Here is a 116,068-nt window from a genome sequence, read left to right on the forward strand (position 1 = left end):
AATAACCCTGGGACAGATAGAAACCAACTCTGGGATGGAAAAACGTGTGAAGTTTGCCAGAAGAATAACCTGTTCTCCCATCCACAAATCCCCATAGGCATATGGCAAAAGAAAGTTGCCCTGGGGAAGATTGGCAAATGGGCTTCACACATGCCTAAAATGCATGGGTACAGGTACCTCCCAGTTTGGGTAGATACCTTCATGCACTGGGTTGAGGCCTTCCTCTGTAGAACCAAAAAAGCCTCAAAAGTGATAAAGGCACTAGTAAATATCTCAGTTTGGACTCTCCCGTCCCTTTAGTGTGATAACACAGGGAGCATTCAAGGTGTGGGGCACTATCGCTTACATTATGCCTGAAGACTTCAATCCTCAGAACAATGAAGTAGCACAAGAAACAAGTCAAAATTAGGTGTCTCTACTCCTATTGCCTTACTCTGAATTAGAAACATCCCCATTGAAAAGGGCTTGAGTCCCTTCGAGATCTCACGGGAGAACTTTCCTTGTAAATGATCTGCTGATAGACAAGGAAGTCTTTGATTTGTTATATCATTTCATCCCTCCTACAGGGAGCTTTCCCAACTCCCAGCACCAAAATAACCAACCTGTCCCATTTCACCGTGGGGACCAAGTGCTTGTTAGAGCCGGTCTGGCTAAAATCAGCCACTTCAATAGCAGTCAAAATGCCTGCATTTGAAGCCTGGATCCACCATTCCAGAGTCAAACCCTGGTCTCCAAAGGGGCCTAACAACAAGAAACCAAAATCCCTCTGTGAACCCAGAACCCTTATTGCTTTTGAAGCAATAAGACAAATAAGTCTTCATAAATGTTACTTTTCCTCTATCCCTTCAAAATCATAATCCTCATTGAATTCCTTTGCTGCCCTCTCCTCACAGAATGTGGGGAGTTCACTAAAACATCCTCTATCGCTCAACTGATCCTTGGCTATACTCAGTCTTGCATTAGGCTTTGGGCTTTGCTTCCTAAATGCCCCAACCTGTTTTATATTTTACAGAATAAAGGTCACCAAACTCCAAGGTTCCCATGGAGTCTTACATGGAGTTTAAACCAGACATCTACAGGGGAACCTTTGATAGATTCAGACTACAGGGACCCTGACTGCTGCCCTATCCAACACCCCTGACCAGCAGGAAGTAACTACGATCCTTGCTTCCTTTTTTCCTAACAGCATTTAGGGTTACCTCTTCAGAAGGGGGAATGATGAAGGATAGTTGGAAGGCAGGCAGGCAGGGAGAAGGGGCCTCCACCCTAAGGGAGGCCATCCTTAAAAGGATTTTACACCACCCTGAAAGGAGCCCTCTATCCTTTCATATGTGATAGATAGGTGACAAAATCCTGATTGGATGACAGGCACAAGGAAGGTTAATCAGATTAAAACATCCTGCTAACAAGCCCATAAAACTCCTAGAGTTAGAAACTCAGGTGGCAACCCCCTGGGGTCCCCTCCCTCTTTGGGAGTTTTGCACTATCACTTTGCTATTGCTCAATAAACCTTGCTTTGCTGCAAGAAAGAAAGAAATAGAAAGAAAGAAAGAAAGAAGAAAGAAAGAAAGAAAGAAAGAAAGAAAGAAAGAAAGAAAGAAAGAAAGAAAGAAAGGTAAGTGGCAAAAATATTATTTGTGTGTGCCATTTCTTGTCATTTATATTATCATTTAAAATATAAAGCGCAAAGCCAATATTACATTTTTAATAGATATTTTTACTATAAAAATGTGCCAAATAATATTAGAAGCACATGCAACAAGTTTGCAATACTCAGACAGTGTGGGGTCCAGATAAAATCTAGAAGAGTTTTTGCGACCTTTTATAATACTCTAAATTAAAAAGGAAATACATCCCATGTGTTTATATCTATACGTCTGTTCAGATACATTCCATGTAGAATTATGTGTAGTAATTATAGTATGTTTCAGATAGATGGATAAATAGATATGACTAAGATTTTGGTCTCTACAACCAGACTTACTGAGCTTGAATCCCTCTGCCTCTAGCTGTGTGATTTTGGACAAGTTACCTAGCTGCTCTGAGCTTCTATTTCCTTATTTTAAAATTCTGATATTAGCACTACCCTCATAGACTTAATGTGAGGATTCAATTAATTTAAATATTCAAGTGTTTAGAACAGCGATTGAAATATGGCAATCCACAAATATTAAATACACTCACCATTTTACAAACAGAAGGAAAAGCACTGATGGCAAATAGAGTGACTGCAAATAGCGGCTACTTCTGATTTGTGAAATATGACTGCATGCTAGCCTGAAGTATAGCTCCTAAACATTCATTGCCCTTTTCTAGGAGAGGATTAGACTTTTCCATTTCCTTGCCATCCATCTGTCTTCGCCTTGGTCAGTGAAATGGGAGAGAAATTAACATGTATCTTCTGAGCACAATCTCGAAAAACCAGTATGTGATTCACATTTAATGTTTAAATTATAATAAATCTGTGAGGCTCATGTAATGCTTAAATTACAATAAATCTATTTGTTCCTCAACAAGTATAACTCTCACCCATTTTTTTCCCCAGCAAATCTGGTTAGATATCAGGCCATGTCAGACTTGAGCTAGGTACTTCAGATACAAAGAAATACATTCCAGTCTCTGTTCCCAATGTTGGGGAGGGAAGTAATTATGCTTACAAACAAGTAAATCAATATATATATTTAAAATATGATATTATTTAAGTGCATTTTTCCCAACGGTCTCATTCTTTCCTGAGATTCAATTAGAAGGACAATGGGTGATAGGTGAATATGAAAATCCATCTAACAGGTTGTCCTGATAGGTGGTTCCCAAGATGCTCTGCAATCAGTAGCCCATTATCCACCTCCAAGTAAGAGTATTTGTAAAGAGGAGGCCAGAAATTGGGGAAAGGAGATTGACGACATTTTCCTTAAAGAGAATTATTAGAAAATTGTGCTCCTTCCCTTTCTCCCAGAGTTCCATCACAACTATCTCAAGACAAGTGAAAGCAGCACTTAAAGACCAGCTGGAAGAGCTTGGCAAGACACTGAACTCTGACTGGATAGCGCCTAGAGCGCATCTTGCCAAAAACCACCTGTGAGAAGCTGGCTGAAGTGGTTTGGGTTGCAGAGCAAAAACTGAAGGACATAATAGAAAGAGTATGCAATTCTAGAGTTTAGAAAGACAAAAGGAGTGGGAATTTCACCTGGGAAAAAAAGAGTTTGTAAGAGGAAGCAGAACCAGGGTCATCTTAAAAGCCCCCAGGGCCAAAGGAGGAACCTGATGGGGTGAGGTGACTCAGGTGGTCCATCAGGGGGCACACTGCTCCTGCAAACAACTAGTGCGGTGGCAGGTGCCTTCAGGATGGGGATACTGGTGAAGAATAGGCAATAACTTCCAAGAGGACCAGATTATGCCTTCCCAAAATATACCACTTTGGAATAATGATTATTTTAAGCTGAAGACATTTAAGAGTCAACAGATGCAAAATAATTAATAATAATAATAATAATAATAATAATAATAATACATGCTTTCTTTAGAGCATCCATTACCTAACTAAAGCCAGCAATTTCTGTGAAATAAAGCTGCCATAAATTCCTCTTCAGGGCATATTTACCCCCAAAAGTACATAGAACAAACCTACTTTATATCTCGTCTCCAAAGGAGTTTTATAGTTCTGAGGAGATAGAAAGACCACTTACACCTCCATAGATAAACCTTATCATATTTGTTTTCACATCACCTACGAAGTTGGTTCTGTCCATCCCTTGTGGTTATTCATCACGGAGTTTCTCCTGGGTATATTGGGGCCGTGTGCAAAAACGGTTTCCTTTTCTCCAGTTAATCTGTCTCTTGCCAGTTTAATGGGCAGAGCCCTGTCCACTGAATTTAAGAGGATAGAGGCAACTGGTTTTGTGTGTGTGTGGTTTTTTTCATCCTCCACATATCCCAGAGATTAAAGGGCCAGAATTTGGACATTTGTCATACAAGTGCCAGGCCAGAGAGACTTGGCCTTTTCTGCAAATCCTTTTTCACTCCAATGCCTAACCTCAGAGTGCAGCTAGTGACTGGGAGCAAGAGGAAAACAGAGAGATGGAAAGTGCAAGTACCTCCTCTGCCTCTCGGCAGTCAGGCCTGTAGTGAAGCAGGGAGTTGGAAATGGAGTTTTACATTAGCCCGGACTGGCTTTTCTTCTTCCTGTGAAGAAATCATTCACATAAAGTGAAAATGCTAAGTGTACAGCTGGATGACTTTTATATATCTCTACTTGTACATAACCACCACTCAGATCTGCAGAGTAAATAGCCATTAACTGATCTCTCTCACTTTTAGATGGTTAACTCTTTTTGACTTTGTACAAATGGAATCATAGTATAAAATCTTTTGTATCTAGCCTTCTTTCTGTTGATAATATGTCTGTGAGCGTCATCCAGAATGTTGTGTGTGTTAATGGTGCTTTTTAGTTGTTGTAATAACTTCCATTGTGTGAATGTATCACCATCAAGTTTATCCATTTTATTGTTGGTGGACAAGCTGTTTCCAGGCTGTGGCAATTATGAATAAAACTGCTATGAACATATTTGTATAAATGTTTCTCTTAGCTGCCTACCCAGGAGAGTTACTGAGTCACTGAAGACCACATTTAACATTAGCAGATGCTGTCAAATAATTCCAAGTGATGTGAAAATTTACACTGCAATCGGCAGAGTTGGAAAGTTCCAGTTGCTCTACTTCCTCATTTAAAATTTTATATTTGATGGTCTTCTAAATTTGAGCCATTTTGTAGTGGGACATTATTGGATTTCCCCAATAAGTGATGATGTTGAACTCTTTTTATGCATATTGATCATTGCTTTGTAAATGTGTGTGTGCACACACTTGTGTATATTCTCTGTGCTAATCTTTTGGCCATTTTGACCATTTTTATTGCAGTTTGTTTTCTGTACTTATAGTTATTTATATACTGATGATATAAATCCTTAGATACATAAATTATAGATACAAAAATCACAATATCTTCCCCAGGGCATGGGTTGGCTTTTTATTCTCTTAGTGGTGAATATGAGATTCTTACTTTTAAAGCATTCTATTTTAACAATTATGACTATTCATTTTGTGTACTGTTTAGAAAATCTTTATCTATCCCAAGATCACAAAAGTAATCTATATTTTCTTCCAGAAGCTATTTTGTTTTATATTCCTTGCTGAAGTGTCAGATCCAGAGCAAGCTAATCTTTGTGTAGGTATGAAGAGACATCAAAATAATTTTTTCCCTTGTAGATATCCAATTGATCCAGCATCTTTTATTGAAAAGATCATTCTATCACACTGAGTCATAGTAGCGCCTTTGTCAAATATCAGATCTGTTTCTGGACTATTCTATTTCACTATTTTATATGTCCACACTTATCTAATACCATATTGTCTGACTTACTTTAGCTTTATGGTAAAGTTTGATATTGATAATGCAAATGTTCAAATTTTGTTCTTTAAAATTATTTTAGCTATTTTACTCGGTACTTTCAAGTAAATATTTAAACAGCTTTATACAAGACTTTTAATTAATGAAAATGAGACATTTAGTGCTTTAACATGACCAGAAAAATTCTGGAATCTCTAACATACAGATATGGAAAAAAATATAAAAGAGAGAATTAGAAAGTTAGTGGATAAAATAAGTACTACTTTTTGCTTATACCTCATCAAGTCCAGCTCATTCAATAGCTAAATTGTAATAATATCATAAATCCCCCAGGAAAATTGTATATAATTAGCTATATATTTGAAGAGAAGAAAAAAAATATTATAACTGTATTTATGAGGGTAAAATTTAACTGCTTCTTGAGGTATAAATAAACCTCAACAAACAACTAAACTATGAAAGAAATTTATTTTATGGAACAGAGTATAGGGATATGGAGAAAAATATGGGCAATGTAATCAGTAGTACTTAACAAAGGGTAGTAAAGCCTCCAATCACAGAGCCATTACGCTGATATTCAAAATGAAGACTAAGAGCTTCCAGGTCAAGATGGCAACAAAGGGGGATCCCTGGGTGGCTCAGTGGTTTGGCACCTGCCTTTGGCCCAGGGTGTGGTCGTGGAGTCCCAGGATCGAGTCCCACATTGGGCTCCCTGCATGGAGCCTGCTTCTCCCTCTGCCTGTGTCTCTGCCTGCCTCTCTCTCTCTCTCTCTCTCTCTCTCTCCTGCCTCTCTCTCTCTCTCATGAATGGATAAATAGAGTCTTTAAAAAAAAAAAAAAGATGGCAACATAGGAAGATCCTGAACTCACCTCCTCCACATATGTACTAAATCTACACCTGTTTATAGAGCAATTCATCCTGAGGAAGAACTCCGGGCTAACTGAACAGTTTCTGCATAACAAAGGATAGAAAAATCACATAAAGGCAAGAAAGACAGAAGAAACTCCCACTCCCAATGCTGAGAACTGCAATTGGGAGGGATAGTACTGAGGAACTCAGAGCAGATTCCTCCGCCTTAAGGCACAGAAAAAAAAACAGGGTTTAAAAGAGCAACTAGAATGTAAAGGAACTAGTCCTAGAACCCCATCAAATGGTGAGGGAGCTACTAGAACTCTGTCCAGACCAAAGGGGTTGCCAAATGCCATAATTGTATTCCCCTACACCATGATAGTGCCATCAGGAGTTGGGTCTGGTGCCCTGGCCAGTCAATCCCCTCAGTGCGCCCTAAACCCTGAGCCCCTGGCTCACACCATCCCAAGCAATCCTACCAAGGCAGCTCTGGCATTGCACACATTGGGACACACTAGATCAGAGCTTCCTACAATTCCAGCCAGCTCACCAATGCGACACAGGTGAAAAGCACACTGCAACATTGTAGGCCCACACCACTCTGGCTCCAGCTGCTATATGAGGGTATCCCTTAAGTGAGTGCCTAGGACCCCCTGGCACATGTCCACCATGGCTCTAACTCCTGTCAGGTTACGCCCCATGTGAAAACCCCAGGACACCCCAGCCTGAGTGTAGCTCTGGCTCTAGCTGCCCCACAGGGCGCCTCCTTGGGGAGTGCCCCAGGACCTCCCAAGCCATTCTGACCTCAGTTCCAACCACCCTGCCAGGTTGACTGCAGTGAGCATCCCAGGATACTACAACTTGCACCCACTTTAGTTTCGGCTGTTTTGTCAGAGTGTCTTCTATGTGGGGCACCCCAAGACCACTAGCTTGTACCTACTTTAGCTTCAGCTGTCCTCCCAAGGCACCCTCCATGCAGAGAGCCCAAGACCACACCAGCCAATGCCCACTTCAGCTCCAGCCATCCCACCAGGGCAACCCCAGCACACAGTGCCCTGGGATCACCAGGCCATGCCAACCATGATTCCAATCAACCAGCCAAAATCACCAGACAGACACAGTCTACATAGGGGATCCCCAATACAAGACCATTTCTTCAGTTTAGGAGAAGTAGTTGTTCTGCCTATTTACTTATTTCTATTTTTAAAAATATTTTTATTTATTTATTTATTTATTTATTTATTTATTTATTTGAGAGAGAGAGCACATGTGCATGCATGTGAGCACACAAGCAGTGTGAGGGGCAGAGTGGGAGGGAGAGGGAGAGAATCCCAAACAGACTCTGTACTGAGCATGGAGCCTGATGTGGAGGTCCATCCCATGACCCCGAGATCATGACCCAAGCCGAAACCAAGAGTCAGTCACTCAACCAACTGCACCACCCAGGTGCCCATGTTCTGCCTAATTTAAAGAAATAAACACAATTGAGCAAAATAAGAGACAGAGGAATATGTCCCAAACATAATGGAGATCTGGACAAAACCTCAGAAAAAGAATTAAATGAAATGGAGAAAACCGATTGACTTGATAAACAGTCCAATTGCTGGACTAGAGAGAAGCATGGATGAACTTAGAAAGAACTTCAAAAAAAGAGAGAGAGAGAGAGAGAGAGAGAGAGAATGAACAAAAGAACCAATCATTGTTGAAGAATACAAAAACTTAAATGAAAAATACACTAGAGGCAACCAATGATAGATTTGAGGATGTAGGAGAACAGGTCAGTGATCTGGAAGACAGGGTAATGAAATGCATCCAAGTTAAACAGGGAAAAAAAAAGAGTTTAAAAAAATATAGATTGAGATCTTTTAGATAGGGGTGCCTGGCTAGCTCCATTGGTAGAGTATGTAACTCTTGATCTGGGGGCTATGAGTTTGAGCCACATGTTGGGTATAGAGATTACTTATTCATGAGAGACGCAGAGACATAGACAGAGGGAGAAGCAGGCTCCCTCTGGGGAGCCTGAGGTGGGACTTAATCCCAGTATCCCAGGATCACGACCTGAGCCAAAGGTAGATGCTTAACCACCGAGCCACCCAGGTGCTCCAAAAATTAAATCATTTAAAAGAAAAAAAAATAGAGATCTTTTGGACAACACCAAGATAATACCTGAAAGCATCCCTAACCTGGGAAAGGAAACAGACGTCCAGGTTCAGAAATCACAGAAAGTTCCAAACAAGATGAACTCAAGAAAGTCTACACTATGACACATAATAATTAAAATATCAAAGATTAAAGGTCAATTTTAAAAGGCATCCAAATTGGTAGGGAAGAAATGACAAATGACATCCACCAAAACACTATTAGAAATAATAAATGAATTCAGTAAGGTTGCAGGATCTAAAATTAATATACAGAAATCTGTTACATTTCTATACATTAAAAATGAAGTAGCAGAAAGAGAAATTAAGGAAACCATTGTATTTGTAAGTGCACCAAAAAAAAAAAAATAAAATACCTAGGAATATACTTTTAATAAGGAGGTGAAAGACCTATACTTCAAAAACTATAAAATGTTGATAGAAGAAATTAAAAATGACACAAGTGAAAAGATATTCCATACGCACAGATTGCAAGAAGTAATATTGCTAAAATGTCCATACTGCCCAAAGCAATCTACAGGTTTAATGCAATCCCTATCAAAGTTCTAGTAGTATTTTTCATAAGACTAAGACAAATAATCCTAAAATTTGTTTGGAACCACAGAAGATCCCGAAGAGCCAAAGCAAGCTTGAGAAAAAACAAAGCTGGGGGTATCACAATTACAGTTTTCAAGATACACTACTTCAAAGTTGTAATAATCAAAACAATATGGTACTGGCATGAAAACAGATACATAAATCAAGAGAGGAGAAAAGAGAGCCCAGAAATAACCTTATACTTATATGGTTAATTAATCTACAACAATAGAGGCAAGAATATAAAATGGGAGAAAGACTGTTCAATAAACGGTGCTGGGAAAAATGGGCATCTATCTGCAAAAGAATGAAACTGGACTACTTTCTTATACCATACACAAAGAGAAACTCAAAATGGATTAAAGACCTAACTAAATGTGAGATTTGAAATCCTAAAACTTCTTAAAAATAAACAAACAAAAAACCCCATAGGCCGTAATCTATTTGACATCAGCCTTTAGCAATATTTTTATAAATATGTCTCCTCAGGCAAGGGAAACAAAAGCAAAAATAAATTATTGGCACTAAAAAATCAAAAGGTTTTGCACAATGAAAGAAACTATCAGCAAAACAAGAGAGCATCTAGTGAATGAGGAAAGATATTTGCAAATTATGTATTTGATAAGGGGTTAATATCCAAAATATATAAAGAACTCGTTCATCTCCATACCAAAACAAAACAAAAACCACAAATAATCCAATTAAAAATAGAAAGGGGACTTGAATAGACATTTTTCCAAAGAAGACCTACGGATAGCGAACAGACACATGAAAAGAAATTCAACATCACTGATCATCAGGATAATGCAAATCAAAACCACAGTGAGAGAGTTCACCTCACACCTGTTAAAATGGCAGATATCAAAAGGACCTGAAATAATAAGTGTTTGTATGAAAGTGGAGAAAAATGGAACCCTCTGGGTGGGAATGTAAATTGGTGTGGCTGTTGTGGAAAACAGAATAGAAATTTTTCAAATATTTTAAAATAGAAATACTATATGCTCCTGTAATCCCAATATTGGGTATACTTACCCAATATAAACAAAAACACTAATTCTAAAAGATATATGCACCCCTATGTTTATTGTAGCATTATTTACAATTGCCAAGAAGATATGGAAGCAACCTAAGTATCCATTGATAGATAAATGGATAAAGAAGATGTGGTATATGTAGGCAATAGAATATTATTTAGCCATAAAAAAGAATGAGATCTTACCATTCATGTTAACATGTATAGGGCATTATGCTAAGTGAAATAAGTCAGACAGAGAAAGACAAATACCATCTTATTTCACTTATAGGTGAGATCTCAGTAACAGACAAGCAAACAAAAGCAGAAACAGACGCATAAATACATGAAACACACTGAGGATTGCCAGGGGGATGGAGGGATGGGAAAAATGGGTGAAGAGGAGTGAGAGATACAGGCTTCCAGTTATAAAATCAGTAAGTAACTGGGATGAAAGGTACAGCATAAATAACATAGTCAATGCTATTGTAAGAATGCTGTATGGTGACATATGGTAGCTATACATGTGGTCAGCACAACATAAGGGATATAGCTGTTGGATCATGATGTTGCACAGCTGAAGATAATGTAACACTGTGTATCAACTATAATTTAAAAAAAGAAGGAAAAAGGAAAATAGAGATAGAGAGGCCCAGAGATCTCACCGGTCCATTTCACCAGTGTGAGGACACAGCAAGAAGTCTATAACTCAGGAGAAAGCCTTCACCCATCCATGCAGACACTCACATCTCAGACTTGTAGCCCCCAGAACTATGAGACATAAAATGTCTGTTATTTATATAAGAAAACAACAAAAAGAGATTAAGACCATGGTCAGCGTCAGTCTTCCATGCTCTCTTGTCATACTTTTCCATTCCTTTCTAGCAGAAAGCATAACTTGTGTTTCTAAGAAATTCTGAAAATCTTAAAGAGAAGCCTATTGTGCTCAGCATAATCCCACAATTCAGACTGTATGTATAAAAACTTATTTGAGAAAAATAAATCTAAACAATCTTTTATTTAATATTTACCTTGAAAATGTACTGTGTGTCAGGCACATTTTAAAACATTTGGGGATATGAGGGTGAGCAAATAGAATCTCTACACCGATGGAATAGAATGGAGTTTGTATTCTAGTGAGGAAAATAGAGAGTAACCTAACCAGAGAGGTAAAGGATCTATACCCTAAAAACTATAGAACACTTCTGAAAGAAATTGAAGAAGACACAAAGAGATGGAAAAATATTCCATGCTCATGGATTGGCAGAATTAATATTGTGAAAATGTCAGTGTTACCCAAGGCGATTTACACGTTTAATGCAATCCCTATCAAAATACCATGGACTTTCTTCAGAGAGTTAGAACAAATTATTTTAAGATTTGTGTGGAATCAGAAAAGACCCCGAATAGCCAGGGGAATTTTAAAAAAGAAAACCATAGCTGGGGGCATCACAATGCCAGATTTCAGGTTGTACTACCAAGCTTTGGTCATCAAGACAGTGTGGTACTGGCACAAAAACAGACACGTAGATCAATGGAACAGAATAGAGAACCCAGAAGTGGACCCTCAACTTTATGGTCAACAAATATTCGAAAAAGGAGGAAAGACTATCCACTGGAAGAAAGACAGTCTCTTCAATAAATGGTGCTGGGAAAATTGGACATCCACATGCAGAAGAATGAAACTAGACCACTCTCTTTCACCATACACAAAGATAAACTCAAAATGGATGAAAGATCTAAATGTGAGACAAGATTCCATCAAAATCCTAGAGAAGAACACAGGCAACACCCTTTTTGAACTCGGCCATAGTAACTTCTTGCAAGATACATCCACGAAGGCAAAAGAAACAAAAGCAAAAATGAACTATTGGGACTTCATCAAGATAAGAAGCTTTTGCACAGCAAAGGATACAGTCAACAAAACTCAAAGACAACCTACAGAATGGGAGAAGATATTTGCAAATGACATATCAGATAAAGGGCTAGTTTCCAAGATCTATAAAGAACTTATTAAACTCAACACCAAAGAAACAAACAATCCAATCATGAAAAGGGCAAAAGACATGAACAGAAATCTCACAGAGGAAGACATAGACATGGCCAACATTCATATGAGAAAATGCTCTGCATCACTTGCCATCAGGGAAATACAAATCAAAACTACAATGAGATACTACCTCACACCAGTGAGAATGGGGAAAATTAACAAGGCAGGAAACAACAAATGTTGGAGAGGATGCGGAGAAAAGGGAACCCTCTTACACTGTTGGTGGGAATGTGAACTGGTGCAGCCACTCTGGAAAACTGTGTGGAGGTTCCTCAAACAGTTAAAAATATACCTGCCCTACGACCCAGCAATTGCACTGTTGGGGATTTACCCCAAAGATACAAATGCAATGAAACGCCGGGACACCTGCACCCCGATGTTTCTAGCAGCAATGGCCACTATAGCCAAACTGTGGAAGGAGCCTCGGTGTCCAACGAAAGATGAATGGATAAAGAAGATGTGGTTTATGTATACAATGGAATATTACTCAGCTATTAGAAATGACAAATACCCACCATTTGCTTCGACGTGGATGGAACTGGAGGGTATTATGCTGAGTGAAGTAAGTCAGTCGGAGAAGGACAAACATTATATGTTCTCATTCATTTGGGGAATATAAATAATAGTGAAAGGGAAAATAAGGGAAGGGAGAAGAAATGGGTGGGAAATATCAGAAAGGGAGACAGAACGTAAAGACTGCTAACTCTGGGAAACGAACTAGGGGTGGTAGAAGGGGAGGAGGGCGGGGGGTGGGAGTGAATGGGTGACGGGCACTGGGTGTTATTCTGTATGTTAGTAAATTGAACACCAATAAAAAAAAAAAAAAAAAAAAGAGAGTAACCAGGTTCAGTATAGGGTTAAGTTGTATAAGGACTCGGAGAGAGTAAGGCCTGGTTGAAGACAGAGGGACACAGTGAGTGAGTGCGTGGCAGGGAGGACCTGAGTCAGAGAGATGGCTCCGAAAGGACAGAAATGACTAAACACCCACACCAGCCTCTGGAGGAAGAGGGAAGAGCCAATCAGAGGCCCTAAGGCAGCAAAAGCTAGAAGAATTCAATAAATAGCAAGAAAAGTAGTGCACAAGTGATAAAGTGAATGAAGGAAAAGTGATAGGGGGTGAATCCTAAAGACAACCAGGACCCAAAGCACCTGGGGCTGGTAGACAGGAGTGACAACTCTGGATTTGTTGCACATATGAGGAACATCCATTGCAAAAATTTGAGCAAAAAAATGATGCAATTGATAAATGTTTTTTAAAAACTCAATGTGGCTCCTGTTTGAAAAACAGGCTAGGGGATCCCTGGGTGGCTCAGCAGTTTAGCACCTGCCTTCTGCCCAGGGCATGATCCTGGAGTCCCGGGATCGAGTCCTACATCGGGCTCCCTGCATGGAGCCTGCTTCTCCCTCTGCCTGTGTCTCTGCCCCTCTCTCTCTCTCTGTGTCTCTCATGAATGAATAAATAAAAATCTTAAAAAAAAAAAAAAGAAAAATAGGCTAGAGTTGGGGTGGTAAAGAAACAATAATGGAAGTAGGGAGACCAGTGGGAAGGTCCTGTAGTGCTTTAGGAAAGAGATCATGGATGCAGAGTGTGGCACAGTAGGTATGGGAGACACCCAAACTGGCTTTAGGACAGCTCGTGTGGATAAAGCTGACAGGCTTCATCAATGGATTGGATGTAGGGTGAGTGAGAAATTGGGAATCCAGGCTGCCTTCTAAATTTAGGGCCTGAGCAACTGGGTGATCAGAGACAATATTTCTATTAAGCGATGGAAGTGATGGGAAGCATCGGATCTGGGACAGGAAGCAGTCAAGTCTCCTGTTTGGACATAAATTCTAGATGTCTTCCAGATATCCCAGTGGAGGCGCTAATTCAGCAGTGAGAGATCTGAATCTGAAGTGTTAGCATCAGTCACAACTGGAGGTGTTAATCTGGAAACAATCAGCACTAAGGTAATACAAGTTATGACATTGGATAAAATAATCTAGAGAGAACATAGACTTGGAGGGCTCTTAGTATTCAGAAAAGCAAGGCTATTGAGAGTGGTTCAGGATACATGAAGTTTTATCTAGAAGACAAACAGGAGTCCATGCAGCCATTCAGTACCAAGGAGAAGGCACGACTGAGTCCAAGTGGGTTATCTCGCTCTTGGCCACGGAACACATGAGACAGTAAAGCCTAAGGATTAAGCCCTCAGGATGTGAAGCCAGACAGACCTGCCTTCTAACAGGCCACTACCTTCTGTGATATTAGGAAAATGCACAACCTTGCCAGCTCTGTTTCCCCACCAGCGAAATGAGCATCTCATCATCCCTAGCTCAGACAGTGTTATGAGAAATGAAGGAAAGGATGGGTAGCACTTAGCACAGTGCTTAGTTAGCACTTAGTAATCACGCAGTAAATAGGCGTTGGGTTGTGATTTGATGATTCTGTTGTATTTCCTTAATTTCTCCTTGTGTGTTAGACTTTTAAACTTGTTTCAGTAAATGAAAACAATTTAAAGATCTTAAGAGGGAAATGAGGTAGGGAAAGAAAATTCACATCAGCTTAAATATATCTTATAGAGAGTAGGTAATAAAGCTAAATGAGGACACAAAGATTATAAATTTTAATCACAGACAGAAAGGTGTTGTAAGAAGAGCATAATTTCACATCAAGACAGCAAGTCTTGAGCTAATTCTTTCATTAAAGCAGTGGTAAGAACCATTCTGGAAAAAAAAAAAAAAAAAAGTGTTTTGTGGCAACTTTACCTGTGAAGTTTTGAAAGATTTGCACTCAGCAAATGTAGCATCATTTAGTTTTTCTTCCCTCCACAGTAATTATAAAATTCTGGAGGGAGGAAAAAAATATAATTCTTTCCAGGAATGAGAAGAAAGGAAGTTAATGCTTCAGGCGGTAATGAACAAAATCACTTTTGAATATGCACTTTCAGAAGAGGTCCCATGCTGTGGACTGAAGTTGAAAGGAACTGCAATCATTGTGTCTGGCATGAAATACCTCTAAGTATATTTTACAACAATATCTTAGTGTATGCCTGCCAGATACATGACAACAGGTGAGTGATTTTCAGAAAATCCTAATGTGATTGATGAATAGCAATTATTTATAATAATTGAATTATATTATAAACCAAATTATTTATAATAATCTCAGGTTCAAAACTGAAGAGGGGCGGAGTTTCTCTTTTCTACTTAAAAATTATCTAAAGACAGTGATGTGAAACTGAGTGCTAATGCAAATTAGGACTAGATATGAGAAGCAACAGGCCTCAACCATCTACCCAGCTTTTCCTCACTTCTAATCTTTCCCAGCAGGTGAGCTCAAGCTTTTACCTCCTGGGGAGGAGGTCAGAAGGACCAGGCCAGAGGGCAGGGCTGGGGGAAGTGGTAGGCAGCCCCTCCCTGGAAGTAGGGAGTTTGAGAGGGGGGAACCCCCATGCTCCCCATTCCCAAGTCCAGACTCTCCATATCTGTGGATAACAAGAGTGTCAAGTAATAGGGAAATTCCTGGAAATTCAGCTGCTGATTGGAAATCCAAGTCCATTTTGTTCAAGATGACCTCTCTCGGGATCCCTGGGTGGCTCAGCGGTTTGGTGCCTGCCTTCAGCCCAGGGTGCGATCCTGGAGTCCCGGGATCGAGTCGTGCGTCTGGCCCCTTGCATGTAGCCTGCTTCTCCCTCTGCCTGTGTTTCTCTCTGTGTCTCGCATGAATAAATAAATAAAATTAAAAAAAAACTGATTTAAAAAAAAAAAAAAGATGACCTCTTTCTTTGTGGTCAATGTTAGCATTTTGTAATACTTAGGCACTCTCCTGGGAGGATGTGCATATGAGTTTGCCTTCTCTGACTTAAGGAGAGAAGAGATACAGAGCAGCCTGCCTCGTGCTCTGAGGAGCTTCCATGAGACCAGCGCACCCTGGAAAGGTACTGCCTGCAGGCCATGGAGCAATTTCAGAGACTTTGAATGCCCGGTGGTTCCCAAACTGTTGGGGGCCGCCTTGTCAGCCAGAATAGATCTTGATACACTTAGGACCACTTATATACGTGACTGGCTAACTGAAAGCAAAACCATAATGAAATGTAACTAAAGACAGGCATATTTTCTTCAGGGGGTCTCTGTATATAGTTTATTGAGCAAACATGTCTTACCAGAATGACCTGAATACCTGGAGCAACACAAACTCTAAATTCTTGGATAACTCATCACAGACAATGAGAGGCAGAGGTGGTGCTAGTCTGTAAGAATATTCTCTGCCAACCAACACAGTCTGATATTTCAGGTATAAACTTCTCTTCTTCCTCATTGTAGTTTATCCTTAGTGAAAGGGACACAGAAATCATGGTAAACTCAGGAATACAAGTTATATTTTAATAACCTCATTGCTCCAGGAGAAAGGTGGAATATATGTATGTGCATGTATGCCCCATGTTTTGGATGTAGACTCCCCCCAGATACACTTTAGTCCAGAATTTTTGTTATTAAGCTTTGAATAGCTCTAGCATATTTTCTGAATATAATTCACTCAAGATAGTAATTGATCAACATTACCAAAAACGCTATGAATGATAAAATATATAATTATAACTATATATATAAAGATTATATATATAAAGATTGTATTTATTTATCCATGAGAGACAGAGAGAGTGAGAGGCAGAGACATAGGCAGAGGGAGAAGCAGGCTCCGCATAGGCAGAGGGAGATGCAGGACTTGACCCTAGGACCCCAGGATCACAATGTGAGCCAAAGGCAGATGCTCAACCACTGAGCCACCCGGGTGCCCCAACATGATATATATTATATGATTTAATATAATCACAACTTTTATGAGACATGAAAAAAATAATTATAGGCTAAATGTATTTTTTATTTTTTAAATATTGTATTTAGTTATTTAAGAGAGAGAGAGCAGGAGCATGAGTGAGGGGAGGTGGAGAGCAGCAGGCAGAAGGAGAGAGAGAAGCAGACTCCAGCTGAACAGGGAGCCTGATGCAGGGCTGGACTCCCAACCCCAAGATCATTACATGAGCCCCCAAGATCATGATGTGAGCCAAAGGCACATGCTTAACTGACTGAGCCACCCAGGTGGCCCAAACGTATGATGTGTAAATATCCCTAAAACAAGAAGAAAAGGAAATACACTAAAATTATAATAATAATGCCGGGTGGTTGGTGGGATTCTGGTGGTCTACATTCCAATATCTCTACATTCCAGTATCTTGAAATATAATATGACTTAAATGAGTCTAAAATAACCTCTCTTGTTTAGAAACAAGTAAAACTTGCAGAAGTGGATATGATTCAATCAATGCTGATCCTTCAAAACAGGGTTCCAGTCTGAGAGGGAAGAGCTCACATTAAAAGTTAAAAATAAAAATAAAAATAAGAATAAAAATAAAAATAATAATAATAATAAAAGTTAAAATAAGCTGAGCAGCCCGGGTGGCCCAGTGGTTTAGAGCTGCCTTTGGCCCAGGGCGTGATACTGGGGACCCTGGATCGAGTCCCACGTCGGGCTCCCTGCATGGAGCCTGCTTCTCCCACTGCCTGTGTCTCTGCCTCTCTCTCTCTCTGTGTCTCTCATGAATAAATAAATAAAATCTTAAAAAAAAAAAAAAAAAGTTAAAATGAGCTTAACTCTTGCAGAAGATGAGCCCCTGGTCCTCCAGGGCACCAAGGGAGGGCCACGGTCTCAGGAAATGCAAAGTGAGCTTTGGAAGCCGGTGTGCAGGACAGGAAACCTTCCCAAGTCCTTTTCCAAAGCTGCTTCGTCTAAATAGAATGAAATCCAGCGTCGGGATAGAGACTGTTCAGGAAGCGCAGCCTCGCTTCTGCTGCGGCGTAGGGTGGGCTGCGGGCGCTGGGGCGGGGGGTCAGGGCAGGCCGAGGCCGCGCAGGGGCCCCTTCGCCGCGTCCGCGGGGCCGCTGGCCACCAGAGGGCGCCCGCACCCAGGGAGACAAGCCTCAAAGGCCACAGGGGATGGGATGGGATGGGAAAGGTGAAGCCAGCCTGGCCTAACGTGCTCCGCGATCTGGGCTGGATGTTCAACTCCCACGTGTCCAAAAAGCACTTCCAAGCTTCCCTGCGTAAGCGGCCTGCAGCAGTCCCGAGCTCCAGCGGATGCCTGCGGGCCCACACCTGAACGGCTCCCCCAGAAAGCTTCACTTCAGGGGTCACCAGGCTCCTAACAAGATCCAAAGTGCTGCACAAAGTGCTCCGACCGGTAAGCGGCAGCTAAGGGGTCAAGTAGGAGAGAGACCTTTGACCAGATGGGAATTTGCCTAAGCAACTAAACAGATGGCAGCTGAGCGCTGGTGTTGGCTAAGTGTCGCAGAGACAGCCCATGTTCAGGTAACTCAGGTCTGCTGGGAAGCACCGGAGAGTAGGGGTGGGCTTCGTGTGCAGCACAGTGGGGGGCTATGATTATATAAATCTAAGTAGGATTTGCCAGAGAATAGTTGGCAAAAAGACCTATTTCTCAGTTATAATTCTCTTAGTGTCTTTTTTTTTTAAGCTGCAAAGTCATCAGCTGTGAATTTTGCAAAACATCATTTAACCCCTCAGAACCTCGGTTCCCTCAAATATATTTAATCTGCACTCCCCAGACCTCATCTCAAGAGGATACCTAAATCTTTGGCATAGAGCATTCAAACAGTTGTTTTTGCCCTCCCTGCACACTTTCCACCTCAAAGAGAGAGTTAACGTAATGTTTTCCCTCCTAAGTCCCTGGTTTGAAATCTACCTGTCCTCAAGTCAATTTCTACTTCTTTCTGCCCAATTCTGATTTCTTTGAATTATTACTTTCAACTTACTCTATTTCTTCAAATTAGCTTCCATCCACTAAATTTTTATAATGAGCTATGTGAATTTTCTGTACTATTGTGGGGGAAAAAATGTCCTTGTCAAAAGATTGCCATGCCTGTCCAGTATTAAAAAGTGTGAGATGTTAAAAAATAATAAGCATGAATTCCTCTGGCTGTCCCGACTGACCTGTTACAGGGAAGCCCTCAGTGCATCTCCACTGAAGCTTCTCTTGCATTGTCTTTGGAAGTTGTTGGGGGGTGGGGGTGTCTGACAAGCAGGGTCTCAGGCAGGACCAACAGCTGCTGCTCGTTGTGCTAACTCGAGAATGCTGGTTCTTGCCAATTCCCGCCCATGGTCAAGCTGCCTTGTATGTGCCATTGCTGCTGCCACTGATCTGAGAATGACTTCCACCAAGCACCTCCCTCACATACCATAATGCGCTGCTTCCAGGACATACTGAGTTCTATCATGAGGCATTCCCGATCCTCCTGGAATCCCCAGTGTTCCACAGTAACCCTGTTTTCTCTGAAACACTCAGGTGTTGAAGCCCCAGGAAGTTTCATACACAAGAGGGAAGAATTGTGTTGCATTGTGGAATGGACCCCATCCATGCTCTCCACCAGCCCCTCTAACCCACCTTATCAGCTGCATGCACGCATCCTTTAGTTTCTGTGCTTTGTTTCAAGTGCCTTGCACCTGTGGCCTTCTCCAGAGGGCTGGCCATGAATCAATTCAACCCCACACAAAGCTGGACATGACTCAGTAGCTTAAATCTGTCCAGAGCAGCTTATAAGTAATGATTGACTATTGCAAGAGTCTGAAAGCCTGGCTCCCTTGCTCCAAAGTGGGGTGAATTCTGACATGATCTATAGCTTACAGCTCCCCAAGAGATCAGGAGAAGGGTAGGCAGTTGTCTAAAGTTATGCCTATCTCTGTTCTGCATTCCCTTCTCTTCTACATGTTTCTCTTGACCCTTAATGAACTCCTTACTCATGAAATTGTATCTCAGGGTCTGCTTCTGCAAAATCTATATAAGATAATTGGTACCATGAGTGCAGTGGTTGTTTTTGCAGTCAGATTCTATGGATGGTGCACTAGAGTTGTATCACCAGCCAAAGAGCAATGAGGATCCTATCACAGGTATTATGTGGAGGCTTGACAGCCCTGACATTTTAGAACACTCTGATTGCTAAACTTTTGCTTTTAATGAATTAGAATGATGCTACAGTTTGAATCATGCCCCCCGAAATTGTGTGTAAGTCCTGTTTCCAGTACCTGTGATGGTGACCTTATTTGGAAATAGAATCTTTATGAAGATCAAGTTATGATGAGGTCATTAGAGTGGGCTGTAATCCAATAGAACTGATATCCTTGTAAAAAGAGGAAATTTGGACCTAGAGACAGACACATACAGAGGAAAAACTATATAAAGGTAGAGCAAGAATGCCATCTATTAGCCAAGGAAGAACCACCAGAAGCTCCAAGAGAAGCATGGAACAGATTCTCTCTCATAGCCTTAAGAGACAACTCTACTTATTATTTGACTTTGGACTTTTAGCCTCCAGAATTGTGAGACAAAAAATTTCTGGTGTTCTAAGGCACCCAATTTGTAGTGCTTTGTAATGGCAGCCCTAGGAAGTGAATACAGATGAGATACTGACAGAAGGGGATATACTAGACTGTGCAGTTGACCTTGGTCTTTGAGAGATACAAGCTAAAGCGTAGTCACAAAGACTGGATGGTTCCACGAGGAAGTGAAGATGACAGACTCAAGTTGGTCAATTTCAGGCATGGTAGAAAGTCAGAAAACTCCTTCCTATGTTTTAAACAGATCTTTTCTACAGCCAGAGATGGACATGCTGAAGATCAGGCCCAGGACCCACACTGCAAGAGTCACAGACCTATAGAAAAGCCAGCTTGTTAGTTCCCCCAAGTCTCCCAGGCAATATTCAGGGCCTTGATAAGAAAAGAGGGGGACCTCAAGACTTGGAATCAAAACATGAGAACAGATAAGCTTGAGAAACTTGAACCCCAGGACCCTGAGCCACAGAGACTTGAACCCTTGAATCCTCTGGGCTGTGGAAGGGCCCACTTCCTCTTGCTAGAGGGCAGCAGCATCCTAGCTTGAAGATTATAACCAAGTGTACTAATGCACAGAAGCCTAACAAGGTATTTGTCTTATGGCTTATACCCCTCATTAGACCTTAAGACAAATAAGTTAATTAGACCTCACGGTTCCATCGGCAAGAGAAAGAAGGTGGCAATTCAAATTCTCACTCCACAAGGTTTGCAACCACAGGCAAGCTACAAAATGAATTTGAGCCTCAATTTTCTTATCTGACAAAGAGTGGTTAATGGCACTTACCCTAATGTATGCAATGTAAAACTACTTCACGGAGAGGGTGCTTGACAATTATAATCTATTAGATTCTTTCCAGCTCCAAATGTCTCTGATTCTAATCAAGGATAAGAAATCTACCACCTAGGAAAAGAGCACTGCTGAAAGGTAGCCAGGCAAGGAATATGGAGGGAAGCTTTTCCTTCTTTTTTTTTTTTCTTTCTCTTTTCTTTTTCTTTCTATCCATTGAGAGGGATATGAAGTCAACAGCTGTTGAAACAAACAAGCTCACTTAGTGAGTTGAATAATATCAAACTATTGCTCAAATGAAAAGAGCAGCTGGCTTTTTACCAAGGCGTCATTGTCATACACACCCTCACATTCGGGATCATTAGAAATTTACATGGGGTGAAAAGCACTGGAAAACTATATTTACTTTTCCATAAATCATCAGAAAAATGCTAGCACACTCTCAGGGAGATATGAGAAAAAAAGAACACACACACACACACACACACACACACACACACAAGCAGATGTGTATTTTTCATGTGAATGTGAAGAAAAGTGCTGGAAATAAATTTAAGCTTTCCCCAGACAAAGAAGTGGCAGGCATTCAAAGGAAGATAGATGCTTAGAGGAAAATGGGAGAAGTGTAGCAGAGAAAAATGTGAGCTATTTAAAAGCATAAATTAGTTCAAATGTTTCAGCTAGAACTAATTATTCCTAGGCCTATTACGAAGTACTGCCTCAGATGCTACCATTTCAGATCTCAGAGTATCTAAGTACACACTGCTAAATTTCCTAAGTTTACTTTTATCTGATCCTAAAAATTCAGTATAGAATATTTGTAAAATCTAAATAATAAAAAAAATCCAAACCTCATTATCTAGTGAAAATAAGCCCATTATATACTGTGATTCCCTTTAGTATATTTTCTACACATTCTAACATAAAAAAAATCAGTCTATAAAATGTTTAATCCTGCCTTTGTTATTTAATATAACCCCATAATATTTTTCACTGTCCTTCAAAATACCCTATAAACATTTTTTAATGATTGTACAATAATATTCCCTTGTATGAACGTTCGTAATTACCAACAATTTCCTAATAAAGTTTAATTTTGTTTTTAAATTTCTTATAAGCATAAAGTTATGAAGTATTCAAAATTTAATTTACCTTTTTAGATAACAGCATTAATACACATTATTGTGCACAATTTGGAGAATAAAGAAAATTACAGCAAATTAAAAGCAAATTTATCTTCATTTCTTTCCTTCCCAAAATAATCACTTGTCACGTTTTAGTTAATTTTTTCCAGGTTCCAGAAATCTTCTGCCATTTCTGGGCCTCTCCAGATCTATTTATGTATCCATGCTCTATTACCTGGGCTCTCCCAGACAAAACTGTATCTTAAATTCAGTAAATGCCATAATTATATTTCAGGTTCTATGGAAAACCTGTAAAGGAGATATTTTCTGACATCACCTTCCAGATTTACCTATCTAACAGATTTCTGAGGTTGCATTCCAAATTCAGATATAAAACAGGCTGCCAACTACCTTCACCCATTGGGCTGGTCCCTCGTTATCTATTCAATGTGCAGCCCTCATTTCCTTGGACATCAGTAACCCATGAGTAGAAATGGGATCACTGTCATAAATCTGCCCTCATTGATTTATGTTCTCAGCCCCATGCCTGTCATTTTGTCTTCTTACCTTCCCCACAGACTCCTGAGGGATCCCTGAAGAGTACTGGGCTATTGTCGGTTGAAGACGAAATCTGTGCTTCATAGTCTGTGCTATACTCACATCCTGGTTACAAAAGTTATCCTCTTATTTGATTGCAAAGCTCTTTATTTGTAAGCTGACAGGGCAGGTCTTCTCAAGAATACCCTGGGATGAGGATTTCACTGGAAGTAATTTATGAAGAAAGTGAGCTCAGAGATAAATGGGGAAGAAGTAACAGAGGTAGGGTAGGGAAGAGAGAAGACAAGTAAAGTTGTGGTTGCAGAAAAGTCCAGTTTTAGACTCATCCAACAAGAGGCTAAAAGGATGGGCTTGTTAGACACCTAAAACTGAATGTTGATCATTGCCAAATTGCTGCTGGGAGGGCCCTAACTTCCCTAGCACCCCCTGCTGCAGAGATCTCCACAAAGAGTCTTAGATGGAGGTAAGTAGAAGCAGCACAAAGCAGCTGGCAAAGGATTGACAGAAAGAGCCAAAGAGATTCAGGATGTCTGCTGGAGCATCAATAGTGCGCATTGATGTTCTGGACGGAATGTCTGTGTCTCCTCTAAAATTCATATGTTAAGGCTTCATTCCCAATGTGATGGTATTGGGTGAGGAGAGGCCCTTGGGAAGTGATTGGGGCATTAAGAGTGGAACGCTCATGAATGGGATTAGTACCCTTATAAGAAGACACAAAAGAGAGATGATCTCTCTCTCCCACCATATGAGGAAATGAGAAGATCAGCCATCAACAAAACCATAAGTGGGCTCTTACCCACCCCTGAATCTGCTGGCATCCTGATCTTGGACTTCCTAGCCTCCGGAATTATGAGAAATAAATTTCTGTTGCTTAAGCCACCTAGTCTATGGTAGCCTATTATAGCAGTTCCATCTGATTAAGACAACTATACATGCCCAAATCCTCATTAAACTGTAGAAGAACTGGGCTATGTGACTTTATATCTCTCATATCTAGCATAAGATTCCATTATTAATGGCAATACATGTTTAAGTTAATCTTGTTAGAAGCTTTCATAAAATCAATTTGCTTTTAACCATTTCTATCAAACTAGTTTTGACTTGAAATCCAAAACAGTTCAGTCTTTGTAAAATTTGGATCTTTTATAATTGATTTCATAGAGAAAGTGTAAACTATTAGAAATTATAAGCAACATGTGCAGTTAGCACTAAGGTTAGTGTACAAAGTCTAATCTATATGTAAAGGCAATAATCAATGTCAATTTTATTGGAAAAATGGCTTTTTAAAAAAATCATTTGCCAGCTTAACAATGGAGGTAATTCTACAACTTGTTGAGACCAGGAATGACAATGAGTTAGCTATCCTTTCATTACATTCTAACACATAGAAAACAAACCTGACTCCCTACATGATGATTTGGAATATTAAATACTTTGACACACATCTAAAAATCCCCATAGGAATTCTCTGTTACAACTTAATTAAAACACTTCTGGAATCTGAGATCAAAATGGGATGTAGGGATGAAGAGTGGTGATCCCAGGAAATAGAACTGATATGAGTTACCGTCAAAACTCAAGCAGAAAAATTACAGAATGTTGGAGTTTCCCCCACAATAGCTTGCAATATGGGGCCAGGAGCATAATGACATGTCTGTCCTGATAGAGTATAGGAAAAGAAAATAGACTTCAAAACCTGAAAGACAATTTGTTCTAACTCTCTGAAGAAAGTCCATGGTATTTTGATAGGGATTGCATTAAACGTGTATATTGCCCTGGGTAACATTGACATTTTCACAATATTAATTCTGCCAATCCATGAGCGTGGAATATTTTTCCATCTCTTTGTGTCTTCCTCAATTTCTTTCAGAAGTGTTCTATAGTTTTGAGGGTATAGATCCTTTACATCTTTGGTGAGGTTTATTCCTAGGTATCTTATGCTTTTGGGTGCAATTGTAAATGGGATTGACTCCTTAATTTCTCTTTCTTCCGTCTCATTGTTAGTGTATAGAAATGCCACTGACTTCTGGGCATTGATTTTGTATCCTGCCACGCTACCGAATTGCTGTATGAGTTCTAGCAATCTTGGGGTGGAGACTTTTGGGTTTTCTATGTAGAGTATCATGTCATCGGCGAAGAGGGAGAGTTTGACTTCTTCTTTGCCAATTTGAATGCCTTTAATGTCTTTTTGTTGTCTGATTGCTGAGGCTAGGACTTCCAGTACTATGTTGAATAGCAGTGGTGAGAGTGGACATCCCTGTCTTGTTCCTGATCTTAGGGGAAAGGCTCCTAGTGCTTCCCCATTGAGAATATTTGCTGTGGGCTTTTCATAGATGGCTTTTAAGATGTCGAGGAATGTTCCCTCTATCCCTACACTCTGAAGAGTTTTGATCAGGAATGGATGCTGTATTTTGTCAAATGCTTTCTCTGCGTCTATTTTCTTTTTGTGAGGGGCTAGCTACCTTCTCCACTGATAATGTGACCCAATGTTTTTCAGGCAATGTGAACACAAGCCTCACAAAATAGTTGACTATTCAGTGTGGGGATAAAATGAGACTAGGATAATTCTCTTCATACTTCCTGAATTGGAAGAGAAGCAAAAATTTACTTATCAATAAGCTAAAACAAAAACATTAGAAGAAAAGTAGTAGTATGCTTCCACCTTCTGCCTCCATTTTTTATCCCGGTTTTTGTTGGTAGCTGACCTGGGGTGTTGAAGTTCCATCGAGAAACCCAATACCAGATCAGAAATTCATGCAGCCACAAAAACATAATTTACATCTGTTTCACCATCTACTATAGATCATATGCTACCAAAGTAAGTTCAATGCAATATGATGCCTATTTACATGAGGCCTCCTAATTAACTTAATGATATTCCTTTGATATTTAGAATAACTATAAAACACTCTTTCTGACGTGGGTATTGATTTGTCATCAACTCTGAAAGAAAGTTTTTAAAGAATAAATTTTTATGCAGTGCATTTATAGTTAATATATAAAAGACTTTAGCTGGGAACACCTGAGTGGCTCAGCTGTTGGGCGTCTGCCTTCAGCTCGAGGCTTAATCCCGGGATCTGGGATCAAGTCCCTTATCGGGCTCCTTGAGGGAAGCCTGCTTCTCCCTCTGCCTATGTCTCTACCTCCTCTATCTCTCTGTGTCTCTCATGAATAAATAAGTAAAATCTTAAAAAAAAAAAAAAAAGATGTTAGCTGCATCCATTCCATGCCCATTAAGTACTATTTTTCCTAATATGTACCTTTCCCCATGCCTGAGGTTTGTTTTTTGTTTTTTGTTTTTTGTTTTTTGTTTTTTGTTTTTTTTTTTGGCTTCCTCTCTTTACACAACACAGGCCAAATAAGTGTGAGAAGCCAACTAGAAATAACTATAAATTGGGGAATAATATCTTTGCAATATGAGTTTGGACAGAATAGTACAAGGGAGAGTGAAGTTGAATGTTTGCCAAAGATAGACAAGTTGAAAGACTCAATGAAATGCTGTGGAGTATGATCTAAGTGATCTCCTATCCTCCCTTTGCAGAGAATGTGGTATCGTAAATTTAACTAGCTTCCTCTTTACTCCAGCAGGAAGGGATCAGGCTCAACTGAGACTCTGTTCAGGCTTCAACAAAGAGCACCAATGTGGGGATTTCTCCCTTATGGGTAGGAAGGGACCAAAGGACAAGAGAACAGTGTCAAAGCCTACAGATAAGCATGGGTGGAAAAGTGACCTATCTAGGGAAGAGCTTGGCTTTCAGAGATCTGAATACATATCTGGAAAAATGGTGACGTGGGTCTCCTACAAGGTCCTGGATTTCCTGATCCCCCCAAAGTGAAGAAGACAAACAGGTAAGTGGTGGATTTTGAGCATTTACAGTAAATAGAATATTTAGAGGACAAAGAGGCTTTCTCCAGATGCATTGATAGGAGCCTGACAGAGCAAGCTCATAGGAACAAAGTTCCCCCCTCTTTTTTTGCCCCATCTGCATTTTTCCAATAATCAGAAATGGGTCTCAATGAGATGTCAAAGAAAGGTAGGGCCAGCAGCAGGAGAGAGGAAAATCAGGAAGAACAATCATAACATACACCCAACAAAATAAAATTGCTAGAGAAAAAGAATAGGTCCTAAAAAGTACATAGGGAAAGTCAAGTGCAACACCAAAAAATAATAATGGAAAGATAATATGGAACTCTATAGAAATATATTTGAAAACCTAAAGTAAATGAATGACTTGCTAGCAATGTACTCATTTGCCAAATTAAGTAGCAGGAAACTTGGATGGACCAAACTCAAAAGAAGAGATTCCAAAGGTGAATAAAGATATATTATTGGAAAGGCTCTAAGAAAACTATAAAATACTAAATAAATTTAACATGAATGACACAGGATCTATACTTATGATTTTCAACCTTGGATTTACATTAAAATTATGTTGGGGAACTTGAAAATATCCTGATGCCCCCAGACAAAACAAATCAGAATTTCTAGGTGTGAACTAGGACCAGCATCTTTCAAAGCTTTTAAGAATTCCAATGGCAGTATTGAGTTCAAGAGTCATTAGTCTATATGAAGAAAATTATAAAATTGTATTAAAAAGTGTAAAACAAAATCTGAAAGGAACACACAACCTTTGATGAGAAAGCTTAATTTCATGGCATTGTTCATTCTCCTGAATTAATTTGTAAATTTAATGGAATTTCAATCAGAAACTCAACAACTCCTTTTAATTGGAAAAAAAAATGACTTTAAGGTTTGTATTAAAGATGATTGTCATTAACAAAGAACAGTCAAGAAAAATACAATAATGATATACTAGTTATTAGAAAATATCATGACTAATTAATTCATCATTATATAAGACAGGACAAATAAATCAGTGGCACAGAATAGAGAATACAGAAATGGCATCCAATATGTATGAGAACGTCACAGACGATCTACAGGGTAGTTCAGTTACATGAGTAAATGGATTATTTAATAAATAGTACTGATACAACTGGAGGTACACTTGGAAGAAAGTAAAAGTGGACCTCCATGTTTTAATGTTTAGTAGCAAACTCAAAATTGTCATTTTTAAAAAATTGTTTATAATTTTTAAATGAACAGTAAAATAATTAATAAATTTGTATATATACATACATACTTATGCATACTTCTAAAGAGACTTCGTGTTAAAAATAGGGATGAGTGGGACTTTCTTAACCAAGATTGCTCTATAGCTTCCCTTCTCTCTACTTTCCTCTGGCAATCATTTCAATTCTTCCCCTTCTCCTTTATTCTTCTCAGGCCCACAAAACTACCTCCTATAGCATCCATCCAGTTGCTGAGAAATTCTTACCATTCCCATCTACTCTTCCACTGGAGGCTTTGGGAACTCAGAAGAAGGGAAATGGAGCCTGGAATGATCATTCATGTGCAGCACCTTCCATGCAGCATCATTCATGATACCCTCACCAAAAGCATGAGAGCATGGAGACTGCTTTGGGTCTAGAATCTATCACAAAATTCTAGCTTCATGATGACTAGAAGAAAAAAAGTGGTTACTTTGCCTTTCATTTTTCTTTTTAATAGAAATATATTTTTTCTTTGACCATTTTTTAAAAGATTTATTTATTTGAGAGAGAAGGAGCGAGTGCCAGGGAAGGGCAGAGAGAGAGAGAGAGAGGCAGAGAGAGGAGAGAATCCTCAAGCAGACTCCCCGCTGAGGGCAGAGCCTGAAACAGGGCTCTGTCCAATGACCCTGAGATCATGATGAGCCAAAATCATGAGTCAGATGCTTAACTGACTGAGCCACCCAGATGCCGCACTCTGACTTTTCAGTTGAAAGTATTTGATATCTTAAGCATTTAATTGGTCTAGAAATTAATTCTGCTAAATTAGAAAATCTCTATAGGAAACTGGCTTCAAGTATATTTGCTAAGCCAGCAGAATAGCCTGTGGGAAATTATATTGACCTCGATCACACAGTCCATCCACTCAGTCCATCCAAATACCCATGCAGGCTTTGAATAGGATTTTTTTTTTTGTCATACCTAAACACCTATAAACGTTTTGCAATGGTGTAAATGTAGAGGCTCAGAATTATTTTATTAAGATTTTTTTTATTATTAAACATACCAGAAATTATATGATCAAATAAGTGCTACATCTCCAAAGTATCCCATGACATTGCCACTGCTGTTGCTACAATTAGTAGTAACTAACTGTTGCTCTTTTCTCAGAATTTTACTTAGAGTCTGTCAAAGATTCTTGGAGTCTCTTCAATGATTTTTTGAAACTATACGTGCAGTCTGAAAATAACCAAAATCATACAGAGTAAAATCTGGGTAGTCACATAGAATAAAGTTGGAAAAATATGTGTAGTTAGATAAAATATAGTTGGGGAAACTCCCTGAATAATATTGTGTGTGAGCTCCCACACACATACGTTTCAGTTTCTTAAAGGTCTCAAATTTGTTTGAACATAATTCTAAATATTTACTGTTTCTGGGTAACTAAATGCCACCACTCACTAGGGATACAGCAGTTATTTGGGGGGATTATATTTGCTATCTCATGGTCACACCTTTTAAATGCTGCACAGATGCATAAATGTCTTTATTTCTTCTTTGAGACCCGTATGGTCCATTCACCAAAGCAAAGCCAATCTGCTCAACAGTGGTCCAAAGTCTTGCTATCTCCAACTTCAAGATACTATTTATGTCACAAATACTGCTGGCCTAAGGACCTTCCTCTGCCCTTTGTCAACCCTGTCCAGCATTGCTTTTGAGACCTGACTCTGGACCCTCTCTAGGTATTCTATTCTATATGAAAAGAAAATTTTTCACTTGCAGCAGCGCTTGCTTAAGAGATGGCAAAATTAAATGTTGTATTTCGTTACACCGAGTCCTAACCAGCTGAAGTTGATTAACACTAGGGGCTGGGAATGACAAATGACCCCGACCAAAGGGACCCTTTCTGGATCTAATTCAATATGTTCATGAACCATAGACAAGGGAGGCTACTTTCCAGAGCTAATGCACCGACCTCAGTCCTAGAAGAAATGTGAGTTTTCAGTGCTTAATTAGCACAAGCGCCATAGCCTTTTTTAGCATTTAAGATCCCAAGCTTTGCCTTTTAGGCCCAAATATTCAGGGGATTTCCTCACCAGCGTGTGCTTCCTAATAAAGTCAGCTCCACAGGACACCCTCACCTCTGTAGGCTGTGGTCTTATATTATTATTGTCGTCTCTAACCTCTTCTGCCTCACTGCTGTTTAGTTAGCTATTGTCTCAGAACTTCTGGAGTGTATTGTACTATGTTTTACTTTAAAAATATGGTATGCCTGGGTGGCTCAGCAGTGAGTGTCTGTCTTTGGCTCAGAGTGTGATTCTGGGGTCCTGGGATCAAGTCCTGCTTCGGGCTCCATGCAAGGGAGCCTACTTCTCCCTCTGCCTATGTCTCTGCCTCTCTCTTTCTGTCTCTCATAAATAAATAAATGAGTTTCCAGTATTCTTATTTCATCAAACCTGCCATAAAATACACCCCTAATACATCTCTTTATCAATCCTGAGTCAAGGTCATATTGCTGTAAAGCCATTTCTTTTTTTCATCCCTAGAGACAGTGTTCCTTATATTATGGTCTCCAGATAGCACTAAAGGATCACCAGGGAGTTTCTTAGAAAAGTCCATACTCGAGCCACAGATCAGACCTGCTGAATCAGAAACTGTGGGGGTGTTTCATCAGGCCCTCCAAGAGTCTCTGATCACAAATTCAAATTTGACAACCATTTAACAGGCATACTGCCCCAGAGTAGTCTCTCAAAAAATGCCTGTTAATTTGACTCTATTAATCCTTCCTTTCAAGCTATAATTAAAATTAAGGGAACCCAGCAATTCTAGGCAGAAAATAGGAAAAAGATACAAAAAATGCAGTAGAAATTTAAGGCCCATAGAGGGAGCTGAGTCTTCAAAATTAAATACAAAATACCTGTTTATCTCCTGTTTGTTCTTACCTTGTCTCATCCAGGCTGTGTGATTCCACATACCTCGCTGACTCTCCTGGTTGTCTTCTGCACTGTTACACACAAGTCCTCAGAGAAACTTATTTAACTTTCTGTCCTTTCTTCATATTTCAGAGTTAATGTCATCATAGAAAGCCAGCCATCTCTGCAAAGCTGCATGATTTCTAGAGAATCTGGAGTTACTTAGAGATCTCTAGCAAAACTTATTTCTCTTTGTACTTCTTCACAAAACATAGGGCTTTCTGATATCTCACATTTTTGAGAACTACCAGAGTTTTCAGAGGTTCAATGCAACAGCCCCTTAACTGATAGCTCCCTGCAGAAGCAGGAGGCACCAATTGCTTCAGGCCAAGATAGAGGTTGGAAATAAGAACAAGCCAGGACTTGGAATCGGATGCTGATTGACAAAGCAAGAGAGCAATGAACTTTCTGTTGTTGTTGTTTTTTGGGTTTTTTTTCCCCTTGTGCTAGGCCTTTCTAAATGATAAGTCCTTTGAGCACATGGTAAATCTTTTTTGGTTAGTTCTTTGGACCAGTGCCTCTCCACCTTATCAACAATACTTGAATCATCTGGAAGAATTTATTTTTAAATTTCTGGGCATGCGCCCCATAAATCAGTAGTTCTTAAATTTTCCCCGTGATCCCAATGAGTAGCTAAGGCTGAAAAACACTGTTTTGGATTCCCTAATTAAAGATTGTGAACAATGAGTTGTCTGCCTATTTCTCAACATTCCTTTTCCTACAGTAAGCTCCCAGAGGTCAGACCACAAGTGAATCAAAGAACTGCACAAAAAAGGGAAACTAAGTTCTCCCTCAAAAGCTCTAGTATCAAAATAAGACACAATTACATGATCAACAAACTCTGATGCTGTCTCTTTTTTGCAGCTGTTTTTTATCCTATCTACCCAGGCACCCTATTTCTGCCATTATGATAAAGAACCCACCATTATTGAAGAAAACTAACATACCTGCTAATAATAAAGCTTCAGTAACACAAAAGGTAACTCTTTTTGATGGACTTTTGCATTTTCAAAAATTACCTGAAGAGAAAAACATCAAACTCATGGGGCTTGAGAATGGACTAACCCAATGCTAATGGATGCATTTCAGGTTAGGAATTTATCTTTGATCTAAGAGGCTTCCCATTATGATCTGGGGAAAAGTGTCCTGCCTTGGAAAAAGCAACTTGCAGATTTCCAGACCCAGCATCCCCAGAAATGATATGGAGTATGAGCTGAAAGATGATATGTTACTGATTGATATATTTATAGATATAACACAAGAGAATTTCTGGAAATCCAAATTGTTTTTAGTATGGGATGGGAATCTCCTTAAGTTTTAGAGCAACATTGATACATATCAGTTACAAACCTTGCTAAATCAACCCCTCCAATCCTATGTAAATAAAATTCATTGTCTTGGTTAAACTGAAGACATTTCTAACTCATAGTCACCAACAGCAAAGTATAGATATCAGACATTTGGATCTAAAAGGTAAAGACAACTTAAAATGCAATCCTAAACGGGGGTTCCAGGGTGGCTCAGTTGGTTGAGCGTTAGACTCTTGGTTTTGGCTCAGGTCATGATCTCAGGGTCCTGGGATCTAGCCCGACATGGGGCTCTGTTCTCAGTTGGGAGTCTGCTTGAGAGTCTCCCTCTCCCGCAGCCCCTCCTCCCTCTGCTCCTGTGGGCATGCATGCTCTCCCTATCAAAGAAATCTTTTTAAAAATGCAATATTAAATGATTTCTAAATTATTCAAAGCTCAGTATTTTTTTTACACATGTTTAACCTTTTGATTATCAACTTTCTTTTAGAGAGTAACTGAATAGGAAAAAACTTACTAAGTATAAAAAGATAAAAGAGGACTTTCACAGTTTACCAAGATTCACATTACTTATTTAAAAATCAAACAAAATTCTGGTTAAAAGAGAAGAAGGAAGGCAAGGAAGCTGCTTCATGCATGTTGCCTTTAACTACTATCTGAAGAAGATACTATCAGGTGATTAAAGAAATCACTGCAAAAACACTATTCCACTGAGAACACTTTCTCCAGAAGTAAGGTCTAGAGTTGTAGTCACTTATGGTGGGTGAATAGCTCAAAACAGGGGTGTGGTTGGCAATTTAAGTATGAAATCAGATTTCCAGTGTAATCAATCATCTAATTGCACATCCCAGTGTATTCCACATTTGCACATTTAATTAATTATGTCTTAATTGAAATCATTCTGCTCATAATGATTTGTTTTAATTTCCTTTCAAATAAAATTGCCAAGGGAAAAATTCAGTTTTGAATTCATTTGTAGGGGAGATTTTATATATATTGAAAAAAAACTAAAAATGATGGATTTTCAAACTGTTTCCTAAAAAGAAAAAATTTTTTTTTCAGTTTCTGTAGAGGTGCAAATGAAAACATTGAAGACAATCCAGATAAATAAATTGTATTTCATTTGAATACTCATCTAACTTTGAAGATGGAAAGAATATTCTTTTGTTGTGGATGTGGCCGTTATAATATTGGTATAATTAGTCTTTCAGCTGCAACTTAGATTCTTAGGTCAGTGCAAAAGGACTTGTTTATTTAGAAGAGGCAATTCTCTGTTAAAGTGGCTCATTAGTCTTAGATTCTAGGTGCACATGGTCTGGTCTACAAATTAAAACAGCTATTTAAAAATCCCTTTATGAAAATTGTCCCTGGTAGAGCACTTCCACATGCAATGGGGTCTTTATTTCTACATCTAGACATTCCAGAAAATTAGAAAAGGTGGGGTTTGTATCTTTAGATATGCCACAGTTGATAAATCCTAAGATTTAGATATTAACAATTGGGCAAACTCTCATTTCCCATGATTTTAGATTTGAAGTCATCTATTAGTACTAGGAAAATAATGTCAGGAAATGCAGAGAGAGAGAAAGTTCCCAGTTTTGTTTTTTGGGGGGGTCTGTAATTGGAAGTCAGATTAGGCTTTTAAAATTAATTACATATAATGTCACACAAAGGTCAATTTGTTATTCACTTGGGAGTCACTGTTCTGAAATTACTTACTCAGATCAGACATCTAACAGTTTAGCTTTAACTTAGGCACTTAATTTATCATCCATTATAGCTTCTGTTCCATACTGATCCTTGCCCTGAACAAGATGTCATTTCATAAACCCAATTAAACATGGTACTTACTGTGGCTTAAATACCAAGACAGATTTAATGTATTGTCCAATTTCACAGATCAGCAATGTTTCTCTTCCTGCATCACTTGCCATGACAGTAACAGAAGTGAACAATCTGTGCCAGTGTATGGGCGAGAATTAAAACGGTATAAATATTGTGTGGTCCTGCAAGTAAGACAATTGGGAGTTCTTCGCTGAAGGTGTCAGTTTTTGGATATATTTTGAAGTTAATCTATATATATGAATTTCAGCCTTTTTCAAAAAAGGCAGAATGGTTTCTGGAAGGCAGTGAGTCTCTTTCCAAATTATTGAATTGAAATGCTCAATCAAGGGGCACCTGGGTGACTCAGTGGTTGAGCATCTGCCTTTGGCTCAGGTCATGACCCTGGAGTCCTGGGATCGAGTCTCACATCAGGTTCCCTACAGGGAGCCTGCTTCTCCCTCTGCCTGTGTCTCTGCCTCTCTGTGCCTCTCCTGAATAAATGAATACAATCTTTAAAAAAAAAAAAAAAGCTCAGTCAATAAATAAACCAGTGGTATTTTCATCAATATTTGAGTTGCTTGTTGAAGATGGTGTTTTTTCCCAAATTAGAAGAGGCTTCTAGTTAATTTATGTAAGTGAGAAGTGAACATGGAGCTCTTGTACTCTTGCCTCACTGTGGGCTCTGCCTATCTCATTCTCTCTTCTCAAGCCCAGGCAAACTCATTATGATGTTGATGTAAACTGGGTCAGATAATGTTGCCTAGCTTCTCACTAGACATAATCCCTTATTGCCTTAATTTATAATAATCATATTTTATGCATGTTGCAACAAGTTTAAAGAATGTAGATTTCTCCCCAAGTCTGAGGGGATAGGCCATGATTAGTCTAAGCCATGAATTTTGAGGTAGATTGTTTTATTTGTTCATAATTCTTTGTTCCTTTCCCACCCTTGCATGCTTCAGTGAGGGGGAAAAAGTACCTCCCTGCTGCATTCGACTTTGGCTTGGCTATGATTGCTTTACCAGTGGAATATGGGTAGAAGTAAGAGAATGCCTATTTTGAGAAAAACTACTAGGAAGTATCATGTATTTCTGCTTCTCCTCTTGCACTACTGCCCTGAATTGTGAAAATCATGAGTCCCAGCTAGTCTCTGTTGTTCAGCCTTCTAGGAATGAGGGACTTGTGGAGCACACCTGACCTCCCTCATGGTCTGATGTAGAAATGCTGTGACTGATCCACAAACTCATGAGCCAGAAACAATAAACATATGTTTGTTGACATGTTAGTGTATTTCTTCAGCTGCATTATTGTAGCAAATCTAATTAATACAAATGTTGATTTAATTCTTCTTTTCTTGTGATTGGTTTAGGGATGAACATATGACCCTCTTGAACCTAATCTGACATATTTAAAAAAGTGTATTATGGGAGGGAGCTTAGAGTAGGATTTTGATGTCTGATGAAAAAGAGAAGGCAAAAAGTAAATGCACTTTTACAATTTTATTGGCTTTTGTTTAAAGACCTAATTATTGGAGTTTTGGTAGTTATCTTTTAACCATGAAGAATACACAGGATGAAAATCAAACATGCTAAGGGTAGCAGAGCAGAAAGCTAGAGAAAAACTGGATGCTTAATGACATTGTTGAACTGCCATAGAAAACCTGGTAGCCATCATTTCTAGAGGTATTATTATTTTAAAAAAAGCCAGAAAAAGGAAAACAAAACAGCTGAGTTACACTACTGCTTAAGCCACTATTAGTGACTCTTCTGTTAATTGCAACCATATGCACCCAACTAACACAGCATGTTCTAGTAATATACCAAGCAATGCAGATCGTATATATACAGATTTTTAAATCAAAGCATCATAATATATAAATTGTACTATTTCTCATTTAAAAAGGCAAAATGACATTCGTATATACAATATCATCTCTGTACTATAGGACCAATATCTGTGTCATTTAAGAAAATATCTGCCTAATATTCTATCCATGATTATAACTGTCTTTGTATTGAATTAGGAATCTAAAAGCTCAATCTCAGTGAGTTATTACCACAAAATAAATTTTAAAATATATAGAAAGATGAAAAATGTGAAAGAAAAGCTAAATGACATAGAAATTAAATCCATAAATCATAATATCTACCTAAAGAAGTCAGGAAGGAATAGAACAGAAAAAAATGAAAATAAAGAAACACTCAAAGAAGTAATAGAAGAAAACTTTAAAAGGTGGACTACTGAATCACATTCTATAAAGTCATTATTCACGAAGTGCAAAGTTAAATGAATTTTTTTGTAAAGACTCTAGAAGCAAGAACAGCTTTTGAGTATGTATGTGTGCATGTTTATGTGAAATATTTATTTTAAAATACTTTTTTAAAAGATGTATTTATTTATTTTAGAGAAAGAGAGAGAAAGCAGAGGGAGGGACACAGGGAGAAGGACAGAGAGAATCCAAAGTGGCCTCTTGGCTGAGCATGGAGCCTAACTCTGGGCCTGACCCCACAACTCTGAAATCACGACCTGAGCTGAAATAATGAGTCAGATGCTCAACCAACTGAGCCATCTAGGCACCCCTTAAGTTACTTAAATTGAAATATCACATATGTATATATAAGGACAAATTCTGAGCTTGATGAATTTTTACAAAGTCAATACAGCCATTTAATGATCCACCTAGTTAATAACTAATACCCAGCAACTCTGTCAGATATATTCACCTAGGACGTTATTTGTGATATTCACCTATGTTGTTCCACATAAAAGTAATACATATTTATTCATTACTTTATAGTATTCCATATGCAAATAGATAATAGTTTATCTTTTCTTCTCCTGATGGACATGGGTTGGTTTCAGGTTTTGGTTATTATGAATATGATGTTTTATAATTATGATGTTTTAATATTCTTGTCCCTTTTTTAAGTGAAAATGTATGGGTTTACAGATAGATAGTAGAAGCTTTATCTCTATTTCTGGAGAAACCTGGATATCTAGATTTTTGGCTCTTGGCCAAGATAAAAAGCAATGAGATTTATAATGTAGAACTTAAAGTTAAGAAACAAGTCTGGATGGCCTGCAGGGTCAAGTTTTTTGTTTTGTTTGGTTTGGTTTTGGTCTTGCTGATGGTTTGTAACTGGCCTAACTTGCTTGACAACATAGCTTAATTTTTAAATGTACACCTTAGAGCAGTATGCTTTCTGGAATGTTGTTCCTTCAAATATCCAAACTTTGGGAAAATTTCCATTATAGATATAGCTCTATATATATGTTTAGGACTGAATTCACTAGTTCATAAAGTACACATATGTTGAGTTTGGATGATACAGCTAAGGTTTCCAAATGATTAATTCACACTCCTACCAGTAGTATGTTAATGATCCAATTTCTTCACATTTTTTTTTCATTACTGGTATAGATTTTTTGTTTTCATTAGCCAGTTGTAGCTTTTCTTAAAAAAAAAAAAGGTTACTTTTTAAAAATTTTTGACATAACTTCAAACTTAGACAAAAGTTGCAAGTATAATACAAACTAATTTATTTTTGAATCATTTAAGAGTCACTGGCCAGCACCCCAATTCCTCTAATACTTTGTGGATATGTAGGAGAAAAAGGATTTCTCCTACATATCCACAACAAACCAGCAGCATTGGTTATACTGTCATTCATACATTGCTACGATCTAATCATCAGACCCCACTCAAGACCCTTGTATTCACACTTAGCTATTCCTGTGTATAGTCACCCCTCTGGCTTTATTGTGGTTCTGATATCCTCCCTATATCTATATACCCCAGAGAGTTTCTGTATACACCACACAGAACTATCAATGAGTGTTTTATCTTACATAACTGTAATACAATCATCAAAGCTAGGACACTAGTAATGACATTGATGCAATAGTATTAACTAAACTACAGGCCTTGTTCAAATTTCAACTGTTTTTCCACTAACATCCTTTTTCTGTTTCAGGATTCTGTATAGGACCACATCCTGCATTTGGTTGTCCTGACTCCTCAGTAGAGGAGTTTTTAGAACCCTTATTTTTAGAACCTTGCCATCTCTGAAGAATACTGGTTGGTTATTTTGTGAAATATCCTTCATTTGGGTTTGTTTGATGTTTTCTCCTGATTGGATTGAGGATATGCATTTTGGGCAGGAAAAATCAAAAGCGATGCTCTTTTCTCAGTACAACATATCAGGTATTATATGATAGTGACAGTGTGTCTTATAACTGATGGTGTTTACCTTGACCACTTGGCCAATGTTGTGTCTGCTGGATTTCTTTACTACAAAGGGATTATCTTTACCATTGTAGCTAATAAATATCTCAGGGGAGATAATTTGAGACAATGCAAACATCTCTTTTACCCCAAACTTTTGCCACTAATTTGAGCATTCATTGGTGGATCTGATCACTAATGACTATTATTGTGGCAATTGCCAAATGGTGATTATCTATCTCCTTCTTTCTGTCTAAATTTATTTAGAATTTTTCTTAAGTGCTATCTTATTCTCCCTCATTTATTTATTTATTCAATTATTTATATGAATATTACAGATATTTACAGATATTTAGTCTATGGGACAAAATCCAATAATATAATTCTTTATTTTATTGCTCAAAATGTTTGAATTTTGACCATTAGCATCCTCTTCAGGATGACTGCTATGTTCTTTCAACAAGTATCCATCTTTTGCTTTATTTTCTACTTTTAAACCATTTCTTTATTTTCTGGGACTAAGATGTTCCAAGCTTTCTTGTGTTTTTCCTAGCTTAGTCCAGGAATTAACTATTTTTTTCAATGAATATTGGCTCCTTTTATTGAAAAATGGTGTTTAGATGTCAAGATCTAGGTGCCAGGTGTCCTAACAGAGTATCATTGCTTATAGGTCCTCTTACTGAACAAAGATAAGGAATATATATGTATATATTAACCAATGCATACAGTAAAGCTAAAATGATGAAACTTTCTTTGAGGAGGAAGTGGCAATCTCCCCACATTCTCTTTCTTAAAAATGTCTCCTTGAAATCTTAATAGGCCCAAAAAGAGATCTGACCTTTTGATTTTACAGTGCAAATCTGGGGATCTGCTGATATTTGGAACTGTAAACACATATCTCTAAAATTAACTTAGAAAATTTTCACAAGGAAACTATCATCAGGTGTGGTTCTTTGTCTTTTGAGGAGATAAGAAAAGTTATTCTTTTGTCTGCCTTGCTAAAGAAATTACATGAAAATCTGTCCAGACTTTTTGCCACACTTTTTTGATAACTTACATATATATAAATCTATTAATTCTTACTTAGAAATAAATTATGTTCTCTTTTCTATATTGGTTCAGAAGGGTCTATTGTTGCAGAATTGTTTTATTTCCCCCAAACACATGCACACACACACAAGTACATATATCTGTGTGTCTGAGTCTTTGCTTTAAAAAGAAAGGTTGCTCTTGGATGCTTAAATATTGGTGAACAGGTACTGGTAAAAAAAAAATGCAGAATAAAACAGATTTATAGATTTGGTGACAGAGAATTAAGGAATTTTTCACAATGGGTATCAATTATCTCTGAGAAATAGAAAGTAGCTCACTTGTTGAGAGTACCAATAGAATTGGGAGGGGCGAAAGTTTGAGGAAAGTAGAAGTTTATAAAATTAAAATAGTTACTGCCAACAATGAGAAATAGGTTTGATTAAAAAACAAAGCATGCGTGGTTACTGAGTAGTTCCTTGGATGAGTTCACATTGATGACTGCAGCCATAATCTACATTGGCTTTAACGACTTACTCCAAGGTTGCCTCTGCTGTGCTGCTCACTATCTCTCCTCCACACCCCTCGGCCAGTGGTTCACTATCCCAGCGGCACATCAGATTCATCTGGGCATCTGTTAAGAAACAGTGCTCCCTGGGTCTCACCCCCAAAGATGCTGTTTTAACCCTTCTGGACTATGGTGTCAGTATCCAGTATTTAAAAAGTCCCCAAGTGATTCTAAAGTGACTGAAAGTTAAAGAACCACAGACCCAAATGTACTACTCATCCTCTCCATTGCTTGCCACAAATAAACTACCCATGGACGTCATTTGTGAGCACAATTGAGTTTACTGAAGATTGTAAATTGTGAATGGAATAAGGAAGCAAATTTAGTCAAATTTAATTTTGATTTTAAAAAATTTTCCTATGGCCATCCCAAGAACTGGAAACATACGTTGGGCCTTTACCCACATCATCTTCAACCTCAAACTGTTTCCCTAGCTCCACTTTACCCTCTACCCTAGTCTCTTCTTACCCACTTCCTGATCTGTCTGACCATGGGAAGTAAAACTTCTCACTCTAATGCAGAATGATTCAGCTCCTACTAACAAACTGGTGTCCTCCACTTTCTTGCAGCATGATCTATAGCTATTCATCTCCTTACAGTTTCTGAGAGGCAACATTTTACATATTATCTAATTTGTAGAATCAGGACAAAAGGTTGAGGCTGACTCCAAAGCTTTTCAGGCCGGAGCTTCTAAGGAATACATGTCAGATATAGACTTGCAGGATGAACATAAGATATTTTTCAGTCATTCAATAGTTACTAACAGCCTGCCATATGTTAAGCCAATGAAGGAAAACAGATAGACAAATAGATACATACAGTGTAATCAGTACAATGGTTTAGTAAACATAGGAAACACACAGTAGAAATACCTAAACAAACTAGGGGGATGGGAGGAAGAGGAGGTGAAGGAGCCCCAGACAGTAAGAGCCCTGGGTTGCAAGCTAGCTTCCTAAATCCAGATTGACAGAATTATAGAATTAGAGCATCACAAGAGATGTTAGCAATCATCTGGTTGAATCGTACCCTTTTGTGGATTAGGTAATAGAAGTCTGCTGTCTAAATTGAACTGAGTTGTAGAAGGTCTCATAGCAAGTTAGCGGTAGGATTAAATTAGAATCTGGACCCATTGGTTATGGGTCTAGTGATACTTTTCCTAATAGGTGAGCTTCTAAGATCCTAAGGGCCCTGCTACAGCAGAGGGTAGGCCAACAAGAGTTGGTGGTGGCAATGAGATCTGAATCTGCACAGCTGATACCTCTACCTGCAGGTGATTGACACGGTACTCCCAAGTGGCTCTGCTCAAAGGGGACCGAGGAGGGAGAGGTAGATAGATAATCGGGCTTCAGCATGGAGTGAAGGGAAGGGCACGTCCTGAAAATAGAGAAGAGAATGGACCATCTGAAAGAAGAACCACTCTAACAAATGTTAGACTTTTAAATTAAAAGCAAATATCTCCCAGGCATATGGCAAGCTTTGAAAAATTCCAAGAGAATGAACAAGAGCAAATAAGGATAGAGAAAGATGACTTTGGGATCTTGTGTCTGAAGTAAGTGAAGAAGCATTTTGGGGCATAGCAGGCAAGGAACACACACACCATCTAAGGAGAAAACTCAGATAAATTCACAACCAGCCTTTAAAAAAAAAATCCAGTTTGTGTGGAGTCGAGTGAGTGAGTGTAGATTATTTCTCCTCTCACTGTGGTTAGAATTGCTTAAACGCAGACCAAACAGGGCAAAAACATGATGCAATGAGGGCTGTTCTATTCAGCAGTTCTCCTTTCCTTTTCACTTCCTACCACAAGGGACTAACATAGAGAAATCCTCCCCATTCAGTTAGTTTGACATTCCCCAATTTCCACATTTGTAATTATAACTCAGGAAACTTCTTTGCTTGGACAAAGATTGTTCTTATATTTAACATAAAACTCTTCCCAAGTGTCCACTAGTTCACCCACTAAGCAATTTCCTCCATACACACCAGAGGTCAGTATTGGCCTATTAATTTACATGAACTATTAATTTTTATTTTCCCAGTTAATAAAAATGAAGAACAAAATACCACAGATCATTGTTATATTAGAATTTGGTATGAATTCCTTAAGAAAACTTCTTCTGGGAGGATATATATGTATCATGAATGACTTAGGAAAAAGAAGAAAAATTTTAAAAGGGGGAAAAAAGCCATGTAATGAAAGTGACCTTTATTCTTCAGGAAAGCATTCCTAACTAGTTCCGTGCATTTTAATTAAGCAGCTTTTATATGATAGTTAGTATTACATGTGAGAAATCTTTATAAATAGTAGTATTAACTTACATGCTGCAAGTTAATTGAAAGCATAACTACAGTGTTCAGATAGTGTTCAGAGCCCAGGAAGTAAGAATCCCATATAACTCTACATACCTAAAATAGTATATCAGTTGTGGGTGGCAAAGTTAGAGATAATTTGAACTAATAAGACAGGGATCCAGCAATACAGCAATGACTGTAAATACCTAGAGAAGTTCAAAGATCTATGGAAAGAAGAAAAAACCTAAATGCAGATATTACAACTGTCTACAGATGTATTAAAGGCTTTCCACAGGAAGGAAAAATAGATCGGCAATGTTCCTGTAGTCAGCAAGGCACAGAGTTACAGACATCAACATTGCGACTTCATACGAGAATTTTCTAAAACCTATGGCTGTTCCAACATTTTTGCCTAGGGTGCCATAGAAACAGTTCCAGCGTTGAGAATCAGGGTAAACTAGATGAATGCCAAAATCTTGTACATTCTAAGGTTATAGGGGTATAACCTTGTGATGTCAAAGAGCAGACATTCTCATGGATTCCACAAATAATAAGCCTCTTTCCAAGCATATGTATTCTAGGCAGCACCTGCTTCAAAAAGCCCCCTGAATCCTCCAGAACAGTTTGCTCATCATGGGTGCCTCTAATATTTTAACCATATATATTGCCTTCTGTCATCTTTTGAAACATATTGTACATTTTTGTATTATTTAGCTTTGTGTTTTTATGTCTTATCTGCAAAACAGATTACTCTTTTAGGAATACCTGTTATTTTATCCTCTGTAATACTGAGTATAATACAATGGAGTTAGTAGATACTCAGATAATATTCGTAAAGTGAATTGATTTCTCTATCTATAAACTGGTGAATAAAAACACCCACTTTCCCTGCTTCCCTGAGTAGTTTTGAGGCTCAAATGAGATAATGTGTCTTAAAGCACTTTGAAGAGTTTAAAAGTGCTGTACAAATGTAAGGCATTATTATTTCAGAGGGGGTTCTCTCAGTTATAACCTTCCATGTCAGCTTGAGCATAATGGCAACCAAGGAACATTTTTAAAAAATTAATCTGAAAAGAGACTTGTCCCTTCTGGGCACAAATTATAAGACTCCTGAAAAAAATGTTTGTGCATATTTTTTTGTTTGTTTCTAAATAGCATAATGAGCTATGGTCTTTCAGGGAAAATGTTGCTCTGATAGAAGTAATTCACAATGTAGAAAATTGCCCTTGTGTACTTCCAGGACGGAATTGCAAACAAATGAGCTATTTTGTCTTCTCAAGCAAAGGGACTTACTGGGCATGGGTGGCAGCTGTTCAAGTCCATCTGGTCAAGAATTCACTAAGATCATAATGTGAAACTAGCTCAAATGCAGATTTGCACGACAGCCTGCAAATGTTCCTTTGGAGACAAAATGGTTTCTCAGGCCAATAATCTGCATTTTTTAAAGTCTCTAAATATGGGTTTATGGAATAATTCATAACAGCTCTAAGAAACTATTATGGCACACCAGGAAAGTCATCCATATTGCAAGGCATACTTGTTCTGTCGGACTGCATACGTTTGTTTATGGTTGCCTTGGTCATATCACAATTTTATAAATAGTTCATTTATTTTTTTTAAGAACAACTTTTCCAGACAAAATATTATGAGCAAATGAAGGACATGGCTAGATTTTTGAAACATCTTATTAACTTTGAAATGCTATTTTAAAACTTAAATAAGATGATAAGATATGCCTGCTGATAAATAAGAGGGGAAAAGAAAAATAATTAACTGGAAGTTCATAAAAGCTTCTCAGCAAATAAACAGATGAAAAAGCAATAAATGATAGGATTACAATCTATAATCTACCTTAATGGTATATTTACATAACTTCCTAAAATAGTTTTATCACTTTAACATGCTTTTTCTTATTAGGATATGTGAAGAATGTTGTCAGGTAGGATGTGTATGTTTTATAGATGAGTGCGTTGATGTTAAAGCAGGATAAGTGATTGATTCCGTATCCCCCTCTCCAAAGCATGACTAAGATTAACACTGAGAATCATTGCTTATGCCTGGAGCCAGTCTTTTGTCCTGTTTGCTGCACATCTCTGGAGTACCCTATGCTGACAACACTGCCTCCGAGCCTTCTTCTCACCTTGGTGTCTCTACCTTTTCAAAGCCAAATACCTGCCTCTTCTCTTCAGTATCCTCCTGGAATTTCAGGAACATTGATGAATAAGGAAGTTATTTCCAGGTTTGTTTCAAAATTATCCTCTAGTGGGCTGGGGTTGGTTTACAATTGGGGAAGAGAATCAAGACGGCTTAGCAAAATGTCCATTAGTTCCAGTGTTAAGGCTAGAGGCACCAGGGCAATCTCATATTTCCCTAGGATGTCCCAAGGAATCCCTGTTATGGCCATATCAGATATCATTCCACCAGCCAAAGGTCACAGGCTTCAACAACTCAGAGTAAAGAAACTTTTAGCAGTCCTTGGGCAGTCACTAGTCATTCAAAGAGTTCCAGGGACCACTCAGGTGTCTCTTCAAAGGTTTAGGAGGCAGTGGGGAGACCCTGATGGTCATTTCTACCAGAAACACAAACTCAAGGCAACTCTGCCACTTAGGGGGTAATGTTGACTTTTGAAAGTTACAGTAGGTTATCACCAGTGTCTCCTTCTACCTATTCCAACAAGCACTGCAATTGACTCATAAAACTTTCATCCTTTTAGGATATCCAGCTCTAGTTAATTTGAAAGGGTGAAATGAAACAGGCTGACACTTGATTCAGAAGTTGTAGATAATGAAGTGATTGAACTCACAACTCCCATCCTATAGTCATCAGGGTTCATTCATGGTAGACTGCCTGAGGATAAAAGAGCAGGAGTTAGGTTCAGAGGCTATCTATTATAAAGGCTCCTATCGACTTATTTGGGCCAAAAGACACACATCATTAGCATCCGGGAGGTAAAACTTCTAGACACTCTGGGCCAGAATGTCTGGGTCTGATTCACAATCCTCATAAGGGACCTCTGGGTGGTACACATTAGGTTTTGAGCAAGCATTAGTAAATTAATGTTTATGGAAGGACAATCGTCTGACCTAAGGGACTATATCCTGATGAGCAAGGTTCTTATAACTTACTGTTAAAAAATTGTATTTCAATTGTTTTGCTTGTTTTCTCTGTCATCCAGCATGAGTTTCTTGAAGAGAGAAGCTGCGCCTTGTTTATGTTCATCTCCCCAGTGGCCAATATAGTTCCAGGCATCCATCCAGTGTTTTCTGAATGAACAAACCAGGTAAGTCCAGTTACTTATTGCCATAAGGCTTAGGTGAGAAAGGCCGGGAATCTGGTAAAGGACTCAGTCTCTGAATATGATCTGGGCAAATGGATCCCATCACAGATATGAATAAAAACCCAAGCAGCATGTCCAGTACAACAGAGTAATAGCAGATTATACCCCAGGTAAGTAGATATCAGCAAAGTATTAAAATGAGATGTTGACTTACCAAACAGGTGGATGGAATATGAGACAATTCATTCTTATAGGAAGGATAGCAAATTGAAATGAGAGGAATTTGTCATTATCAAGGAGGGCTCAAGCTAATGGGTCAGGATCCAGGACTGGGATATCCCTTTATGAGAAGGGCAATGGCAGATATCAAAATGGTGCCTGGGAGCAGGCAAATAAGAATTCAGAACAGGAGCACCTGGGTGGCTTAGTCAGTAATGCATCCCTGATTTTGGCCCAGGTCGTGATCTCAGGGCTGTGAGATGGAACATAGCATCAGCTCCTGATTGGGTGTGGAGCCTGCTTAAGATTCTCTCTTTCCCTCTGGCTCTGCCTATCCACGCCCACTCCCCCACCCTGGCTCATGGGCACTCTTTTTTTCCTCTCTCTTTTTCTCTCAACAAACAAACAAACAAACAAACAAAAACAAAACACACACACACACAAAAGAAAAAAAAAAAAAAACCAACTTCAGAACAGTCTGAGATCCATTTACCAGAGCTAAGATATGACATCAGAGCAGAGGCAAAGTAAACAGAATCTAGACATGCAGCCATGTAAAACTACCCAACAACTACCCCGTTCAGCACTCAGTGGCACTGAGGGTCAAGGCAATAGTGAAACTACAGGAAGGCTTTAGGCAGTCACAGCTCAGGAAGGAAGAGACTTGCAGAGAATGGAAACCACGCCTGCCTGGGCTCACATTTGCAATAGTGAGTTTTATTTGGGATGCTCATTCCAAAAAATACGAATTTAATTAACTGACATATTCCAGGTTGTTTATAAGAGCTAATTTCCTTGGAAATGATTTTTTAAACGTTCATTATAGAATTTTTTTTTTGCTGTGTACAGTTTAGAAAAGGTATATTACTTCTAAAAGTTGGAATTGTTGAACTATTAGAGAAAGCAGGGAGGAAAAAAAAACCTCACGAAGTGCCTTCTCTAGCTACTCCTTACAGATGTATTCTTAAAATAATTACTTGACATATTTATATGTACATCTTTAGTTTAATATCTTACCTAATTGTCCAACAAACTAATTCAATGTTGTTTGCGATGCATTAAATGAACAAAAGATAAACTGGGTAATAGAGAATGCAGAGAGCCTAGTGGCCCATGAAATCACTGGATTTGCAAAGTGATTTTCTTTTCAGTGCTGTGCTCTATCTGAGAACAAAATCTGTTGGCAAAGCACTTTGGTGGCAACCAATGGATTAGAATATAGAAACATTAGGCATGCCACACGGGGTCAAACCAATGGTCCATCCAGGATAGCCTATTACAGAGGCAACATGAGAAGTTTTTTGGAGATCAAGACTGCCTGATGTGGTATCAGTTTATAACAATGGAAGCATTTAATATATCTTCCTAAAATCTAGTGAACTGACATGTAACTGTAATCTACCATTTTATACAAATTCCTGGATTTTTTTTTCCAGCAGCTCTCAGTCTTCGTGTTACAAGCTCCATGGTTGTAATGTCTGATATGTGAAAAGTAATATTCTCCTTTTCCTGCTTGTAGACTTCTAGATATTTCCAATGTTTCCTAAAACTTCAACATCTTATTGATATTTCAAACCATTCCCATCTCACTCTGCTGCATAGCAGTTCTCCATGTGTGGGCCCCAGAGCAGCAGGATGAGCTGGGAAATTAGAAATGCAAAGTCTCAGGTCCCACCCTGGATCTACTGAATCAGAAAATCTGTATTTTCCAAAGCCCACTGGATGATTATGAGGTATACTCATGATTGAGAACTATTACTATACACACACAGTAAGTTTATTCACTTACCTTCTGGCAAAAACATATCATTGCATTTACTTTTTACTTTGATTGTTACTTACCTCAGTTACTTTTGGATTCCTCTGATTCAGTTGGCAACAAAACCAGAATTTTATATACTGAAATACCAACTGAGGTTGCTGAAGGGAGGTGAGTGGGGGATGGGGTAACTGGGCATTAAGGAGGGCACGTGATGTGATGAGCACTGGGTGTTATATAGGCAACTGATGAATTATTGAATACTACATCTGAAACTAATCATGTACTATATGTGGACAAATTGAATTTCAGTAAAAAAAAAATGGAAGTGAAGAAGGAGAAAATTTTGGCAGTAAAATCAACAACTATAAAGCAGTTTAGGATCACTTAGTATAGGGGCAGGCACTATACCTCAATACCCAATAAGCATCACATTTTATTTATTTAATTTTTATTTTTAAAGTATTTATTTATTTGAGAGAGAGAGAAAGAGAGAGAGGCAGAGAGAGAAGCAGGCTTCATGCAGGGAGCCCAATGCGGGACTTGGAGACCCAGGATCACGCCCTAGGCTAAAGGCAGGCACTAAACCGCTGAGCCACCTAGGGATCCCCCTTCCACTGTTTTTATTAGTGTAGCTTTGTAGTAAGTTTTGAAATCAGGAAGTGTGAGTCTTCCACTTTTATTCTTTTTCAAAATTGTTTTGGGTATTGGAAATTCACTAACATTCCACATGAATTTTAGAAAGGTTTTTCTATTCCTGAAAACAAATGTCATTAGGTTTTGACAAGGTTTGCACTGAACCTCTAGATTGTTTTGCCTTGCATTGACATTTTAACAATATAAAGTTGGCCAATCCATGAATATGGGATGTGCTTCCATTTATTTACGTTTTCTTGGTCGTGAAATAGATATAGGGGATTAAGAGTACACTTATTGTGATGAGCACTGAGTAATGCATAGAATTATTGAATTATTATATTGTATATTTGAAATTAATGTAAACACTACATATGAATTACACTTCAATATTTGGATCTGCTTTAATTTCATTTAGCAATGTTTTGTAGACTTAATTGTACAAGTCTTTCACCTTCTTGGTTAATTCCTAAGAGTTTCATTATTTCTGATGCTATTATTGAAATTGTATTTGTAATTTGATTTTAAGATTTTTCATTGTTAGTATACAAAAATACAACTGATTTTTGTGCATTGAATGTATCCTGCAATTTTACCAAATTCTTGTTCTAGTTCTAACAATTTTTGTGGCATTTTTAGAGTTTTCTCCATATAAGATCAAATCACCTATAGAGATAATTTTACTTCTTTCTTTCCAGTTTAGATACCCTTTATTCCCTTTGTTTGACTAATTGCTCTAGCTCGAACTTCCAATACTATGTCAAATAAAAGTGGCCAAAGCAGAGGAGTGACTGGGTGGTTCAGTCAGTTAAGCATTTGACTCTTAATTTCAGTCCAGGTCATGATCTCAAGTGGTAAGATCAAGTCCCACATTGGGCTCCACACTGGCCATGGAGTCGGCTTAAGATTCTCTCTCTCCCTCTCCCTCTGCCCACCCCCCACCATGAACTCATGCATGTGCTCCTTTAAAAAAAAGAAAGGAAAAAGAAAAAAGTGAAAGCAGGCATACTCGCCTTGTTCTTGACCTTAGAGAAAGAAAGAGCTTTCAGTCTTTCACATTGAGTTTTATGTTCATTTTTCATTTGTAGCTTTTATTATATTGAGGTAATTTCCTCATACTCCTAGTTTTTGCATTGTTTTTATTATGAAAGGATGTTGAATTTTGTCAAAGGCTTTTTCTTCATCAAATGAAATGATCATGTGGTTTTTGTCCTTCACTCTGCTAATGTCATATATTACATTGATTTTCATGTTGAACCATCCTTGCATTCAGGAATGATTCCATTTGTATAATCATTTTAATATCTGCCGAATTGGGTTTGCTAGTATTTTGCTGAGAATTTTTGGATAAATGTTCATAAAGGAACTGGTCTGTAGTTTTCCTTTCTTGTAGTGTCTTTGTCTGGCTTTGGTATCAGGGTCATACTGGCCTCCTAGAATGAGTTAGGAAGTGTTCCCTCCTCTTCCTTTTTTTTTTTTTTTTTTTTTTTTGTAAAAGTTTGAGAAGCCTCAGTATTAGTTCTTTTTTTTTTTTTTTTGTATTAGTTCTTTAAGTGTTGGATAGAATTCACTAGTAAAGTCATTGGGTACAGGGCTTTTCTTTGTTGGGAGGTTTTTAATTATTGATTCAATCTTGATGCAATCTCCTTACTAGTCATAAGTCTATTAAGATTTCCTATTTATTCATAATTTTGTCTTGGTAGTGGTATGTTTATAGTAATTTATATATTTTACCCAGGTTATCCAATTTGTTGGTACATAATCATTCACAGTATTCTCTTATAATCCTTTTTTATTTCTATAGAATCAGTAGTAATGTCCCCACTTTCATTTCTGATTTTAGTAATTTGAATCTTCTCTTTTTTTTTTTTTTTCCTTAGTCCATCTAGTTAAAGGGGAGCCAATTTTATTGACCTCTTTGAAGAACCAACTTTTGGTTTTATTCATTTTATCTATTGTTTTTCTTTTTTCTATTTCATTTATCTCTGATCTAATCTTTATTATTTCTTTCTTTCTGTTAGCTTTGGATTTAGTTTGTTCTTTTCCTAGTCATTAAGTTGTAAAGTTATGTTGTGGATTTGAGATCTTGTCATTGCTTTTTAACGTAAGATTTTATAGCTACATATTTTCCCCATAGCTATACTTGGGCTGTGTAAGTTTTGGTATGTGGCATTTTCATTTTCATTTGTGTGTATTTTCTGATTTTCTTTGATTTCTACTTTGATTCACTGGTTGTTTAAAGGTATATTATTTAATATTTACAACTTTGTGAAAATTCCAGCTTTTCTTCTGTTATTTATTTCTAGCTTTATTATATTGTGGTCAAGGAAGATATCCTTTATGATATCAATCTTTTGAAATCTACCAACACTTAATTTGTGGCCTAACATATAGTCCATCGTAGTGCACTTGAGAAAAATGAGTATGCTGTTGTTGTTAGGTAGAGTACATGTCTTTTAGATCTAATTGGTCTAACATGTTGTTCAAGTCCTCTATATCCATACTTATCTTTTGTCTGGTTGTTCTATCCATTATTGTGAGTGGGGCTTTATCATAGAACCATCTATTTCTCAATTCAGTTTTTTTAATTTTTTGCTTCATATATATTGGTGGTCTGTCATTAGTAGGTAAATGCTTATAATTATTATGTCTTCTTGCTATATTGATCCCTTTATTAACATATAATGTGCTTCTTTGTCCTTTGCAATCTTTTTTCATTTAAAGTCTATTTTGTCTAATAGTAGGATAGACACCTCTTCTCTCTTTTTGTTACTATTATCTTTTCCATTCTTTTACTTTCAATTTATATGTGTATTTGGGTTCCAAGTGAGTCTTTTGTATATGGCATACAGTTGGACTATGTGTTTAAGATTTAGTTAGTTTAGAGAGAGAAAGAGAGCAAGTGGGAGGACAAGCAGAGGGAGAGAAGCCTCAAGCAGACTCCCCACTGAGTGCAGAGCCTGATGTGGGGCTCGACACAGGGCTCGATCTCACAACCCATGAGATCAGGACCTTAGCTGAAACCAAGAGTCAGATGCTTACCCAAATGAGCCATCCAGGCACCCCTGTTTGTTTTTAATTTAAGTATAGTTGAAACACAATGTTTTATTAGTTTCAGGTATGCAATTGAGTGATTTGACAAGTTTATACATTATTCTATGTGCATAACAAGTACAGCTACCATCTGTCCCATTACATCGCTATTATAATATCATTGACTGTATTCCTTATGCTTTGTTTTTTATTCCCATGACTCACTCATTCCATAACTGGAGGCCTGTATCTCCCTTTTCCCACTTTGCCCAACCCCCCATTCCCGTCCCTTCTAGCAACATCAGTTTGTTCTCTGTATTTATAGTTCTAATTCTACTTTTAGTTTGGGAGATTATTGAATTTCTTGGGTGTTTATGTTCATATTTTTCATCACATTTGAGAAGTTATTCTTTCTTTTTTTTTTTAGATTTCATTTATGAGTAGACTATGTGCTTTTAAGCCATCTGTCAATTTTTGTCTTTTGGTTGAAGAGCTTAATCCATTTACATTTAAAGTAATTACTGATAAGGAGAGATTTAATTCCATCATTTTGTTCTTTGTTTTCTATATGTCTAACAGCTTTTTTTTTTGTCTCTGAGTTCCTGCATTACTGTCTTCTTTCATGTTTAGTTGATATTTTATAGTGAAATGTTTCAGTTCCTTTCTCATTTCATTTTGTGTATATTCTATAGCTGTTTGCTTTGTAGTTAATTTAGTTGTATGTGGAGATTAAATTAACATTTTAAAGTTATAATGCTATAATTTGGACTTATACCAGGTTAACTTCAATTGCATATAAAACTCCGTTCCTTTATAACTCTGTTCCTATTTCTTTTGATGTTGCTGTCCCCAAAATTATATCTTTGTACATTGTATATCCACAAAACATAAACTAGTATGTTTAAATGCATGTATTTCTTAATTACAGAGGAAACAAAATTGGAGTTACAAACCAAAATTATAATAATACTATCTTTTAGACTAACTGTTTTTTAATGTATCAGTCTCTTAAATGATGCAGAAAATAAAAACTCCAGTTTTAAACTAATGTTACAACAATAGTAATTTTTATAATTGTCCATATATTTACCTTTGCTGGGACCTACCTCTCCCTGTAGCTTTCAGCTACTGTCAAGTTACCCTGCAGGATTACCTTGAGCATTTCTTGAAAGCAGGTCTAATGGTAATAAACTCTCTCAAACTTTATATTGAGGTGTCTTAATTTCTCCCTCACTTTGGAAGGAGAATTCTGATGGATATAGGATTCTTGGTTGATAGCCTTTTTTTTTTTTTTTTTTTTTTCCTTTTAGCACTTTGACTATTTGGCTCACTGCCTTCTGGTCTCCAAAAGTTACAATGAGAAATCTGCTGATGATCTTATTGAGAATCTCTTGTATGTGATGATTTGTTTCTTCCTTCTTTTAAGATATATTGTCTTTCAAAAGTTTGATTATAATATGTCTCTGTAGGAATATCTTTAAATTTATACGACTTGGAGTTTGTTGAATTTCTTGGATGTTTATGTTCATATTTTCCCTCATATTTGAGAAGTTTCTAGCCATTATTTCTCAAATATTCTCTGTGCCCCTTTCTCTTTTTCTTCTCTTCCCAAATTCCCACAATGCATATGTTGTTCTGTTTGATGGTGTCCCACAATCCCTTAGGCCCTGTTCACTTTAATCTTTTTTCTCTCTGTTCCTCAGACTCAATAATTTCTATTGTCCCATCCTCAAGTTGACTGATTCTTTCTTCTGCCTGTTCATATATGCCCTTGAGTCCATCTAGTTAGTTATGTTTTATTTCAGTTATTGTATTTTTTCAGTTCTAGATTTTTTTTTAGTTTTCTTTTAGATTTCCTGTCTCTTTATTGATATTTCCATTTTGTTTATGCATCTTTTTAAAAATTCTCTCCACACCTTCACTTCTTTGAGTATTTTTAATATAGTGTTTTTTTAAAGATAGTTTTTAAAAAGTCTTTGCCTAGTGTATCTTCCTTGAGGTCTTTTTAGGGATAGTTTATACTTTTTCCATTGAATGGGTTATATTTTGCTGTTTCTTCATATGCCTTATGATTTGTGATTGTTGTTGTTGTTGAAAGCTGGTCTTTTGAATCTAATAATGTGGTAACTCTGGACTTAGGATAGTCCTCCTCCAGAATTTGCTAGGTTTGGTTATTGTTATTGTTTTTGTTTTTCTGATTTATGTAGGCTTTCTCCGTACTGAGGATCAACCTGAGGTATATACATTTAAGTTCTTTCTGAACCTTTCTCTGGACATGTGTGGTCATTTTCTAGTCTATGTATACAAAGTTGCTTTTGAATATCCTAGTTTTTAATGTCTGGCTCCCAAAAGGGGAAAACTGAAAGAAAAATGAAGTGGGAGAAGGCATTAGCCCTTTAAATGTCCTGAAATTCGCTTCAGCAGGAGATAGAGAGGCTTACAATGGGGTGCCTACAAAAACAATGGGTGCCTACTTCTTTGTCTATACTTCTGTGATATGAAATAGCAATCAGTGATCAGAGCACAGATCCCTAATACTTGGAGGTCAGAGACCTTTTTGTCTACCCTGGATCCCACCAGCTGTGTGCAAATTGTTCCAACAGTGCTGTGCACTGTTGCCTGCCACATGGCTGTGAATGGGGACAGGTAGGTGCTACTGTGCAAAGAACTAAAATTGATAATCCATAGCTACTTACCATCTAAGCATTCCCCTGGAAGATTTAAGCCTTCAATAGACTCCAGAGTTCCAAAATAGTTACATCAGGCAGCTTATGCCAGTATAATTGTTGTCTAGGTGATATATGGTATAGGTGGTGTCTAGGGAGACAGATTCCTGGTGCTTCCTACTCTGCCATCTTCCTATCCGTTAGCTTTAAACACAATCGAACTAAGGCATAGCACAAGGCATAGGACATTTTCTAGCTTAAGAAGCCAATGATTTTGGATCAAATTTCACAATAACATTATCTTATATCTCTGATCATCATGGTGGCAATTTTTTTTGAGAGATAGTGGGGGTAGAGGCAGAGGGAAAGAGAGAATCTCAAGTAGACTCCATGTTGAGCTTGGAGCTGGATGTGGGGCTTGATCTCATGACCCTGAGATCATGACCTGAGACAAAATCAAGAGTTGGACACTCAACTAACTGAGCTACCCAGGCATCCCCATGGTGGTAATTTTTTACATATGAAAACTTATACTTTTATCCAAAATGCTAATTTCACGACCTTTGACTTATTCTGAAATGTACCTTTAGTACCAGGAAAAGTCTGATTTCATGTTCAGTGGATATTTGTTGAAGGAGAGAATGCTTCTGTTCTGCTGAGTCTTCCTGGAGTCATACTGACTAACAGAGCATGCAAACGCCAGACTAACTTCATCACAGGTAGAAACAGTAGCAGAAAGTATGTCTCCCTGAGTCCTCATCCTTGCAGAGCCAGATTACTTAGTCAGTCAAGTAAGGAATTTGGTACAAAGCATTGTTAAATTTAGTGGGAAAAAAAGTTGTAATTTTCTCATATCCTTTGTCACCTACTGTCTGACATGTTTTTATCCACTCAGTTGTTCTCTGGATTTCAAATAGGATTTCTAATAATAAACATGAGCCAATTCCATCATTAGGCTGTTCATGTTCTTTACATTTCTGTCCTTTATAATTATATGCTAGTCTTTGAATATGAAGATAATACCTCTGATGCAGCATTAATAATGCATATGCCTTGAATTGTGTTTTGCTAGAGGAATAAATTTATATTGATCTTATCACTGTACTTCCTTATCTAGTCTTCATATGACCAATAGCATCATCTGCAAGACTGTCACATGAGTGTGCCTTGCAACTTACACCAAATATATGACTGGTCAACCAAACTGATGTGGGAATTCATCAAATGCCCATGCTTTGGCCTCATTAGCAACAGGAACCAGCAAATGGTAGTGGTCAACACCACTTAGAATCTTTATGGGGTTGTTAATTATTCAAACTAACCCTTTTTAAAACCTAGTATATATTGTTCATTAATTGTACTTAATCCTCTTTTAAAACCATCTACATTATTTTGAATTTTGCATGACTATAAATAATTTTGCCACACGTTTTTGACCCAAACTTTATGCATGTATTTTAGTGTTTCTGTAGGATACATTTTTTTAAAAATTTTTATTTATTTATGATAGTCACAGAGAGAGAGAGAGAGGCAGAGACACAGGCAGAGGGAAAAGCAGGCTCCATGCTCCGGGAGCCCGATGTGGGATTCGATCCTAGGTCTCCAGGATAGCGCCCTGGGCCAAAGGCAGGCGCTAAACCGCTGCGCCACCCAGGGATCCCCTGTAGGATACATTTTTGAAAATGATATTGTTGTATCCAAGAATTTGAACATTAAAATAATAATCACTACTCCAAAGTTTAGGTACCTTTTTTTAATCTTCAATTTAATAACTCATAAAACTTCAACTTTTTCCCTTAATAATATCTCCATTTTAAACTAAAAGTTTTAATTCTTTAAATTAAACAAAAAATGTATTATATTTTGTTTTTTCATTTATCTTATGCAAAACAAAACAAAACAAAAACACCACTCTTTGAGACTAGAGGGATTGACCAAACAAGTACAACATAGAGGTTTTGGCTGTCCACACTAAAGCTTGAGACCCTCTGGGGGCTAGTCCACCTTAAAGCAGTCTAACTTATCATTTGATAAAATATATGAAACCAATTTAACAAGCAGTGTAAGTTAGCCCGATTTCCTTATATATAAAACTAGAATAACCTATCAAACTGAACTGTTCCATGTAACTATGAGATTAATTTATCCTTAGCTTTTAGGACTCTATGAAATGACGTTACAGGTAATAAATAGTCTCACATGTTGAATTAAGGCAGCTAGGAAGAAGTAGAATATCCTGGGCTTAGTTGGCTATATGGCTACATTGTTGGATATGAGAAATATGCCAACCCTGACCCAGAGACACCATCTCTTGGTTGTCTTCCTGTTTTCCTAGTGCTGAAGCTTGTACCAATCCATGGAGCCTTGTGACAAAAGGCACATATTGCAAACTCCTTTCTTTTCTTCTTTCCTTGAAGTCTTGCTAATTTCCTTCCTTCCTTTCTTCTTTGTCTATTTTCCCCATATTCATTCCTATTTCCTACCCCAAAACAACCCCCAACTCTTTCCCACATTATCGGTATGCACCAACAAAATGGCAAGTGTAGGTCTTAAAGAAGACAGATGATTTAGAGGGAGTTTTGCCCTTGAAAAGCCCACAGCTGAGTCACTGAGACAGACATGTAAACAAAGAATTAGCCAGCTTGATGAGTACCATAATTATGTATCCAATATAATTAGCATGATAAAGAAGACTGAGCAACTAATTTTCCTAGGAGGAATCAGGACAGCTCTACAGAGGAGATGGTACTTGCGACATGTCTGGAAGGTCATTCCTTTGGAGTGTGGGAGGGAGTAATTGAGGCATATGGACAGATGGGCCCTGGGCTCTGACTGAATGAAACACAGCCTACTGCATGGAGGGCAAGTGATGTCATTTCTGCTTTCATTCTCTATCTGCTTAACAGAGATGGTAGTAATCAAATCATAATACAGTGGTTTTTACTTGTATCTGCATATGTCACTGCTAGCAGAGAGGGAAAAAGAAAAAAGCCCCTGAAACAATACATTCAGTTTCTGTTAGTCTCCTTCCTTTGGGAAAATAATCTCAGAATTTTTATTTCCTCTCCTTTGAAGAAGCATAATATTCAAATATACAAAATTACTCCATTATTTTTGACATTTGTAACTATTGCTTCAATAATTGGACTAAACACCTTGATAACCCCATTTTGTAAAAACTATTCTTCACTCTGCCTTAATACTCAAAGGTCAATTCATGGCCAATAGATAGGTATGATCATGCTGGCCAAGAAAGAAGAAGGAACAAGCATGATAAGGCTCATACTGGGTAGATGTGTATCTACAAACATCATTAGAGCTATCTAATCAAAACCGCCAGACTATTTGCTGTCTGAAAGGAAGCCTCTAGGGCATATCAGGAGTATGAGTATGTGCTTGTGTTTCCCTCTAAGTAATTGAAAGCATGTTTTAAAAAGTTTGGATATCTCACAGAAAGCTTAGATATTATTTTCATTATTCTAGTGTATGAAATTTGTTATTTAACCATCTTGTTTTCAAGTTAGAAGTAACCTCATTATATTAATCTGGATAGGTTATGCTATGCTATGGTACAAACACTGAAATCTTAGCTTTAAAGCACTAAGATTTATTTCTAGATCATACTACATTACCATGCATTTCTTTGAGGGCTTTGCTCTGTATTATCCTTATTCCAGGGGTCAAGCTGATGGAAGTTCTATCATCTGTAGCATCTCCAATTGTGGCAGTAGGGGAAAAAGTTATTAGAATATCTAAACTGACAATTAAATGTGCTGGTCAGAAATGGCACACATCCAACATAATACATAGTCTAGAATTAGTCCCATAGTCATGCCTAATTTCAAAGCGAAGGAGAAGTAGATTTTACAAGTGCCTGGAAGGAAGTATACCACACATATTTTGGGAGGTGCATGCCTACAGAACTCCATCAGGGCCTTCTCTGGATGGGTGGAATGTGGGGTTTCCCAGGGAAACAAATGGCACAGTTGGAACTTGCAACTGTGTTTAGTTCAGTGTTTAGGGGAGAGGGCCTGCAGGTCCAGATGAAGGGTCCTGCAGAAGATGGACTGCAATGTGTTGGGCATCAGAGGAAACTCAGAGAATAGTAGAATCAGGCCTGAGGTCCTGACCACACTTCTCAGTGGAAAGATGATTTCCAGGGATTGTAAAAATTCTACTGAGGGAAAAATAAAATAAGACAAAAACAGAGAAGGATGCAAACTATAAGAGACTCTTAACTATAGGAAACAAACTGAGGGTTGCTGGAGGAGTTATGTGGGGGGGGATGGGGTAATTGGGTGATGGGCAATTAAGGAGGGCTCTTGAAGTAATAAGCACTGGGTGTTCTATGCAACTGATGAATCTTTAAATTCTGCCTCTGAAACTAATAATACAGTATATGTTAATGACATTGAATTTAAATAAAAAATTAAAAAAAAATCTATTGAGCCAGTAGAGAATCCTGGGATGAGAAACACCTGGGCTGCCCCGGTGCTAACGGCTCCTCAGCCCAGACTTCTTTGTAAGGAGTCTGGCTCACACCACCTATCATGCAAACTCCAGTACTTATGGATGCCTCTCCCTCCCTCTACTTGTGCCAGAGATCTTGTCAGGTGTGGTGGAAACGGCAAGCTGTGTAGGACAGGAACTGTCCAAGGCCATAAAGGAGAGTGACCTGAACTGCACAGACTACAAGTCTTCTAGGTCCCTGAAGGCCCTAGGGCAGCAAAGGACTTTGAGATGGCAACCTGAGGCTCCAATCCCACGACTACTGAGGTCCAAGGCCATAGCAACCCTCAGGGCCAGTTGCTCCTCCTGAGAGCTGTGAGTTGTCTATAATTTGTCCTAGGAGATCATTGCTGCCTCTTCCTGAATGCTTTCCACTGAGAAGTAGCCTCAGGGCATCATTCTCTCTTTCTACAGGTAAAGCCAACAGGATTTTCTCATAGATTGGGCATAAAAGTGAGAGAAACAGAGGCATAAAGGATGATGCCGAGGTTTTTTAGGTGGAGCAAGTAGAAGCAAGATAGGATTATGGGTGAGGTGAGTGAAGAGTCAAGGGCACTAAATTTAAGGAGGCACTCATTCTCAGGGTCATGCAAAAGCAGGGTTGGCACTTGCATGATATTCTAAATATCTTACATTTTTGCCTAAGCAACTCGTTTGCTTCACTCTAGTGAAGTACTGACTAAAGGCATAAACTGAGTTGGGGTAGGCTGTGCAGAAGCAGGGTTGGTCAGGGTGGGGTGAATATCCAAAGTCTGGCCCTCAACATGTTAAGTTTGAGAAAGCTATTGAACATCCAAAAGGAGAAAACAAATGGTCAGCTGGATCACTGATTCTATATCTCTAGGAAGAGATCTAGAGGAAAATTATACATTAGGGGGTTATCACAAGACTAGATAAACTCATGAAGGTAGTGAGAATAGATAGATAGATGATAGATAGATAGATAGATAGATAGATAGATAGATAGATAGATGATAGGAGATGTTCAAGGACTGAGCCAAGAAATACTTTTTTGTCCAGATAAGAAAGAGGAGCCAGCAAAGGACTTTGAAAAAGAGTATCCAAGGAGAGAAGGAAAATTAGGATTGTGGAGTCCTGGAAGACAAGAGAAAATGCTTCAAGGGAGGGAGTAATCAGTTATGCTTCATGCTGCTGTATCAAGTTAGATTAGAATTGAGACTAGAACATTCTCATCTATTGCATGGAGGTCATCAATGTTGAAGGAAAACAGTTTTGGTGGAGAGATGGCATAGAGTACACTGAACAGAGAGGGAGTGGGGAATAGCATTCAGCAAATATGGACAACATTCTCAAGGAAAAGGGAGAGGGAGAAGCTGCAGAGGGTGAGAGAAGCTGCAAGAGGAATAAAGGTCCAGAATTTAGGACTCTTCCAGTTTCTCAAACTTCCACCCAAACCTCTCACTTTGGGATTTAGCAATGGGTCCTGTGAGTTCCTGATTTTTCAGCAGGCAGGGATTCAAAATAACAACCACTTTATTCTGAAGGGTGAAAACTCCTAGAAGAGATTTTTCTACCAAGACACATGTCAAAGGAAATGGCAACATGTGACAATTCAACTAGGATCAGCATCTTTTTCTCTGAATTTGTTGATTTGGAAATCATTTGTCTGGTTCTGCAACTGAATCATCATTTGCTCTACCCGTTTTTCTAAAGTCTCACATGCTGATGCTGGTTAAGAATAATACATTTTACTGTCAACTTTTGCTTACCATTGAAGATCTAAAAGTATGTTCAGAGGTAATTTGAACAGACTCTTTCAAGATAGTGCATCTTTTAGTAGAACCACAGAACAGTAAATATAACTTGATAATCATGCCAAACACTTCTTTGCATTGTAAAATTGAATTGGCAGCTTTGCATAATAAAGGGCTAAAATTATGAACCACATAAGATTTGCCTGAAACTTGATTGTTCAGGCTCAAAATTCTCTGCTGAATACACTTATGCTTGCTTTTGTATTTATCCACTTTCATGTGACTGCTTACAGCAGACATTTTTTTAAATCTTTTTTCATTAAAAATAAATTTTAACAAATATGCCTAAGCCATTCCAATAGCATCCATCATATCACATATATTATATAGATATACATTTTACCATGATAATTGACATACCAGCATTTATGAACTTGGTTTTTTGTGGATACATTAGGAGAAGTATCTCTTTATAGAATGTAATATTTTATTATTACAAAATATTGCTCTTTACAATATTTGGATTGTAAATTTACCTCTTGCTATGCTTTACAAAATGCTTATAAAATAAGGTGTTTTGGGTGCACAATGGGCAATCACCAGTGTAAAGTCTAAGAAAAGTGAAAGTAGAGTGAGGATCATGGGATATTTCCATTTCTCTGTAAGGTGTGAATAAATTTTAACCCATGGAAACTCTTGAGAAATAATCCAGCAAGAATGAGATCATGGAAAGTTAGCTTTCCCAAGGTGGAAATCATGAACATAATTATAAAATCTCGACTTACAAATTTAATGCTCTCACTTCCAATTGAAATTAGGGACTGAAGAAAGGCCAAGAGGGACCTCTGAATTAATCTAAGCTCTTCTCATTGTGTAGATGAGAAAACTGAGGGATGTGATTCTGCAAGTCACCCTAATGTGGTCTAGAATATATTGGAATCTAGGTTTCTGTTACTCTTCCAGATATCCATTTATTACAACATACTTTTATGAAGAAACTAGTGTGGACAAGGGATCATTCAAACCTTCTGTGAAGGATACAAAGTTGTGGAAAGTACTCTTTGCCCTGGAGAACCCATAGTCTATTATCAAAGGATAAGATAGAAATTTCAATATCTAAAATACAAGATTGAATTTATTAAAAGCCATGAGAACGATATAAAAGTTTAAGAAGAAAAAGATAAAATGATGTTTGGGCAAACCAGTGTAAGCTTCCTAAAGGAATAGCATTTAATCTGTGATGAGAAGGTAAGATTTCAATAAAGAGAGATGGGGAAAAAGATGGTAAGCCTGGCAAAGGGATATTATTAGCAAGGGCAGGACAGTACACAGTAATGAAGGAGAGCAAGTCATCTAATGTGACTGGATTATAACTTATATTCACATTACTCTGTCATGTTATTTCCTGCCCGTAAAGCATAACCATATTTTCAGTGAACTTAAATATCAGATGAAGTAGCTTTGTCTCAATATTAACTCACTGAAGTCCCTAAACAGAAAATAACTGATTGGCATTCTCTGGACTTTGAGGACAAAATCAAGTAGTGCATCCTTTACCAAATTTTGTAAGGCATTTTTATTGGAAAGAGAAGAGAACTAATGTACCCTAAACACTCGTGTTGGTCATGCGTTTTGTTTGCTCTCAAACCTGCCCCTCTCCTGCTCTGCTGTGAATTGTAGAGTCTTACTTTCATAAACCAAATTCCTCAGGCTCCCTTTGCCAAATAGCTCCCAGGTAGTTTCAACTAGTGGAGGGGAGAGGCACTAGAATCAAAGGGTGAAAGGAAAGGAGAAGTCAGGATATATATATATATATATATATATATATATATATATATATATATAAAATATTTATATATTTATTTATTTTAATTTTATTATTATTTTTTTTAATCTGTGCTGAGGCAGTAGCTCCATTGTAGTCACATCTCCTCTCTGGTTTTAGCTCTTGTAGTGCTGTCTCTGCTGTGCTTCCAATCTGGCAGACTCAGCATTTTCTGGGTGGCTCCTTCTCCATGATTCTAGGTCCTGCTGGAAATCTGGTAGTGCCAAAGCCTTCCTTTGGGCCCTAATTTGGGCGGAATAGAGACTTCCTGATAATGCCAACCCATAGATGTTTCACACCTCCTTGTTTGCCTTTTCAACTCTTCCAACATAGGAAATTAAAGATGTATATAACTGGAATGTTAAAAAATGAAGCTATCTTCAGATATAATGAAAACCAGAACCTCAAGCAAAATCATCATGGATGCATCTCTTTCTCTTCATCTCCAGACTCTTTTGTATTCTCTCTGCATTGTTTTCATTGTCAGGCCAATCCACATTATAACTAAATATAATATAATATATAAAATAATATAATATATATAATATAAATATAATACAATATAAATATAGTAGACTCTATAGTCAGAAAGATAATTGTTGATTGGCATAAGTCTATATCCTTGAGCTTTATAATGCAGATGAAAAAGAGACTCTCTGTTTCAGAAACTCTGTATTAAAGCCCAAGGTTTAGTCTGATTGATTTACTAGAGTTCAAGAGAATGAAATTCTCTGATTGGTCCTGGTCATGTGGGGTAGGGAATTATTATTCCATCCTAATTGTTGAGTGAGCCTCAACAATTTATTGAGTGCAGAGTAGTGCTTCCTCGAATGGATACTGGACAAACAAGCTTCCACTATCAGGAGAGGCTGAAAATTCTCCATTTGCCCCTCCACATCCACTCTTCATCATTTTTTTTCTTCCCTTCATCATCTTGTGACCAGAGTTTGTGTCAAGGAACCTGATCTCTATGACCTCTACTCCTTGTCTTTTTCTGTCTTCTGACTTTTTGTTGAATGCAGCTAACGGAGCATACACAGGTGATTGATCAGAGGCAGAAGGAAAAAGCCTTAGGGACATAGAATCCACCCCCACCATGCAGTGATTTGGCAGTGGAAGCAGCCCTCACTAATGGCTCTTTACTGGGCAGTCTCCTATTTACAAGTTCTCCAATGTTCTGATGAGAGCTGTCACCTCCCCTGCCTTCGCAGGCCTGAGGAGTAATAGCTTTACCACTGCAAATGCCTGGGTGCCTCACTACTCCTGGTGGGTTCCTTTACTCTGTCTACACCCTAAATGAATTCTTCTTTAAATTCTCTTCAATTGTTCTTAAAAAAAAAAAAAAAGCTTTAATTTTTTTGGAGCATGTTTAGATTTTTAGCAAAATAAAAAGGATGGTACAGAGATTTCCCATATAACCCCTGCTCCCACACATGTATAGCCACCCTCATCAACATCCCCTCGATTGGTACATTTGTTTTAAGTGAAGAACCTACACTGACATAGTATCATTACTTAAAATATACAGTTTACATTAGGGTTCATTCTTTGTGTTATATAGTCTATGGGTTTCAAGAAATGTATAATGACATGTATCCATCATTATGGTATTATACAGAGTTTTTTCACTGCCCTCAAATCCTATGTGCCTTACCTATTCATCCCTCACTCACCCTGGCCACTGCTGATTTTTTTTTTTTTACTGTCTTTACAGTTTAGCCTTTACCAGAATGTCATATAGTTGCAATCAAACAATATGTAGCCAATTTACACTGGCCTTTTCCACTTAGCAATATGCATTCAAGTTTCCTCCATGTCTTTTCACAGCTTGATAGCTCATTTCTTTTTAACACTGAATAATATTCCATTGTCTGTACCACAGTTTATCCATTTGCCCAGTGAAGGACATCTAATCATTTCCAAGTTTTAGCAATTATGAATAAGCTGCTGTGAATATCTATGTGCAGGTTTTTGGGTAGACACGCATTTTCAACTTTTTTGAGTAAATCCCAAGGAATGTGGCTGCTGGCCTATATGGTGAGAAGATGTTTACTTTTGTATGAAACCACCAAACTGCCTTCCAAAGTGGCTGTACCATTTTGCATTTCCACTAGCAATGAATGAGTTTCTTTGCTCCACATCCACACTGGCGTTGTCAGTGTTTCAGGTTTTGGCCATTCTAATAGGTGTGTAGTGGTAATTCATTGTTTTAATTTCAATTTCCCTGATGACATGTGGTGTAGAACATCTTTTCATATGTTTATTTACTATCTATTTATCTTCTCTGGCAAAGTATCTATATTAAGCCCATTTTTAAATCAGGCTGTTTGTTTTCTTACTGCTATTTTTTAAGTAGTTACTCTTTTTAGCATGCTAACTATCCCCAGTAGGGGACAGTTTCACTTGCTGATGAAATGATTATTCCTACTTTGTAGCTTACCAAGCCAAAGCTCCAGGATTTTCAGAAACTTCCTGAAAATCATATAGGTATAGGGGACTGGGATTGAATTTAAAGCTTTCATCTGCCTTCAAAGTCTGGATTCTGAAGTGACAATTTCTCTCCTTCTGACAGATACATAAACACTAGAGGACATATTCCATTGTCACTGGCTTTGTCTGGTGACCATACTCTACCAAATGTGGTAGACCAGGAGATAAAGCTTTTGGCTCCTATAGTCAAAATGGCTTTATGTTAAAAAGCAAACAGGAATAAAACTGAGAATTCAATCCCATCCAATACTCAAATTGGTGGGTCAATCCAGTTTTTTGTTAATAGTATATATACTCAATTTCTCATAGTCTTTGAGGAAATGGGCCCTTGATAAGTCCACCCAAAAAGTAAGTTTTACAGTTGTAATCTTCACCCCTTTCCTTATACCATTCTTAGAGTGAATAGCATTAATACATGAGAGAGTAAATTCCTGGTCTTATTTTTTTGGAAATATGTATTTTTTGTGTGGAAGAAAGTAGTGGTCTAATGGAAACTTGAATAAATTTTAATCTTCTGAGAAGGTCAGTAACAGGGTCAGGATATATGAGAGGAAACCTCAGTGATCCTTAGTTATAACTGTAAACAGATTTTCTTAAGTGGCCTAATTACTGTTAATTCCTTACCATAGAACTTGCTTTAGTATCAGGTTCATGAAAATGTAATTCATCAATGTAAGTAAATAATAGCTTATTGTTCAGGGCTCATGAGTACAAAAATATAATGTTTGAAAGGCACAAAAACAAATGTGTAATGGTAAACAAACTAGACCTGATCCAGAATGCTAAAGTTCATTTGCTTCTCACTTCATTTCCATGATATCTCCTTACCCAAATGATGTCCAAAAATACATTATAAAACTAAGAATCCTAAGAAGTTAAATGGAAAGTAATAGCTGGAATATAGCACAATTAAAGTCATAGGCAGGAAAGACAAATCCTCTGATGTATCTGAGATTTGACACATTGAAATCCAATTCAACAAAACAAGAAGAAAAATTAGACCAGGCAAGTCCTGCTAAGAGAGAAGGCTCTCTTTACTGCAGTGTCTTTTTATGTGGAGTTTCATAGAAGGTTCAATATGCAAGAGAAATGAGCACTGTGGTTTGTAGGAAGAATCCAACAAAAGGAACCTTTTGCCTGCAGATGAAGCACTGTTTTGAAGGCCAAGGAAAACAGAAGCTTTATTTAATGATAAGATAACAAAAATGAAAGATACATACTAAATTATAAAAACCTTGTTTCTTACACTTGACATGGCCCCAAATTGGGGAGACTTCTCTCCAAAAGCACAGATTCACAAAGGGTGAAATTTATTGTGAGGGAAGTTTAGAGCAGAGGATAGACAAAGACTCTTTGTGGTCAGAGTCTGCTCTGAGAGGGGACCCTTGTTTCCTGTGGTTCTGGGCAGACATGATGACACACCAGTGTGAGCAATGACCTCTTGCATTTTCTTCTATAAAATTCCAATTACCCCAGAACCTTCACAATTGGTGAGGATAAAAGAGCTCTGCAGAGTGAAACATTCCCATAGCTTATTTTTATTTGTTTTACTGCAAGGTTGTAGGCTCCTTTGTAGCCTATGAGTGCCTTAAGAGCAGAAACAGCCTTTGCTCATTATTCATATTTGTTAGCTCCATGTTAGCTCCATGCCTGGACAAATAATAGGTATTTACTAAAGTCAGTTTTGTAGACCTAACCTTTAAATTTTGATATTTTTTTCTCCCTAGGAAAAAATGTATGCACACACACATACATACAAACCAGTGGGTACAAAAATAATAATGGTAAGGCAAAGGCAAAAAACCCCATTAACTTGCACTAAAAGTAAAAATGAAGATATGAAAAAAGCTCAAAATGAAAGATCAAAATATAAAGAAGCTACAGGAAAACATAGACCCACAAGGCATATTACATGTCTTCCTTTTTTTTCTAACATGGGGAATGAAATAGGACTTCTATTGGTCTGTGCTTTCTGTTGGCTGCTGGCGGCCATATTTCCTTTTCCAATAAGAAACTTAGCAATAAGTTATAGATGCTCTTGTCCCTAAATAGACCTGAGGCATCATTGATCAAATAGAAATTAGTTAAAAGGGAAGGAAGTGTAGTGGGTTGAATAGCATCCCCCCCCCGCCAAAAAAAAACAAAATTCATGTGCACCCTGAACATCAAAATGTGACTTTATTTGAAAATAGAATCTTTATGGATATAATTAAGATGTAAAAGAGAATCTTGAGGTAAAATCATCCTGGATTTAGAGTGGATGACTGATGCTCTCATAAGAAGAGAGAAGGGGACTGAATCAAATAAGAGAAGGCCTTGTGCAAACAGAGGCAGAGATTGGAGTTATGCTGCCATGAGCCCAGGAACCCAAAGAAGCACAAGAGACTGGAAAAGACAAGGGAGGATTCTCTGAGACAGCCTCCCAGGGCAGGGTGGCCCTGCCAGCTCCTTTCTGTTGTTCTGACTTATGACTTCTGGCCACAACTGTGAGAAAAGAAAATTCTGTTGTTTTATGCCACCTAAAGTCTGCAGTACTTCATTAGAGTACCCCGAGGAAACTAATAAGGGGGGTTTATACTTGGCATTGATTGGAGTAGGAAGGCAGATTCCAAAGAGAGACAGTTAGGTAAACTGCTCATATTAACACCGTATTGAATATAAATTCTACGAGTGAAATCAGCACTCTCAACAAAAGCAAATATCACATTCCAACTGTATTTATGGTAGTTGAGTCAGGGCCCCTTATTCTAAAAGATTATTCTTAAAACTACCATGGCTATAGACTATGGATAACTCCTTGCCTCTTTGATGCAGATTTTATAGAAACCATATAAATGTTAATTTAATAATTAATAAAAACTATATTGAAGCAATTTCTAAAAATATATATAACTAATCACTTCCTTTAAGTCCTTAATAAAATAATACTATGTATTAAAGAGTTTCCACGAAAGACAAAAACTAAAGGAAATTTTGAACACCACACCACCCCTGCAGGAAATATTAAAGGGGATCCTTTGAGCAAAAAGAGAGCCCCAAAGTAACAAAGACCAGAAAGGAACAGAAAAAAATCTACCGAAACAGTGATCTTACAGGTAATACAATGGCACTAAATTAATATATTTCAATAATTATTCTGAATGTAAGTGGACTAAATGCTCCAATCAAAAGACATCAGGTATCAGAATGGATTTAAAAAAGAAAAAAAAAAAAGAAAAACAAAATCCACGAATATGCTATTTACAAGAGACTTATTTTTGATCCAAGGATACCTCCAGATGATTGAAAGTGAGAGGGTGGAGAACAATTTGTCATGCTAATGGACATCAAATGAAAGCTAGAGCAGCAATGCTTATGTCAGACAAACTAGAATTTAAACCAAAAAGACTGAAGAAGGGCACTATATTGTAGTAAAAGGGTCTGTCCAACGAGGTCTAACAACTGTAAATATTTATGCCTCTAAATTGGGAGCAGGTAAATATATAAATAAATTAATAACAAAATTAAAGAAATCCATTGATAATAATACAGTAATAGTAGGGGACTTTAACACCCCCGCAGCAATGGACAAATCATCAAAGCAGAAGATCTACAAGTAAACAAAGGCTTTAAATGACACACTAGATGAGATGGACTTAACAGATATATTCAGGGCTTTTCATCCTAAAGCAGCAGAATGCACATTCTTCTTGAGAGCACATGGAACATTCTCCAGAATAGATCACATATAAGGTCTCAAATCAGGTCTCAAAAGGTCCAAAAATATTGAGATTATACCATGCATAATTTTAGACCACAGTGTTTTAAAACTTGAAATCAACCACAAGAAAAATTTGGAAGGAACACAAATACATGGAGGATAAAGAGCATCCTGCTAAAGGAATGAATGGGTCAGCCAGGAAATTAAAGAAGTATTTTAAAAAATACATGGAAACAAATGAAAATGAAAACACAATAGTTTAGAATCTTTGGGATACAGCAAAGGCAGTCCTAAGAGGGAAATATATAGCAATACAGAACTTTCTCAAAAAACAAGAAAAGTCTGAAATATGTAACCGAAACCTATCCTTATATCTAAAGAAGCTGGAAAAAGAATAGCTAATAAAGCCTAAATCCAGAAGGAGAAGAGAAATAGTAAAGATTAGCGCAGAAATCAATGAAAAGGAAATTAAACAAAAAAACACAGTAGAATAGATCAATGAAATTAGAAGCTGGTTCTTTGAAAGAATTAATATAATTGAGGGACACATGGGTGCCACATTCAGTTAAGTGTCTGACTCTTGTTTTTGGCTCAGGTCGTGATCACAGGGTTGTGAGATGGAGCCCTGCATTGGATTTCACACACTCAGTGTGGGTCTGTTGGAGATTCTCTCTTCTGCTGCTCTTCCCACTGATTCTCACTCTCTCTCTCTCTCTCTCAAATAAATTAATTAATTAAAAAAAGAATGAATAAAATTAATAAACCCCTTATCAAAAGAAAAGAGAAAAGATACAAATAAAATCATGAATAAAAGAGGAGAGATTACAACAAACACCAAAGAAATAGAAATAATTATGAGCAATTATATGCCAATAAATTAGGCAATCTAGAAGAAATGGATACATCCATAGAAACATATAAATTACCAAAACTTAAACAGAAAGAAATAGAAAGCCTGAACAGACCCATAACCAGCAAAGAAATTGAATCAGTAATCAAAAATCTACCTACAAACAAGAGTCCAGGGCTAGATGGCCTCCCAGCAGAATTCTAACAAACATTTAAAGAAAAATTAAGACCTATTCCTCTGAAATTATTTCAAAACATAGAAATGAAAGGAAAACTTCCAAACTCAGTCTAAGAGGCCAGCATTACCTTGATCCCCAAATCAGGCAGGACTCACTAAAAAGGAAAATTACAGACCAATATCCTTAATGAACATAGGCACAAAAATTCTCACCATGATACTAGCTAATAGGATCCAATAGTACATCAAAAGGATTATTCATCATGATGTGGGATTTATTCCTGAGTTGCAAGGGTGGTTTGACATCTGCAAATCAATCAGTGTGATACACTACATTAACAATAATTTTTAAAAAGGACAATAACCATATGATCTTCTCAATGGATGCAGAAAAAGCATTTGACAAAATATAGCTTCCTTTCTTGACAAAAACTCTCCACTATAGGGATAGAGGGAACATACCTCAATATCATAAAAGCCATATATGAAAAACCCATAGAAAATATCATTCTCAACAGGGAAAAACTGAGAGCTTTTCCTCTAAGGTCAGGAACACAACAGGGATGTCCTACTCCCACCACTGTTGTTCAACATAGTACTGGAAGGAGGATACAAAATCAATGAACAGAAGTCAATTGCATTTCTATACACTAACAATGAGGCAGAAGAAAGAGAAATCAAGGAGTCAATCCCATTTAAAATTGCACCAAAAAACATAAGATACCTATGAATAAACCTAACCAAAGTGATAAAAGATCTGTAATCTGAAAACTAAAGAACAATTATGAATGAAATTGAGGAAGACACAAAGAAATGGAAAAACATTCCAGGCTCATGGATTGAAAAAACAAATATTGTTAAAATGTCTACATTTCCCAAAGCAATCTACAAATTCAATGCAATCATCAAAATACCATCAACATTTTTCACAGAGCTGGAACAAATTATTCTAAAATTTGTATGAAATCAGAAAAGACCTTTGATAGCCAAAAGAATGTTAAAAAAGAAAACCAAAGCTGGAGGCATCACAATTTCGAACTTCAAGCTGTATTACAAAGCTGTAATCATCTAGAGAGTATGGTACTGACACAAAACAGACTCAGAGATCGATAGAACAAAATAGAGAACCTACAAATGGACCATCAACTCTATTGCCAACTACTTTTAAGCAAAGCAGAAAAGAATATCCAGTGGAAAAAAAAATTAGGTAGTCACACACAGAAGAATGAAACTGGACCACTTTCTTTCACCTTGCACAAAAATAAACTCAAAATGGATGAAGGACCTAAATGTGAGACAGAAATCCATCTAAATCCTAGAGGAGAACACAAGCAGCAACTTTTTGACCTTGGCCACAGCAACTTCTTACTAGACACATCTCCAAATGCAAGAGAAACAAAGCAAAAATGAACTATTGGGACTGCATCAGGATAAAAACCTTTTGCACAGCAAACAGTAAACAAAACTATAAGACAACCTATGGAATGAGAGAAGATATTTGCAATGTCTTATCAGATAAAGGGCTAGTATCCAAAATCTATAAGAATTTATCAAACTCAACACTCAAAAGACCAAAAAATGCAGTCAAGAAATGGGAAGAAGATATAACATGAAAAAATGCTCAATATCACTCAGCATCATGGAAATACAAATCTGAATCATAAGAGATACCACCTCACACTGATCAGAATAGCTAAAATTAACAACTCAGGAAACAACAGATGTTGGCAAGGATGTAGGGAAAGACAAACCCTCTTATCCTGTTGGTAGGAATTCAAACTGGTATAGCCACTCTGGAAAACAGTATGGAAATTCCTCAAAAAGTTAAAATAGAGCTACCATAGGACTCAACAATTACAATAGCAGGTATTTATCCAAAGGACACAAACATAGTGATTTGAAGGGGCACATACACCCCAACGTTTACAATATCCATAATAGCCAAAATATGGATAAAACATGGAAAGAGCCCAGATGTCCATTGACAGATGAATGGATAAAGAAAATGTGAGATATATATATATATATATATATATATATATATATATATATATAAATATAAAATATACATACACACAGTAGAATATTAGCCATCAAATTAATGAAATCTTGTCATCTGCAATGACATGGATAGAAGTAGAGGGTACTATGCTAAGCAAAATAACTTAGAGAAAGACAAATACTGTATCATTTCACTCATAGGTGGAATTTGAGAAACAAAATAGATGAACATAGGGAAAGGGAAGGAAAAATGAAATAAGATGACAATTGAGAGGGAGGCAAACCATAAGAGATGCTGAACTTTAGGAAACAAACTGAGGGTTGCTAGAGAGGAGGGGAGTGGGGGGGAAGGGGTAATTGGGTGACGGGCATTAAGGAGAGCACTTGAGGTAATTAGCAGTGGGTATTATATGCAACTGATGAGTCACTAAAATTCTACCTCTGAAAACTAATTTTAAAAATGCACATAAAATTTGCGATCTTAACCACCTCTAAATGTACCATTCAGTAGTATTAAGTATGTTCACATGATTATACAACCCATCTCCAGAACTTTTTAAAAAGATTTATTTATTTATTTGAGAAAGAAAGCACGTGCAAGTGCGGGGAGTGGCAAAGGGAGAGAATCTTCAAGCAGACTCTGTGCTGAGCCCATGACCCATGAGATCACAACCTGAGCTATAATCAAGAGTCAGGCATTCAACCTACTGAGCCACCCATGAGCCCCTGTTTCCAGAAGTTTTTAACCTTCAAATATGAAACTTTATATCCATTAAACTCTTCCCCTTTTCCCGCTCTCCTTAGCCCTTGGAAACCACCATTCATTCTTCTTTCTGTTTCTATGAATCTGACTACTTTAAGATACCTCACATGAGTAGAATTATGCACTCCTTCCGTTTTTCGGACTAGTCTATTTCATTTAGTATAATGATGACTTCAAGTTTCATCCATGTTGTAGCATGTGTCATTTCATTCCTTTTAGTGGCTGAATAATATTCCATTTTACGTAAATACCACATTTTCTTTATTCATTCATGGATGGACACTTAGGTTGCTACTACTTCTTGACTGCACTGCTATGAACATGGGTGTACACTCTGCCTACCATTTTTCATCACAGTTTAAGCCCTTCTATTTTTTTTAAGTTCTAAATTAATAGAATATGTTGTATTCTTAACACAACAACAAAAAACTATTTCTTCTTTACAATTCAGAAAGTTCAATTGCATGATTTATCCCTATGTAAAAATGTTTCCTGCCCAAGGAATTCTCCATCACCCTCCCCAACTATCACCAATATCTTTTCTTTTTTTCTTCAGATTGTTCAACCCTTTAGAAGTGTTGCATAAAATTTCAGAGTATATTACTGTTTTCGATGGAGTTGTGAACTGGGCAGCATCAGTTTCCCAGGAAGGGGATGAAGAGCTGGTGTAGTATGAACACTTCCAAATTTCTATCACCCAGAGATTAATGCTCTGGATTTTTCTGACATGCATCTTGATGCTAAATGTGCCTCATAGGGTCATTTCCATTTCTAAATTAACCCACCTCATTATGTTTCAGGGATTGAAATTTCTAAGTAAGTCTTGTTTGCTATTGTTGAATTATGACAACGTTAGATCGTGTGCCCCTCCTCAGGATGACTTAATGATCTAATTCCCATTGTGGTATGGGAGGCTTTAGTTTTGGAGTACTACGTATCTATGTTGTGTTTTACTCTTCTAGAAGATAAAATTAATGTTCAGAAAATGTGGCCTTTCTAGGGATAGGACTGTCAGATATAGTTAATTGTACTAACTGACTCATCTTTTTTTCTTTTTATTGAAAAGCAAATATAAAAAGTGTTTCCAGTGTTTTTGACACAAAAGATCTATGCTTTGGAAACTGGAGACAATATTGAATTAAGACCAGAATTACCTGGTAAGATGAGCTAATTGTCATGAAAATAAAATATTTCACTTTTTAAAAAAATTATAATTGTTTCACAACTAAGAAATCTTGATTTTTGTAAAGGTAAATTCACATTTCTCATAAACCACACATACACATATCTTAGGCATAAACTATTTCAATACGTATATATTTTCATTTTACAGCTAAGCAAACCGAGGCCCAGACAGGTTATGGGACTTACACAAGGCCACACAGTCTATTAATGTCAGTGGAGGAATACCTTAAGCTCTTGTTTCTTAGGCTGTTTGACTCAAACTCCCCCCCACCTTTTATAAAGATTTTATTTATTTACTTATGAGAGAGAGAGAGAGAGAGAGAGAGGCAGAGACACAGGCAGAGGGAGAAGTAGGCTCCATGCAGGGAGCCTGATGTGGGACTCGATCCCGGGTCTCCAGGATCACACCCTGGACTGAAGATGGCACTAAACCACCGAGCCACCCTGGCTGCCCAAACTCCCTTTTGAAGAAGTTTTTGAGAAGTTGCAAGGAGTTTCTGAGAGATAACCTCCCCCTGGTTCCCCAAAATTCAGCCCCTTTAAAAGCACTGGGATGCCTAAAGGATGCTTTATTTTCTATATGCTTCTACACACTGATTAGGTTGAGTGTTTATTTTTCTGTGGTCAAATAATTTTTTTTTCAAATTCATATATTCTCCCATGAGCCTTCTTCCATTACCCTCCAAACACTGGTTGAAAACCATATCATTTTAATTAGAGTGCTCTTTGGCTACATTTAAAACATGATTTTTATTTATAAACATTGAGCTGATGGCCCCAACTTGTACAGACCATCTCTGAAGAATGTAACAAATGTATGAACTTTATAAATACCCCAGTTGCACTTTTTATCTCTTCATTTATATTTATCCCTAAGTCAGCCTTTTGCTGAAAGTCTCTTCAGATTAAGAAAAGTTAACATTAGGTTTTATGGCTATTGTTCAGGAGCCTGTTCTTTTTTATTTTTATTTTTATTTATTTTTTTTAGGAGCCTGTTCTTTAATTTCCACTTATTTTTTAATTTCCCAATTTTCTTTCTAGTTTTATACCGTTACGGTGAGAAAAGACATTTAATATGATTTCAATCTTCTTAAATTGGGTAAGACTTGTTTTGTGGCCCATAATATGATCTAATACTGGAAAATGTTCTGTGTGACTTGAGAAGACGGTATATTCTGTTGCTATTGAATAGAATGTTCTATACATGTCTGTAAGGTCCATTTGGTCTATAGTGTTATTCAAGAACACTATTTCCTTATTGATTTTCTGTCTGAATGATCTATTTATTGTTGAAACCATGGTATTGAAGTCCTTTACTATTATTGTACTGCTGTCTATGTCCCTCTTCCATTCTGCTAGCATTTGCTTTATATATTTAGGTGCTCCAATGTTGGGTGCATATATATTTATACTGTTATATTCTCTTGATGAACTGACTCCATCATTATATAATGATCTTCTTTGTCTCTTGATTTCCTGATTTCAAATTATACTATGAAACTATAATAATCAAAACATTATGATACTGCATTAAAATATACATATACACCAATGGAAAGACTAGAGAGCCCAGAAATAAACCCTCATATAATAATATTTGACAAGGGCATCAAAAATACACAATGAAGGGCAGCCCAGTGGCTCAGCGGTTTACTGCCACCTTCAGGCCAGGGCGTGATCCTGGGGTCCCAGGATCGAGTCCCACGTCGGGCTCCCTGCATGGAGCCTGCTTCTCCCTCTGCCTGTGTCTCTGCCTCTCTCTGTGTGTGTGTGTGTCTCTCATGAAAAAATAAATAAAATCTTAAAAAAAAAAGAATACACAATGAGGAAAAGAAGTCTTCAATAAATTGTATTGGGACTACTAGATATCTACATGCAAAAAGAATGAAATTGGATCCTTACACTATACACAATATTTAACTCAAAATGGAATAAACACAAGACCTAAAACTGTAAAACCCCTAGAATAAAATACAGGAAAAGCTCCTTGACATTGGTCTTGGCAATAATTTTTTTGGATATGACACCAATAGTACATGTAAGAAAAGCAAAAATAAACATGTGGGACTACATTAACCTAAAAAGATTCCATACAACACAAAAAATAATCAACAAGATGAAAAGTCAGCTTATGGAATGGCAGAAAATGCATGTAAAACATCTACTTGATAAAGTGTTAATATTTTGTCTTTCTAAAGAAGGCATACAAATAGCCTTCTTTGTAAGAAAGTCTATTTCTTTGTAAGAAGTACCCTTTGTGTAAGAAAATGTGCTCAACATCACTAATCATCAGAGAAATAAAGGTCAAACCACAATGAGATATTACCTCACACCTATTTGGTTGGCTACTGTCAAAAAGAGAAGAGATAAAAAGTGTTGGCAAAGATGAGGAGAAAAGAGAACCTTTGTACACTACTGCTGTGAATGTAAATTGGTACAGCCATTATAGAAAACAGGATGGAGGTTGCTCAAAAAAATTAACATAAAACTGCCATATGATCCCCAAATCCTACCTCTGGTTATATATCCAAAGGAAGTAAAATCAGTGTCTCAAAGTGACATTTGTCCACCCATGTCTACTGCAACACTATTCACAGTAGGCAAGATAGAGAAACAACCTGAGTATCTGTCACCAACTGAATGGAAAAAGAAAATGTACGTGTACACACATACATACATATATATACGTACATATGATGGAATGTTATTCAGCCTTTAAAAAAAAAAAAAGAAGGAAATCCAGCTATTTATGCCAACCTGTATGAACCTGGAGGACATTATACTAAGTAAAATAAGCCAGACATGGAAAGATAAATACTGAATGATTTCACTTCTATGTGGAATCTAAAAAAGTCAAATTCATAGAACCATAGGGTAGGATGGTCATGGTTAGGGGGTGAAGAATGGGAGATGTTGACCAAAAGAAACAAACTCTCAGTTATAAAATGAAAGCTTCTGGGGTTCTAATGTACAGCATGGTGGCTATAGTTAATAATACTGTGTTGTATACTTGAAATTTGCTAAGAGAGTAGATCTTAAGTGTTCTCACCAGCCAAAAAAAAAAAAAATAGTAACTATGAGGTAATGTATGTGTTAATTGCGGTAATCATTTCACAATGTGTATATATTAAATCATGTTGTACACTACAAGCAAAACAAAAATAAAGAGGTGTTATAGTTGTTTTCTTTCTTTCTTCTTTCTTTCTTTCTTTCTTTCTTTCTTTCTTTCTTTCTTTCTTTCTTTCTTTCTCTTTTTCTCTATCTATCTATTTTAGTAATCTGTGGAGCTGACCCCAAGGAACTTTTTGCACTGAGGTAAAGTTTACATAAATTCCAGTCTTTGCACTTTGAAAAATGGAATATCAGAAACTTGATTAGCTCTTGTTGGTCTTTGCAACAACTAGCTGTTGTTGAGAGATAAAGCTGAAATCTCAGTGCCTTAACTTATTGGCTTCATTACGTAAAACCAATTGGTTTTACAGTAGGGGCAGAGATGACAGTGGGATCTATGTTTGTATTTGTCAGCTTGACTTACCATAACAAACACCACAGATTGGGTGGCATAAACAACAGACATTGATTTGCTTAAAGTTCTGGAGGCTGGAAGTCCACGATGAAGGTGCCAGCAGATTGGTTTCTGGTGTGGCCTCTTTGTTTTGTAAAAGGTGGACTTCTTGCTGAATCCTCATATGACCTTTTCTCTATGCATGCTCAAAGAGAGAGAGAACAAGCAAGCTCTGGTGTCTTTTCCTATTCTTATAAGGACACCAATTCTATCAACTTCATTTAACCCTAATTATCTCCTTAAAGGCCCTATTTCCAAATACAGTCACATTGGGCAAAATATGTGAAAATATGAATTTTCAGAGAAGGACACAATTTAGTCCACAACAATGGCATACACAGTCTTTCAGAGATCTAGGCTGAAAGAAGATCCTTCTCCCACCCCAGGTCTCCCTGAGTGTCAACATTCATCCGCAACAAGGGAAGAGAAAGGGTACTGTGCACAGAAAAGTAAGGGGCCAAGGAGAGTCATCACTTCTGCAGAGGTCCCATTGGTGATGCACTCATATGCCACCTAATCACAAGGGAGATTGGGAAATGTTGTCTGGGGTGTGCCCACTGTAAAAGAGATGGGTTTGGTGAATATCTCTCCAATCTGTACTGTAGTCCTGTGTGCTCCTAGACATGATTTTTTTAAAAGTGCACCTTTTCTTATCTCCTCCAGAATGCTGTCTAGCTCATGTTAATTTCAAATTCTTCCCAAAATTTTCCTACTTGCTTTCACCTATGGAGCTATGTAACTCAAGAAGTGTATGGACAGTGTGTTCATACAAAGAAGAGGAGAGGGGGGAAAAAAGGAAGAGGGGGTGTGAGGCCACATTCATTTTATGTTTTAAATCTAGAGAATGAAGGAAGAGCCAGTGCATGTTATTTTGAGGATGTACATGCAGTGAATGGTGAAGAGCTTCAACCACTTTAAATCTGAGAAGTCTTGAAGCCCTCACATTGCACATGCAGTCATCAGATTTGTGTACAGTATCTCTGTGTATACAAGAAAAGAGAAGTCCTGTGTGTGTTTCATGTTTCCTGTCATGGTAAGAATGCATGGCAAGACGGATGTCTGGGTGGCTCAGTCGGTTAAGCATCTGTCTTCAGCTCAGGTCATGATTCTGCATTGGACTCAGCAGGGAATCTGCTTCTCCCTCTCCCTCCACTCCTTCTCACTGCTCGTGCTTTCTCTCTTGGTTTTCTCTGTCTCTAGTTTTCTCCCTCTTAAACAAATCAAATCTTAAAAAAAAAGAATAGATAGCAAGAAACCTAGAATTGTACCCTAGATAAAGAGGCAGTGCAAGGCACAGATATCTTCCTTTCAGTCTCTCTACTATCTTTCCAAGAAATCCCAAGTAAGCACACTTCAGAACCATGGTTTAGATAGGTTTATCTCCCAAGCACCAAAGCCCCATGCCACTGGGATCCTCTCAGGGCACCATTCTCAAGATAGGCTACTGTGTGGATCAAGTATATAGGGGACCCCCCAGGGCCTCTCTCATGAGGAGACAATCCTGGTCTCCTATACAAGAAAGCAGTCTAGTCCAGTGTGGAGGCAGGGTGGATAGGGTGTGCCATTCATTCCTTGGTGAGAAATTCCTAAGAACACACTCCTTCCCCTCCCACTTAATTATCCTAGTGGAATTAAACTCAGTATTTTTTTTTTCCTCTTCCCTAAAGGGTACAAATTATTTTTTAAGCAATCTGGGTTTAATAGACTAAAAACTACTTTTATTTCCTGAAAACAGTAAAATTCCACTGCCATTCTTTTTTTCCCCCCATATACTCCTCTTTCCTGTACTTTCAAAGTAAGCCTTTTTCATAACCCTGAAGTGCTTTTGTCTTTAGGTTGTCAGTTAAAACAAGTTGGTCTCTTTGACTCGGTCCATTGAGATACGCATGCACTGAAATGTGTCCAATGGGCCATTGCCAAAGTTGCTGTTTTTCAATTTATGTCTGAGTCAGAGAAGTCCGAGGAGAATTCTACATGTATAGGTTGCATAAGAGCTGGCAAACAAAGCTGAACTGGATAAGAGTTTAAAGAAAATAAGAGAAGCATAATATGCGATCGAGGCCACAGATACTGTGGTATACAGAGTGAGATTGTGACAAGGTGAAAAGAGGCTGCAAATTTATTAAGTGACTCAATCCTTCCTGAGAGCTCCCTGCCATATCTCCTTCGCACAGGTGCAGATTTTGCCTTTAGTTTTACAAAGATTAGAGCAAGAAAGAAGATGCTTTGAAAATAGGGCGGGGGAGTGAGTTTCAGTGCACAGGCTTGTAGCATAATCTATTGTACTCTGTTACGCCTATGTGTCCTCTTGTTCTTACCTCATGCCACGTATATAGTAGAAGCTTAATAAATGTCTATTTCATGGAATTGTTAAGCTCTGTTCTCTCCTCTTCTAAGTAACCAAAACCACATGCTACTTGCTACCTCTTGAGTAATCAGTATTTTTGTGATTTTTTTCATTTCTCCAACAAATAACTCCACCAAAATAGCCCCACCTTTAACCCATTCGTGGGAACACTGCCTGCACTCATCTCCTGGTCATGCCACGGTAACCTTCAGACCTACTAGAAGGCAATTCCTCTTCCTTTATCCCTGGAGATAAAAGGAATATGGCATCTCCACCATTTTTTTTTTTTTTTTGCATTTACTTTCCTTCAAGTACAAAGCATCAGATGTTTCTACATTCAGAAAAGGAAAAAGAAAACCATGAGTCATCATGAGAAGACCATGGATTTTTAATTCAGGCTGATCCATATTCTAATCCACACTGCACTTGCAGCTGTGAAACCAGGGTGACGTGGCGTGATCTTTCCCAGCCTGTTTCATCACCTGCACAATACTGATGCCTACTTATGGGATAATCCAGGAATTCAGTGAGAAAACACATGTGCAGTAGGGTTGAAAATGTATTCAGAGCCAAATGCAGGTAAAGAAATTGCAGTTTCTTGGTATTCTGTAGCTGCCCTAGTCTTTATGAGTTCACACTCTAGTTGGTAGTGGAGGCAATTGTGTGACCTTTGTGTGATCCAGGAACTGAAAGTCATTTAGGTAATGCAATCTGTTCTAGATGCTGCTCAGACTTTTAGATTCCCTCCCCTTTCCCTGATCTTCCCTCAGAAGTCACCAGGTATATGAGGGGGTTACTCTGTCCTTTGGGTAGAGGGGAGGGAAGGCTCAGATCATGCAGGGTCGCCTACACTCTTTATTGCTTACTGTGGACAGAGTGGTCTACATCCTGCAATATTGGTAATTGCTAAGCTGTGACTATTCGCCTTCTTCTTTCTGGAATGAAGCATTAACACCCATCATAGGAGTCCATGGCTCCAGGCATTCACATGTGCTCCCCAATTCTATTCTCACCTTCTCCTGTTTGCTTTGACCCCAAGCCTTTGAAAAGTTGCCCCACTCCTTTCTTAACACTTCCTCCTCCCCTCTAGTGCACACAGGGACTTCTGGATTCCTATCATACCAAATGCAGACAAAGAGGAGCCAAGCCTATACTATATCTCAGGCCCATGCATCTTAGCTTACCCTGGGGGATTGCTTTGGTGCCATATTGGATTTGACTTCAGCTGAAGTACAAGCCATTTTAGGGGCCTGCAACCTCCCATACAATCTATCCTAGAAAATAAACTATTCCATTAATATTTATATGTTGCCTCATACTCATTTCTATGTTCCTAAAGGACCTCTGCAATTTGATGTATGATTCTTAGGTGGGGAAGTAGAAATAAGAATGTTTTTGCTCTAATGCTATCTTTTATTTTTTTCTATGATCCTTTAAGGCAAGAAGAGATATGCTTTTTCCTCCCCCACCCCTTTTATTTCTTTTCCTTTCCTTTCTGTCTGAAAGGAACTTGTCCCATATCATTTGCTCCTTGTTCCTAACTTCCTTTAAGACTCCAGTGTCATGGTTGAGTCCAAATGGTGAGAGGTGGGTATAAGAAATCGATCTGCCCATAAAAGAACCTCAGTAAGAAAGGATCTCCAAAGCCTTATAATTGTTACAGATGAAAATCATTTGGAGCAAAGCCTAGACTCTTCTTTGGATTTACAATAGGTTAATAACCCATACTGTATTGTCACTCCTGTGCACAATTCAAGTATTATGCTTTGAATTGGTGAATTGAAAACATTTTATAAGACAAACAGCAGACTTGATGTGCACACTCCACCATCTCTAAGCAAAATTCTGCCAAATTTATTGTGATTAAGAACATTTGTAAAGGTCTTTATGGTGGTTACACCACCAAGCTGAGTAAGTAAACCCAGGATTAACCAGGAGTTACTCTTAGGAAAGTTCTCCAAATTAACTTGGATTCCAAATTAACTAATGCAAAAGACAAAGTGTGTGCTTCTCTCTTCCTGTTTATTTGTGGATAGTGGATTTATTTTCGGTGATTAGGAAGAGAATCAAACTGTAAATGCAGCTTGTCAACCACAACAATGTGACTTTTCAACTTTTGGCTAATCAAGACATGAAAAGGTAACAATTCGACTACTTTTTATATAAATATAAATGCATATTTTCACAGCTTTGCTTCAAGACTTTAGCTCCTCCAGCTGATTATTAATTGCCAGGAAATGTCTGTCCAGTCTATCAAAAAGTCTTAATTAAGCAAATGCATAGAAATTATAAGGGGGCAGAGGCCCACAGCATTCACCAGGTGTAATGATTCCAAAGAAGCAGTAGTTATAGATTTCCTGGAGTGTGCTAATAATACACACAAGCTAGAGGACAATAGAAGTAAGAATTATTTTTTCTCCTTTCTACCAACCTCCTCCCTTTTTAAAAGATACTAACTATTCAGTCTTTACCTCTCAATTTATGTGCCTCTTCTTTCCAGAGAATTTCTTGGTCTCCCTTTACCATACTCCATTAGACTGCATTAAGTGACCCTCCTCCACACTCCATCTGGTAAACAGCATTACTATTGCTCTAACCACACTCTGCTTTAATTATCTGTACATGTTTGTCTCCCCCGAAATGTCTATGGCCTTGCCTGTTTCATGCCTTATTCATCAAAATATCACCAGAATAATATAAAATGTCCAGTTCACAGTTATTTGTGAAAAAAATTTGTTTGGTCAAATAAAAAGCACAAAACCACCATTTTGAGCTATCCAGAGAACTTTGGAAACCATGAGAGCAGAAGGAGTTATTTATTTTTACATTTTAAATATTATGCTTATGAACAGAGCACACAGTGAGCAAACCTTTAGTTAATTTACTACCCATTTTTGCCAAGCTGGGAACTAAAACATTTTTGGATCATATTCCCTGCGAGCTGCTGCGCTTTCCATAATTCATTCCTCAGAGGGCTTTACCAGGGGGCTGGGGCAGGGAGGGCCTCACTGGTAAACAGCAGATGCCCAGCAGGCCTAAGGCATGTCTGACACATGGATGATGGAGGGGATGAGAGAAAGGGAGCAGCAGCTCCTGGGATGACATATTTAAGAGCCTGAGGAGGTGTATTACTTTAAAATTACTGATCATAAGAAATAGTTCCTGCAAATGGTGTGTGGTATGTGCCCTTCTGTCCACACTAATTCAGTTGGTAAGCACAGAGAAACAGAATTCTTCTTGTTGAAGCCCATAGAAATGTCAGGAGTGAAAAGGATGGTGCAGTTAGAAATCCTCTGCAACCTGAAGCTCTCGCTTGAAGATGAGACAGGGGGAAGGAGCTAAGAGTGAACAAACTGGGGCAGCAAGAGGGAATAATATGTGATTCAATACTTGCCCACAGTAGCAGATGAAATATTCACCACCTCAGAGAAAGTCAAGTGCTCACTTTTCTGAGGTCATGGCCTTCCAAGAAGAGATATTTCAGGGCAGTAGATGACCACTTTCTCCAAGAAGCTGAGGTTTGACTTCCTTAATCCTGCAAAAGAAGAAAAATTAAAATCAGCTACTGATGTCTAAGGAGGGAGAGAGACATCTAAAGTCACCACATCCCTGAAGGCAGAGCTGGTCATTACAATGAGGTATGTGAGATTTACACCCTAAAGAGAGGCACTGACCCTATCCAAGGAGGATCCATTCGGTTAGTAATTATAGAATTTCCATTTGCTTTGGAATTAAAACAGCAAAGTCTATTAATCATGCATTATAAGGAAGGTAGTAAGGGAGGACGAGAAGCAAGAGACATTCTCTGTCCCAGATGACCTTAAAGGCTTGTTGTGAGTATTGCAGAAATACACAAAAGTGACCAAACAATGGCATATATGCTTGGCATAGAGTGGGCAACAGGTTCATGCTGACATGGATTCCTGCTTAGCGATGAAGTTTGTGGTCTATGCAGTAGATATTATTAGGTTTTAAGTACACAATATCATCTGAGCTATGCTCATCCTAGACAAATAGTGAGACCTGACCTTGGCATTGCCCCCTCCTTAGCCTGACGCTCATCCTTGTGTTTGCTGTCCTCAGGGACTGCTGCCCTTTGGTCTCACAAGGCCTCTTTCAGGCCTGATCCCCTCCCCTTCTCTGCTAGCCTGTGTGATTATGAAAGTACATACTAATACACTAGGTGGATCAATGTAATGATTTTTGTATTTAGATAAGAGGTGAATTGGCCCTTACACAAAAGATACTGTACTTGGCGTCAGAAGTACAAAATACGACCTGAGTCTGTCTATTATAAGCCTTCGGGTAACTTCCTGACATACATAGCCCAAATGTCCTCACCTTCCCAGAAAAGGGATCCCAACTGTAGAGGAGGCCAAGGTGTGGGCCCAACAGGAGTGGACCACACTGAGTCCATTTTGCATGAATGATGGTTTATGCCATGGAATAAATACACATATACACGTGTTCCTGGAAGTCCTTCATTGGTGAGTATAGGCAAAAGTAAGTAAAACATAGATTATAGCCAATTTTTTAACCTCACTGTGTTTCTCATGAAAGCTTGGGAAATGCAGGTTACATGTAATTGGAAAGTACATAATTTTCCTCATAAGGTTATTATGAGAGTTAACCACCAACCATAGTATCCAATAGAGCCTAATTGCATTATCCAAACATTTCTTAAGTCTTCTATTTTGCAACTGAAATTATTTAGGAAATAAAAATGTTGATAGTTAAAATAGAAGGCTTAGGTTAAAAGCATGCAATGGGGGTTTGTATTTTTAATGTAAGGTGGTGGTCACATATTGTACATTTCCTCTGGGGGTTGCCCCAGCTGCCAGCTTTCAGTACCTTGAGGCATTGACTGTATCTCATTTATCTCCATGTCCTCCACAACAGCTAATAAAGCAGCTTATTGCACTAGAAGTTCAGTATAGATGTGCCAAATGAAAAATGAATAAAATTATAATTAGAAGTCCATAACAGCAAGGAGCAGCAATGCTAATGCAGGTGATACTATGTTTATTGAGGAATTGTTTAGGAGCCCACAGTCTGGAAATGCTATGCTCATGGGGTACACTGTTAATTAATGAACGGCCAAGTGCTGAGTTCAGGAACAAGAGAAGACAATTACAGCTCCGCTGCTGGTGAGGCAGCTCTTTCATTGACATGTAAGCCTTGCATAAAGCCTTAGAAATTTCCATTTTAATAAAAACAACCTTGGAGAATCAGAGGAGACAGGAGAATCTGTTCTTTATCCCTGACAGCTTGGTTGTCTCCTAAAATGAGGTTTTGCCGGCTTGATGCAAAATCCCAGTTGCAAATTTTGTTTACATTTGCAGGCCACCTCTTAGTGCTCTGTAAAAGAGATCAGAGAGAGATTGTGGATATTAAACTCCCACCAGGCCTCCTCTCATGCTGAGTATAATTAGATTTTAGTCTTAGGTCAGAGGGAAATGGGTAATTGGGGCAAATTGCTATCAAGGCAAGCACTTTCTCATATGACTTAGACTTTGAACTCAAATGAACTTGACCTCTCTTGCAGAGTCCTGGCTCTGCAGGGTCTCTCCTGCCACTCCTGGAGTTTCCCTCCTTACTAACAGCCCTTTGCCCTCAGCAGTCCTCTTTGGGATCTTTCAGTCATTATTTATGTTCTTGGTAGACCCTCTTACCCTTTCCCCCTTGTATCTCTGGCTATGGATCCCTGTTTTCAGCAGTCCTCAATACTTTGCAATTCTAAGAGAAACACCCTTACTTAATATATTTGTGGACTGGCAAAACTTGGATTCCAGCTGGATAGTTTTTCTGGCTGATATCAAGGACTCAGTCAGAGATGAGGTAGGTAATTGAAAGCATTTTTGTTTAAAAACTGTGTATGGAGAGTTCAATCAAGATAACTATAATTCATCCATGTGCTGAAAACAGTCATATAAGTGTATTGAGACCTGAAGGAGGAAAAGAAAGGCACAGTGTACAACCCTCTTTGTCCATGTGATGATGTCAAAGATTCTTAGGAGGTTTGGTGTCCTTCTAGGGGCTAAAGGTTAGTGTGAAGGAGGACAGCCAGAGCCAACTCAGTGACATTCTGCAGTCCTGGGACTCAAAGCTAATAAGTAGTCAGGACTGGTCCACATGCAGTGAGTAGAGGTGACTGGGGTTCTAGCAAAGCAGAGAACATATCCTGTGAGAAAGGTAGACTGCTGGGAATCAGGGACTAGGGACAAGGACAGTAAGACCTAAGTAAATGTCCTAAACTAAAACAACCAAGTAGGGGAATAATAATAAATGCAAGGTAGTCTTTTCTTAGTTTTCTATTACTGCTATAACACATCACTACAGACTCATGGATTTATTATCTTCTAGTTCTGGAGGCCAGATGTACAAAACACATTTTGCAGGGGTAAAATAAAAATGTTGTCAGGGTTGCTTTCCTTCCTGGAGGGTTTAAGGGATAATCTATATTCCTGCCTTTTCCAGCTTCTAAAAGCTGTCCACATTCTTTGACTCATGGCCCCCTTCAATCAAATCTTTCTCATGATGTCATTTCTCTGGTTCTACCTCTTTTGCTTTCTTTTCCCACTGTTTCCCATGTTCTGGACATCTTCTCTTGCCTTCTTTCCAGAACACTCTCTCTGGCAGTCAGGAGCTATACCCTTTGGCAAGGTGAAGTCCTCTCTAGAGAAATGGAAGATTCACAGAAACTATGTCTACATATTGTCAGTAATGGAAATCTCAATGAAAAAAGCCAAACTTTTGGTCACTCTCTGTGATAAAACTCTCTTGTTGGCAAACTCTACCTCTGTCCCCTGAGTGAGACCCTAAGATACCATTTGGAAGCTCGGAATCCCTGGATGTGACAAGCATGCAGACATTTATATAAACTCTTCTCTTTGTTCTGTAACCCTCAAAGAACCTGGTGTCTAGATCTCTTGCACTCTTATTCAGTTTCTCCCGGAGTTATCCTTTTGGGACGTGAGAAAGAGGCATTATGTATTCTAGCAACTGTCAACCAAAAAGATATCTGGAATACAGAATTGAAAGACAAAGTGTCTGATCTTTGTCTGAGAAGACCAAAGTATGGGAAAAATCATATGAGTTTAAACACATAGTATGATGCACATTGTTTTGATAGGAGTATAATGAGGAGTTGATGAGAACATAGTTATGACGAAAACAGAACACAATGAGTAGTGGCATGGAGGAGAGAAATGTTGTCTCTCGGGAGAGTTTTAGAAGGCTTTCCAGAATGAGGAACCTTGGAATAAGGAGTTTCTGAAAGAAACGTGTAGATAGCTAGTGGAATTTCCAAATAGCAAGAGGCATTAAGAAAGATATCAGGAAATCTTAAAATGGCCTGTTCTTGGGAAATGTAAAGAAGTTATGACTGATGGAATGTTGACCCTGAAAAGAAATATTTACTCACTCTCAGAATCAAGATACTCAGCAGCTATGTGCCCATACCATGATGTCACTTCAGAAAAATACAAATATTTACTTACTCCTTGAAATGTTTTGAGCTGCCTATTTTCGTCTTTTTCACTGTCAGTCTGTCTGCCCACCTATCATTTCCTCTTTCCTTAACTACCATGGTTTCTATGTCTTCCATTATTCAGTATTTCAGGAGAGATATGAGGTTTACTCAATCAAAAGGGGACAGAAAGGAGTAATTTAAACATAACATGATGGGAACTGCAGTTTTAATCCATATCTGCTATCAGAAGTCTTGCTGGATTTCGACTTTGTGAGTTTCGTAAGAAATCATTAAAGTATAGATATTTATAGTTAGACGAGCCTCACAGACTAGACATGTTAAAATATTGCAGGAGGTCACATGGCCTTTAACCCCTGTGCTCCACAAACTTAGATCTCTGGTATAGCAAGTCAGTGTTCTTTCAATTCTGCTCCAGCCCTGCTTCTGTCGGCCCCATCAAAAATCAACAGGGTTTCTCCCTTCAATGGAAAAAGGGTCATAAGCCACCAGGTGGCAGTGGTTGTTAAAGTGGATGTAAGTCAAGAATATTCTGTACTCATGGTTCCTTTTTTCACCCTGGCCATATTTGAAGAACTTTCACATGTTCTAAAGGTTTATCTAAAACACTCGGCCAGAACTTTCTTTTGTATAGGCAATGCCATTCTCTCAATTTCCCAAGTTAGGAATTTTAAATTATATTTCACCTTTCTAATTACTTAATTATTATTATCCAAGTAATCTTTATTTCTCGATAACTATTATCATAAATCCTCTCAAATACTCCCAATGGCTTCCTAACTACTAAACAGAATCTAAACATTTCAGGCTAATAATCAGGACTCTAACAATCCATGCCCGTTCAACTTTATATAGCCATGGAATCACATGGTCTTGTGCTTAGAAGATGCTTAATAAAATTTGTTCTTTGACTAATATTTGTATATAATTATAAATATACAAATATATACAGATGAAAATATAAGGGATATTGTCCTTCATCCATTTTTATGGCAGTCAGATCTCTCTGCAAATAAAACGCCCAAAGTAAGTAAGTCTTTCAAAGCCTACAAGTTGCTGAAGTATAAAGATTATTTGAGATTTCAGTATCACCTCAGAATTTAACCACAGACCTGTGGCAGCAGACTATACAACCCCCTGTGACAAGAACTAGCTTTTTCTTCTATCAGATAAACTGGTTTAGTTCATTCATATCCAGGAAGCAAACTCACCAACTGATTTAAGATTTCATGCTGACAGTAATGGTAATAAGAATTTAATCTTGCATGCATTGGATGATTTGTAAGTGCAAAACATAATTTTACTTATTATACCACTTGAATCTGTTATATTATTTGAGCCTTACAGGTGTCACATGTGGTTGACAGAAAAGTATTAGTTGTTCTATTTTATAGAAAGAAGAATTCAATTTTAGTGGAAATAACGTATTTGCCCATGGTGACAAGGACAAGAAGTGGCAGAAATAATGACTTATACTGTGTTTCCAGACCCCTGGAATGAACTTAGAAATATGAACTGGACAAACTTATAATGTTGGAGAAGAAGCAGGCAGGCACTTTGGCTCACTTTATTACTAGAATTTACCCATGTCTAGAAGAATAGCTCTGTCTTGGTATCTAGGGAAAGTCCAGACAAAATTAATGGAATTTGATAGACTAAAGAACTTCTCTACCATGCAAATGTAATTTCTAAACTTTTTTTTCTAGAAATGCTTTTTTTTTTTTTATAAAAAAAAATGTTAAATTGAGCTTCTCTGGTTGAAGGGGACAGAGAACCCAGAAAACTGTAAGCTTGGCTTATTCTGTTTTCTCTGTGTTGCTCCTAAGGTACCTGTAGAACCAGAAGATTCCACGAAACACAGTCAGAAACAAACAAACAAAAAAAGCCTTTGCAATATTCAGGGTCTTTCTTGACAAGCAATAGAAGCTGGGTCTAGTTGATCTAGGGGAAAAAAGACCTATCTTTAACCCTTTTGAGAACATTGCTTCTCTTCCAGGGGGGCCTGGAGAAGTGCTGCTGCCCAGGTGCTCACCAGAACCAAACCTGGGGTAATGCCCTGGGATTGATGTGCAGAGGGTGCCACTGCTGCCATGGAAGCATACTGCAGCGGATCTGATTCCCCTGCTGCCCAAAAAGTCACCCTTGGGGTGATGGCCAGTGTCAGCAAAGAGAAGTCTCTGTGGCTCTTGCATCCTGGAGAGTCTCCAGTTCTCATTCAAAGTCCAGGAGTCTGTGTGATGGAAGGCCCTGGTACCCTTGCTCTAGCTGCCAGAGAAGCTGGTGAACCCAAGGGAAAGTGTGGTCCTCTGGGTACCTCTTGGGCTGGGGACATCCCTGAACTCAGAGCCCGGGGTTCACATGTGGGGTCAAAACAGGTGACCTTTGGTTTATATTTGTCGTTCTTAAATTTAGCTACCCAGACAAATCACCTGGAAGCTTCAAGGATAAATTAAGAATACCAGAGACTGATTGGATCCCAATCCTTAGACATAGAGCCCAGGTATCTAAACATTTCTATCAGTCTCTACTGGGGATTCTCACACACATTGAATGTTGAAAACCACTGGCAGTGGTTTCTAAAATAGTTCCAGCTCTGTTTTTAGGTTTTCATTACAACAAGCCCAGTGCTCTTTCCACAATGTTTTGCACATTTTACTGCTTAGAAAACTGAATTCCTCACATCAAAATGGAGCAAACCTCAGGAATAATCATTCTAATTTTTTGCCTTCCAGCCTGTCCCAACTCCACAAGAGAAAACCTTTTCTCCTTGTTCTTAAGTCAGAAAGATGATTTTATAGTATCCCACTGCTACATACACCCCTGGTGGGCTACGCATATATCATATCTGACATGAGCTACATTCTTCCTATGGAGCCAATTGAGGAATGGGAAGGGGGAAAAGAAAAGTCTTTCTCTGGCTTATGAAGGGAAGGCAGCACATCTTTTCTGGAACATAGTTTATGGCCACTCTATAGCAGATCAGTCCATCTATTAATTTCACTTGTATCATGTGCCAGGAACTGTGAGAGGCACTGGGGATCCAATCATGGCTCAAACACACACTTCCTTGCTCCCTTGACATTTCAGCCTAATGAAGGATATTTTCACAAATGCTTCGAAGGAAAAGATCTAAGTTATATCAGAGAACAAGTGGCCAGAGGAAGTCAGGAGGGGACTGGATTCTGGGGATCAAGAACCACACCTCCGATGAAATGACTCTGGTGATGTTTGACAAGTTAATATGGCCAGATCAGATCTAGAATGGAGCCACCAACACTCTTCCACGTTTTTCCTCAAGTCAAAGGCAATTTCTTTTTCTCTACTTAAAAAGAGATCAGACGACCAGATGGGCATTTGCTCAACGGGTTTGCTATTTATACTTTGAAACATATTGAGAAGTACTGAATCCACTATAGAAAGCAAAACATAGAACATTTGGCAAAACCAGTCTCTTGAGGAAATTTCTCAGGAAGGGCTGGGGCCCATCTTTCTTGAACCATGTCTGGTTAATAGGACTAGATTTATGCCTTCCTAGTTAGTTCTCTCAAACTATTTGTGGAACAAGACACAGACTAAATTGATATTAATTTTTAGTTAACCACCTCCTGCCTCATAAAAGAAAACCTCTCTGATGTGTTCATCCTTGAGTTTGTCAAATTTCTCTCCTTCAGCACATGAGGGGTGAGATCTCAGGCACTATTTCCTGCATTTAGATTTTCAATTTGATACTGCCTGTTGTGGAGGTGGTCTTCAGCTTAAAGAACACTGTCCCATCTGAGCTACCTATTTCTGTGGCTTTTCTAGACCAAACTGAAAGAGTAAGAGTGAGCCCATCAACCCAGAATTAGCAATGGCATCCCGAAAAGACAAGCCCAAAGTGGAGATTATTGATTCACTTCCCATCCACACCCTTTGGGCAGCCAACCTCAAGGACCTCAAGGATTTCACTGGGTGTGACACTGGTGTCAGTAGTTCTGGACCCATAGCGATTTTGCACAGGCTACATGTGGTTAGATGTAGATTGATGCCAATGCTTACAATGAGGAATCCTAGCACAAGTACAAGCTTTTTCATGTTCTAGGCCTGTGACCCCGGGGAATAGTCTTCTCATCTATAAAATGGGGGCAATAACCCTTACCTATATTAGCAAAAAATATAGAATATTAAGGGAACTAGTTTAAGACTATTATAAGCCATAATGCACTTTACAAATAGAAGGTAGGATTATTGTGGTATCTTTCTATTTATTCCTTCCTATTCCTCAATTTTTCCTCTTTTTTTTTTTCCAAGACACCCCTTTCAGGCCAATCTGCTGAGACCCCTGCCCCTGGAAACTTTATCTTTTCCACCAGCACGTTTTCTCTATTATCAGATTGGTCTTGCCCAGGTCTGAATTCTTTTCATCATCATTAATTTTAGGGCTTAGTTCTCAAAGGTTTTTATGTTTTGTTTTATTTGTTTTGCAAAAGAAGAACAATCAGGGAATCATAGCAAACACTGGGAAAGAAGAGAAACTAAGGAGAGGTAGGAGGGAAGGGGGTTTTGAAATAGTAATTAGGGAGGTGGAGAAGTACTAGTTAGATGTCAAGTCTACTGGTGGACATATATAACATAAAATCAAATTGACACAATTTTTAAAAATCCAAAGTTGATAATGTTTGCTTATTTATTTTTAAATTTTATATACAGTAAGTTTCCCTCCTTTTGGCATTCAGTTCCAGGAATTTTTTTTTTTTTTTTTTTTTTAATTTATGATAGGCACACAGTGAGAGAGAGAGAGGCAGAGACACAGGCAGAGGGAGAAGCAGGCTCCATGCACCGGGAGCCCGACGTGGGATTCGATCCCGGGTCTCCAGGATCGCGCCCTGGGCCAAAGGCAGGCGCCAAACCGCTGCGCCACCCAGGGATCCCAGTTCCAGGAATTTTGATACCTACCACCACTGCCATACTCAGACCACAGAGTCCATCACTCTGAAAGAACCTCTTGTTGCTCCTGTAGAGTCTACTCCTCCCTTGACCTTTAACCCCTAGAACAACTGAGCTGTTCGCTGTTGCTACCAGAATTTTAAAATGGGAAATGAAAATTTCCAAACCGGCTGGTAAATGTGGTTTCCCTCCTGTGTAAGCATTGCCCTTGGTCGGGCTTTCTGTTGTGTAGTAGCTTAGAGTAATAAAGTTTAAAAAAGAGCTATTGTTTTCTAACCATCCCTATCATTGTTTTGGCAAATGCTCTTCTGTCTGGGTGCCAGAGGAAGGTCCTGGGGGTGGGGATATATTGTGTTTGCAAAAATGAACAAGATCACATAGAAAGGCCATTTTCAGCACAGCCTTGCAACCCTGGTATAAAATTAGAATTGCTTCTCAAGGAGAAACAGCCTTTATTAAAGTAAGTACAAATTCTTTCAGGAGAATCCCAGGTTTGATATAACTTTTAATTAAGTTTCTCAAAAGCTAGAGCTCATTTATTCTTCCCTCTGTCTGCCATCTAGCAACTGTGCACAGGGCCCCCGCATTCACTGAGACCTTGCTTTGAATTCTAATTCCAATTTGAGTTTTTATACATAATTTTGGCTCATTCCATAAGTTTTCTAAAATTATTTGTTTGAATATCATCAATATCTACCTCTCCCTCTCCCTCCACTTTTGCTACGGAAATCTCTGTGGATATGGCTATTATGGAGTTTGAGCTATCTCGTCTCAATACTGGATTGCAGTTAGTATTTTAGAACCAAATTAAACAAAATGAATTCCCTAAACAAATTAAATTCCAATATGCATTCATTTCTTATCCTGACTGGAGATAAAAAGGTGATAAAATGAACCTTAGAAAAATGATTCTAACAGTAATATTAACAATATTAGGCAAGACAGGTGAGCTTTTGCTGTGAATCTGAGCAATGAAAGGCCAAATACTGTGAGGTTTTAACCAACTTTAAAATTCCAACCAGTGTTTCCTTTGGCATCCAAATTAAAAGCAGACTATATAATATAAAGCAAGCATTTGTGGAAGGAAAACAATCACTCTTTTTTTTTTCTTATTGATGACATGACATTCTAGAGGCAAGAGAGCTCACGTGAGTGTTCAGAATTCCTAAAAGCAAATTCTCAAAAGTTAATGAGTTAATTCCACATACCTTCACCATCTTTGACCCAATGTCTGTTTTGTTTCTGCTAGAACTGAACCAATGGAAGTATTTATTTGGACCAGCTGAATCGAGAGGTTTTGTACTCACTTTGTATACATTTATGCCTCCTTCTTTAACCGTATCTTTATTGGTTGCAAATTTCACTTGACTGCACAAAATGCATTCACAATTGATAACTCTGAAATGTAACAGCAATTGTGTTTATGGGAGGCCATCTTCAGCTACTTAAACCGGCTGACACCCCATGTATAATGTCTGATTATAGAACATCCTGGGAAAGGAGCTAGCTCTTCAGGTCCTATAGGTATAAACAACAACTCTTAGAGGCCTATATAGGAAATAATAAAAACAAACTTTGATATACATGCATTTTGTTTTTAATTAGTCATATTGATAAACAGATCTTAATTATTTTGTACTGTCTGAAAGTATATGGGTAATTAATATTATCTCCTTATGTTTTCCAAATAGTGCAGAATCGTAGTATAATCTATGCTTAACAATGGAAAATAGTTTTGAATTCAGGAAAGGAGGGGTACCAGAGTCAGAGAATGAGGTACACAGTGTGCCAAATATCTGAGAAGTGGCCTCCTGCTTCCAACCTGAAATATTAACCACATTCTTAAATAATGGGTTTAAACTCAAATAGTCTTAGAATTTTAGAACTGGAAGTGAGATGGTGGGATCTAGTTGTTCACATCTGAAGAAACTGAACCCCCACTGATTTAAGTACTTGTTCCAAGTCACACAAAGAGCTAGTGAATAGTTGCAAGAAGAACCAGGGGGTCGCTCACACACTACTTAATACCTTCCTTAGACTGTCTGAGTAGAGACAGACCTCCTGACGCTGCTCATGGCCAACTCTAGGACTTTCAGAAGGGAGTCCCACGTGCCCTTGATGGTTCTTCCTTATACGTTTAATGAACCCTGTTGGATTCCACAGAGATAATTTCCAAGCAAATACCCTCTCCAGATACAAAGCCAATCTTCCCAATGACCTGAGGGAGTTAATGATCATAGCCAATCACTCCAGCTCTTTAAGATTTCATGTATACCAGCCTTCCTTTGACCCCGTAGCTATCATATTAACTATAATAATATCATATAATATGTACCATATAATACAATCATAATAGCTATAATAATATCATAATACAGCAAAAGTACCTTTATTTCCACTATTTTACCATGATGACCTGGCACTCGATGAGCACTCATTGGCATCATATATTGGTGTTCAATATGTTCTAGGTATTTTGCTTTATACTTTTTTTAAATTTAACTCTCACAACAAATTAAGATACTAAGTACTTGTGCTGGTCATTGACTTCTATCAGATCCATTTCTGGTCCTTCTGCTCTGTTCAGTATTACAGGGAGCTAAATCCTACAAGTTACATCACTCATGCTTTCTTGCCATCTGGTTTTCACTCAGCTTTAGTAAAGGGGGAAACTGACAAAGATGAGAAGATAGGAAAGAGGGAAGATGCCGGGTATTTCTGTCCATTCCCTTTGGTTTCAGGTGGCATCTCCAGAGCAGCTGTGTCTCCCCCATTGTTTTAGTTCTTACTGGGTAAGGCAGGCTCCTGAGCTTTGGTAACAAATGTCCTCCCTTTATCCCACCAGCCGTACAGGTGAGGGGAGCTTCCTGATGGGTTGCCTCACCATCTTTGCCCTTTCGGCCTTTCCAGGACCTTTCCAATTGGTTGCCAGTATTAAAAATTCCCTCTGAATCACCTGACATAGAATCTGCCATTTGGACTGAAACCTGGCTAAAAAAGCATTGTTGTCTTTATCCTATAAATGAAGAAACTGAAGGTTAGAGAAATCTGTCTCATACCAGAGACATTACTATGGACTAGATACTATGCTAAACATTTTATACACATTATTTCATTTGGTTCTCACAAAACTATATGAGGGAGATATTATTCCTATTTCACAGATTGAAAAATGAGGCTCAGGGCACATAAAGAACCTGCCCAATGTCATACTAGTTAGTGGCAGATCCACTACTGAGATCACTCTCCAGATCATAATAAGAGAATAACCAATTAAGAGATGCTATAAGAGGGTGCCACCTCTTCCAGAGTTTGATTGGTCAAACTCTTCAGGAACTTCATGCCAGAGACCTCTACCATATTACCACAGCTTAGCTGGTTTACCAGAAGGCTCAAGGCCACTATAGCTGCTTTGCAAATAGTCACAGGGCTAAAAGCTATGGTGTACTGCTAACTGGTTAACAATCTACCTCTGAGAAAAATTTAAAAGTCCTGATTCATAGTTTTCGTCCATTTGCATAGTGTAAATATCCCCACCAAAACTGATTCATATCTGAGCTCTCAATCAGCTCTCAGAATTCTAGAAACTCCACCACATGACTGGCAAAGGTTTAAAAGGCACATGGTTAGTTTTTGTTGACTCGATTATATTAAATGAGTATATTTTCAGATTAAGTAAGAATTTTAAAATATAAGTTGATGAATTTCTGTTTTTCAAAAGACATCATCCAAAAAAGTGAACAGCATCCACTGACGGGAAAAATTATATATATATATATATGCATATAACATATACTTACATATATATGCACACACATATACATATATATGACAAGACTTATCTAGAATATATAAATAAATCTTATATTAATCAATAAGAAGCGAACAATACAGTTTTTATAATGGATGAAAGACTTTAACAGGCCCTTCATAAAAGACTATATGCTTTTTATGGCCCACAGTGTTTTTTATTTGTTTGTTTGTTTGTTTCTTAGAGACAGAGAGAGAGAGAGAGAGAGAGAGAGAGACAGGCAGAGGGAGAGGCAGGCTCCACACAGGGAGCCTGATGTGGGACTCCATCCCGGGTCTCCAGGATCATACCCTGGCCTGAAGGCGGCGCTAAACCGCGGAGCCACTGGGGCTGCCCTGGCCCACAGTGTTTGAAAAAAATCCTCAAAGTCATTAATCAGAGGAAAATTAAAACTACAAAGAGATACTGCCATATATCCCCAGAAGGCATAAAATAGAAGTGACTGGCAGTATCAAGAACTGATGAGAATGTGAGACAATTAATATCTTTATATTTTTCTTGTGATAATGGATATTTGCAAATCTTTTTTTCGCAATATCTTCTAAAGCTAAACATTTGCTTTTCCTACAACTGGAATTTCACTCACGGTAACAAAAAAGAGTGTATCAAATGACATGCATAAGAATGTTTCCACCAGGTCTCTCTGTAATAGCCCCAAACAGGAATAGCCCAGATACCCATTAAGAGAAAAATAAATTAAACAATGATACCTTAGGGGCACCTGGGTGGCTCAGTCAGTTGAGCATCCAACTCTTGGTTTTGCCTTTGGTCATGATCTCATGACTCATTGGATGGAGCCCCAAGTTGGGCTCTAGACTCAATGGGGAATCTGCTTGAGATTCTCTCCTTTTGCTTCTTCCCCCCTTTCTCATATACATTCACACACATGCAAGTGCATTCACTCCCTCTCTCTCTATAAAATAAATAAATCAAATTTAAAATCTATATACATTATAATAATATCCAGCAATAAAAAAGAATTAACTGCTGATTCCCCTTCCCTCCAAAAAATCATGGGCAAATTTCAAAAGTGGTATGAAGAGAAAAGAAGCCAGACACAAAAGAATACATTTTGTATTACCCTTTTTTTTTATATGAAGTTTAAGAACAAGAAAAACTAGTCTATGGGGATAAAAATCAGAATGGTGGTTTTCTGAGTTGGAGAGGCAGTATTATTGATTGCAGACATGAGATAGTCTTCTAGGATGTTTGCATATACAAAGCTTCCTCGGGCTATGCATTTGAGATTTAATACTTTATTATGGGTAAATTATGCTTTGATTTTTTTAAAGTAATATTAGGACTCATGAACATGTATATCATTTTAGTCTCTGGATCATGCACAAGCAAGGCTTCCCAGATGGGAGAATATTCTAACTCACCATATACTTGAACACATGCCTCTGTACCAAATGCCAGAGTAGTCTACTTACCATTACCACTCTCTTTATAAAAAATTCTCTTACATGAATCCCTCACCTTCACAGATCCCTAATTCAACATTACATCTCCTCGTAGAGTCACTGAGGCAGTAATTGAGATGACCTGTATTATGGATTCAGGCAAGGCTTGTTTGATGAATTGTATTCTTTTATGTTTGTTTTTGTTCTCATAACTGCCCAGTTCTTGATAATATATCAGGTTCCAAATATTTACCAACTTCTATTTTTGCAAGAAGATCTAGACCTTTCCAGGTGACTTTTAAAATATTTGGGTTATTAAATAGGAACTCTCTATTTCTTCTTTGTCTTGCCTCATTACTTATTCCTCCCATAAACATTTCTTATAAGCTGTAATCCCTAGAAAATCATGAGTTGCTCTTCTATAGTTCTTAACATTATTTGTCTACCCATCCATCCTCTTACCTCTCAACTAATGAGTCCCCAATATTTCTTCTACATTATTTCATTTGGTTTGTCTCCTCTCTTACTGGGTATTTTGGACCTTTATTATTTTTTTGTTCTAATTGAAACAAAATCATTTTTAAACTCCATGCTAATAAAGTGCAGTTGAAACTACTATGCCATTAAAAATAAGACATATACCATTATTACCGGCTGTATGAACTTAAGCAACTTACTTTGATAAAATGTGGCCAGGAATATTTCATGTATAGCCAAGGGGCTGTTTATGCAGAGACTATCTTCAGGTTATCATTTATGATTTATTGATAGTCTTTGGATACAGTGGCTCTGCTAGTTATGAATATATCTATTTTTAGTTTCACAAGCCCCCAATAATTTATCTTTTTTAAAAGATGAAGATTAATTAGAACTTCAAGGAACTGGCAGCCCCAATGGCCCAGCAATTTGGTGCTGCCTGCAGCCCGGGGTATGATCCTGGAGACCCGGGATCAAGTCCCACGTCAGGCTCCCTGCATGGAGCCTGCTTCTCCCTCTGCCTGTGTCTCTGCCTCTCTCTCTCTCTCTCTCTCTCTCTGTCTGTAATGAATAAATAAATAAAATCTCTATTAAAAGAAAAAAGAAAAAAAAAAGAACTTCAAGGATCCTTAAAGATCATCTAGGCTACCTTCTTTCCCCATATTTATATATGGTAGGGACAGTAGGGTGTGGAGCAGGAAGTTTAAAGCAGTTACATCATTTACCTAATGTCATTTATCTACTAAGAGGATAAGCTTGTATAGTACTCAAGTCTCTCCCTTCTTGGCTTATTTCTACGCTTATGAGAAACTTAGTCAAATATCAAATATATTTAAGAGTAAGATTCTAATAGTATCTATCATATTTGCCTGACATTACCAATCTAATTGAGCCCTAATTTTTAATGTACTATAATTTCAAACTTTCCTTCAAGACCACAGTTGGGTCAAACTCCCTGCTATATTTCAAACAAATCAGCATATCAAATAACTCAATCAGTTTGTATAAAATACCTTCCTCCTCATTTGTCACGAGAAAATAAAATGGACTCTTCTAACTACTTAAGATAATTGAACAATATTGACATTATCATCTACACATATGTTACACGATGGGCCATATGACTAAGGATAAGAAGCCAGGCCAATAAGAACAGTGTTCCAAAGACTCCAGACCAGAGTGAGTGGATAAGCTGAAGAATGTAATATACAATAAAATGGGTTCTTAGTGATGTGGAGAACAAAGGCAAAAGAAAAAAATATCCTTTTTGCAGCTCATTGACACGTACTTAAGACAGGCATAATGACCTTCCTCGAGGAGTGTAGTGTCCTTCAGGTTCATATTTTCCTAAATGCAAAAGCCCAACCTCCAAGATCCTATAAAAAATCTCTTTGATGGGCACCTGGGTGGCTGAGTCAGGTAAGTGTCCAACTCTTGATCTCAGCTCAGGTCTTCATCTCAGAGTCGTGAGTTCAAGCTCTGGTTGGGCTCCATGCTGGACTCAATGTGGAGCCTACCTAAAAATACTACTACTACTACTACTAATAATAATAATAATAATCCCTTTGGAAACTTCCTTTATTTCTACCCCACCCCCAAGATGTAGGTTAGCCATCATCTCCCAAGCATATGGCCCACTGATATATATCTGAAGGGTTTCATGATTAAGATTTTACTAGACAATAGTAGTAAATGACCTTAACCTAACAATAACTAGCTCCTCAAGGTCCTCGAAACCTTGCTTCCAAATTCCTTAGAAACTATGCTATTCTTAACTCCCTCCCAACTTAAAAGCATATAATCAGCCACTCCTCATGACCCTAGTATGGGTCCTATCCCTGGGCTTTAATAAAACCACCCTTTTGGCACCAAAGACATCTCAAGACTTCTTTCTTGACCTGAAGAAATTTTGCTCCTGAACCCCAACATTTTCACATCATTTTGACATCCAAATGTCCGGCCTAAGTCTTCTTATCTGAACTCTGAGCTTTGGTGTAAACTTGGGGTTTTCTCTCCTCTCCCTTTACTTTCATTCTACGGGCTTTTCAAGGAGTACAGTCTTATTGGAACACTTTCATATCAGTTGCTCAGACTATAATCCTCTGGCCCATGGCTACACAGGGAGAAGGCCTACCTCTCCTAGCTGGAAGTTAGTTCACTGGTCAGAATGGTAATCAGACCCAGAAACTTGGTGTCCTCTCTTTATTCCTGTCCTTATACAAAGTTGTCTGCCTTGGGCATGGGAGAGCCACCTAAGTCACCAGGACAGCTGCCAATCTTAAGGCTCCCATGTGAGGGTTCCTCCTCATAGGTCTAATGTGACCCCCTCCTCATCTCTGGTCTAGCCACTTCTGTCCACAAAACCTCCACTCAGAGCCAGCCGAAACCAATACCCAACTGAATCACAACCCAACTGGAAACTATTTCTGACAGAATTTAGCTGTAAAAGACTACATGTGTTGGAACGTCATTTAGACCATGATGGATTTCTATCTTTACTCTTTTCCGTCAATGTCCCCTACTAACTACTTAAATTACAAAATTGGGTTATTTCTCCTTATAAAACTTTCCTAATATTTTCCATAGGCTAAAAATGGTGGGTTCTTGGCAGCCTGACCTTTACAGCACCACAAGGCTAGTTAAAGGCCCAGCAAGGCAAGGCCTTCAGAATGCCCTTTAACTCACTGGAAATAATTCAGATTGCACAATTTAGGAAAGGGTTGATCTTCTGTCCCATGGCATGGCCTCAATGATCTACCATGTCTCTGCTGCAGGAAATATGCCAATGGACAGAGGTATCACAGGTCCAGGCCTTCGTAGCTCTAAATCAGGACCCGGACCTAAGGGCCTCTTGTGGAATGTGTTTGGTCACTAACGGGGCCAGTAAACTCTCTTCTGATATATCGGATGATAATTGTCTAAATAGGCCTCCTCCTCATAGAACTCATGTTGCTGGAGGAAACACAGGCCATTCCTAACAAAGGGGATGCTGACCCTCTCTTGCTGTTCCCTCCTAATAGATATGGGGGCTTCTTCCTCGTTCATTTCCTGGGTCAATGCCTACGATAATCGGAGCCAACTGTGGTTACTCAACCTTGGGATGGGGACGGGAAGGAATATTCCCAAGCAGCTGCCAAAACTCCTTTTGTTTTGGAAACGTTCCCTATCTTCGCTGGCATAGAGACTGCATATTTCAACTTGGTTGGAAAAAAGTGTGGTGTCTGCTCAACTGTCGGAGCTGACCAGCTTTAGAGCCAGGGATCCTCTTTCTCTATCTTCTGGCAGTACTTCACCTTTTCTGCCTCCTCCCCATCCTCTTGTTTCTGAACCACCTTGGGTGTGGCCTGTATAGCTGGTTCCTATACCAGCCTGAGTGCCTCTGGCTCCATAGATGCCTTCTCCTCCTAACCTTGCTATAAAGGAACAAAGAGCTCCTTGGACTTACACTACCCACTCCGGATTTCCCCACCGGTGCCCCCAGGTAAACATTAACAATGGAGAACAAACTGATTGACTTATAAGTGGACCCAGGTGGAACACAACTCAGTATTTAAACTAATTTAAGTTTGTTGGTTTAATTAAGATAGACATGTCTTTGGAGTAATCAGCAGTAAATATGAAACTTTTATTCTACCAAGGTTTACTAAAGATCAAAAAAAGCCTGCATTATCTTTGTTGCAGTTTGTTAACAAAAAGATGACTTAAAATGATGGTTAATTTTCTCTGTCTCAATTTCTTTGCGTGAATTTTAAGAAGCTTTCAAAGCCTTTGGTAACCAGAAACTTTGAAGTTTTACTCGAATGATAGATTCAGATTGAATTTATTGGATGTCCTGGTCTTTTCCAAATAGGATGAAGTGCTAAAGTTTTGATTATAGAACAGAGGTTTGTGCTTTTGACTTCTTATTGCAAAGAAACTTAGGATAATTGGGCCTGTTGGAAAATAGGCTTAGTGCTTAAGTGATGCATAAAATTGCCATCTAAAGAATTCTGGTGTAACAGTTCATAATTGGTTATTACTTCGTTTTTACTGGAGATTAAGGTTCCTAAGAGTTAAGACTGATGGAAATAAGGGAAGCAACTCTGTATGTAGGAAAGTAGGAGATGTATGAGTAAGATGTAAGGAACAGGAATATATTTTTGCTGAAGGTAAAAAAGAGTAATTTTGTACTAAAATGAGACTGATTGTGTAGAGAGAAATGGCTTGAGACAAAATCTGAGTGCAAAAGAAAGTTGTAGAAGGTTTGTGAAGGGAAATCTTTGGAAAGATATTTTATGTGTGGTCAGGATGGACTAAGGTTAAAATGAATGCATTTTAAAATGCCCTGGTTATATAACTGGAATTTGCTTTCTCTCTATTAAAAAGAAAGTTTTCTTGGATTGCTGGTCTGCTCTTGATAAGAAAACAAAAATAAAGTTTTCTCTTTTCTTTGTCAGCCCAGAAAAACCAGTTGCTATGTTTTGTCTTTATCAGGTCTTTAATGATCTATAATCTTATCTAGGCATGTGCTTTAAAATATTCTAAGGTTTCAACAAACTTCCCTGAGATTTCAATCCTAAATGAGTTTTCTAACTAATTAGGCTTGTTTACTCGATAATTTACATTCTGGTATAAGGTCATCTGTCGATATCCTGATTATTGAAGTGCTACTTGTCATAAAAATAACAGAATTTCCTGTCAGCTACGTCATAATGAACTCTCAGATCATTAACAGTGTTTATTTCTGAGTTTTTGTCATTTATAACTGTTCTGATGCTCTTGCAAAATGTTGTTTCATCTTTAAGGAGATTCATAAAAAGGACTTTTAGGACAAATACAGGTATTTGGTATCTTTAAGATTCTAAAACTGAAATGAGTAAGGATTTCAGAACTAACAAGAAAGCTACATTCAAACTGAATAAGAATTAGTAGCATGGAATTAAGTGAACCAAAGATGATGATTATAGTTTTGTGACTCTTGTTTGAAACACTACTGGTTCTCTCATGTTTGCTTTTCCAGATTAAGGAAACTTTCTCCTAAGATACCTATGACTTATAGAAATGTGATAAAATATTTCTTGAACAAATTGAAGCATTTAACTTTTCTCCCTACCTGAACCCTCTGAAATTCAGAAAGTCTCAGTAAGTATTCTTTCTTTCATGGCAATCATAGTTGTTTGCATAAATTCAAGAAGAATTTGTTCTTCTTATAACAGGACATCATTTAAAACATTGGTTATTTTACCAAGGCTTTGACTGGAATATCATATTTGAGAAAAATATCCATAGACTCAGATATGATCAGACAGCTCTAAATAATTGAGGTTGACTTTATAAAACATGGAGCCATAAAGTCCCTCAGAAATGTTGGCCTGATACTTTGCTTACAGAGTTCCCAGCAGCTTTTCCAGATAAGTAAAGAATGTCACTAGCTGGTAGGTTCAGGGACCTCAGGATACCTTGGGGACCTTGGGAAGATGAATTTACCCAAATCTGTAAGTATTACAGTTATGTTTCTGTCCTAGAAAGGCTACTAAAAGTTCAATCTAGATTCCTTATGAATAGTTCCAGCAAAGCAAATTTTGAAAAATCTATATGGTCAATTACTATTCTTGCTGAGCTTATGTAAGTAATTAAGCCAACTGTGTTGAGGATTGAACTTGTTTTACAAACAATTTAGTCTCCATTTGGCTATCACTGGAAATAAGGGTGATTCTAGGGAGAAAAATTATGTTTTATCACTGTATCTTTGAAGATGTTAAATTCTAGTTCTGGTTGACTTTGAATGTTTGTTTTTGCTTAAGCTAAACAACTTGAGGTAAACTTTAGAGAAATTGCCATAATAGCTCACATTTAGACAACCTTCATCCTTGTTATTCTGTGAGGATAATAACAGGATCCCATGGGCATATGACTATTTGAACAACTGGAAAAATGGGAGACTCCCCAAAAATTATATAACTAGCACCTTGAGCAATTCTTTTGGCTAAAATGACAAAATCACTCCTTAAAAGCCAGAGCCTACCCCACTCCGTGGGATTAACTATGGATTTGTGGAAGTAATGGACAGCCCCGCTTTCCTTATGATCATATTATTACACTTGAGGATGCCCATACACCCAGACAAATCTCGTTCCACTTGCCAGTGAGTCCTCATAATTAGGATATTGTTAAGGCTAAACATCAAAAGGAGAGGGCTTCTTGGTGGTTTTATCCTTTAACCATATTTGTCTCAGAATCTGCCTCTAATGATAAAAAGTTGCAAATAGAAGCCTTAGCCAAGCATACAGTGACCATCTTTAAGCTAGACAAGCAGTCACCCACAAATTCAAAAGGTGGTCCTCCAAAACCAAATGGCCCTTCACATCCTGACTGCAGCTCAAGGGGGAATCTTTGCTTTATTAAAACTGAGTGCTATGTATATATTCCAGATTACCACAAAAACATGCCAGGGTTATATGGATACCCAAAGGTAGGTGCTTTAAATAATCCCTCTCTTTCATTTAATGATTGGTTAAAATCATGGATCGGAGGAGGATTTTTGTCAACTATCAAAGGACTCTGATTGTGCTTCTTTTTCTTTTTGTTATTCTAATCATGTTTTGCTGTTTTCTCCTATGTCTCTTCAGCTGGTGCCCAGACTCTTTCACTGCCCTATCTTTAAGCCAACAGAAGATCCTTTCTACTCAGGGAAATTCATACATGTGGTCTCCTTTGGATTCAGCTGCCTCTGCCTTTCATAATTCCTATACATATAAGTCCCCAAGTGATCAATGGTGACCCGTAGGTAGGGAAATCTTTATGTCTCTATTCAGCAGGAAAAAGTTATAGAAGATGAGCCCTTCTACCCTCAGCAACCTTAAATATTTAGGGGTCAAAATTGTTCAGGGGGAATGATGTGGAGAAAGCTAAAAGGAAAAAAAATTCCTTTGCAGTCCATTGACAAATACTTGAGACAGGCAGAGTGATCTTCCTCAAGGAGCTTAGCTGCTTTGATATTAATACTTTGCTAAAAGCAAAAGGCAACCTCAGCTTGATATTATCCCAACCTTCAGGATCCTATAAAAAAAAAAATCTCCTTGGAAACTTCCTTTATCTCTACTCCTACCAAGATATATGTTAGCAATCATCCCTCAAGCAGATGGCCCATTGATATATATCTGAAGGGTCTCATGACTTAATGTCTTACTAGATATTAGTAAATGACCTTATCCTAACAACAGCTAGCCCCTCAAGGTCCTGTAGACCTTCCTTCCAAGTTCCTTAAAGACTATGCTTTCCCTAATCCAATCCCCGCAACCTCAGAGCAGCTCTTTCTGCCCAGGGGTCTGGTCCTCATGCTTTAATAAAACCACTCTATTTGCACCAAAGACACCTCAAGAATTCTTTCTTGACCATTTGCTCCTAAACCCCAACATTTTCACATTATTAGGATTTTGCTATTGTTTCTTCTTCTTTTTGATTATTTGTTTTTTGGTATAGCACATATAAGGCAATAAGAATAAAGAGAAATAAACAAAAAGCAGAATCATACCTACAAATACAGAAAACTAACTGATGATTGCCAAAAGGGAGGGGCATGGAAGTTGAAAAAATGAGTGAAGGGGAAGGGGAGATACAGGTTTCCAGTTATGGCAAGAAGAAGTCACAGGAATAAAATGCACAGCAGAAGGAATATAGTCAATGATATTGTAGTAGTGTTGCAGGATTTCTTTTCCTTTGGTACTTGCAGTTATTGGTCACACCCCTTGGAAGAACAAAGAGGTAGACCAGATGACTAGTGGTGGACAGCAAAACAAAGTTTATTGAGGGATAGTACAAATCTCCTGAAAAGGGAGGAGGCCTGAGAGGGTTGCCGTTAGGTTTTCTAAGTCTAGGGGTTTTTATGGGAATGTTGGCCAGCTGCCTTATTCTGATTAACCCTCCATGCACCTATCACCCAATCAGGTTTTTGTTCTTATGCTCATCTACCTGTCATGTAGTTGTTCACATGGGAAAGGGTGGAGGGCTCCTTCTAGTGTGGTGTAGAGTAACAGGATGGGGTTGTTTTAGCGGTTGTTTCCTCTTAGGATGGGGACCCCTTGCCCCTGTCTGCCTTTCTTGCAACTATCCTCCATTAATAATGGTATATTAGGACAGATGGCAGCTACACTCATGGTGAACATAGCATAATGTATAAACTTGTCAAATCACTATGTTATACACCTAAAATTAATGTAACATTGTGTGTCAGCTATGTTCAAATTAAAAAGAAATTAAAGAGAATAAAGGAAACGTTTTGTTTTTTGACCTAGCATGGATGGATGACAGGAAGAATACCGAATTACTCTACTTTTTGTTTGTCTTGGAGTTCTCTGGCATGGAAAATAATCAAGTTGAAAAGGTACAGAGTAGTAAGAAGTAGTATGACATATTTTTTTACTTATTTAAATAGTTTACTTAAATTCAATTTGCCAACATATAGTATAACACCCAGTGCTCATCCCATCAAGTGCCCTCCTTGGTGCCCATCACCCAGTCATCCATCCTCCCACCCACCTCCCCTTCTGCAACACTTTGTTTCCCAGAGTTAGGAGTCTTTCATGGTTTGTATTATATAATTTTTTTAAGTGGTCCATGGAGTTAAAAAACATCTGGAATTTGAATCCAGATTCTTCTCTCGTGAGCTATGGTCTCGTACAACTTATTTGTTCTGAGTCTTGCTTGATAATATCAATTGTTCCACTCCCGGAGGATTGAGTATTATGAAATAATGTATGAAAGGCACTCTGTGCCATACTATGAAATAATGTATGAAAGCATAATATATGGTAGGTAATAGAGGACAGAAATCCCAAAGAAGAGGACATCTAAGAATTCTAATTAAGACAATCTTTCAAAGCCTGGAAGAATCACATCCCAATGTACTAAAATAATTTATAAGAGTAATTAATGATGTTATTGCCAGTAACCTTTGAGAAGTCATGGCAAATGATAGCTGTGTTAGATTGTTGTCCCAATTTTTAAGAAAGGAGAGAAGAGAGGATTCTTAAAATTTAGTAATTCTAACCAACCTGCTAGATGTTTTAATCCCCTGGACCTTCCAGATTCATTATGGATTATGAAATAGATATTCTATTTGAAATTTTAAAAGAAAGTTGTAATTGCTGAAACAAGCATTTAGCCAAGTGCAAGTCTGCAAGTCGTGCTGAAGGTAACCAGATTTTCCTTTTTTTGGAGGGGCTGAAAGACTAATCAGAGAAACGTCAAAATGCCATAGACATGGTGTATCTGCATTTCAACAGAGTATGTGACAAAGATTTTATGAACCTTTAATATGTTAATGTGCATTATGACTATTGGAGGAAATCTATTGACCGCCCCCCCCCCTCTTTTTTTTTTGGTAAAGCAACTAGTAACATCTGAAAGAACTCTGGTTGAACAAAACATCATTGGGAAATATTTGTCTTGGCCTAACCTGGACAGTAACACTCTGTACTGGTTAGGCAACTTTTGGGATATTGGGTTTATTTTCAGACAACAATTTTTTTAAAGATTTTATTTATGCATGAGAGACACACACAGAGAGAGAGAGAGAGAGAGAGAGAGAGGCAGAGACACAGGCAGAGGGAGAAGCAGGCTCCATGCAGGGAGCCCGATGTGGGACTCGATCCTGGGACTCCAGGATCATGCCCTGAGCCAAAGGCAGGCGCTAAACCACTGAGCCACCCAGGGATCCCTGAGACAGCAATTTTTTTTTAAAGAAATCCTAACAAACTAGTTTGTCCAAAGGAGGGATCTGGCATAATAGATTATATAAAGCTATATTGGAAAGGAAATAATTAGTAACTGTTATGTGTACTCACCAAATCATACCTTGAAATCTTAACCCCCGATGTTATGGTATTAGGAGGTGGGGGGCTTTGAAAAATGATTAGGTCATGAGTATAGAGCCTTCATGAATAGGATCAGTGCTCTTAAAAAAGAGATTGCAAAGAGCGTTCTTGTCCCTTCTGACATGTGAAGAGGCGGTGAGAAAAGCACTAATTAAGAACCAAGAAATGGGCTCTCACCAGACTCCAGATCTGCCAGCGCTTAGGTCTTGGACTTCCCAGCCTGCAGAATTCTGAGAAATCAATGCTTGCTGTTGAAGCCACTTGGTATATGGCATTGTTGTGATAGCAGTCCAAATACACTAAGAATTATGGAGCAATGAAAGATACCTCTGGGAGTAGGGCTGTCCTATGAGCCAATTTCAAAGTTTTCAATATGTGTTATATGGGGGAAGAAATTAGAATCATTCCATTTAGCTTAAGCAGCCAGAGACAGGAGTACCTTGTACAAGTTATAGGGAGGTGGATTTGGGCTGGAGATAGAGTTTGTGAGAGCACTGGTCTGGGCACCTGCCAGATGAGAATTACATGCCCAGTTCAGCCCCTTCCTTGCTAGGCAGCCTGCAGCAAAGGACCTAACCTCTTGGGAACTCCGTTTTCTCATCTGTCATAGAGGCAAGCCCACAGAGACACTGCAAAGGGAAAAGTCCTTTCCGGAGTTATAAAAGATCCACACAATTCCTGGCACATAATAAGAACTCAGTAAGTGGTATTACAGTTTTATTATTAACAGAGTTGCCCAGTAATGCAAAGGATGAAGAATATCTGATGGTGGAGAGTACCTCAATAGTGAAAATGATCAAGCACAATTTTAATCTTTTAAAACAACAAGCCTACTGTGGGCAGCACACATCAGAGAGAGTTGTGACTCAGTCCCTCTCTTTGTCTGCTAGCAATCGTACGGACTAGCAGGGACTAGCAGGGCAGATGGGCAAGTGTATTTTTTTCTTTTGTATATATTTTTTTTATTGGAGTTCAATTTTCCAACATACAGCATAACACCCAGTGCTCATCCCATCAAGTGCTTCCCTCAGTGCCTGTCACCCAGTCACCCCAGCCCCCCGCCCTCCTCCCCTTCCACCACCCCTTGTTCATTTCCCAGAGTTAGGAGTCTTTCATGTCTGTCACCCTTACTGATATTTCCCACTCATTCTCTCTCCTTTCCCCTATAATCACTTTCACTATTATATTCCCTGAAAGAATGAGACCATATAATGTTTGTCCTTCTCCGACTGACTTACTTCACTCGGCATTATACCCTCCAGTTCCATCCACGTTGAAGCAAATGGTGGGTATTTGTCGTTTCTAATGACTGAGTAATATTCCATTGTATACATAAACCACAGCTTCTTTATCCATTCATCTTTCGATGGACACTGAGGCTCCTTCCACAGTTTGGCTCTTGTGGACATTGCTGCTAGAAACATTGGGGTGCAGGTGTCCCAAAATTTCACTGCATCTGTATCTTTGGGGTAAATCCCCAGCAGTGCCATTGCTGGGTCATAGGGCAGATCTAGTTTTAACTCGTTGAGGAACCTCCACACGGTTTTCCAGAGTGGCTGCACCAGTTCACATTCCCACCAACAGTGCAAGAGGGTTCCCCTTTCTCCACATCCTCTCCAACATTTGTTGTTTCCTGTCTTGTTAATTTTCCCCATTCTCACTGGTGTGAGGTGGTATCTCATTGTGGTTTGATTTGTATTTCCCAGATGGCAAGGAATGCAGAACATTTTCTCCTGTGCTTGTTGGGCATATCTATGTCTTCTTTGGTGAAATTTCTGTTCTTTTACCCATTTCATGACTGGATTGTTTGTTTCTTGGGTGTTGACTTTGGTAAGTTCTTTATAGATCTTGGATACTAGCCCTTGATCTGATTTTCATCTGCAAATATCTTCTCCCATTCTGTAGGTTGTCTTTTAGTTTTGTAGACTGTTTATTTTTCTGTGTAGAAGCTTTCTATCTTGATGAAGTCCCAATAGTTCATTTTTGCTTTTGTTTCCCTTGCCTTCATAGATAGATCTTGCAAGAAGTTGCTGTGGCCAAGTTCAAAAAGGGCGTTGTCTGTGTTCTCCTCTAGGATTTTGATGGATTCTTGTCTCACATTTAGATCTTTCATCCATTTTGAGTTTATCTTTGTGCAAGGTGTAAGAAAATGGTCTAGTTTCATTCTTCTGCACGTGGCTGCCCAATTTTCCCAGCACTATTTATTGAAGAGACTGTCCTTTTTCCAGTAGATAGACTGTCCTGCTTTGTCAAATATTAGTTGACCATACAGTTGAGGGCCCATTTCTGGGTTCTTTATTCTGTTCCATTGATCTATGTGTCTGCTTTTGTGCCAGTACCACACTGTCTTGATGACCACAGCTTTGTAGTACAACTTGAAATCCGGCATTGTGATGACCCCGGCTGTGGTTTTCTTTTTCAATATTCCTCTGGCTACTTGGGGTCTTTTCTTTCTTTCTTTTTTTTTTTTTTTTTTCTGATTCCACACAAATCTTAAGATTATTTGTTCTAACTCTCTAAATACCAAGACCATGGTATTTTGATTAACTGTAAATTGCCCTGGGTAGCACTGACGTTTTCACAATATTAATTCTTCCAATCCATGACCATGGAATATTTTTCCATCTCTTTGTGTCTTCCTCAATTTCTTTCACAAGTGTTCTGTAGTTTTTAGGGTATAGATCCTTTACATCTTTGGTTAGGTTTATTCCTAGGTACCTTATGCTTTTGGGTGTAATTGTAAATGGGATTGACTCCTTAATTTCTCTTTCTTCAGTCTCATTGTTAGTGTATAGAAATGCCACCGATTTCTGGGCATTGATTTTGTATCCTGCCACACTGCCGAATTGCTGTATGAGTTCTGGCAATCTTGGGGTAGAGTCTTTTGGGTTTTCTATATACAGTATCATGTCATACTGTACATAGAAAGTATGTACATATCATGTATCTGCGAAAAGGGAGAGTTTGACTTCTTCCTTGCCAGTTTGAATGCCTTTTATTTCTTCCTGTTGCCTGATTGCTGAGGCTAAGACTTCTAGTACTATGTTGAATAGTAGTGGTGAGAGTGGACATCCCTGTCATTTTCCTGATCTTAGGGGAAAGGCTCCCAGTGTTTCCCCATTGAGAATATTTGCTGTGGGCCTTTTTTAGATGGCTTTTAAGATGCAGAGGAATGTTCCCTCTATCCCTACACTCTGAAGAGTTTTGAACAGGAATGGATGCTGTATTTTGTCAAATGCTTTCTCTCCATCTATTGAAAGGAGCATATGGTTCTTGTTTTTTCTCTTGTTGATATGATCTATCACATTGCTATATGAGTGTTGAACCAGCCTTGCATCCCAGGGATAAATCCCACTTGGTCATGGTGAATAATCTTCTTAATGTACTATTGGATCCTATTGGCTAGTATCTTGAGAATTTTTGCTTCTGTGTTCATCAGGGATATTGTCTATAATTACCCTTTTTGGTGGGGTCTTTGTCTGGTTTTGGAATCAAGGTGATGCTGGCCTCATAGAACAAGTTTGGAAGTATTCCATCCGTTTCTATCTTTTGGAACAGCTTTACTAGAATAGGGATTGTTTCTTCTTTAAACGTTTGATAGAAATTCCCCTGGGAAGCCATCTGGCCCTGGACTTTTGTGTCTTGGGAGTTTTTGATGCCTGCTTCAATTCCCTCCCCAGATATTGCCTTGCTCAGGTTTTCTATTCCTTCATGTTCCAGTTTTGGTAATTTGTGGTTTTTCAGAAATGCGTCCATTTCTTCTAGATTGTCTAATTTATTGGTATATAGCTGCTCATATATGGTTCTAAAATCATTCATATTTCCTTAGTATTGGTTGTGATCTCTCCTTTTTCATTCGTGATTTTATTGAGTCTTTTTTCTTTTTAATAAGGCTGGCTAGTGGTTTATCTATTTTATTAATTTTTCAAAGAACCAATTCCTGGTTTTGTTGATCTGTTCTATAGTTTTTCTGGTCTCTATTTCATTGAGTTCTGCTTGAATCTGTATTAACTCTCTTCTGATGGGTGTAGGTTTTATTTGCTACTCTTTCTCCAGTTACTTTAGGTGCAAGGTTAGCTTGTGTATGTGAGTTTTTTCCAACTTTTTGAGGGATGCTTGTATTGCAGTGTATTTCCCTCTTAGGATTGCTTTTGCCGTATCCCAAATATTTTGAATGGTTATATCTTCATTTTCATTAGTTTCCATGAATCTTTTAAATTCTTCTCTAATTTCCTGATTGACCCATTCATCTTTTAGCAGGATGCTCTTTAACCTCCACGTGTTTGAGTTTCCTCCGAATTTCTTCTTGTGATTGAGTTCTAGTTTCAAAGCATTGTGATCTAAAAATACACAGAGGACAATCCCAATCTTTTGGTATCGGTTGAGACCTGATTTGTGACCCAGTATGTGGTCTATTCTGGAGAAAGTTCCATGTGCACTTGAGAAGAATGTGTATTCAGTTGCATTTGGATGTAAAGTTCTGTAAATATCTGTGAAATCCATCTGGTCCAGTGTATCATTTAAAGCTCTTGTTTCTTTGGAGATGTTGTGCTTAGAAGATATGTCATTTGCAGAAAATGCCGGGTTGAAGTCTCCCAGTATTAATGTATTATTATCTAAGTATGTCTTTACTTTGGTTATTGACTGATATATTTGGCAGCTCCCACATTAGGGGCGTAAATATTCATGATTGTCAGATCCTTTTGTTGGATAGACCCTTTAAGTATGATATAGTGTCCCTCTTCATCTCTTACTACAGTCTTTGGGATAAACTTTAATTTATCTGATATGAGGATTGCTACCCCTCCTTTCTTTTGAGGACCGTTTGAATGGTAAATGGTTCCTCAACCTTTCATTTTCAGGCTGTAGGTGTCCTTAGGTCTCAAATGAGTCTCTTGTAGACAGCAAATAGATGGGTCTTGCTTTTTTATCTAGTCAGAAACCCTGTGTCTTTTGATGGGATCATTTAGCTCCTTCACATTTAGAGTTACTATCGAAAGATATGAATTTAGTGTCATTGTAGTACCTATTCAGTCCCCATTTTTGTGGATTATTTTTTGTATATCCTCTTTCCTTTACAGAGTCCCTCTTAATATTTCTTGCAGAGGGATCCCTGGGTGGCGCAGCGGTTTGGCACCTGCCTTTGGCCCAGGGCACGATCCTGGAGACCCGGGATCGAATCCCACGTCGGGCTCCTGGTGCATGGAGCCTGCTTCTCCCTCTGCCTGTGCCTCTGCCTCTCTCTCTCTCTCTCTCTGTGACTGTCATAAATTAAAAAAAATATTTCTTGCAGAGCTTGTTCGGTGGCCACATATTCTTTCAGTCTCTGCCTATCTTGGAAGCTCTTTATCTCTCCTTCTATTCTGAATGAGAGCCTTGCTGGATAAAGTATTCTTGGCTGCATGTTCTTCTCATTTAGCATCCTGAATATATCCTGCCAGCCCTTTCTGGCCTGCCAGGTCTCTGTGGAGAGGTCTGCTGTTAATCTAATATTTTGCTCCATATAAGTTAGGGATCTCTTGTCTCTTGCTGCTTTAGTGATTTTTCTCTTTATCTTTGGAATTTGCAAGTTTCACTATTAAATGTCGAGGTATTGAATGGTTTTTATTGATTTTTGGGGGCTCCTCTCTATCTCCTGGATCTGAATGCCTGTTTCCTTCCCCCAAATTAGCGAAGTTCTCAGCTATCATTTGTTCAAATATGCTTTCTGGCCCTCTGGCCTTCACAGTGCCCTCTGGAACCCCAATTTTTTTTTTTTATAATTTTTTTTTTTTTACTTATTTATGATAGTCACAGAGAGAGAGACAGACAGACAGACAGACACAGGCAGAGGGAGAAGCAGGCTCCATGCACCGGGAGCCCGACGTGGGATTCGATCCCGGATCTCCAGGATCGCGCCCTGGGCCAAAGGCAGGCGCTAAACCGCTGCACCACCCAGGGATCCCTGGAACCCCAATTATACATAGATTTTTTCCTTCTGAGGCTGTTATTTATTTCCCTTAACCTTTCTTCGTGGTCTTTTCATTGTTTTTCTTTTTAACTCAGCTTCCTTCCTTGCCATCAACTTATTTTCTATGTCACTCACTCTTTCTTCTCCCTCATTAACCCTCATCATTAGGACCTCCAGTTTGGATTGCATCTCATTTATTTGATTTTTAATTTCAGCCTAATTAGATCTAAATTCTGCAGTCATGAAGTGTCTTGATTCCTTTATGCTTTCTTCTAGAGCCACCAATAGCTTTATAATTGTGCTTCTGCATTGGCTTTCTGATATAGAATTGTAATCCAAATTCTGTAACTCTGGCAGACAGTACTGTTTCTGATTCTTTGTTTTGTGGGGAGTTCTTCTTTCTAGTCATTTTGCTCAGTGCAGAGTGGCTGTATGAGTGGGCTGAGTCAAGAATATCAACCACGACCTAAGTAAATTTCACCCTAGATGATTCTGCCGAGGTCAGAGACCAGAAATTGAAAACAAAGATCAGAGCAAAATAAAACAAAAGGTCCACTAAAGTGAAAACCACATTTTAAAACAAAGTAGTAAAAAATAAAAGGCCAAGAATCCTAAAGTATAAGATAAAAAGAAAAAGAAAAAGGAGAAGTATAAAAGTGGGGGGGGGGGGTACTGGGAGATGGTGGTGGTGATAATGTTGTAGTGGAGGGAGAATGTAGTCTACCTGAGGGGTCCTAGAGAGTGATCCTCTTGGTTCTGGGTTATTAAGTTCTGTATGTTAGAAGATGCTCAGTCCCAAATTTATATAAACCAGAAATACTTGTAGAGGACCCCAGGATTGACCACCAAAACATAAATGAGATAAAAGAGGGGGACAGAATGGGAATGAGGAATCTCACAGAATGAACCAGGATGGCATAGTAGTTGGTTCTGGGTGCATGCTGGTCATGGTTTATAAGAATTTAACTTCTGCCATTATAGAACAAAATGAGGCAGAGAAAACAAAAAACACAAAACAAACAAACAAACAAAAAAAACCCCATATCTTATATATCTCCCAAAATTGAGTATGTGGAAGGGAATCTAGAAGTGGAAAATATATCTAAGACTTGTAGTTGTAGAAATATGAAAGTCAAAAAGGAAGAAACTTAAAAATGAAGAGGTGGTAAATTATTGTAGTTAAGGTTGGAAAAGAGAAAAAAACCTGGAAATTTACAGTCTGATATAAAAACGCTTTGTACTGGAAAAAGGAAGATAAAAAAAAGGAGGAGTATCCTCTGGTTCTATATATTCTAAGTCCATGGACTTCCCCTGGAGCTTCCCAGCCTGCTGGGTCCGGGGCTTGCCCTTCCCCCGTCCTTCCAGCTGGTCTCCCGGGGGCGGGGCCTGCGGTGCTGCGTCTCAGGTGCGCGCCCCTGGGGGATGCCCCGCCCCCGCCAGGTGCCCCCCCAGGCCCGTGTCCTCCTGGGATCGCTCCCGGGAGCCCCCGAAGGCAGCAGGGCGCAGCCCCCTCCCCGGGGCCCCGCCCGACCCCCGGCTTCCCCCGAGGCCCCGGGTGCGCTCCAGCCCTGCCCCGAGATGGGCTGCGGTGGGGGTGCGCTCTCCCCCGGCTCCCTCCTCTGCTCGTGACCCCGGGACCTGGGGCTCCCCCGCCCTCCTGCCGGCCTGCCTGACCCCCTGCCGACGCCCTGAGGCCTTTCCCTCCGGGGAGAGGAGGACGCTTCCCGGGGGCTGGGCCTGCCTGTCCCCAGGCTCTCCCCGGCCCCTTAGCCCAGCTCCCCTCGGGGCCCTCCCTCTCTTGTGTCTTTTTTTTTTTTCCCCACCTTGCTGCCTTGTTAGAAGCAAAAACCTTTCCCTCTGGAGCATTCCAGCTGTGCTCTCTTTACATCTCAGGTAGAGTTCAAGGTTTTTAGGATGGTTTGAAAGTTATCCAGGTGGCAGCTCAGCGGTTTAGCGCCGCCTTCAGCCCGGGGCGTGATCCTGGAGACCCGGGATCGAGTTCCGCATCGGGTTCCCGCATGGAGCCTGCTTCTCCTTCTGCCCCTCTCTCTCTCTTTCTCTCTCTCTCATGAATAAATAAATAAAATCTTGAAAGAAAGAAAGAAAGAAAGAAAGAAAGAAAGAAAGAAAGAAAGAAAGAAAGAAAGAAAGAAAGAAAGAAAGAAAGAAGAAAGTTATCCAGGTAAGTTGGTGGGGCCAGGTGAGCTGAGGACCCCCACTCCTCCACCGTCTTACCCTCCTCTCCTGTGATGGGGCAAGTGTATTAACAAACCGTAACTCAAGGACAAATGCCATCAATGCTGTAAGAGCCTCAGAAAGTAAGAGCACAAATGCTAAACCTTTTGAGGGAAATATGGAAGGCTTCATGGTTTTCAGTGGGGCGGGGAGAGAAGCAGAGCATCACTCCCGGGGGGACTACCACGTGGAGAAGCTGTAGGCAGGAAAGCACAGGGATATATCCAGAGAAGCAGCGCAGTTGGAAGGGATGCACTGCCCAGACTTAACGGACAATGAAACCGAAGTCTGGATGATATGGGGTAGGAGAGTCAGAGAATGAGTCTTGGGTTTAACCTGGGGAGGGATAGGACACATCTGAAGGGAGAGGAGTGACTTCATCATTACCGTGCTTTGGAAAACCGAATCTGGTGGTGGCAATACAATTGGCTCTCCTAAAACAGGAAGGCCAGTATGAATATAGCTTAGAAGGCATAAATAAATAAATAAATAAATAAATAAATAAATAAATAAATAAATAAATAAATAAAAGGTTTTAAAGGAGAAGTTCAAGTAGGATAAAGAGGCATGAGAACACGGAGGAAATCCCTAATGAGACATAAATGAAGAGTGGCCTGTTAGGGAAGATTTGACAACGGAGCATGTGCTGGTCTCACGTGAGAGTGAGTTTTAGTTAAGTAGGTTTTAGTAGGAACTTTTGAAGAGCAGGTCAATGCCATTTCTTCACACAGTTACCCTTACTAAATGGATGACGGCGGATGAATACATGAATGATTTGGCTTGAGTTCTAAAGGGAAGAGTGGGAGATGGTAATGAAGAACCAGAAGCTTGTGAGAGTCAGTTTGAGAAGACAAGGCTGGTTGGATAGACACAGGAGTTAAGGAGCATGTGTCTGTTTGTCTGTCTGTCGGTCGGTCTAGGAGCTGAGTTAGGACCAAATCCAGCCCAGCACCTTGTTTCTGTGCAGCCCCTGCGCTAAGAATAATTGTTACATCTTTCGATGACTGGAGAAAATCCAAAGAAGATTAACATTTCAT

At 38.4% G+C, this 116,068-nt stretch overlaps 2 long non-coding RNA genes across 3 annotated transcripts; one reads left to right on the forward strand and one right to left on the reverse strand.

Annotated features, from left to right (window-relative positions):
- Nucleotides 1–3,802: 3,802 nt before the first annotated feature.
- On the reverse strand, nt 3,803–53,853 carry LOC125753026 (uncharacterized). Of its 2 annotated transcripts, XR_007403839.1 has the most exons (4): nt 53,790–53,853; nt 45,295–45,432; nt 44,973–45,016; nt 3,803–4,182 (listed from the first exon to the last, which is right to left on the reverse strand). It is a non-coding gene; the product is annotated as an uncharacterized LOC125753026 (long non-coding RNA). The 2 variants fall into 2 exon arrangements; XR_007403838.1 differs by lacking the exon at nt 3,803–4,182 and having other exon boundaries at nt 43,811–45,016.
- Nucleotides 53,854–100,217: 46,364 nt separating this feature from the next.
- On the forward strand, nt 100,218–105,355 carry LOC112648845 (uncharacterized). Its single transcript, XR_007404021.1, has 3 exons — nt 100,218–100,473; nt 101,992–102,113; nt 105,266–105,355. It is a non-coding gene; the product is annotated as an uncharacterized LOC112648845 (long non-coding RNA).
- The last annotated feature ends 10,713 nt before the right edge of the window (nt 105,356–116,068 follow it).

The sequence above is a fragment of the Canis lupus genome, chromosome 19, assembly GCF_003254725.2.
Source record: "Canis lupus dingo isolate Sandy chromosome 19, ASM325472v2, whole genome shotgun sequence".
In the NCBI taxonomy this organism is placed as follows: Eukaryota; Metazoa; Chordata; class Mammalia; order Carnivora; family Canidae; genus Canis; species Canis lupus.